The following is a 121,896-nucleotide window of genomic DNA, read 5'->3' as shown; positions in this document are numbered from 1 at the left end:
GCCTAGAATGAAAAGAGACAGCTTTTCCAAAGTGGGCCCAGCTGGACATTCAGGAGTTACTACCAAGCAAAATTCTGATGTTTAAATCCTACAAAAATGTCCTTTTTTTGGTAATGAAAATATTTTAATTTGTACAGAGAGAACTTTTCCTTCCAACGCTTCTTGTTACAAACAGTTTCATACAAGAAATAACATAAAATACTGCAGTGATGAACACAGCAAAGACATACTTGGATCTGTCCAAAAAGTGCTGGAGTCTACAGTGTGGGTAACAATCTTTGAGCTAAAACAAAAGAAAACATTGTATGCGTCTCATAGAAAAAAATAAGAAAACAAGAACTACATTTCTAATACTTATGTTTATTATGAAAGTGTCTCCAAATTAAAATAGCCAACAATACTGGTTGGTTCCAGAGATTTTAGGACGAATAATTATTCTTTGTATTAGAAAAAACCCCAAACCCAGTCAAATAAAAGACAAAATAACTCCCAAAGTTCCACACAATAGCTATACATGAAAGGACTTCTAGCTAGTGCATAACTGTATCTATCCAGAACAGTGGAGTTCCTACACATCACTCCTTTTCTGAAAGAGTTGCTCAAGCACAGGATTGTTGTGAAAACACAGGTGAAAATGTGTTATCTGCCTCACCCTGACTTGCAGCAGTCAACACGCACAGTATGGTATGAGAGCTTGTGTAAAGTTAAACCCCAGAACAGCAAAAAGCTGAAGCTCAGCAGAAGCCAGAAAATGTGTTTTGTTGCACCCATTTTAAGTCATGTAAGACAATATTTTTGCCTTTTGTCTGACATGTGTGATCATTGCCATGACTCCAAAGCATCTTTTCATGATATTTCCTCCAGTTTTTAAATTGAAAGCAATTTCAAAGATTGAGAATTCTGTAGAGACAGACACACTCAAACACTGTGTTTTCATTGCAACTACAATCAGAAATCTTTACAGTTTAAAGGCTATACCTGTACACCACCTTTCCAAACCTCCACTAGAGCTTTTAAAAGAAGGAGAAAAAAGATTAACATTGTCTTACTGAAGTTCCCATTAGGTCTCTGTTCCAGATCAAAACCAGTCAAAACAAGTAATACAAACTGGTTTTGCTTCATGGTTTAAAGGCAACTGTAGTTCGCAAAACATTGAAGTTAGGCCTAAGAGGGTCTACATTACAGGAAGGGTAAAAAGTTTTTAATACTCCTCTCCCACAAATGTCACAGGAAGTAGACAATAGGAGACATACAAAAATGAGTTGTAGCAAAGAGATTAAAAAAATACCAAAGCATCAGCTGTATAAAACCAATAGCAGCCCATATTTCTCTGAGATACAGAAGCTGTGGTAATGAGAAAATGAATGAAATGGGCATTAGGCTTCCCACTAGAGCGCTCTGTAAAACACTGAGTGTCTCAATCAACCAGCATCGATCACCAGTGACATGTGGGGTCACAGCTTTTGCCCTCATGTCCTGTTCAGAACCAGAAAGTGATTTTCACCTGAATCAGATACAGATTTAAGACAAGAATCACTTCACTGTAAGCAAAGCTTTAGTGCATGTACTTGGGTCTCAAAAAAAGCATTTGGCATTGGCAATCACATGGTCACAGAATGGTCACAGGCTGAGGCAGGAGATATGAAGCTGTGACACCTGTACCAATTCTGCTGGAATCCTTAAATAAATAACAGATAGAAAAAACTACAAAAGGGCAACAAGGAAACAGCATGGGGCACTTTGGTATTTTAAAACTAGCACTATTAAACATTGATCAAGACCCAAAAGACTCCAATGTCCACCCTTGTTGTTTGATCAGGTATTTTTACCATTTTCTGCAATGTTGTTCTTTATGAAAACAACCACCACCAATCCACCACGTATTTTTCTTTTGATACAAAATATGCCAATATGGGAAACAGTACACAAAGGGTAACCTGAATCTTATTTTACTATAATCTGGGCTGTCTAGGAGAGAAGACAAATTCTTACTATTTACTAATAAACTCTAATTTCCTCAATTTTCTACTTTGACATCTCAACCACTGTGTCATGTACTGTACTATAAACAAGGAGCATAGAATTCAAAGACAGAGAGGTTATAGAGTACCAACTCTCATTTATAGAATTACTAAATGACAATTCTACAAAAGGTGTGACTATACAGAACCTTTTAAGGTCTCACATTTACCATGAACCATGCGAATAATTTCAGTCAATCTTCTAAAATATGTGCACTTAATCTCTAAATACTTAATGGCCTCCAAATGCACCTTGCAAAGCTCTTCATCAGAAAAGCAAACAAGTTCAAATGAAAAAAGAAATAATTGTGTGGCATTTTCTCTGTAGAGTGGAAGATGAAGCCGGTTTTCACACCCATTAGTTAAAACAATGAATTAAAGCACACTGCCATGTCTGATCACTAAATCACTTGGTCCTTCCCGACAGAGACAGAAAAAGTGTGAATTCGTAATTTTTATGATAAACCTCTAGCCTGAAAGATCAGTCATTGTTTAGCAATGGCTGGTGAAGCTCTTAAGGCTTCCTTTTACCCTGTTTCCCCAAATGTGTCATTTGAATCTCTTACCTCACTTCCTTTCCAGACACATCTGTATCAAGTTTACCCTAGACTATCTAAGAACAGACTCCAAAAAGCCAGGATTATAGGGGATAAGTATGTCATTAGGTATCAGCTGAACCAAGGTAAGTGCACATGTGCTTTAACACATCACAGATGCAACTGAATTTAAACCTCAGAGGAAGAGTTTCAATCCCAAATGCACCATTCAGCAGTGGGGATTGAGAGACCTTGACAGGCTTGACAGGGGCGCTGGTGGAAATCTCATGAAGTTCAAGCAAGCCAAGTGCAAAGTCCTACTCCTAAACTGTGGCAATCCCAGGCACTCCTACAGGTTGGGTGGAGAAGTGACTGAGAGCAACGCTGTGGAGAGACCTGGGAGAGTGATGGTTGATGAAAAAGTCAGTGTGAGCCATCGGTGTGCACTCGCAGCCCAGAAAGCCAGACGTATCCTGGGCTGCATCCACAGGAGTGTGGGCAGCAGGGCAGGGGATTCTGTCCCTCTGCTCTCATGAGACTCCACCAGAGTACTGCAGCCAGGGCTGGTGTCCCCAGCATAAGGACATGGAACTGTTGGAGCACGTCCAGAGAAGGGCCATGAAGTTGGTAAGAGCAAAGAGGAGAAAAGTTCAGGTTAGCTATTAGAAAGAAATTCTTTACTTCAGGGGTGGTGAGACACTGAACAACTTGCCCAGGGAAGCTGTAGATGCCCCAACCCTGGCAGTGCTCAAGGCCAGGCTGGATAAGGTCTTGAGCAAACCGGTCTAGTGTAAAGTGTCCCAACCCTGGCAGGGGGGTTGGGACTAGATGATCTTCAAGGTCCCTTCCAATTCTATGATTTTATGATATCCTAACAGTGTATGTAGTGATGGTAGATCATCTCAAGGGTTGTACCTTGACCCTACATCTGAATGAACATTACAGGGCATTTCTGAAGAGGACCAACAGGGATTAAAGGCCTTCGGCACAGAGATTGTTGTTGGGGACTGCTCTATGCCCTGGTATCACCAACATTGCAGCATGTGGTCTATATTGTGCATGTTGACAGTTCAGAGAAAACATTCTGTTCTCATGTAAGACAAAATATTTTGCCAGAATGTCATTTTTGTAACCATCTTTGCAGAAGGGAAATGGTTCACTGGGGGTAGTAATCAACACCATGAAAGAGGTGTGTTTAAACTGATATTCTCCATTACTATTTCAGCAGGTCAAATTTAACAAATTATAATCTTATTTTAATAAAACCCAGGGTGGTTTTATTTTAAAATCTCAGCATCATCTTCACAGTAATTACTACACAGCTGCAAACACCAGGGATAGGATACTTTCTATTGCAATCAGTGTATTTTCACATGTATAACCTATCCTGCAGATAACTGTAGGAAATCAAATGTACAGGAGACATGAAAAAAATTAGAGGCAGGGAAACTTTCTGGGGAAAAGGAGGTTTAAGTAAGGCTCCCTTGTTCCCTCAGATATACTCATGGACATAGAAGCTATGCAGCTGCTAGATTACAAGGTTATCTGGCTTTTTCAAAAGATGCTCTGTGGGTAGTAAAACTGACAGATCTTTTGTGCTATACAATTTCTAAGTTTTCTTACCTTTATTCTTTACTAAGTTGAGGTACTATTTCCATTCATGCCATTCCAGCCTTGCTTTTAGCACACCTCCTTTTTCCTAACACACAGGAGTTTCTATGGATAATAAAAGTTTTAGAAGTTTTCAAGAGTGACCAGTACAATAGGACAAATCTCAGTTTTCAAAAGAAAGAAGTGACAACACATCTTTCTTCGATGAAGTCTGTATAAAACAGAGTCTTTAAACATGTTTTATGGCATCAGAAACCATCTATATTTTACTATTTGCATAGGTGGAAGGAATCAGAAATAACCTCATGGCTCAGGTTTCCAGCTGAACACCGCACTCCAATCTCTTTCTATATAGAAGACACATTTAAGATTTTTTCCCTGGTTTGTTCCTTCATTTTTAAACTATATATATATACATATATATGCATCTATATGAATATACATACATACATATATATATGTGTGTGTGTGTACGTCTTTGGTCTAGAAGCACATTGATTCTGTGTGCACACACACAATACTGTTGATCAGTAGGTTGCATAGAGTCTGTTACCCAAGAACCCTGCCTACTTTTGGCACTGCTGTCACAAATCCCAGAAGAGTGTCCTGCAAGAGCTGTATGATCCTTAGCATCCTACATCAGACTTTGATCTAGAGACTGGAAGAAGCATGTATTTTAAAAAGATGTTTACTTAGGGTGTTACTTTGTCTTCTTTGGGACACTATTTGTAAATCTTATATGAAAAAAGAATGCAAAATTGTTTTACAGATACTCCCTAATTTTATTTGTAGAGGTGATGAAATACTGCTGAGCATGCAAAAGTTGCTGTGAATTACACTAAGTGAATTTTGCTCAAGTTCTCACACATTTTATGTAAAATAAACTAATTCTAGTAATGAATGACATTCTGCCTTCTCCCTCTTCACCCTGCCAAGGAAGTGGCAATAATTTTGAGAACAATACCTAGACTGAGCTGTGTCCGAGGAAGCCATGAACTTTTCGTCTGCTGTTTTTTCCATTACGCCCTTGCTCTCAATCAGGTGAACGTGCAAGAACAATTTCAGGAGTTAGGTCTGGATTCAGAATGGTACATTTGAAGAAACACCTTTTTACATGGAATCTCTGCAAAAAGCTAAAATCTGTAGAGGTCAAGAACTGAAAGGCCAAAAAAAAAAAAAAAGATAAGAATGAATTTATCATAAGTGCTGACAACAATGCTTTTGGGTATTTGCACAACAAATCAAGTCTACTTCTAATGCAATTAACCACCAAATTGAATTTTAAATTACGTTAAAATAATATCCCACAATTACCACATTTTTTTTCCCAAATTACGTTGGAGGAACAGTAACTGTAATTTGATAGGCTATTTCAAAACCAGTACTTTAAAACACAAAGATAGCAAAAATATCTGAAGCAGATCTAAAATCTATAAAGCTATGCTCTATCTTACTGTAAGTAACAAATCAAGCAACTATTACTTATAGCAGATTCAGCAAAAGCAACAGGGATGGACAGAAGAGATCTGAGCATGATGCTCTCCATTACCAAGAATCCAAGACACGAGGTTTGAGAATGGATATTCCCTTTTGTCCAGAAGTTCCCAAAAGAATAAAAAATAAATAATATTTCAGACAGTACCAGTGAAAATACTGCTCCCATTGTGTCAGTTACATACACATACAGCATGCCTACGTACACAGAATGGTGTGCTGTCTTCATTCACAAACAGGAAATATGGCAGTGTGCTATCAGAATGCTTTGACACTCCTAATTTTTTCTGCTGCTGAAATACATGAATAAACCGCATTCACAACTTATAATTTACTTCCAGTAGCAAACAGTTCATTCTGTTCGTATCTCGTGGTTGAACTGAAGGATTAATGCTCCTCTGAGGAAGTGGCACCAGTGAGATACCCATTTGTCCCGTTGGCACCGCTCGTCCCATTCGTGGTGACAGTGCTGTGCGGGGCCTTTGAGCGAGGTACTGTTTCTTCCTCATCTGAGCTTGACTCAACATCACTTCGGGCATCCTTTGCTACCTGCAGGATGTAGAAAAGAAGGAGGAAGTAGGTGACTGTAAGGAAATAACTCAGCTTTTTGGTTCAAGAGAAACAGAGAATCCCCACATATTTCCAAAGTGAGCTTTGAAGGCAATCTCAGCTCTGGCACACTTCTCTGCCTTTGCCTGCCTGCACTCACTTCAAACAGGGATGTCTGGACATACGTATGCCCACGTGCAAAGGGAGGGTGAGAACTCAGCACTGGTGCACTGAAGCTATATCGGCCAAGTGCTCGAGGCAAAGGGTTTTGCACAGAGTGAAGTAAACAACAATCCAAGCTCCCAAATTCAACCTAGGCTCAGTCCCTCTGCCCTCCTACTAACGACAACTTTATTTCCTGTCCTTCATTTGGAGTGCTGCTCTTTGATCTGGTAATACCAAATGTTCAACCAAGCTTCCTGCCCCTTATCTCCCAACTCACTGGAGACCACGTGGCTCCAGGGAACAGTGCTGTGCGCTCACACGAGGAGACACAAGTACTGCTTGAAATAAAACTCGCCACACCAGCTAACTCCAGTCTCTGACTTCAGACAAGTGGTGAGAACAGCACTTGCAAAACGTGGACGTAGTCCAGTTCAGTCCCTAAGGACTCACAGTTCAACTGTGTGCCCCACTGTGTCACTGGAAAGGTGTTTCAGAGCCAGATGGACCTTCGTTGCTAGGGATTCCCTGCTAATTTTCAGCTGACTTCTTTGAAAAATCTTGAAAATCTCCAAAACTTGCAAAAACCCAGCATCAACAGAAAGAGGTCTGAAGTTTAACCTGCCTGCAGCTCTAAGGATGCCATTTTCATGCCTGCTTCTACTCCTGTTTGTGTAGCTGAGCATCCCAATTTCTTCACGATCGATCCATGCTGTGCTGGTTGCCACAATCAGGCAATTACAGCTGACTTTGCTACAGCAAATGGACATAAAAGGGGGCAAAGTGTATGGTGAGTCTTTTTCCTGAAGAACTAAAACCACTTAAAGAACAAGGCCAATGCGTGTAATTTTTTGCTTACAGTAATTCCCCTCTCCTGTGGAAAGTCTTCATGACAATGCCACTGTCATCTCAGAAGGAGCCATTTGCCTTTGGGGCTCCCAGTGTTGCCCTTGCAATATCACAGTATCAGAGTGACATTATTTTGCTTGGAACCAGAGACAAAAGAAAACAGTTCCCATATAATTCCCAAATCTTTACTCCCAATAAGTGAAGATTTTAATGTCAATGTCTAGCAAGCCCACAATTCTGACACCTGTGAAATTGGACTTCAGCTGAGGTCAGAAATTTGGTTCCATACTTTAGAGAGCTTCAATTAATAGGTTACTTCAGTGTCTTTCATACAAAGGGACTTTTATGATGCAGCTGGTGGGGGTACAGGAATACACTCAGAATTATACCTTTATCAGACAGAAGAGAATGGTCTCAGCACACAGTACTGAGCACCTGTGAACTGTGTGATGGCAGAGCAGATAACTGAAACAATCCTGCACCAACTCAAATTCTCTTAATAGATTCACTGCCAACTCTTCTGCTAAGGTCCTGCCCCAAATCCAAAAATCAAAATAAGATTCTATGCTGTAGCCAGTTCTGCTAAACATGGGACCTGGTCTCTTTATTTTTAAAATGCAGCAACAAAGCAGGGTCTTTGCACTTAAAACCTGATATGAATGCAACACATCTTGCAGTGCTTAGTACTTAGCTGTAAGGTATCTGTAATGTGTTGTGAAAATAGTTCTTATTCTTATTGCAGAAATAGAAAGAATAGTGTTGCAAGTGAGGAAGTAAATTAAGATCTAAAGGAAGATGCATATCATCTCTAACTTGGTCTCTGTGTTACTACAAGAGTCTAACTCTGTACAATCTCAATTTTCCCCTGTGCAATTGTTAGAACTACAAGGTAAAGGATTTACAGTCTCAAGTATGTGTCTTGAATGCTGACAGAGCAGATGCTTATCCTGCTGTTATATATATGTGTATATACATACGTATGTACGTATGTCTCTATATGTAAATATGGTGCAGCATAATAGTGCCCAGACACTACAGATAGAAGTGGGTTTGAATGGTTTTAGGTGATGTATAACCAAGAAGTAAAAGCAGCCTTTAAAGATATTCTTTACTTAAATATATAAATACAATGGATAAATACCAAGCAGAAACTACAAATGAAAAGAACCAAACCAACCTAAACCACAAACATCAGTGTTGTCAGAATAAATCTTTTGCATAGTAAATTTAAAGAAACTTACGTGCAAGGGGTTCCACTTCCCAGCCTTCCAGCACAGCACAAGGAAAAGCATAAACAAGCAGAGTAAGAGAGAGCAGGATGCAGTCTGAAGTCACTGGTATAATTCAGACACAACAGCTGAGGCTAATCATTGCTTAAAGCAGCGGGGACTAAAGCACGGCTTCCAGGCAGAATATAGCTTGGGAATGCACTGTCTTTCACAGACTGAGTGGCAGATTCTGGGCTCTGCCAGTGCATGGCTGAGCTCTCTGGTACATTCATCGAAAGCAGTTTTCTGGGGAACAATCGCCTTCACTTTGGGGTCAACCAATGCCCTCTGCTCTTTAAGGGTGAAGTGTCCTGACCTTACATGATCTGTTAGGGTTAGTTCTACCAGCTGCACATAAGCCCTGCGTCTGCACAGCAACTGTAATGGGGTTGGTATTTCTGGGAGTGACATCTTCCTGTCAAACGTACAGCTGGCAGCAAGACACTAAATTCTACCTCAAACAGTCTGGCTCTGGGAATATTAGAAAGAATATACATAGCTCTTTGCAATAGCTCATTAATACCAAAACCCAGAAGAGGCTGTGATCTGTAACCTTGCCACTAGCAAACACAGCAGAATTTAATTTTGTATTATTATTGCTATCACTTCCAGCTGTGAAATTAACATTTTGCTAACAACTACCATAAAGAAGAAAAACAGAACTGGCAGCCCCAAGAAGGCAGTTTACTTGTTGGGTTTCTATAATCTGATTTCCCTAATGTAATTTAGTTCAGGGTACCACGTTGTAAAAAAGAAGTGTGGAAGCACATATAAAGATAATCACAATACAGAGTATTATTAACTTATCTGACAATCATTAGGAGTGGGGAAAAGTTTCCAGGACAGGAAAGAAGAGTTTATCTAAAGCAAGAGGTGTCTTCAGTAGTACGTTATGAATTAGGAAAAAAAAACCAACCAAACCCAAACAAAAAATTACCTCTATTGATAATGAAAAACCGAAAATTGTGAAACAGAACAGTGTTGTCTTACCTTGCCCTTTGAAATAGCTTTGTAGGCTGCCTTTATGATTAGGTAAGACCAAAAACAGTGCAGAATTTGAAGAACCATAAGCAGCACATTGAAGACCCACAAGGCAGGAAAATTTCCCAGAGCTTCATACAGTTCAAACAATGTTGTATTTAATATCCTAGGGGGAAAAAAAAAAAGGACATAAAAATATTAACACTTCCCTTAAGCCAACAATCTCAAAGAAATTATTTTTAAATCAAAACAACAAGTACTTGATTAGATGGGATCCACATGGACAGCGGATCAAATGTTGCTTTCAATATTTAACTTGATTTGTAAACCTTGCATACAGAAAACAAAGATCCTCAGAGTGCATTTCTTCTCTTCATCTATACAGCTAGCAGGTGTTGTCTTAAATAACTCCTCCTAATTGGTAACAAAAATTACTGTATTCCATGGTTTTGAAATTCCATCTCAACCGCCCCCAGCAGGGGTTTGGTGCTCCCACATTAGCCACTTTTTGCACAAAATCTGATTTGCGCACCACTTACGTAAAACCAAGAGCGAGGCTTAGCAGTTATATATAGGACAGGTGGACAATGGGGCAGTGAGGGATGGGAGACCTTACTGCAGCCTTTTCATACTTGAAGGGGCCTTAAAAACACGAGGAAAAACTTTTTAGTAGGGCCTGCTGAGATAAAACATTGGCTAATGGTTTTAAGCTAAAAGAGGGTAGGTCCATATTAGATCTAAAGAAGAGGATTGTACCATGAGAGTGGTAAAACACGGGAACAGATTGCTCAGGGAGGTTGTAGACTCCCTATCCCCGCAGACGTTCAAGGTCAGGTTGGACACGGCTCTGAGCAATCTGATCTAGATGAAGATGTCCCTGCTCATTGCAGGGGACAACCCAATGATTTGCAACCCAAATCATTCTAGGATTCTAAGAAATTCAGGCAGTTCTAGACATTTGAACCAAATTTTTGAGAATCAGCATTTCAGATGCAGGCAGTAAACTGATGTTATAATGACTTCTGAAGATTTGTGAATACAGCACTAACTTTCTGCCCAAATCTCTGCCACAGCAGGTGATTTCAATCTTAGCAAACAGCCTGAGAGCAGAGCGGAGAACAGACAACAGAAACAATGGCATTTTTAAAAACAAGTAACGATCTAGGAACGGCTCTTAGTTAGGGGGAGAAAAATAAGGCAATACAGGGATTTGTGAACCTTCATCCCCTTCCCCCGCTGATGCAGAAGTTCATTAAGAGCTGCCCTGGCTTTCTGCTCCCTGCCGGTTCTAAATGGCCCATGCAGTCAGTAGATGGCGCGTTGGGCACGGCCAGCGCCGCGGACTCGGGCAGCGTCCCGGGAAGGGAGCGGCACCGGGACCCGCTCGGGCTCGGGCACCGTCCCGGGAAGGGAGCGGCACCGGGACCCGCTCGGGCTCGGGCACCGTCCCGGGAAGGGAGCGGCACCGGGACCCGCTCGGGCTCGGGCACCGTCCCGGGAAGGGAGCGGCACCGGGACACGCACGGGCTCCAGGGCACCGTCCCGGGAAGGGAGCGGCACCGGGACCCGCACGGGCTCGGGCACCGTCCCGGGAAGGGAGCGGCACCGGGACACGCTCGGGCTCGGGCACCGTCACGGGAAGGGAGCGGCACCGGGACCCCGCTCGGGCTCGGGCACCGTCCCGGGAAGGGAGCGGCACCGGGACCCGCACGGGCTCCAGGGCGGCACAGCTCCGTGGAGACATTATGGGTACTGGCCTCAGCTTTTTGATAAGCAAGCACATTTGCCACAATCCTTTCCAGCAACAAAAAACCAGTTCAAGTAGTACTACGCACTAGAAATATGTACAGACAACAAATCCAGACTATCCCGTTTAGTGGTAATGATTTATGGGTCAAAAATCAACCAGTGATTTCTATTACACTGGCCTTAATACTGTAGAGGTATTTCATAGTACTTCTACCTTTTTATTTTTGCCTTCTTACACTGCAGAAGTTGATGTTTTATAACCTTCCTATACAGCAGTGTTTTTGCGCTGTCTTCTGTTTATGGTGTGAACACCAGAAGAAAATGTTTTCCAGTTTGCAAAAACACCATCATATTATTGCTTCTGTCGGGTAGAACTCTTCAGCCTCAGCTCTGTGCAATTTGTTCTATTTGTCACGGCAACACCCCACTTTACATTTACAGTTCAAGGGGACACTCATCATATTAAAACAGAGGTGAAGTCAGAACTGTTCTACTTCGCCAGTGCTTACTGCAGTTCTAACCATTATATAAATTCAAACTGGAAATCAACAACTCCTGCAATATAAAGTTACCACTGTTTACGCTCAACTGTCTTTATGTCTACAATTTTAAGTGCTACAGAACTGTAAATGAAGCTTCTGCAGGTTTCTGTTCCTATTTTTATTAACTGGACCAAATTTTGTCTCTGGGGACTTCCACAGAAGTCAAGTAAAAAAAGCAGCATTAGAGATGAGCTAGTCCACTCTTGCAGAAGTCAGGAAGGAAGCAAGGCCAGAAAGAGTGCTTTAGGTACCAAAGACAGTTGCATGTGCAAATGACTCATATATTGTGTATTAAATACAGAAATGAGCCTCAATAAAAAAGCAGGCTTCTTTCTAATTGTTCATGTCTGGCAAACTAAGGACAGGACTGGAATTCTCCACTAAAGCTGCAAACAGGATCTTATTAATTGTTCAGCAATGCTAAGAGGGTTCAGTGGTCTGATGTGCAGACTAGGTGTTCCCATGGAGCTAAGGCTATGTCTAAGCACTGACAGAGCAGAAGCTGAGTGTAACACAGAAAACTACAGAAAAAATGAAGGCAAGTGAATAAACTCTCAAAATAAATGAATTATTTCATATTAAAAGTCTGAAATGGGGAGAAAATTCATAAGGTTATGAGTCAGAATACACAGAGAAATTCTACTTTAGAGACTGAAGAAGAGGGGGAGGGAAGACAGGTTAGATGTTCTTCTCATAATTTTCACTGCTACAAGTATTCAATGGAAGCATTTTAATCAACTACACAAATAATAGGGACTGGAAATAGCAGCATGAAAATGGATTACATGGAGGAGAAACTGCCTGTAAGATGTATATTCAAATAAATTTTAGATTCAAATACTCAGAAAGGCACTTAAATCTGTAAACACACTTGCTGGGACTTTTCAAAACTCTCCAGTGGTTAAACCCCAGCTTTTCATAATGAATGGTGGAAACACTGATTCTTGGGTATCTGACTTAAAGCAGGCTGGACTTGATGTCACAGGGGAAAATTACTTTAAGCTGCAAGTGCTCTACCTTTCTGAAAACTTTTGTCAGCATTTATCAGATCTTTGCAATTTGAAACATTTTAGCTTCTGCTTTTGAGAATCATTTCTGGACTGTTTTTCCTCTGAGCCCCTGGAAGATTTTGATAGCTGGAGAACACAACACAATTTCATGGAAAGTATTCTTCCCTCATTAAATGCATCCCAAGGAGGGTTGTGCACCTGGCTGTGTGAAGCACTCAGTTTAATATCTTGAATTAGGCAGTATGGCTGATGAAAGCAAATAAAAATGAATTCACCACTTAAGATCCAATCTACTCTTACAGAAATTTGTGGTATTTTTTCAGGAATGCTGCCACAATATCTGAGCCACTGGGAGAGATAACCCTGTACTTACTGTATTACCACTGTAATTAAATACTCAGAATAAAATGAATACATTTTCAACAACTACTAAAAAATCACCTGCAACACATCAACAGTAACACAGGTTTTTCCTCTAGTCTCTATCTCTTTATCTAGCCAGCAAAGCAGTACTTGGGACACTAGAGGTAACAGATCCACACTGACTCATTAATATTACACTCCCTTCCCACAGCTAAGTGGGCCCAAATCCAGGCTCTTGGGCATCAGCTACTAACTCTTGGCAAACTGATCCCTTGTCTTGCCCCAAGGATGAAAGGAAAACCTGGAGATGAGGAGAGATTAAGAAAGAGAGGAATGGGTGGAAGAGTAAAATCCTTATCTTTGTTGTCTGAGGACTGACAAAAATGTGCTGTGTTTGCTTCTGAAAGGATCCTGAGAGGAACAAAAAACACATGAAAAGGAGGATCATGTGGAAGGAGTAGGTGCATAGCAGGATGATGGGCACTATTATCACATCCAATGGGAGCAGAAACTGTACAGCTGAAATTAGTGCTACTGCAAATGACCTTCCCTTCTGCAGTACTGTCCAGTGACCAACATATTCTGCTGCAACATGCTGAATTAAAGGCACTTTGTTAACACAGCACAATAGACAGAAGTCTCAGATATGACCAAGGACAGCACAATATGATACCAGCTTGCCTAAATACTTCAGAATAAATGTCTCATATCCATTATGTGTACAGCAGACAACAGTATTCTAGATGGCACCGTAACACCTGCATTGAGACACCTTTCAATATGGCATACATTACCAAGAAAATAGGTAATTACATTTATGCAATTATGTAGTTACATTAATTATCCCATTTAGTGCAAGTAACTCAACAGTACTCCTACCAACAATGCTTCAAAGTTTCTGCCTTTCTTGTAATTTTTCCTTTAATAAACTGAACAATTGCACTTACTTCTGCCCCAAAACATAGTAATTTGTTCTTCATTATATGTTGTAAAAAGTGACTATGACCAGAGAACAGAGTCATTAGTTCTAAATTGTGGATTTAGCTGTTATATTAACTTATGTGATCTAAGAAATTTTCAAATTTCTTTACACAGTTCTCTTTTTTTTTTAAGATGGGCACAAAGCATTGGCGCATCTTGTTGGCCACATAAAGATGCTGTGAGAATTATTAGCTTGTTTATAAAACATTGTGGACTACTTCCTTAACAGATGCCATAAAACTGACAGGTAGAAAAAAAAATCACTGAGATCCACAGATAAATGAAGAGAAGCGGAGTGTGAGAGCATGTGTATGTGCACATATTGATCAGCCACAGGATGATAAATCAGATACATTTCATCTGAGGTCAAGATTCATCTCTGGGATTTAGACCTTTTTTGAAATCTAATAGAATTTCCTATCCCAGCCTGTCCCAGTTACTCTTAATGACAGTGCTACACAACAGAACTTATATACAGTCAACAAATTGAGGAAACTTTGGTTTATAGCACTCCATATACTGGAGTCCTCAAGCTGCAGTGCAGCTAAATATTTAATTATAGCAAATCCAGTACATAAGGGCTATACTGCCAAGTTTTTCATCTGAGTTTCAGCTTGGCCAGCTGCTGTGTCTATATCACTGTTCTGCTTCTTGGTTCTCGCTGAGTGGGAGAACAAGCTTGTTTCCCTTTTCAGATCCTGCCGTCTCTTACATTTTCAGCCCTCCAGAGTATCAGCGCATGGCAAATACGAGAGGAGTAGCAGAGACCCACTGTGAACAGAGAAGAGCCAGATGAACCAGTCACCCACACAGAAGCAATGAAGCAGGGATAGAAGGATTGGGAGAGAAAGAGAGGTGATCTTTCAACAGCGTCTCAGACTGATTCATTAGATTGTTTGGTTGGTGATGCTCATTACCCTACTTCTTTTAGAGAGCTGATGAAAGATCTCTGCAAAATGCAGGGACAGAAAGAATATAAACTATTGAGTCAGTATTTAGAGCAACATTAAATCCACACACTTCAATTTTATCAGTGAGGTCACCACCACGTGGCATTCTGCTCACCCACAGCAGCCTCGCATCAGAGGATTTCCTGACATGGGACTAATACATGCTCAGCTGCTGTGGGAATGGGTGGCTCCTGCCCTAACACTAATCAGGAACAATATATCTTTGCAGAAATTACAGCCCTGCCACTGAGACTGTGTTATTTTAAGCCCTGTGTGCAGATCAATAGGATTTCCAATTACTTAACTAAAATGATGGAGCAGGCAGGAAATTATTCATGTTAGATGCACTGTAGAAGAGATCTGATCAAGCTGTCACTGTCCTGGTTTCAGCTGTGCTTTTCACTCAATTCCTTCTCATCAGCAGTTACTGCCCATTAGCTGATTTTGCAGCCACTCGTATGAATAGTAGCATTTACACTCTTGTGGACAGAAAAAAACCAAAGATACAAGGTCATAGACACTTTCACAATCCAAACTCAAACCTCAGAAGAGTCCTTCAGTAGACATCAGGATATGGAGAGAATTCAAATTTCTTAGCAGAACGTGCTTATACTCCGAAATATGTTGTACCAGTAATGTGTTCTGGCAAAATGTAAAGGTCCATGATAACTCACAAGTACTGAGGAACTATGCTATGCTTTTACTCTTTGATGAATAACATGAAACTCGGGCAAATGGATCTTGATATGTGTTCTCTGTTGCTCATGTAAAAGTTCTATATGTGCCTGAAGATTTTCAGATTTTTTAAAGAGGAAAAGCTTTTCATGTAAACTATAGTTTCCAGTCTTTGCAAAACAGAGTATCTGAGTATAAAAAAGCCTTCCTCATGCCCCTTTCTGTTGACTAAAACTAAGTGCAGTTGTGTTTAACTACATGCCACATCAATGCCTGTTAAATCATCCCTAAACTGTTTTCAGTTCAATCCAATTTTCTTAATAATTATCTACAGTTTCAGAGATATTACAGGTCAGACCCTGCTATTGTGCAACAACAATGAAACCTACAGAATGTGCTCACTTACATGGGGGCTGGGCTTCTCCCAAGGTGTTCAGCCACAATGACCTCCTCCTAGCTAAACATGAACAAGATGCCAGCTCCATCGTGGCTGTTGATCATGCTATTCAAAAATCATTTACTATTTCAAGCTGGTAAATTAATTTATTCCCCTGCTTTTGCATAGCTATGGTCTTTACATCCCACATTTGTCAGAAGCTTGCAGTAGCATCATTTTGGTTTTGTATTGACGCTGTAGCATCACAAAATATGTGCCAGTAACAGCAAACTCTGGTGCTTAAGATATCTCTAATAGAGAAGGGGATGAGAAGAGGCAGAATGTTTGCACAAGTTCAAACTACCTACCTGAGCAGATTTTAAAGTGGCTAAGATGTCTGGCCACGAGAAAAACACCCATGCTGCTTCCCTTGCCCTGACACATTTATGCTTGGCAGAAAAATTCCAAGCAAGAGAAGTGCCACTGCACAGGTACCTGATCTGTTTCCAGTTGGAGCACAGGTTTTAGACAGGACAGTTTTCTTAATAAAAGGAGAAGTAAGAACACTGACTGGATAGGCTATCCTTGACAACAGAAAGCATTATTATAACCACAGAATACGATTTGTAGAAACTAAAAACAAGGATAAGAACAGTTTTGAAAGTCTGATGAAATATTTTTTCATATAATTTTTTCCTGCTGTCATCACATGAAAATTTTAAAAGCGGCAACACTGAGCAAATGCCACTTTTTGTTATTTACATTGCAAGCCCCTAATGGTGAATGACACTTCTAACCTTTCCATTTCTTATAGCTTCCCTGTAAATAGCTGGATCAGTATTAACCTGGTACTCCAAAGATTTCATCCTTGCTTCTTGTAAAACCCCAGAGGCCTGAGTTCATAAATGCTGCAAAAAATTTGAGGAAATAAAATAACTAGGCATTAGCAAGGATAACATCTGATAATGTTTTGTTAGAAGCAGATGGGACGACAACATTATATATGCTCAGCTAAAGAGTAAGACAAGAGTTGTGAGTAAATTTATAGAGACTTAGTTAATTAAACCTTCTTTTTAATCCATAAATTGAAGTCTATGAGTTCTTTGAATATACTATTGTTAGTTTGCCAAAACCTTGTTATTAAATGCTCTTGATAAACTGATTGATTATAATTTGCTTGCTGAAACTATAAACAGACTGAAATGTAAGCACATCAGATAATTTTTGTTAGTTCTACAGCATTCACTCAATGACAGTATGAATAGCATCAGGAATCAAGTATTAAAATCATAATTTATTCTTTCAGTATATGCTACCCACAAGCAGCTTATGATTGTGCTCTGGTTTAGACAATATTCTGAGCAAAATGAGCTTGAGACAGTGTCAGAAGAGATTATCTTAATAAAAAAGTTATTTTATTATACTAGCTAGGCTAGAAAGGTTTACAATCCAACAAGAATTAGAATAATTTATTAGAACAATAATTTAGAATAACTAAAACCGTTGCAAAACAACTGTGTTCATTCAGAGTGCAGACAAGGTCTGGGCAGCTGGGATTCAGCTGGCTACCTGATTTCTTACTATGTGATGTAACCGACCAGGACTCTTGCTTTAACTACTGCCCACGTATTGCTTTGGCACTGTAGGGTGCTTTTAAAGGTAGGTTGGAGCTCTCTGCTTCTCCAGTGTGTTCAGAGGAGTGAAGCAGGGTGACTCTGCTGGGGTCCACATGCTGTCTTCCCACACAACACACATACTCCAAGGGCCAATCAGGAGAAAACGTGCCAGGAAAGAAAATCAGCATGGAAGACAACAATTCAGCTTCACTGCTGGTTGGTTAAGAGCTGTAAAAACCCAGTCAATATCAGCTAAAGAACCAAACTAGGAAAAAGAGAGGATCAGCAAAGCTTTGTAGCAGCTGCTTCTTATGGGGTTCTGCACTGCCCCCTATTTGCTCAGAGGGAAGCTGATTTCAGGATAAAGGAAAGGAAGGAGAACAGTGCAAACTGTCAATACTGTATCATTATTTGGAAACACAGCATGTGCACCAAGGACAGGGCTATGCCCCACACCAGTGTTCAGCCAGTGGTGGAACTCAGGAGGAGCTATTCTGCCAGTCATGCAGAGATGACTGCAAGTCTGGCAATAAGGAACTACAGCTCGTTACAGCTCACCACGGTGAACAGAAGTTAATTGTAACTCATGAAGAATCACACCAGGCTTGTCTGGTTCATGCAGATACTCACTGCCACGTAAAGGCAATTAGATATCAGCCATGAGCCACACTGTGTGTACAGTCATTAACAAGCTTTAAAAATGAAAGAATAGCAAGGAGTAAAGTGGTTCTTCTGAGGATTGGCTGACCCATACTTATATAAGGTACATAGGCACCAAAAACTCATTTAGTAGCCATACACTGCAGTTGATGAGGAGACATACACCTGAAACAACTTTGAATTTTAACAGTGAGAACTATTTTTCCATTTTTTTTTTCTCCAGAACATTTCCAAACAGACTCACAAACAGAGGATCCAGCTAAGATGTACCGACTGACACCAAACAAGACTACACCAACTAATCAGAGTAGTTGACTGTCCATCTTCTCAGTTTTTAATGTGATACAATACTCTGGACACTGACATTGTACAAAGAGATCAAGCACAGAAGGGCATAATACAGACTACCTAGATTATACCAAATTTGCCTGGATGAGAACCTGGGGACAGCACATGCAGAACATGACCTCTTCTCCTTATAATCTGCTTCAATCAGGCTTTCATTTAAATCTGCACCGTTGAAGCACTATTTTACATTTCTCAGTGCATGTATGTAGTATGTGCATGCTGAAACCTCACCGGTCACATGAATGCCAAGGCTGTTTGCTTGTGTCCTCCCCTTTTGACAGCAGTACTTGTCAGCAACACTTCCCTAAAACACAGGTTTTTACCTCCCAGACAATACAACTCATTATACAAGTAAACAGAAGAAGTGAAAAACTCAGAAAAACGGCATGCTAGTAACGAGGCAGAGCAATCTGAAAGAGCCTGAATTTCACTGGCTTGGTGCCTTAACCTGGTAAATAAATATAAGCCCAGCTTCCCCACGGGCTTGAAGGAACTGCTTTAGCCAGCCTGATTAGACTAGCCAAGGGCTCACGTAATTTATACTAATTTTTTGGTTGAGATTGCATTCATTCTCCATACAATCCTGTAACACCTGAGAAGGCATCATGTTCCCCCTGACTCATGGAGAGTTGTGTTCTATGTTGTAATTTGCTAGAACAGTGATTATGTGCAAGTGGGAGAATTTCGCAAGCAGAATGTCTTGTCAGTGAAAATAGCAGCTTTACTCCTACATTCGCTTAGCAGCAGGAGGCAGAAAGTATCCTGGGGTTTTTGAATTATTGCTGAAATGAACTCCAGATGCCTGCAGAAAGACTGCTAAATATATACCTAATTGCCAGTTTCTTTTGTCTTAACCCCGCTGTTAAACACCCCGCAAACAACAGCATTTGATACACTCTGAATTCTTTATTAGCACCTTTATGCAAAATTAAATGTCACTTGTGCAAAGCAGCACACCAGCGCTTCGGAAGTGACGTCTCTGCAAGCCTGTCTCGGGTATTCACCTTCCTGTGTGGGGGACGTTTTCTTATAAATTACAGCCTTGCTTTTACATTACATGCACACTGGTTTTATACCACTCAGCTTTTATGCTAGAAAAATTTGCATATTTATGTAATATTAATCAGGCACCAAATTTTGCTATTTTGAATTTTCAGCAAAGGAGAGCAAAACTATACTTCCTGGCCTGCTGCCACTCCAGTGAGTCATCTTTGCTGACATGCAAACTAATAGGGCTGAAGATTCAGAATTGCTGCTTTATAGAGGAAAAGGATTTGGGAGACACAAGCTCATGTATCCCATGGTTCATCCCTGCTAACTTTGACTCCCACATGCATTGCCCACAGCACAGCTGAGAACAATGAAACTGCCTCTGGCTGTATTCTAAGGGTAGCCATAAGGAATACACACATCAAGGCTTTGGTCTGGAAATAAAACAGTCTTGAAAAATCAAAGATCATATATACCACACTGAAGTATTTGTATATTCAAATAAAGAAGTGTATTTTTCATTGATTAAGGGATATGCTGGTTTGGACTGGCATAGACTTAGTTTTCTTCATGGTTGGTAGTACAGGGCTATATTCTGGATTTGTGCTGGAAACAGTAATTTGTAATTGGTAATTCCAGGATGTTTCTGTTATTGTTGAGCAGTGCTCACAGAGAGCAAAAGCATTTTCTGCTCCTCACACAGCCCTCAGTGAGGAGAATAGAGGTGCACAAGGAGTTAGAAGGGGACACAGGTGGGACAGCTGTCCCCAGGGATACTCCACACCATATGGTGTCTTGCTCAGCTTTACAAACCTGGGAAGAAGGAGGAAGGGGATCCCATTTAGAGTGTTGGTGTTTGCATTTCCCGGGTCACCATTCCACATAGAGCCCTGCTGTCCTGGAGATGGCTGAACACCCACCAGCCCACAGGAAGGCGTGGATAAAAGCCTTGTTTGGCTTTGCTTGTGTGCACAGCTCTTGCCTTAACTTACTGAACTGTTTTTATCTCAGCTCACGAGTCCTCTCTCTTCTACCCTCCTGATTCTCTCCATTTCACTGGTGGGAAGTGAGTGAGCAGCTTCGTGGGGCTTTGTTGGTAGCTGGGGTTAAACCATGACAAGGCAGAGGGATCACCAGGGTAACCACTCTGGTTGTGGGGGATACACAACACACTGTCAGCTGCTGCATTCCTGTCAATGGACAATCCCTGGCTCCATTTTCTTTGCACTCTCCCTTCACGTATTTCTATATTGATAATATCTCTTTTGAGCTTTCTCTTTTCTGTGCTAAACCGTCCCGCCCGTCTCAGCCTTCCCGCACGTGAGAGGTGCTCCAGCCCCCTGATCAATCCTGGTGCCTTTGCTGGGCTGTTTGCAGTAGCTCTGTGCCTCTCTGGTGCTGGGGAGGCCAGAACCGGACCCAGTGCTCTCCGTGTGGCCTCACCAGGGCTGGTGGAAAGGAAAGGCCGCCTTTCTCAGCCTGCTGCCCACACCCCTCCTAATGCAGCCCAGCTCCCACCAGCCTTTGTTACCACAGGGGCACAGAGCTGGCTCATGTTCACCTTGGTGTCCACTGGAACCCCCGGTTCCTCTGGTGCAAAGCTGCTTTCCTGGTGGGCAGCCCCCAGAAAATACTGGTGCAGGGCCCTGCACTGCTTTTGCTGAACTTCTGAGGTTCCTGTTGGCTGTATCTCCAGCCTGTTGAGATTCCTTCCCTTTGGATGGCAGCACAGCCCTGTGGTGTATCAGCCATTCCTCACAGGTTGGAACATGAGCAAACTTCCTGAGGGTGCACTCTGCCCAATCATCCAGTAATTATGTAATTACAAGCCAGTAATTTCATCATAGAAGGTTATCAGGTTGGCCAAGTATGATTTCCCCTTTGCAAACCCATCCAGTCCTCATCTGACTGAGCCTTCCCTTAAGCACAGTCATGTACTGCAGTCTCCAGTGGCAGAGATGCATTGGTGAAATGGGGTCCTCCCTCCATTCCTCAACATAAAACAGAAAGCAAGGGACTGGTGATATACTGTGAGCAAGAATGCCACCATTTTTCTATCTTGAGATCACGTAAGTAGAAAAGCTAGCCTATTTCATTTACAGAAATTCAGTGAATAGCCCAGTTGCTTCAAGGAAGGACTGAGCAAGGGAACCAAAACCGTTTAAGAAAGAAAAAAAATGCTCCTTGAAGAAAATAATAAGTGTTTCTAAACATGCAGTTTGTGTGTCTATCCATTTTCATGTTTCGCCATGTTTGTTCACCAACTCACAGCACAGCAGGGAGGGACCAGGCATTATGATAATATCTTTGGAGTCATCAAATGCCAAACGAGACTTCTACATTGTAGGGTTAAATGGAGCTGGTGACAGAGCTGCCTAAGGGCTTCTTGGTCTTACCCTATTCATATTAACAAAACCTCAAAGAGGTATCATTAGAGAGGTTTGGAAAAGAAACTGTAGCAGGGAGGTTGACAATGGCATCTGTAAATCCTCTGCATATCTGAATAAGGAGCTCGGTAGTAATCTACCTCTGTTGAGAGTAATAAACTCTCTGAAGGATACCATTTCTAGCATTCTTGGTGCTTCCCAAGAACAAAACTGTCACTGTTATCTTCTTGCAATGAAACACCTCTCTTACTTTCCTACAAATCTGTGCTAGTTCTGTTTATAAGAAAGAAAGGATCCAGAATAGAAGCGAGCCAAGGCCAATACCTTCTCTCAGCCTTCCTCATATATAGTGCACGAGTTGCAGAAAAACTTTAATGCACTTTTACAATGAAGTACATCCATGTGTTTCCTAATTAGCCATCTGCCCCCTGGATGCAGAAGATCCTAGCCTGTGTTCAGTCCGTGTGCATTCATGTCAGCGTACCCACAAGAGTGTGTGCAGACACAAGCAGCTGACTGCCTGGGAAGATGTGAGATGTGACACAGTAAGAGCTGTGTCACTACCTTCTAGATATATGTGTTACCCAGCTGCCCCAGGAACCCCAATTCGAAGGAGAGCTGGAAAAGGAGTAGCCTGCAGTACTGCAATCTGCATGGCAATAACATCCTTATACCAATTTCAGCTGGTCAGACTTTACTTATTCCACTGTGTTTTTCTTCAAGCTGAAAGTGTTCATGAAGTGTGCACTGAAAGCTATTGAGAATATCTTAGCTTCAAGCTTAGCTGCTGATCAGTTTTTTTGGTGACTAATAATTTGATTTTCCTCTCATTTCTTGCCAACACAGTCAGCCACCTGCTAGTCTGAAGCTATGCTGTCTCCAACCCACTTCTACCTTAAAACCAGAAGCCCCAGATTGTTCTCATCTAGCACACAGTAAACAAAATGGCACTCCAGCAAATAGGCTATTTCAGCACCTGGTTATGTCTAAAACTCTCCCTGGTGCTTTGGGAAACAGAGTAATGGCAATGAATCATGTTCAATTATAACATAGTTATTTCCAAGCTTGTTTGGTGCCTAGCATTTCAGGAAAACAATGTCCTTACTCACCATAAGGGATATATGCCAAGCCTACTGACAATGAAGACAACAGCAAATGTAAGGAACAGAAGGTCACTCAGTTTTTGACACTTGCAATAGTTTGCCATTTTGGCAGCCTGCAAAAGAAAAAGATGTCTCTTTACTTCCATGAGGACAACTGAGCTCTTTTGTACTGTGTATAAGCTGTAAGAAAAAGAAGAAATCAAATTTTTATGAAATCACTAACATTTTTCACTGGGCCACCTCACAATAATCTTGGAACTCCTCAAAGCAGCTGGAAAATACCTTCTTTGGTTAAAACAAAACAAAACAAAACAAAAACAAAAAAAAACCCCAGACTGCATAAAACTAGAGTATGTATTTAATTTATTTTCCACTCAATTTCATTTTTTAGATTCTACCATTTCAGATTCGCAAAACTCTTCTAAACCTTTAACTGAACACCAGTGTGTTTATGGTGTCTTTGTCCCCAACCTTTTTACCTGGTTATCTCTCACTTTTCCTGTATGCTCCACTGGCATTTTCACCATCCATGTGCCCCATGCTCTCTGACCTTCTAGTAGCTGCTATACCTAAACTTTGTCTCAATTCCTCCAGTACACCCGATATACTACATTTTTCTAAAGCATCTCTTCTTCCTTTTCTGTCTATACAGAATAGTTTCCACTCCAAAGATTATACCCCTCCCCTTCAAATCTTTTTCCAAGGCTCTCTTTTCAGCTTCTGCCTTCTAACTTGTTGCCTTATGCTTATATTTACATGCTTTTCTCACTTGTCTTCATGCAGTCTTCTAACTCTTTCCCAGTGAAGGACTCACTAATTCATTACTCTTCTCTGAAAATGCTCATTAAAACACTAATCTTCCCAGAAGTTTCTTTACCCTTTTTCTCCTGAAGAAAATGATACCTAGGGAAGGAAGCTTGTTTTAAAATGTCTGTGCTGCTTCCACAGCGTTAACGTGTGCAAGCAGTTAATTATTTTAAAATGACATCTACTTTGACATAGGGACAGTCTTTCTTATGCTTTCTATCAAATGTATCCAGAGAGTCCACTTAAGGCACTGGGAACCTTTTGTGTCCATTAAAGGCACTGGGAACCCTTTCAAAGCTCCTTTCTGAGGGAACCTGCTCCCAGTATCCCAGAAGATACTTGTGCAAGATTTCCAGAGTGCTAAGAGGGAGCAAAATTATCAAAACTATGCATACAGAATATGATTCTGAATGCAGAATTCAAACCAGAGAAACAGATAATCTGGCTGCCAAAACCAAACCTGCACTTTTGGATGTCACCCAATTTCTACAATGTTCCCACTAAAAACCTGAAATGAAGAATATTTCTCATGAAAGAAACCAAGTTAAGAAGCTCCCAGAACACAAGGAAAGCCACCAGTGCTGTGAAGAAAACATAACCCTTCTGAATCAGCCCGATTTTCTAGAGGACACAAATGACTTTCCTAGCAGTTTGTACTCACAGCCTAGTTTGAAAGAAAAGAGAACACTTTGGTGCCAACATACAAAGCAGAAGCATTAGGAATGTCCTTGCTTTTCAGATGATGGAAAATTCAGTCCAGGAATTCTGGATGTATTTCCATGGTGGCAATCTAAAAAACTGATTTCATAGTCCATGAAGCTGATATTACTATAGCAACTTGTAATATCATGTCATTTCTCAAAACAGTACAGCTATTGGGACATCGGTTCTCAATATCAGTTCTCAAATAACAAACTGTAATAATTCTACAAATTATAAAGATAAAGGAAGACTACAAAAAAAAAAAAAAAGGAATATCTAGTTGTTGCATGAAATTTGGCCGCCTAAGACAATAGAACACTATCTTCTGAGTTGAAAAACCATGACTACAACTGAGTAACACAGCATTAAATTTTCTTAAAAATCCTACCATGGTTCTTCCATACTTCCAGACACCTTAAGACCTGTGGGAAAAATCTCACCTCCAGTATTCCCACCAATGCACACGACATTTTGCAATGAGAATAACAAAAAATGGTGCGTTCCTGCTTTCCAGTGGATGTGTTTCATTATGAAATGAAACATGGACGAAAGATGGACAGAAATAGCTTTTCATTTTTACAAATATGTAATAGGTAGCACAGGTCAGGTGCACAACTGACCCATCATGACAAGATATTTAACCAACTTCTTTTGCAGTTTGATAGTTTTTTCCTCTGCACTGACTTTCCCCTTAGTAATGTCAGCAGGGTGCAAGAGACCATCTCCTCTCATACGGTACCAGTGTTGTGACCCACAGCCCAGCAGAATTTCCAGACTGAAGGAATTAACTAGAAAGACCACTTAAGCATGTGGCTCAAGAGAAAGCCTATCTGGTCAATGTGTGCAACTCAGGTGAGAATACCAGCAATTCCTCTTTGTCTTGGTGAATGAACAGAGGGGAAAGTTTTAGCTGGCCTAGTACAGCTGCTTGCCAGTGTTTTTATAGTTTCACAGACACTGGTCTGATCTAGAATAAACATCTTTAAGTACTTCTTTCTGGTGGTGAGAAAAGAGGAATGAAGAAAATTTAGGTGAAGTCACAGCTAGCTATACATATTGCTAAAACAAAAAAATTAACTTGCAAAGATGTGATTATTTTTATCAAGAAAAATTCACATTCTCTTTTGCTTTCTATCTCAGGCAGCCATGTGCCTTCTAGATTAAAAAAGATTAAAAAATAAAACCATATTTACAGCACTACTGAATCAGAATGGCAGGATCTTGATTTTGCAATACATGACTCACGCAGTGAGTCTGTATTCTTGCATAACAGGTAACCTTGCAGGTACTTGAATAAAAAATAATTTCGGACAATATAGTTATTAACTTTGGAGGAGAGTTCAGAGACAGCCAAATTCCAGATGACCCAGAGCTGTCTAGTAACTGATCCAGATAAAGGATGACGACATCTCTAAGTTGTCACTACAGAAGTTACAGACCATCTTGACATTAAAGAATTTCAATCATCCCTTCTTCTCCAAATACAACTGCTTAGTGCTAGTACTGGGAACCAGAGGCATAGGAACCTGGAAAATCAGAGGTCAGCTCACTGGCCACAGCCAAATAAGGCACTAAATCATCAAAACACCCTCTGCCCAGCAAAGCAGAACAGAAACATCGTGACACCTTGATTCTTTTGGAGGTGGGGTTATTGCCCCACACACCATGTTACAGGGGTTAAGAACCAGGGGACCCACTTTCACCACTTTTCAGATTTTGCAACTTTAGCTTTTGATTTTGCCATGTTGTATTTAAAATCTGCAGGTAACTCTCCCCAGCATGCAATGCATTACCACTCTCTGCTCTGTACAAGCAACGTGTCGAGGGATAAACTAGTCTGAAATCAGAAACATGCGCTGCCACAAGCACAAGGTATTTAAGCAAGGAAATGCACTATATTAATCACCATTACCATCTTGAACTGGCTTAGGAAACACTTGTTCTGCACAGCAAAAAGATTCTCCCTACTGACAGGATGACATAAGAATTATCTCACCTCTAGGACAATATCAGCCGCATCATGGAGACACAAGATCAAGGTTCCCACTCGCGTCAAATTGGTTACATATGAGAAGGTAATCAGGGTGACTGTTACAATGTGATGTGTAAACATGATTCCAAAATCCTAGAGCAGCAGAAGCAAGGAAAAGACACAAAACCAAAAAAACCAGTGAAGCAAACACTGATATTCTGTATTTATATACAAAAATAGATGGGTGTTTCTTAAATCCAGCATTACATTTATGTTATAAAAAAATCTACTATATAAGTGCATTATACACCCTGGTCTATATTTCATTTAGACTGAATAAAATAATCATTGTATGTTACCCAAAAGCAAAAATGTTATTGAAAGCTAGGCAATGACCACACTTCTCAGTTCACAGCAATTTAACCTAGGTAAAAGTAAACATTTGCAGTTGAAGTTACTTTGAAAAGGCATTTGTACATGCAAATCAAATTCCACCGCACATTTTATGCACCAAGTAACTTATGATTGTAACAATATGCATAACCAAGGGCCAAATAATGCACCATTCAGAAGAGAGAAAATAGCTACAAAGGAAGGTTAAACACATTTCCAGTGCACCAGGACAACAGGCACCTGCCAAGGACAACTGAGAGAATCCCAGACCCAGGCTTTTATTTGTTTGTTTTTAATCAAGGTGCTTTTTCTTCACACTGTAACAGAGTCAGAAAAGTCTTCAAATGAGCTGGTGCATCTCCTCCTAACTGGTTCTAATCCACTGCCTCCCAAATTATGCAGGTCTCAGCTGGTCTCCAGCTGGTCTCCAGATCAGTAACTCTCAGTTTTTTGGACAGAATACTATTTTCTATTGAAAAAACTGAGAGCAGTGATACTCCCATAAGTAATATCGCATTCCCAAATACTTGCCATGGGGCAGATAAAGCAGAGGGAACAACCTGCCTGCCCAGACTATGCTCCCAGATGGATTAATAAGAGAACAGGACCTGCAGAGATGAGACTCTTCTCAGCAAGGCACCAAGTCAGAAAAAAAGAAGTTTTGTTGGCATTTGAAGTACCTGCACAGCTTTGAGAAAGTGATATAAAAACCCTTAAGACAATATCACAGGCAACATTTAACTGGGAAGTTTCTCTATGCACCAGATGCAAAGTTTGTACCACAGCTCCCAGCAGATCTAGTGGCTCTCATGCAGAGCTGTCAGAAAGGAGAGAGATCCAGGCAGTCAAAAGAAGCAGTTCCTTCAGGCAGCCTGCTCACTAAATGCATTGGGAGCTGGAATTTGGATAACAGCTTTTGTGGGCCAGTCTTGCTGAGCTGTGGTAGTCCTCAGCTAAGTGGCCCACAACAGAGAAACTAAAACTGTGCCTCTAGAGGGGCAGCACCTGGTTGGCAAAGGAACTGAAGGTACCTGTGTCGGGCAGGAGGTTCTCTATGGAAAGTTCCATGAGCTCCAACTAACACAGGGGCAGCCCTGGAAAAGCAGCAGCTCCAGCCCCTGACTGCACTGTCTCTTCAGTGCTGAGAAGTGTAACTGCACAGGGCTCCCACAGCTCTCTTTGGGAATGGAGCAGGCACCACTGTTCTTAAGGATGTGCAGTGCCACTGCCTCTCAGTACCAGCATGTGCCTTCCCTGCAATCTACACCTGGAGTCCATGGGAAAACCTGCAGCTCGAGCAGCCTCACTGACTGAAGAGGGACAGGACCTGCTCCCAGCCCATTACTTATGTTTAATGCTATCAGGTACTGCAAGATCCTATTCCCTACTCCTCAGTAGGCACTGCCAGTACCTTCAACACAAAACTGAGGAAGGGTAGGAGGGCAGGGGAGGGGAGAAAAGATAAAAAGACTAAAAGCAGACTCATATGCCCATTTAGTATATACCCAACATTTCTCAGCCAGGTTATCTGGCCCCTAGAAGCATGGAACACAATAAAATACATTCAGCAGTCATATCAAGCCATTGCTTTAAATCCATTTTCTTCAAAGAGACAGAAGAAAAAGACAATTAAAGGCTGTTCCTCTTTATGAGTGTCCTAAGGGAAAAGAAGGGGATGGCATCTCAGTTGTTTCAGTAACTACAAACCCACACATGGTGACCATTCACAATAATAAAACCAGGCAAGCACCTGCCTTATTCCATGGGCTTAGAAATAAGCTAATATGGCCATATGCCCTATGCCATACTGCAGCCTAGCTCTTTACCTCCTTCACCTGCACGGATTATGGCACTGTTCCCGATTTTCCTTCCAAATACAATGATGTTAGCACATAGGCACTCCTAAGGGGGCAAAGAGTCAAGTAGAAAATCTCCTCTGTTTTCACAGCTGACACATTCATGTTCTACACGTACTAGATTTCTAGTCCCTCTTGGATATTCTTCAGGGCATTCCCGACAATACGGATTACTCCTAAGCAATCCTAATGTTCTTGGGCAGCAGCCTTCTGCATCTTTGCATGAGTCTTCTTAAAGAAATGCTATCTGGGGAACTCCTCTAATAATATTTCTTAAAAGAAACAGTTACGTGACTCTGCCACCTCTGAAACAGAAGTGTTGGACTGACCTGTGGAAAACTGTTGGAAAAAAGTAGCAATGCTATAAATAAGACTGCTTTGTTATTGGGATTGTTTCTTTCCTGTTTGTGATATTTCTTGAAGTCATTAATTAATACGATGCTCTGAAGATGCTACGTGTTAGATTTTAGTTATACACGAGGGTAATGAAGATTTTAGTTATACACAAGGGTAATGAACACATAGATTACAAGTGATACCTGTGCTCCCAGCATACTCCAGCACTTTCACCCATATATAGTGGAAGAGTAGCTGTACAGGAATGGGCTTTTTAATTTTGGGGGGTTTATTAGTTAATGTATTTCAAATCCTATGCATGTTTCTGAAAGATGTATTTATTTACAGAAGATTCATAGCCTCTGGTTGTAACTGCTGGAAAATGTCATGTGCCTATGTTAAGAAAATCTGTGGCTAAGAATAGGAGAAAGAAGCTATTCTAGACACCATCAACGGGAAGAACACAGGGCAGACAGCAGAGAAACCCCACGGGTCTCAACTTGTAGACAAGCCCTTTGGAATGAAGGCCTCCGCCACCCACATTTGTTTAACGTGTCACACTCACTCATTGAACTGCCAAGAGGCCACAGAGCATTAGTGCCCCTGAAGGGCAAAATATCATCGTCATGGCTGATAGTACAGACCAACAAGGAAAGGGAAAGGTTTGCAAAACATATGCAGTCTAAACTGCTTCCACTGAAACAAAAGATATTAATTCTCTGTGTCTTTACCAAGAAAAGTATCTTTAAAGAAAGAAAACTAGTATCCTAATATAGAAAAATATAGCAAAATATAGTATAAATTTTCAAGAATCAAAATTCAGTATTCAAGAAAATTAACAGCTACAGATCATTTTATTCTTGGAATGAGTGAACTGTCATTTTTTTTAAAGTAAACCACAGAAGCTCTAGGAGTTGCCAAATGCTTGAAGTTAAAAGGTGTGAATACACAGAAAGGTTTTCTAGACCTTCTACAAACCTATTAAAACTGAGTAAAAATTTTACACATTCCTTTAAATGCACGTGTCAAATATTTTTCTATTAAACAATACATCAGGTATCCAGAAAGCATGTAAATAAGCCTCACTGTTTTTAAAGGTGCTTGTGAAACTAACAAACTTCCATAATTTTTTTTTTCCAGTGTTTTACAAAACAAGAGCATGGGAAGCTGGAAAAACACCAATTCATACTCAGCTTCAGTCTTTGAAAACGAACACCCTTAAGGGAGAATATCATTACAGCAACATAATAGATATTTATGAAGGTAAAAGCATGCCATTATAAAATTGTAAAAGTTGATACGCACAGTTCACTGACTTAATGCCGACAGAAGGTTTGTGCAATAGCCTAGTTTGCTCACACCTCCAGTCAGGCAAAGACAATCTGGTGGAATTTGTAACACTTAAATAAAGATACACAAGTATTTGAAAGTCAAAAAAAACTTGGAAGTAATTTTTGAAGTCATCAGTTTGCTATCAGAGGAGAATAAAATGGAGATAGAAAACAGCAAGTACACTTCTCTTGACCTACAGTAAGTAAAAGAGCAGTGCTGGAGTTAGGCCAGGGCTGAGGGCTGCTGCTTCCAGCAAGGACACACTGCACCTCTCCTTCAGACAAAGCTAATTGAAAAGGTTACATGAAAAAAAGCACTTGGCTGAACTGCAGTGCACAAGACTGCCTGGGCACGTCTGACCATCCCAGAATACAACACAGACACTGCTGCTGAATTTAAAATATTTAAACCAAGACTTAGATTAAAATATTCCTTTCACTGTAACATGAAAACATCAGCTCGCTCAGGCTGAGAACTGTTAATCTGCTCCATACAAGCCAGTTGTGAAATATTACAATAGCACCCAATATTAGCTGGCAAACTTCCTGCTTCCTGTTAAACAGATCTCTATTTCATACGTGCACCGTTCCACACATTGCATATTGGGTGCATTACAAGGTTTCAACATTTTTTTAAACAAAGCCTTCTTTTAAAAGAGAACTACTATGGTGCTGCAAGAATTGGTGTCTCTGTCAAGCTTGTACTCCTTTTTGTCAAGTATTCTAAGTCCTTAGTACTAACATTTTTCAGCTCAGTGGGTTTCCTTGGCAGCCTGCATTCCAACAGTTTTACTGTGTGACACCAGGGCACAGCTGCATTTCTCCAATCTGATCCTCCTCGTTATCAATTTTGCTTACACTACAAAAAGAGCTGTCTCCACAGTCCAGAACGGTGAGTGATCTAATAGGTCATTTCTAAATACTGTTCCCTGCTGGGTGCTGATAATGAAAGGCTTTTGGCTTGCAATCACTGCACTGCAGATGTTGTGCCCCTGCTCTCAGATGGTCACTGCACGTTCTCAGACACAGCAGGTGCTTGGGACGCTACTCAGATCTGGTGCTCTGGGTTCGAGCATCGCAAAGCTGTGGCTGAGGTGTTCTTTGGCTGTTAGTGATCCACTTCCCCACCTTCACCTCCCATCCTATTTCCACAGCAGGTTGCCATAAATTTTTCTGATAACAAGTACAAGTCATTTATATATAAATAAGAAACAGACTTGGCCCCTGCAGCTTCATATATTAGTCAATATAATTCTTGATTTAAACTCATCTCCACTATCATCCCAGTTTCTCAGTGATAAACATCTTAGTTGAATGAACAGTATTTCCAGTTCAGTGCATATGTAATACAGGTATTCCTCAAGTAAAGAATGATAGATGTTAAAGCTGTAGGTGTTTTTAGTCTCATTGTTCTTACCTTCCTTTTGACATCAATGAATTGAGAAAACATTAAGGACCAGTAGAATGACAATTCAACTATGTAGTAGTAATGAAGGTCAGGCATCAGTGGCTGAAAGATGGAGATGAGAAAAGGTTAATAGAGTCTAACTGACATTACAGGCAGCTGTGGTCTATACGCTTAATTGCAGGCGATTATTGAATTATACATAAGCATCCTATATGAAAAAAATTATGATGGCTGCCTCTTTCAAACTTTGATGGCTCTGGAAAAATAAAGTTTCCCAACATACTCTCTTCTAATGTTTTAGCCCTGACAATAGTGTAATACCAAGAATTATGATGTTGTCCTTTTGGAAGCCAGAGCAAACTAAATTCTGAGTATCCCTAAGTCTGTTTTGAAACTTTACTCGAAACATCTTGCTGTAATGTGGGTTTAAAGCATAGCAAAAAACCAATGCTAGACTAGGCTAGGAAAAAAGTAACACTAGTACATAATCTCATCTGCTCGTGACGAAAATGTGAGCTTTGAGCAGGGCTCTTTATAACAGAAATGCCTACTTTTGAAGAATTTAACAATTTTCTGGGCACATATTAACATTCGGAAAGAAGAAAATAAAATAAATTTATCCAAGCATCTTGTCTGATATACAACATGGTTACAGAGTTGTTTCAAAGTAAAAGAAATAAAAAAAATAATGCACAACCAAAACCACCCTGGGGTAACTTCAAAGAAGGTAACTGCTGGCACACAAACTCTTTGACCCTCAGCCCAAGAAAGCTAGTCCTAGGAGCTACTCCTAATTTCCATGCAAATGTGCCTCAACGATAGTCACCATAGTCACATCTTCCATGGCAGTGACAGACAGGGACACTGGATAAAGATGCAGCTCCTGAGGGCATCTACCAAGGGATTAGATAAATCATCCCTAGAGCAGCTTGCACTGGCACAACTATTCACCCAAGCAGGGAATGAGCTGTTTCCACTGGCAAGAGATGTCACCCTGGTTTTTCTGAGTTTTTTAAAGCTTTCTGATTGTTCGTAAGGTGGAGTCAGTCTCTTCAGCTTCTGTACAATATTAGGAGCAGTTTTTGCTTTTTCTCACACATGTAACATAAACAAATCTTTTGTTTTTCATTCCCCGTCCTTTGTTTGCATATTTCTAACCTGAAAACAATTGTAACTGACAGTTGGTCTGGCCATTCAGCTGGGAGGTGATAACTCCAGAAGCCAATCCACAGCCAGACCCACAAATGTATAAAAAGTAAGAAATAAACAGGCAGAGGGGCTCTTGGCCTTGGTTTGGCCTTGGGCTCTCGCTGAGGAACATCTCTGCCCTGCAAATCTCTTGTCTCCAAGCGGTTGCTTTGCATGCTGCGATCACAAAGAGGTATTTCAGTTGCATCTTTTATTCCCATTCCCTTTTGCAAACAAGTTCTTTGAAGCTGAAAGCCAGTCCTTGGATTCCCAGGAAATGCTCTGTGGGTGTTATTTTAATATAGACATATGCTTATGCTTTATGAAATATGTGTAACTCAAAATCCATCCTTTAAAGCCATCTCTTGGGCCAATAGAACCCTTTTCTGAGTTAGAGAGACTGCCGACAGACTTTTAATTACGTGTATTTAAAAAAGGGAAAGAAAGTAAGAGCTTGCAATGAACTGCAACTATTATACCCATTATTGCAAGGGAACTCACTGAGGAAAATTCCTAGTAAAAAATGAAGATTGTCAGCTGCTTTATTAACAATTGCATTAGTATTTCTAAAGCTATACATAGTGATAATGCAGGGCAATTCTAAAGATGTCACAGATTCTTTCTTGGATCAATAGTGTGTTTAAAGTAGTTCAAACGTTCGGTTCCAATTTGCTGTAGACTTAACCTCAATAGGTTAACCTGTGCTTACGGCTGTGTTGTCACCCAAATGATCCATTTGACTGTATCTACAGTAAAGTCCAGCTGGATTTCTGCAGTGCATTGTTGAGTAAATTACAAAGGAGTTGTAGCGAACAAAAAATTAGAAATTTTATATAGTTATGGAAAAAACCCACAGAACAAACTGAAAAACCAGTACTTAGCCCTGATTAGCACCCAGTAGACATTTTTATCTTCAAGACAGTGATTTTCATAATGATTTTGACAATTTGCTTTATGTTGGACCCTCACCACTACTAGAATGATGTTAGGTATAGTAATTTTAGCTCCCACACTCTAAAAGTTGTAACCGACTTTCAAAACGACCTTGTTCTTCCCTAAGTCTGGTAAACTTATGCTCTTCAATCATTAAGCTTCATGTCTTTTGTTTTCAGTCAACCTCTTATTGCATGTAATAACACAAAAAAAGTAGGAAACAGGGCTGAGAGGCACCAGTGACTGTAGCTATATCAATCTAAGAAGCAATTGTACCTAAAGTTTCTGAGGGATTACATTTCAGCACTTCCCCCATTCAATACTGCCGCTGCTTCCCTAATGTTGTTCAGTTCACCCTCCAGTCTCCGGGTGGAATTTAAGCCATTATTTCTTCTGAGGCTACATGACCAAATTCCTTCAACCTTTCTCGGGTCAAGATTTCTGCTGAACTGTCTCCACTGAGCTATTTCCAGCGGAGACACAACCTTCAAGAAGAGCAGCATTCAAACACAGTTCTGTTCAGTCTGTCAAGGGCTATTGACTCTCACAGGGATTCATGTGTTTTTCGGACAATACTCTTCTTCACACCTTCCAGTCAGGCAATTGGTTTTTCTTCCCCCTCTCCTGCTCTTTAGGGAAGCAGAAAAAAAAAAAAAAAAAGAAAATAGACCCTAGACATGTTAAATTCCTTAAACTGCAAACTCTTCTCTGGAGCTTTTGGAATTTAATGTGTGGAATTCAGGTGTCAAAGCTATGTTCATCTTTCCCATCTTGAACTTAAGCTAGATGGGTAGAATCTAGCAATGTTCTGAAACACAAACATACTGGCACAAAGCCCCACCATAATAAAACCAGAGCTCTGCAGAAGTGTCATACTTGCTTTAAGACAGCACTGTAAATTTTACCTGATATGGATACCCGCTCCAGCACTGCCTGGTATTCCAGAGCCAGGGTGTCTGTAAGAAAGAAAAAGCAAAACAAAGGTCTGTACACACCCCCTTGTGCTATGTTAAGTGTATATATTTAATACTAATGAAGGACAAAAATATAAGAACAGGTTAGAATTTGCATTTTTTGATAGAGGCTATGAAAACCAAATACAACAAGGAGACTGTTCTCAGAGTTTCACAGCATGAATTAGAGCAATTTGCCTGTTTTTGTTGTACCCCATGACCTCACTTTTGCAAGAGTGCAGATATTAAAATAACCATTTCACGCTTGGATGGTCAGACCTCACACTATATTCTCAATAGCACAGGAAATTTTGACCTCAGCCTGCTTAAATATTTTAAAGAAGATTCCTTTCACGTGCCTTTATACATAGGCATTCTTCCATATAGGATCCATCCTTCATCTTTACATAGCCTTATCTGCTCTGCATTCAAGTATAAAGGGGACAGAACACCATTAGTAAGTCTCCTGGATTAAGGCAGCACACAGCATACATTTAGATCATTAAATGCTTCCCCTAGATCACAGTTTTTCAAATAAATCCTCACTGCTGAGAGAAGGTGTTCATGTTTTCACCATCAGGTGGAGCAGCTCAGCTCGGGCAAACCACAACACCAGACTCATCCAAAATACAATGGGTGAGTGTAAAAGCAAGAAAACCAGACACTAAGCAGAATGTTAAAGCCCAAAGCTGAGTATCAGGCTAGGTAGGAAGGATTTTTGAATATGCCCTTTAATGAAAAAGAAGATAAAATAAAATTTTCACACCCGTGGCCCCAGTGCTCCTGAAATGGCAAAGAATAATTCCTATAGTAACCTGAAAGGTATACAAAACATTTGAAGTAACAGACCTCCTAGGGTTTCTGATATGCCTCTCTCAAGGATGCTGTAAGAATGATTAAAATCCATTCAAACTTATCCTTCACTCCATTATAATGAACTTCTTCATGGAACCAATTAATTGGTTCAAACATCTCCACAGTAGTTGGCTATACAAATTTCTCTCATTTCATGCAATAAAAAGAAGTCTTTGGAAAAGTCATAGCATCTCTGCAAGACAATATAAAGAATCTAAAATATTCCTGTTTGACAGCTGCCTAAATTAGATCTACACAAATATTCTAGGATAATTCATAGTTTTAGCCAGGTTTGAAAAGCTGTAACTGTCTTTCATATCATATTCAACAAAAGATAAGAGATGCTACCTCTCCAATTATTTTGCTGCCTAAATTACAGGCCCTAGTAAAAAAAATGCATATTTTTTCTTTCAAATATTATGACATCTTAAGGCTTCTTCATAGCAATGCTTGCTGCAGGAGCTACAGATACACAGGTTTATGTGCAATTAAAATGCTGTTTGCTAAATAAAATAGGCAACATTACTTGATGAACCTATAACCACAAAGCCCTAAAGGGTATCACAGCTGACGAATAATGTATGCATTAAGCCTCAAAGACCAATACAGCAGAAGATATTCCCCTTCTGAGCCACATAAGGCTCAGAAAGCCACGCTGCCATCTCGGACAAAATGCTTCTGAGTAGCTTTTTGGAAACCTAATGGATCCTCTGTGGGCAAGAGTGCCTAAAATAGCAGGGCTCCTACACCACCTGCTTACCCTTCCTTCCTCCCCTCCCCCTGACTTGCCTTGGCATCTCTAAGGTGCTCTTACCAGCTTTAGCAGAAGGGCACTTTGGTTATGCTTGTCCTGGAGGGTTTTAGGGAAAAGGTAGAGGAAGAGCTCCTGGAGGGTTTTAGGGAAGAGGTAGAGGAAGAGCTTGGTTTAAGCACAGCCTTCCTCTCTGACCTCCACAATAAGCACAACCCTAGACTGCACTCAACATCTATATGTAAACCACAGTTAAAGCTGGACCAAGAAGCATCTTATTTAGTCCTCTGTGAACCTCACAAATGTCAAATACTCTGAAGAGGCTTCAGTAGGAAGCAACAATCTCAAAAAAGCTCAGACAGGCTGCAGTGTGAGACCTAGACCCACTGGTGAAAGGTGGATTAATCATGAGGGATCTACAACCAGCATTCCAGGGCTCAAGTGATTTATTATCCAGGAACGGAAACTGATAGCCTTTTAGTCAACATCACCTTTCACAGCATTAGCAGAAGGACAATTATTCATAATTAACAGGGGGTTTGGGGTGATGGGTAGCAGTTTTTTTGGTTAGATTTTGTGTCATTGGGTGGGGGGGGGGGGGGGTTGTGCATTTCTACTTGCTTAAATTAAATAGCACCTCAATGCTCATTTTCCCCCAATTATGGCTAGGGATTATAGCAATTGTTTTCTATTTCAATGTATTAATAAACATTCCTCTTGCACATCACTTGGTTGAATAAGCACTTGCTTAGAGGTAATTTGAATTGCTCATTTTTTTTTTTCCCTGCAACACCTGCATCCTCTTGGCATGGTATGCTGGATGGCTGCTGACATTAGAAAGAAAGATTACCAACACAAAATGCATCCTTCCTTACTTTCCTCTGTTTCCTATGTTCTACTATTAAAATTACTCCATCCATGTATGGTAAACCCAAGAGCTTTTTCAATAAGTTAGTCTCTTAGATACAAACTCCACAATGATCCTGAGCTTCCTTCTCCATCTTATTTCAATGAAGATCTGCATAACTGTAACTACTGTAGCCTTTCACTCTTAAGGAGCATATATATCCATGAAAATATTTGCTTCTGCATATAATGTACAAAAAAATACATTCATTTTCCTCTTCACTACAGAAATACTCCTTGGTATTAATTGTTGTAAAACAAGCCACTGTTTTACAAGATACAGAAAGTGACCCTTTTTTTTCTCACAAGTATAAATATTTTGCAGCTACTTTCTCTCCCCAGGAGAAAGAAAGTAAAACTCTTCCTCATTATTCTTGTTTTTCAGAAAATTCATAAAACTACAACAATTAGAACTTTCTGAGTCAGCTTTTCAAAGTTTCTGCAATCTTCCACTAAGTCTGCCTGGCCCCCAAGGACTTCAGACTTATGATGTCTTGGAAACTCTGATTTCCTAAAAGAAGTGTGCCTTTGCCTACTATCCTCTGAAAAATTGCCCTGAATATAGCAACATCCCTTGTTACTGTTGTATTTGTTTTGCTACTACTTGAGAATTTCTCATACCAAAGTGTCACTGATTAAAAACCCACATCAGACAGTTTCCAGTCTCTTCTGGCCAGGCAAAGCAGGCTCTGAGGGCACAACCTTAGGAGCCAACGATGCCAAGAGGACACAGGCTGAACTGTGCAATGAACTGACACTCTGCAAGCACCACTGCAAGTCACCTACACATCAAAATCCTGTATGCTTCCCTCCATCCACAAAATCGCTGAGTTCTCCCAAAACACCACGCTGGGAACAAAGAGAACTCAGCAAATCCATGGCTACTATTTTGCATCAGTTTTTGCACGTTCTTCCTTCCAGTGACTGTTAATTTGGTTTAGGATGCAGTTGCTCCACACCAGGAATAGAATTTTCATAAATCCTTCACAGATCCAGCCAGTAATTGGTATTTCTTGGCATAGCTAGCTACAAAAGTGAAGACAATTTGACACATTGTCAATGAACCTCCTGAGGTTCTCTTTTCATATACTGTGACTAAGCAAGCTGTTTTGAGTTTCTGCAGAACTTTTGTTTTGGTTTGGTTTTTTTTTTTTTTCTCCAGAGTTTAATGCTTTGTGTCTGTAGAAAAAAGGTTTTAGGCGAAAAAATACTTCTGCATTGAAGAGTGCTCAGTCTTTCCTCTCAGCAATTTGCACTGTTGACTTTCAAACATAATTAAAAATTATACTTCTACTAATGGGAAACCGTAAAATATGGAAGAACTTATAAAGGCCAAGATTAATAACAATCACTGGAAGGTGCACTTGACATTCAAATGCAAATATATGTGTGCCCAAAAAAAAGGATTTATAAAAAGAATGAATTCAAGTTTTGATGTATTTACATAAAATGATATTTGGAAAGGCAGAGTAAGCTCCACACACACATCCATTTTTCTTTTTCAAAATATTATGTACAGAGATCTGGAGCTTATGTCTTGTGTTGATAAAAGTTTACCTTCAACTTACAGCTTATGTGGAAAATGAGGCTGGCAAAAGGAATTGATAATTGGAATCTGGAAGGGTCCTAATATTGATTAAGGCAATGTGCTGAACAGAACTGAAAACACTCCAGACAGAGAAATTGGTGACCGTAGCATCTCCTCCCCCTCCTCTCCCAGACTTCCAACAGTCCCCATACCAAGCCCAGCAATCAAAATATTTGCTGTCTTTTGTGTACCTTCTTCCCCTGACACCTGCCCTGCTACTTGCTTTGTAATAAACAAACCTTCTATAAACTTTTGCCTTCACGTGTAATGGCAACATTTTCAAGGACTGTTTGGTTATAAACAAGCTGAGTGGCCAGTGGTGCTAGGACATTTTAGAGCAGCTGGTGGTCTACATAAATATTACAGGAGCTAGGCAAAAGTTCCCAGAAACACTAGTCAGTGTATTTTGTAGTTCCTCAATCTACACAGTAAGAATGGTGCATAAAACGTACTGGACACATTCACCGGAGCACTCCAGATACCCGATAACCCTTTGATGAAGCAAAGCACCCATTAGCTTTACAGCTGCCTTCTATTTTTGATCACAATGCCAGACCACATCAATTAGCCTAGCATTTGCATCTAAGAGGATATTATGGATTTACTTTATTTAAAAAGACAACATATAACTGCACGCCTGGAATTAGTTTGTTAAGAAAGAGTATTGAAGTTTACACTTGGAAAACCTTACCTTGGTAGGAGGGAGACCTGCATAAAATTAAACCTTTAAGAGACCATAAAATCCCAAGAGCAAATAATTAAAAAAATAAAATAGGGCACTTCAACTCTTCTTGATCATTGCAAAGTAGCGTGATTTCAGACTGCTCTTAATTTTCCTACAGGATGCAGCTTCAACAAAGCTCCAGGGTTTCCAGAGCTCTGATAACTATGGTTACTCAAAGGCATACAGGAAAGTGGTTGATAATTAAACTCATCATTACATATCTACTTTCTGTAATTACATTCCTATCTGTGGCTGCTCTGCCAAAAGAGTGCATGTGTCTGATTCTGCCAGCCACTGCCTTCCAATACCATGTGCTGATGGAAGGTGTTTACCAGGTTCATTGTACTCCTGATGCTGGTTTGGAAATCCTTAGGCAGCTGTTTTCCTTTGCAGGATTCACCGTAGCTTGCTTCACTGATATATGACATGTTCCACCACTGCATGCAGTCCACAGAGGGAGACAATTTTTAATAATAACAGCAACTCCATACTGAGGTAAGTACCAAGATAAAATTTTGTACCTAAACCCAAACATTAAGAGTGTGGTATTTACGAACCCTACACTGCCTACTGGAAAAACACCGTATAGAGAAAAGCTGAACAAAAGCCCCAGCTGATGTGTTTTGCTGTACTGCATACAGGCACATTGTAGCAAGGTCTCAAAATCATCCCTGACAGTCTGAAAATTAGAAGGTTACTGCAACTGCAGAATTTCTAACAGAAAATCCAGGTTTTCTCTAGTTTCACTGGGCCAGTATTTACCCCTAGAGAGGCAAGAATGTGTTTGAATCACACGGTGCCATTATGGGCAGCTGGTGAAGGCGACATTTCGTTAGCAAACTCCCCACTCTCAAGTACTGCCCCTAAAACCCTGGCAGAAGGAGCTGACTGCTGCTCCACAGAGACACAACCAAGCCCAACCCAAGGACTGAGAGAGCAGAACCCCTTCACACAGGTGGCTGGAACGGGCAGGCCAAAAGCCACACCAGTGTGTGGTCACTGGACAGGAACCCATTTCTAAGCACTTTGGTCACTGAGCACAGCTGAAACGAGGCATAACCCAAAGCAATAATGAGCAAGGACAGACTGAAGTAGCTTCTTCCCCTTCCACTCCCACAACCACTGCATTTTTTTGAGGTGCATGCATACTGTATCAGGGCAAGTCAACCCTGGGGCTGCAGGTGTCATTACAACTGAAATACTTAGAACCACAAAATATGCTGAGTTGGAAGGAACCCATCAGGATCAAGTCCGACTCCTGGCCCTGCAGAGAACACCCCAAGAATCACATTTCATGGTGTATATAATAACGCCATAAGTACTAAGTACGGAATGAAAAAGTCCCAGTGAGAGAATCTCTCTCATATTGTATTTTCCTCTAAGAGAAAGACAGAAGGGGGAAATGTTAATTAATTTAAATATAAAAACACAGTTTGCAAGGAATTTTTTTTCCCGCTCACTTCTGAGTCAGTGACCATAACAACATTTCCCTCTCTAAAGCAAATGAAGACAGCCAAAATAATTTCCCAAAATGTCTAAACCCACGTAAAATGTTACATTCATGTTCCCTCTGTTTTCCACCTTTCCCTCCTGTTAAGGAAGTGTAAAGACACAAGTCTTTTGTTGTTTCCATTTGTCATCTGCTGGTGGATCTATTTTGACATAACTTGCAGTTTTCTGCAATTGATCTATTAAAACAACTAGCAATACGACTGGCTGGTAGGGATGATAACAGAGGAACTATCATAAATTGCATATGATTTTGTTTCATAAATTGCAACTTTGTATTAAGTTTTAGTATAAAACCATAAACAGTAAATTTGTGCCACAGCAAAAAACCTAAAGTAACTGGACAAGAGGAAAAAACTTCATCTTCTTGAGCCTACAATTCCTGGGGACAGGACAAAAATCCCTGTTGAAACTCCTTAAGTTACCTGTGAGATAAGAGCAATTAAAAAACAGAAGCAAAACTCTGAATTACATTCAAATTTACAACAGTACTTCCCCATGCTAATCTGGCATTGTTCAATAGCCAGGAGCCGAGAGAATCAGTCTGCAGAGGAAATGAGAAAGCTTTGAGAGGTGTGACAGGGTAACATTGGAAGGGAATTTAATAGAAAAAAATCCCAAAAGATCATTGATAATGTATTCGTTTACTGCCAAGATTTTCCCCTCTACTACTTAAAGATAAAATGAAGCAGCTTAATGACTCGAAGCACTTATGGTATAAAAATACATACTGTTCTACAGGCTTCACTAATTTATTTGAGAATACAGCTATCCTCCTCCAAGTCATTCCCTCAGTAGTGAATTCAACTGAACAAGGACAACGCAAAGCACCAGTTACATTAGTAATAACCTGTTCCAATATCCAAACATTTACTCTGCTCAGGTTTAATTAGCTGTGAAAAACAGGACTGCTTTATTAATTTGAATAGAAAAACATGAAAAGCTCATGGCAGTAGAGTGCTGAGCTAACACTTTACTACAGGTATGAACGAGCTGCCTTAGTTTAGAGATGAATTAAAAATATTTTTATGGTAAAATTTCCCAAATATAACACTTTCTCAAGTATTTCTTCTAGATCTGCCATTTATATGACATGACCCTGAAAAAAATTCAGTCTTTCAGAAAGCTGGGCTACCAAGAAAATGAGAACTGTGCTGAAGGGAAAATTAGCAACCAATCTACAAGAGGTGTGGGAGCTGCTCTTTCACTGCCCAGAACAGTAGAGATGCTGTACATGGCTCAGTACCAGCTTAACTCACCAAATTGGTGATTACATGGCATTTACTTACTACTCTGATATTATTAAATACCCTCAGCTGGATTCAAAACAGATAAAGTGAAATTCAATTCTAGATGTATTTTTTAAATTACTGTGTTGCTTTTCCTTCTCATGATTATATAAAATTTGTCCTTGTCTACATTTGAAAGCCCCGTTGCCATCAGTGTCCTATTACTGAATAAGGATCCCATAGATATTCTCCTTTTGCTTTTTCTTTCAAAAACCTTCAGTTTCCTTTCAGCCACAAATAAATTCTGCCAGCTTGCTTAGCTTTGTCCTCTTTTGCCTGATACAGTTATTATCTTAACTTCCATCAGCTTACACAGTGAATTACTTCCTATGCTGACTTGCCTTCTCTTACAAAGCCTCATTGTCCAAAATGCATTTTCCTTGCTGATGTACACAGAGGTGCTGCATTCATTTTAAACTAAGTTTCTCCAGTAGCTTTGATCTTTCTCACAGCATGACTCATGATTTATATCTCAAGCATCCAAAACATTCTATTAATCTCTCCAAAATGCCCTCAACAATTTTTATGCCCTTTTGAAGATATATCTGAATGTGCTGGAAATTCCTTTTCCATGAGATGGCATCTAACTATGGTGTTCCTGGAAACCTTTTCTACACATGATGCTTATTTAAATATGTAATATGGCATTTCCCCTTTCTCACAATACCATTCTTCAAAAGACTCCAGAGCACAGGTATTCTTTTTTGCTCACTCAGTGAATTAGGAATTGTTTTATTTATCATCTAATGTTCAGCCCTGCTTTCATGGAAAGGAAAAAGATTACAATTTTATTTTAACATCCAAAATTATTTTAGCTCAAAGATTTTCATCACTTACAGAAACTCAGCAATTGATTTTACAAGTAAAAAATTAAAAAAAGGCAATAAAACCCTCCAGAGAATCCAAATCAATTTTAAAGAAGCACAATCTGCCGAAGGCGGGCTTCATTTCCTCCCTTAGTGGTCTACGTATCACATTATCCCTCTGTTAATAGCACAGTAAAATATCAAATACCAGCACTGTGTTAAAAGGGCTCCAGCGTGGCCTCTGGCATTCTTCATTTAAATGAGAATATTTATCCAGCATTTGCCAAATAAGCTGACTGAAGAAAGGAATTACAAGGCTTCAGTAACACATAATATAACAACCTTTCGGGAAGAACATGGGAAGGAAACATCACAACAGATGCAGACTAGAGCAGAAAAAGTGCCCAATAAAGTGCCTACTTCAATTGATTCAAGAACGAAGGAGACACCAAGGGCTCTGGAGGTAAATCCCCTGCTTCCCAGCTTTTGCAATGGTGTTGTTTTAAGTTCTCATTGAAACCAAGGTGGTATTTTCCAAGATATTTTCCAAATTCATGCTTTGGTATTTCAGCATTGAAACCAGAAAAAAATTAGCCTGCGTTAAGGAGTCTTATTCTATGAATTGGATGATCAGACATAATCCAAACAGTGGTATGAATTTTTCCCAAGACGCTGCATTTCTTGTATTCTGTTCTGCAAAATATCCAGCAGCATTAGTTTAATGAAAAAGTAGATGCAGCAGGTATGGCAAGAGAAGACGGAAACAATAACTGAAATACTGACTATTCTGATGCAGGTCATTTTTTTCTGCTCCAAACAATGTAACATGCAATGTGTTCTACAAATAGCTTTCCAACACCTGAGGAACTTTTATGACAAAATCAAGTCTGTCCTACTGCTTCAAAACCTGGGCATTTTGAACACAGCAATTTAATTTTATGAAGTGGCTGTGCATAACAATCATTATTTTCTTTGTCTAAGAGTAATAATCTCAATAACAGGTGAACTGTAATACAGAAACAATGTCAATAACCAGCCAGTACTTCATTGACAAGTTATTTTTTATGTATTTCAAATGAAGATGGTCTGACTTTAGGCTCTAAAATTATAGAGTACAAGCAATCTGAAATGGCATTTACAAATTCTACACTACTCTCTCTGAGCTGCAACATGTGCATGTTATCGCTGCTGCTATTTGATAGCAAAAAGATGCAAAGAATAAACCAACTCAGCCAAGAAGCAGAATGCAACATTCTCTCTCACAAAAAAGCATGAAGCCAGTTTCTCTCTACACGCACACAGAAACTGCAGGCCACTAACAGAACATCTGCTGTCACACAGAAACTCGCTGGCTCAGTGGTTAATGCACCCATGAGGATAAGCACTTCATTTTCTTCATTTGAAACATCCTATACGTTCAAGGGAGAGGAACTTTCGTAACAGAAGAAGTGGAGCTCTGCCTGTTGGGGTTTTTTCCTTCATACTGCCATGCTATTTTCTATTTGTCTTCCATACATTTGTGTCCCTTGAGTAGGCTTTTGGAGTCAAATTTACACTTCAACATGGCTTTCCCTGTTCTTTTGCAAGCTATATGTACCACTAGAAATTGTAACTACCCACCAGACAGATCTCAGCTCTTCAGTAGGGGATGACTCATTAGGAAGGACACTCGATCAGCTGCATACATACAGAAGCTTGTTGCACCCAGCATTTTTTAAATATAGCCACAGCATACTCATATCATCTGCCTTACTTCAACACCAAATTTGAAAAATGGCAAGATTTGTTTATCCAGGCAGACAATTCTTTTCCCAGTGGAATACCTACATGCAACTTCAGGTTTCCAAGTCTCGGTATAGACTTTAGGAGACACACAGAAAATTCATCCTCTTCTATGAGTTTGTAATTCTAATGGGCAATTAAAGGAAGGAAATTAAATGTGAAAAGTCTATATATGTCACCTGGAAGCTTTGCTTCCATATGCTTGTAAAGATTTTTCATTTTACAGCATTACACAGGCACTGCTTAGCACCAAGGATGAGCAAGCAAGAAACAAGCCAGCCCTGAACTCTTTGCTCTGTTTCTTTATCACCAAAGATAATGACATTTTTTCCATTTAATTGGAGCACAGTCAGACCATTAACTCTTAATGAGCAAAGCCACTATTTATTTAACTACAAATACTACTGAGGAAAACAGAAACATCTCATTCCTCTGTTAATGACAAGCAAAGCAGTCGGTTTAATGCCACTGGAACTTAATGGCTTGTCGATGTCACTACCGGTGTGGTGCTCTGCAAAAAATTGTTTTGTAGACATGCAAATGAAACAAATGGTAGAGCTGAAAAATATCAGTTTCATTCAGAAAGGGAAGAATTTGTATATACATGATCAAAGTGGAAATATAGTTGGTTACTTATCTTTTATGTTTCAAATATTAGTCATTTATAGAGACACAAAGAATGCTGTAGTGAATGCTGGCTTCAGTCCTTCAGTGCCAAACCATTGCATTCAGAAGTCTGAAAACTAAGATGGGATGGTCACATCTAGCATTTGCTATTTTACCAAGAATGGGGGCAATGAGGATGAGATGGAAAGGTGAATGCTTCACATTAAATGATTTTGTGAGCCACCCACCCACTCTGCAGTCACAAATAATTTAAACCTGCTCTAGAAAACAGTGAAGACCGGAGCTGGCAGCTAGTAACAAAGCAAGCTTCATCTTCTCTTTCAAAGTTGGTACCTTGATCCATTTCCACACACAGAATACACATTACCAAATCTGCTTTGAAAATAACATTTGAGGTAGGAAGTGGACAACTTGAACTCTAACTACGATTACACTGATTCTCTCTTCTCATAAAGAATCAGAAATGTCACAGGTGCCTTTGAATCCTGATTATGATGACCTATTTCATCCCCTCAGTGCATTAGCCATCACACTGCAGGGCATGCTCTGAAACACCGTGTTATGGCATCAAGCAACCATACAGCATGTTATGGATGAAGTACACATAAAATGTAAGTGTTCAAGGAGGCAGAGGGAGAATGCAATGGCATGCTGCTCTGGCCCACACTCCCCCTGGGGCTGACTAGTGCCAAAGAGCTGAGAACAGCTCTGATGTGCCCTCCCTACACAGGCACATCATTCATCCTGCTCACCCCAAGCTGCATTGCACCTGGGACAGCCTCAAGAACGACATACATAAAAAAGATTAGTACAACATCTTTTACTTACCAACCACCAAAGACAGACTGGATACATTTTCTTGTGCCAAGTTTTTGACCAAAACAAAGATTACGTGAACACACTGAGTGCCCACATTCCCCTAATTTCACCTCCCAGAATTACAGAAATATGGCCTGACTTGCACAGAAGCTCTGAGAACTAGTCACACTGTAAAAACAGTTTGCATCACAAATCCATGTTGCTCTCTATTGCAGGGTTAACAGACCTACGTCAGAGTGCTCAGAAGCTTTTAATATCCTTCTCTTTTTAAATCACCTGAAACACAGCATTGATGTGAAACTCCACAGAAACTTTCTTCCACAATAGACAAAGAATAAGCAAAAAAACCGTATTTTTCTTTCTAAAACACTAATGCATTTTTTTTTCTTAGTAAAAAGTAACCTCTGTCAGAGACATTTAAGCAAGGATGATGGTGAAATTGAGATTAATACTTTGGTAAGTCTTACTACCAGCTTAATGCCTATAATGAAAAGTAATCAAGTGAACAAGGCATGTTGCTATGCTGTTCTTTCATTTAAAAACCCATTAAATATTGATAAGAACTTATATTCCTTACCGATGCTAGTAGCAAAGCATTTTATGAATGCGAATTAAATTTTAATTTTCACTCCTCATGAACATAGACTTTATGCCTGTGCTTTATATTATACCTACACAGGACTTCAAGTCTGTGATATGTTATGAAAGCATAATAATATAAGTGCCTACCTTTTTCAGGAACCGTACTCCATAGGTAAATATATAAAGGTAAAATGTAAATCTCCACCTGCAAAAGGTACAAGAGATTAACTCCAGGATACCAGGTTTACATATTTTACAGTTCAACACACGATTTCTTATTTCACCACAAAACCACCACACCCTGGTTATATTAACAGAAGTTGAAGCAAAATTTTTGTCTTGTTTTCAACAACTTTTGTTATCAAGCATTGTACTCATTTGCCTGCTTTTCCTGGCATCTCATTAGCTCTCTGAAAATACTTGCTAATTGTATCTACAGAGGCGAAAAAAATCCTCACACATTTTCAAGGATAATTAAGTTTTTAAAAGTTTAATGAAAACTAGCAGGACAGTGGAGGAGAGAGGACAATTTACCCATCTGTTGCAGGGAAAGTTCATCTCTTATTAGGCACCAGGAAAAAGATAGTAAGAAATTTCATTAAGACTTCAACGGGTGACTTGGGAGTACTGCACGTCAAATAGACTTTAGTAACAAAAAGTGCCATTCACAATGAGCTGGAAATGCACTCGGCAGATTGCAGCACTTGGTTTTAGGGAGTGCATTTGCGCTCAGATAGATATGCTGGATACAGATATCTATCCATAATTTACATCCACTTCCCATGCATCCCTTGATAAAAATGATCTACATTTTCCCAGATGCACTCAAAATAATTGCTGAGCTTCTGGTTTTTCTTTTCAGATAGAGGCAAACTAGAAGCTCAGAACAGGATGCCATGGAAAACAAGAGAAACCACCAGGAGATTTAATACAAAATCATGCTCTGTCTTTCTTCAAGAAAAGAAGACAGACACAGTAACTTCCTATCTTTTGGACCCGTTATTCACTTATGAAAGAGCTACTGGGAGTCTAGGGAAATAAAATCATAACCTTCTGCAGTATAAATTCTTAGAGGAATTCCTGGTTTGTTTTGTTTTTGTTTTTTTTTTTTCCCCCAAGGGTTGGACTGACTACACACACATGCTTAATATAAACACCAGAGAAGTAATATTCATAGTCCAGATTTAGCTACTTTAGTGTGAAGCAACGCTGCAACGTGAATCATCTTCAATGACATATTTTACAGCACTTACAACTTCCGCTCCCCTGGCAAAACTATTAGCTTCCAGTTAGTTGGCTCTGGAATGCTTTCAAACATTACTGGAATGGTTACAAAACTGAAAATGCTCCTATGTAAAACAAGCTTAATCCACACCTTTCTCTTCAAAACTACTTTTACAACTATTTAGAAAGACAGTTGAGTCATACATAAATAACCCTCTGACATTTTGAGTCTAAGAACATCACTGAGATTTAAATTGTGATAACTTCAGTTGAACAGAAACTCTATTTATACTGTAGTCTCCATAGCATGGCAGAAAGTAATTTATGAAACTGATATGATAGAAATAGCAAACCCTTCAAGGGTTTGGTCACTCTAGTAACATGGCACACCATTTTCATGCTGGCACTTTCAAGATACTGTGAAAATAGAGTACTTGGAGGCAAAATGTTATTTGTGCTGGCAGAAACCTTCAGATCATGCACATGAAAGAAACAACAAGGATAGTATTAGGAAGGAAGGATTTATTTGGCTGGAAAGTTTCTCATTAGGCCAGTCCTACAGCCAGTAAACCTGCCACTTCATTTCAAGGTTACATATATCATCTAGTGAAAGTTTGAAGGCTGTCACTGAAAATATAAATATTAGGAGGAAAACCCTGTCTAACCTATTCACTGATGAGCACTTTCAGTGCCCTTCCTTCACTCCTAAGTGTGAGCAGCTATGATGAATTCCTTGCAAAGAGTTTTCTAACCTTTCACATTTCTCCAAGCAAAATTCATAACATGCTTAAGGGCTTTTCTAGCTTGCTGTTGGGAGATGCGATATTCCACAGAGTTCAAAGGCGGTCTGATGTAGATGAAATATGTTAATAGCTGGGTTTTAGCTGGGGGGTATCAGGGATTTTCCAGTCTGTGTGGACATTGGGAAAACTCTGTTTGCAGAATTTCCTACAGGTACCACCCCTCAAAAAAGAAAAAGACCCTTTCCCAAAACAGGGAAATTAAGAAACAGCGATATCCCCATCTAACTCTCCACCCACCTCCCAAGGCACTGACATCGCTATAGATTTGCACTAAAGCCATGGATTTCCCTGGAGGAGAGTTTCTGGAGCCTCAGAAAACCCTCAGAGCCAAGATCCACTGGGTATTATTCTGTCTGGCTGAAAACAGTCAACTGGCTTCAACCATGTCCAACTGCTACAAAGGTGAGAGATGCACACAAGGATATGATGTGTTCTTCCCTAATTTGCCAAACAAGTGGACTTGGATTTAGCACCAGAAGATGAAGTAAGGCTAAGAATTGAGTGATAGACCAAGCTGGTCAAAGTGCTAACTTCTTAATGAAAAAACCCCGCAAAAAACGTAGGAAAAAAGCTCATTCCTGCTGAACAACAAGCACAAGAGCTATTCTACAAACTTCTGGCTTGGTCAAACTCCAATAAGCAAAAATTCCGAACAAAGCAAAGCTGGAATTGGCCGCCAACATGTTTATTATCATTAGCCAGCTAACTCTGGTGGCAGCAGATCAACAAAGGACTTTCATTGCTCTGTAGCTGGCAGCTAGCTGCTTTTTCTGCAGACTTTAAAGGGCAGTTTTCCCAGTTAAATATCCCAAATGGAATCTCAATCCCATACAAGAAAATTCAAGGAGTTTCCCACATTGTTTTACCACTACTTACAGATGGTTTATTGCCGCACTTAACAGTAAAACATCCATAGGCCAAGGTAAATAGATTAATGTATACTCAATAATTTGGGATTAAAGACAGGGAGAAAAGGTACAGGAACTAGGTTATGAAGCTGCATTATTCACTCAAAATCATACAGACAAGGACAGAATGTATATGAGAAATACCTTTCATACAGTGCAGATATGTGTCCAAGCAAGATTCCTCCAAAGGTGAACTCTCAAATCAATTCTCTTGCAACAAGTACTCTAATATGAATGATGGATTTCAATCTACAGTACATACTTCTTTATGCCTCTATTTGGGTCTCACCTAAGCCCACTGATAAGGAAATGCAAATAAAGGGAAAAAGTTATGAGCGGTAATCACACCTATTCCCAGTATAACCCGGTGTCCAAAACACCTCTGCATTTTGGGAACTTGGGCAAAATTTTCTTCTTGTCTGCACAGGACATCATAAAAAAGAAGAACATCTTTCTTAAGTGTGAGGTTATTGAGTCTTATTCCAACTGAATTCACAAAGTGGTAGTTAATGAAGTCTTGAATTTGTCCTAGGTAATAGTCACAAATCTACTGTTGGAAAGTGCCCTTAGCCTAAGCACAATCTGAGTAGTTACAGACCCCAGGAAAGGGAAGATGCCTAGCCAGTGCTATAAAACCTCCTAGTACCCTTTCTAATATCCTGTTTAAGGTCCTTCTTAAGCATCAGCAGCTCATGCTGAGTGTCCACATGTCACTGGGTACTGTTGTTTGGTCACAGCTGGTAGTCTTCAACAGGGAAATCAGCTTCTAAAGCAGCAGCAGCAGAGCCCAGGAGACTAGGAAAAGAAAGGCAAGATGTATACTAAAATATCTCTTGTTCCCCTTTCCCCTCAGCAATATTCTCTGCCCTATTAAAGACATACAAAGGAGGCCACAAGGTGAAGCACTCCATCGTGGGCAACCGCCACAACAGCTCTCACTTAACTGAAAGATGAGAACAACTGAAGCGTCTCTGCTTTGCAAGAATTTACTCTGTCCCTCAGATTTTAAACATTCCCTTGGTTGGTTGTATAGAGACAAAATTTGAATTACCCATCTCCACACACTGTGTGCTGCTTGAAAGACTCAAGCTAGTTTAAATCCAGCAAACCTGGATTAAAGCACTCAAGGCACAAGTGCTCTGAAAGACCTGACTTGTCTGCTCGCAATAAGGTTTATGAGGTTCACTTTAGTCCTCCACTAAAAGACTTCCAAACGGAAGCAGGCTTGCATCTGGTCTGCTCAAAACCAGAATTAGGGAGATCAAATGGCTTACTTATGGACCTTCTGGCAAATTCTTCAGGTTGTGTTGTTGCTTACCATGCCAGTGCTTCGAACACGAATGTGACACACTGCAGCAAAAAACTCAAGCTAAAAAGTGACTCTCTTATAACAGAAAAATAAATTCTTTTCTAAAGTACTCTTAAAAAGAATGCTGTATAGTCCCTCAAAGGTGCAGCAGCAGATCTGACTGCTATTCTTCTACATTTGAATGCATTCCCAAACCAGAGCACAGCCAGTTTCTTAACCTCTCAACCCTTTTAACCTTGAGCTGCTAATGAAATTTTAAAGATGCTTCAGCATGACACAGAACATCATCTAAAAAGATGGAAAAGTTGGAAAGCCTCCACCAGCTAACCTGATATACCCCACGGTATGCTCAATTCAGCAAAAACTATTTAAGTGCCCACTTCAGCAAGCACTTCACTGATTTCATACATACATCTACATAAGTCTTGTCAGGTTCCCTTCATCACACCGATGAAATTTTGTCCCTCAAATTTTCCTCTGAATTTTTGCTCTGAAATGTGAAATTAAACTACAGCTTAAAAAAAAAAAAAAAAAAAAAAAATTAAAAAAAAAAAAATTGATCAAGCAGTGCTCAAGCAAAGCAGCCCTCTACTCCATACTTTTTGCAGAGCTCACCACATGGGGTTCATGCTCTGTCAGGAAGATGCCATCCTCCACAAGACCTGCTGTCCAGCTGAGGGAGCTCAGCATGGGTGCTCTCCTAGGAAAAATGGACACTCCTCCCTAGGGCAAGGGTGAAGAGGCACAAGGCCTCTCTGCTCCTGCAGTTTTCCCTTTTTCCCACTTCTTTTGCAGGAAGACTGAATGGCTAGGCTGTTAACACTGGAACTCCTGCAGAACATTACAGCACCCACCTTACAGTGCACAGTGCTTATGGCTCTGATGCCAAACCAGTGTCTGCTGCTCAGCAATGGTGTGCAAGGATCCAAAACTATCCAGCTGCTGACAACAAAACATCAAATATAATAAATGCAGAATGTTAAAAATATAAAAGCCATTATGCTTCCATAACTGTAGCTGTTATTTACAGAGATGCCTTTGCCATTGGTTTGCTACAGTCAGGGCCACAAACAGCAGCGTAAGAATGCCACACTTCAAAACAGTTAACATCAGAAAAACCTCATCATATTTAGCAACTAGTCATAGGCTCAGCACATTGCCTGCAGTTGAAGAAACTGGCTTTCTGGCTCTGAAAACTGTTTTCAGAGAAACTGCAGATGCCTGAAGTTCTTCCATGGAAATACACTTCAGTAAAATGTCAGATTTGCTGCCCTCCATCATCCACTGCTCAACTTCTGGCAGTGGCTGACAGATCATTGGGCTGACAGACTTTGGGCTGAAAGTCAAACCGAGCCTCCTGTAAACTCCACAGTTGCAGGTCTTGGTTCTGGGGCTGAGAAGGCTTGAACTGCCATTACATAGCTTGTTCCATTTTCAACCCCACAATCTGAATGGACTGCACAAACACGTAGCTGGGTTACAGAATCATTAGCTGGGACTGAAAACTGCTTTTTGCTGCAATGGCTTCCTTTGGCTGTGAAAAGTATATTCACTGTGAGAGTGCTCAAAGTAGCATTTCTGAGGCTGAGTTTAAACAGTATTCAATGTTTATGTCTTTTAAATGGGAAGCATTGCTAAGTTCCACACATGCCCACTGTGACTTAAAGCAGTCTATGTTTTATCCTCCAATTGCATTTCTGTGCTCCCCCAAATACAGTAGGAAAACTTTCTAATTCACTCAGGAGGACTTAATCCAATTATTGTTGTTTCTGACATAGCCAGCGGTATACACATTCCTTCTAGATGACTATCTCTAAAGACAAATTATTTAGAGGATGACCCTAAAAAAACAGTGGACTCTAAACTTATGGATCAACTTCTTAATATCTGTGACATTATCTACTTATCCTTTATACTCCAACTTTAAGTTAAAACCAAAACTAAACACAACAAATAGCAACCCTTCTTCCCTAAACCATCAAAAAATTCCCCAAAAGATACTAATTTTTAGGCAATAAAACATGTAATAATACAAGACAGAGCACTGAAAAATAATGCTTAATCCATCCAATAAATAGCAGCTTAAGCAGTACTGCTCCACTAAATCTTTACTCATCTTCAATCCTGGTACCTAGTTTCATACAAAGCTGCCAGTATGACTGTATGGTTGATGGAAGCAGCCCCACTGTTCCAATTTCCTGCCTCCTCAGATTTCTGTAATGATAATTTGCTACATTTCCACAAAGCCTGACAGCTGCAAGCAGATATAAAACATGTTAATTAAAAATAATACATAGGTAAATAAATGAATTAATAAAATTTTCTTGCCTCTTTTGGCATGGTATTGCTGTTGAGTCAATCTGGACAGTGCAAATGGTAAATAGTTCCTGCACTGTGGTTAAGCAGATGCCATATGAGGAAGAAGGCAATTATGCACAACTCACTAAAATGTGCAAAATAGCAGGTATGACAAATTGAGAACACTGTATTGCTTTCCTCTTCAATCTTCTGGATTAAGACTTGACTGTCATCTGATTTTCCTCTTGGTTGCAGTTTGAATTTAATATTTAGTATTCCAGTGCCACTTGAGACCGGTCCTGTCCTAAATCTGTACTCTCAAAATGCAGCTCTGAAAGTCTTAAGAGCAATATTTAGTAGTGCAGAAAAGAGGAAAGGAAATACAGTACTAAATTTTGAAGTGATGCAGTTTTATAAATAATAAAGTGTGTTTATATAATTAGGCCAGAAAATATGCATAATACAAAAAGTGTTTTGGTAACTCATTCTAGGTTATACAGTTTCTATTTAATGGTTATGCAACTGTTCTTTTCTGAGTACTTTCAGGGCTACATAAAATAAAGGACTGATAAAACCTTAGAGATCTATGATCACTGTCAAATCCTGCCCTACAAAGAGGTACTATCTGGAAAGCTCATGGGAAGCTCACACAGGAAAACCAGATGTCGCTGCCATGCACTGTCCCTTGTGGTCAGATCAGCAGACCTGTTTTCCCATCAGAGATCTTCAATGCAAACAGCTGGTGAGTCTTGGAGAGAGAAACAAATCAAAAGCCTTTCTAACAGGAACCTCTACTCTCCATTCTCACTAATGATCTCAAGTCATCATCACCTTTTTTCAGACACAACAGCCCCTCACTGTCCCACTCTTTTACAGTTCTAGAGGAATGAAAACTTGAATCTTCCAGACTGCATTTGAATTTCAACTAGCATTGTTGTCCTAGCCATGATGGCCAACACGTTTGTATGCATAAGGCACCTTTGTCACAGGTAACCGCCTTCTTAGACTGACTTGCGTTACCTGTTTTCTTTTGTTCCCATGATGAATGTTACTTTCCTGTAGCATTATGTGTGCCCCAGAGTGGTTTTTAGCTTGCTAAAGCAGGCTAAACCCTTAGGAGTACTATCTTTGTGGAGGCAGGCTAGGTGTCAGTGCGCTTCAATCCACGCAGCACATACCAAGTTTGTGCACAGAGCCACACCCCCTCTTATTACATGGGTACAGATCAGTCTGCTGGGGAGGGTCAGCTGGGTCTTCACATTCTGTACTTTCATTTCTGAAGATAAACCCCCCCAGCATCTAAGTGGGAGTTGCAGGGCTATCATAACTAAGATTGGAGGATAAGCAGTGTTTTTTAGCAGCATATTCGAACCCCATCTTGTCAATTTTGTTCTCCCCTTTACATGCCAAAGAAGTATATTTACTTTGTAATTTATGTTCCTTCCCGTTCCGTGTCTCCCATTCATTGTTTGTCGAATCACTGAAAACTTCAGAAAAACCTCTACAAGTTGCTCATTACAGTGAAGGCTTTTTAGGTCCATTTTTCATTTGTAAAGATTCATTTTCCCTCAGTATTCCAAGCATTGTACAAAGTAATAGGGACAGGAATTTTTTCTACTGTTTTTCTTGCAAAAATGCTTTTATCAGAGCAGCAGCAATGAAACTAAAGAAGACAGAACCCCAAATTTACCAAGAAGCACCATCTAACCAAACTATATTCATTAAAGTATTTAAATAACTAACCACACGGGATAGCATTAAGAATTTCAAAGTGCACTTTCTGCAGCACCTTATATGAATGTTGCCTGTCTGAACTAGACAATTTAAGGTGCATAGAACCTAAGAAAGCCATAGCTACTGCAGTCTTTTCAGCTTTCCTTTTGTTGTCTTATTTTTTTTATATTGTGGCTGTAATTTTGGGTTTTCACATTAACTAGAACTTCGGGAGGAATTATTTAATTTCCATCCTATAAGATAATGGTGAGCACATACAACCCACAAGAGAATGGAAACACAGTTAATTATGACCTCGCTTAATGTACAATGATAGTGTTAAGTGATGGCGTCTTTGCAGGATGAGCACATGAGTTAATTTAAATTGATTAATTGCGCAAAAAACTGTGTCACAGAAGGAGCAAGGGAAGGGAATTCAGAGTTTTAAGTAATTCAATTTGAGGGAAGAGGGAATTTAATAAGATGCAAAATAGTAAGTGCTTATAGTAAGTGCTTAAAGCACTAAAGTCTAAAAATACAGTTGAGCATATTAGGAGGATGTAGCATGGACATCTTTGCCTGTCTGCTCCAGCAGAATAGCAGAGAAAGAGGGCTGGGAACTCCTAGCACTTAACCAATGCTCGAATTTCCCCCAAATACCATGTATGGGCAGTGGGAAGTCCTGAGGCCCAGCTTAAAAAGAGAGAAGGGTGATCACAGACCAAATTCATACGTGGGTAGGGCAGACAGAGTAGCAGAGGAATCATGAGGGAAACTGCCAACCTTTGCCCAGCGCTGGGGTCTGTTTCGTATGAGCCCTGAGCTAACTGGAGCCTTTTGAGCAGCATACTGTGGAGTTACAGAAATCAACTTCCATCTTTCCCTTCTCCAGATGATTCAGCTTTTTAACGCAGCAGGATAGGAGGGAAGCAAGAGCAGACCTAGACCCAGTATTTTACTATTCCAAATTTAAAAAGGACAGGAAGAATGAGATAAAGGCTATAAACAGAGCCACAGGTGCAGCTGTTCGGTAGAAAAGCATTCATTGACTCAGCCTGTGTTAATCTAAGCCCTTGCATTAGAGCTGGCAGAAGGAAGAGATCTACTCAGAGGACCACATGGCACAACATGCCCTGCTCCATCACACCGTGTACTCCCACCCTCTCACATCAGGAGGGGCCAGGGGGCTGAAGCTGCTTCCCCTGCTTCTCTCCTCCATCACATCAAAACCTGAGCTTTCACCATGGATACAAGTACTGCCCATGCTTCCCTGGTTTCCCTTCTGTTACTTGACTGCATACACACTTTCCACAACCACAAGAAACAGAAATCCAGCAAGCTTATGACCCACAACAGGAAAATCTGAGTGATGGGCATGCATGCATGGTAACCTTTAACCCCAGAGAGTATGGTGGGTCACCCTACAAAGTGGCTGTACAGCCAGGTGTCTGGCAGGGCAAATCGGAGGACAAGGAGGCAGAGCTCAGGGAGGTTACATTTACTGCTTATTGAATCTACAACAGCAGCCTGTGCTGCTGAACTACGGCTTGAGCCAGCCTGTGCAAGTATGTCTAATGCAGATGTTCCAAGAGACAAAGAGACAAAGCTGAAGGCATAAACCCACAGCAAACCACGCTGTAGGAGCTGGGCTGGATTGTCCACAGTCTGCCTTTAGAAGTGTGAGTGCTAGGAAAGCTGTGTGTTGGTGAGGAGGTACATGGAAGAAGTTTACTATTGATTTATCAGAGAAAAAATGTTACAGAAGAATGCAGTGCCTGCACTCTTCAGATCAGAAGTGTGTTAGAAGCTGGATTAGGTGAGCCTGATGCTATTAAAAATTCAGAGCTAAAAGCCTATTTATTTTCTAGTGCTTTACTGCTCAACACAAAGCACAGACTGATGAATTTTTTCACGCCGTTTGTTAAGATTTGTATCAGCACAGTTCAGAATTTCAACAACCAAACAGCTGTCTTCATTTCCTTCCCTTGCACAGTTATTTTTCCAGTACAACTCTGTAGAAGAAATTTACTCTGCTAGTTGAAAAAAGCAGTATTCCCAAGAAGTTTCAAATAGCCCATAAAATTATCATGCAAGTGTGCATAACAAGCAGAAAAATACCCCCCAATCTGTATTTCTCTTCATCTATACACATACATGTACACACACACATCTATTCAGTCATAGATAGATAAAATCTTCCTCCAAAGCAACATGCATAAACAAAATTTCAGTTCCTTAGGAAAAACAATACCTAGCTAGGATACGAGACAGAGGCTCTTCTCTGCCCTACATCAAAACTAAAAGACACCCTACCTAGACACTCTAGTATCCAAGCTTCTTTAGAGAATAAAGAGAGGGAAAAATAGATCTTCGGCTCTTCAGTCTGCACATTTCCATGTTTTCACACACAGAAGGTTGCATAAACTAAAAACACCTCTCTTGGCCATATGTTTCTTCCAGCCACTCCTTAGAAACCATATAAATGCCTCTAATAAACAGCTTGCTTAAACGTACATAGCTGTAGGACAGACAAGTCATTGGCCTGATGACAATCCAAAATCCTAGGCTAGTAACTTATGGCATCACAGGTTCCCTCCCTCTGCTCCAGACAACAAGGGGGGAGGACAGAATGCTGTCTCTTTCTGTTCTACTAAATCTTTGGGAAAACCAGACATGCCTACATGCTGGTAGTATGAGCAGAAACAACACACTGAAACTGGGAAGACACTGGAAGTGGTTTGGGAATTGCTACTGCATTGGCTTTCTGACACATCAAACATTAACAAAAACATTCTTGCATCCTGTATTCTGTCTGGCAAAAAGCAGAGGAATATTCTTCATGTTAGGTTGTGCCATAGGGACAGAGAGAACGGAATAATAAAAACCCAACAGAAATACATGGAAGTAAAAAAGTCCATTTTGCACACTCAGTTGACCACTTTGTTTGCTTCTTTATGCATCTTGGATCTTTCAAGTTGAAGAAAGGAGTACAAATGGTCTAAATTCACAAAATAGAAAGAAAAGCTATGGACAGACTATCCCCTGCAGCTAAAACAGTAGGCTAAGTGCCTGAGCTTTGCAATTTGAGGTTATACTAGGTGGATACCTTTCCTAGTGACTACAAACTTCAACTCCAGGTTTCATGCCAGAATCACAAATTCCTTGAGATACAAGGACTGACTTGCTAGTAAAATAATACTCAGTGCTGCATTTATTATTTTCTGACTGGATCATTAATCACCACCTGGTGATTATATATACTAATCACCACCTGGTGAAATTATCTATTTCATATTAATACTTATCACCATAACATCTGAAGCCTTAAGCAGGTATGTAATACCACGGAAGTCTCACCACTAGGGTCTCTATGGCTCCAATAATCAAATTACACCTCTTTCAGACTGACAGACAAAACTCTATGGTATGAATACTGGTTAAGGCTCCTGAAAAAGTAATTTATTTTCACTACAATGCTGTGACACAAGCAGTATCTATAAACAGGAGATTTTATTGCTGCCTTTTTCTTTATATAACCTTCATCTGCCCATGGTTTGAATATCTGATGAAGACTGGCAGCAAAGGAATTATTCTATTTGGAAAACAAAGAAACAATACCAACAACACAAACAACCCTCCCCCCAAAACAAGCAAACAAACCCAAACAAAACCAACAACTGCAAACGAAAGCCAAACCAAACAAACAAACCCACAGAAAACCCCCCCAATAAATAAACCCCACAAAACCAAAGAGAACCAAACACCCCTTTCCCCCATCTTTCCTCAAGAAACAGTCCAGGTAATGGAGTTTCTCTGCACTCTGTTTATGACCAGAATTATAACTGCTTGAAAAGAAGGGAAGGTTTAGAGAAAGGGAGAAATCTGTAACAATAACAATCAAGTAATGAAGTTACTAGCATAGTGTGTTTGGGACTGGGTCTTTGGCATTATTCATCTCGGGCAAATGCATTTATTGTTCAATTTCTCTCTTAGCTTTTGTCACATTTAAGCTTCTCTACCTTAGAAGGTGCTCATGCAATTCACTTGCAAGAAAGATAAGGCAGTCAAAAATGGCCTACAGCCCTTCTGGCACAGCTCCTCTTCCCTTTCATCAAAGGGAAAAGCCACTTTAGGCCTAAGGAATGCTTTGTCTAGCAGTAAATTGAACCGTCTCCCTGCAAAAAGCGTTGGAGCTCTTTTTAAGCAGATCCACATTTGCTGTGTGTTTTTTCACTTTTCTTCCCAAGCCACAGCCAATCAGTGCTGTTGCCAGCAAAACCGAAGCCTTCTCTGGAGGGACAAGAGCAGCTCAGCTGTTGAAGGTGTAGGCAGAGATCACTGTCATTTTGCTTGCTCTGTTCTTGCTTATTACATAATGGCGTATTTTGTTCTGTCAAAACTCCCCAGTGGCACCTGAATTACTGAAAACTTGAGAGCTCCCCTTCCCAGGACTGTTGTGGGAACATGTACTTTAGGTAGCTCAGAGCATCAAGGCACCACCTGCCACACACAGTCACTGTATCTGAAAAGCCATCCCATTAACTCAATAGCTACAAAAAAGCTACAGACCTCTACCAAAGGATTTCTTTGGTTGAAACTTTCTGAAGTACCTCGCTTAGTGCTCTGAAGGACAGATTTAACTAAACAACACTTTAAGACCCATACTGAAGAGATAAAAGGGTAACCCTGCGTTTCCAGTGGTAGTCTGACTACACTCCAACACCTCTGTCCAAGGTGTGTCAGGTCAGCTGGTGGCACACAGTCCATCACTGGAAATGCTCCCAGGGCAAGGCACACACAATTGGTTGGGTAATACCACATTCCCACAGCACCACAAACATGTAGAAATGGAGAGGCAGCTCCCACTGCACCTCTTGTAAACCATGAACAGACAGAACCTGAAGTATCCACCTATTATTTATGCCATCTTGCTTCTTTTTGGACAAGTGTTATCATTACTATTAAGTACACATATTGCAGAAATGCCAATGGCACCCTCTAAACAAAGCTGGCACTCTATTCTGTCAGCACTTCACTACAGCTTGACCCTGCCTTCCAGTCTGCATTCATAGCTGTCATTTGCATCCTATTTTGATAATGTATGCCACAAAGGAGCAAATTCAGCACCCATTACTATCCTATCCATGACAGTATTTCATGGTATGCTTAAATTTTTCTGCCTGCAGGTTCACCCAACTGTGCTGGCACCAGTGCAAGAGAGTGACGCCTTTCAGCTGAGTTACAGAGGAAGCAACATATACAACTCAAATGTGCTAGCTCTAGCTAATACAGCAGCAACTTTTCCCAAGACTCCACAGCCAACAAGTTAACAACTACAACCTTGCAGAAAAAAAGGTTGTTCTTTACTGATCTCAAAAATTAGTAATTCTAAGGCCAGCAGCTGCTGGCAACAAAATGACTAGGTCTACCCATAATTTCATCATGCCTTGATTTATTAAATATTTAGGAAGGAGGATCTTAGCTGTAAATACCAAAGAAAGGACTCAAGCATTCTGACACTGAAGTTATTCCGTTTAATAAAGAGCAAACATCTTTAGACAATTTATCTTTTGTCTTCTTTATATGTAACAACTCAATTGCCTTTCATCTTTACTCCTCCATCACAGATCTCCATCAGATTGTACAGCTAAAGGTAGTGCTGTAAGGAAGCACACTAACACCAGGTGACTTGTCTTAAAGGATCACAATGACGTGATTTCTGAAAGCTTTTGACCACTGAAAATACCCAAAAAGGACAATCTGACTCCTCCAGGATAGTGAAGATTACTTTTCTCATTAGTTATATTCTACCAATTTGTATACTTTTCTAATTGTCTACAAAAGTACCTGTGAAAAACAAAGGGGAAAACTGATAAGAACACAGGCTCAACAAGACTCAAGAAGAGAACGTGCATCCTTACATGCTCTCACAGAACTTCCTAAGGGTGCTGGGTTTTTCCTGGTTGCGTCTCTGTCGAAACCAACGTTGAATGCTGCGTACATCCCAGTCCAGCTGCTTGGAGAGGCCTTCCAGCCTCTTCTCATCTGGATGCTACAAAACAGAGAAGCACAAAAGTTATTTTCTTGCTCAACTGCATTAACACTTTAAATTTAGGACCACTGTAATTGACTCTTGCCTTCTTACCAAGGCTGTCAGACACATGGATACAGAGAAATATGTTCACAGAAATCTCTGCTGGCAGATTCCCATCAGAACACATTTACAATGACAATTATTATTTACAATGACAATTACTAATCTAGAAGGACAGATGCTATAATATGACACGCAGGTCCATTACTAATAAAAAATCTTTAAAGGGACTTTTCAATAGGATTGAAACTTACTTGAAATTTGCAAGTGAAGTTTAGCAGCCATAAAATGCCTTGCATTTATGGAGCAGTGGCTCTTAGAAACACCACACTGCCAGCCACATACTAATACCTGTTCCACTCGCCTACATCAGGATTTTTTCCTATCAACTGTTGCACTAGGGAAGATGGTTTGACTGACACAGAAAGAAGATAATTCCCATGTTTGTGCATGATAATGTTAAAAAAATGAGGTCGTTAAACAAAGGGACAACTTCAAAAGGAAAATCACCTTGACAACAGGGAGAGAGAATTGTTTTCTGTGGAACGAAATACACACAAATATTCTCCAAAGCAGAAAATGAAGAAGTCTCATACTATTAGTGTGGCTGCAAACCAGTGCAGAGGCAAGGCAAAAGAAAATGAGTCCGTCCTTAATTTAAAGAGCAGTAAAGGATGGATCTCCAATCATACAGCAATTCTACATGTACAGTAAAGCATATGTGCTACTCCCATATTTCTCCTGATCATGTTTTTTTTTAAATAAACAGAAAAATGGACAATCTGTTTCCTGGAACTTTATTTCTGCAAGCCAATTACACATACTGAATGAAGTACAAGAGCTCTTACACTAAAGAGCTTTAAATTTTTAATTGTTGCAAGATATAAACCAGCAAAATTTCTGCTAGGCTGAAATTCTATCAGCCTCTCTTTCCTCCAACAGGAAAGAGAGGGAAAGGAAAGGATGAGACAAGAGAAGGCTGAAGCATTTGCCAGCCACCCAAATAAAGTTTTTTAGTCAACCAAAGTATCTACTAGTATTTCAATGGAAGTTTAAGAAAAGCAATTTCTGCAACCTTAGAAAAATGAAATGTTTGATGCAGCTCTTGGGAGCTTGACTAGAGAGAACTGCTGTATAGGATTCAAAAAAGGCAGGAAGCTAAATTGAACAGTTTCTCTGAGATCAGCTACCAGATTCTTGCAGGAAAGCAGATGCTTTCGTTTGGAGCTCTTCACACTCACAGGTATTTCAAGCCCTGTGTCGAACTACCAGATTCTATTAGGAAATATTAAAACCAAACAAACAACCCCACAACAAACAAAACCTAATCATTCTTCCTTCAGCTGAGTCTGTGTGAGAGTATATCCCGCAGCTTTCAGAAAAAAGGCACGTGCAATTCCCTCTCTGAAAACAGGAAAAAAAGTCACAACAAGTGCCATGACTTGTCACAAGAAAAGACAGATCCACACCGTGTTTCACTGTCTGTGACACCGAACCCAATTTTGCCCTTTATGACCTTGACACTCTCTAAAATTTACACTGGTGCCCACCTGCAGCCTGAAGCCAAGGTGGGATTAGAAAGCTCCTGCAGAAAAAATTCGGAGGCTTGAAAAGCATGTACAGAACAACATACAGGTTGAGATGTCATGTGGTGAGAGATGCAGAGACAGATATGTAATTTGTAGGGGAAAATCTTGTACGAAAAAGATATGCAAGCTTTAAACAAAACATTATTCAGTCAGTTTCTCCCCCTTTTCCATGTTGTTCTCCTGTAGCTGGGACACCAACAAGACAGGCCTTCTCCTAGAAGGAGTAGCTTTGAAGTTTCATGGAAAACTCAGTCTCTATATTACTGGCTTACAATGAGCCCTTTATTTTTCTAAAACCCCAAAAATTTTGCAAAAATTGATACAAAATAGATCACAAGCAAAAACAGATAAGAAGCAAAAAAAAAAAGCAGGTGGCCATATGGCATTTACTAAGTGTTTCTGTGGCAATTTTTTTTTTTTTTTTTTTGATTGAAAGCTTAAAGAAGACATCACAAAGGGATACACAACCACTCAAGCTGGCATATTAATGACATCCCCACTATTTGAATTTCTGATTTGAGGTGTAACACTGCAGCACAGTATTTATCTGTTAGCTTTGCTTTGTTCAAACTTAGTTTACAGTCCACTTCATAAGGCAAATAGTTTAGTTAGACACACTACCTTTGTAATAGCTGTGAAAACCTTTTCCAGGATAGCATTAGGTTGAGCTTTCTGTGGTCCATTGGCTTGGACTTTAAGGCCTAAGGCACATGGTTTAGCAATGAACCTGTGAGAAACAGAAAAATGAGAGAAGAAACAGGTGAAATCCTTCGGTTATTTACTTCATTGCTGTTATCAATCAGTGGCATGTGGTAAATGGGCAAACATTATAACCCTGCCAACTAAAACAAGAGTGAGTTTTACAGCTCAAAAGCAAGCTCATATAGGCAATTACACCGCAAAGTAAGGAACATCACTTTGAAGGATGAAAGGAACACCGTGGAGCACATGAAACAGAGGATTTTCTTTCATGTTGTGAAGAAAGAGATTAGAACAAAAGCATGAGAGGAATGCCTCCTGGAGAAACACCAACTAAAGAAAAAGAGCAGGGCAGCTTGTAGAGATGAGGAGCATATATTATCCTCCAAACACAGCCTTTTTAAAAATCAGTTTCCAAAGTAGTTACTGCCTCAGGACTCCTTTGGCACAATGGAATTTCAGAATGCTGAAAGGTAGCAAGCACTTAAGCTGCCCAGTTAATACAGTTTTCTAAAAATAACATTTACATGGTACAGAGACAGAAGCAATATTCTTCTCCTAAAGTATGAGGCTGTCCAAAATCCTAACACCAACCCCTAAGTTCTCTCAGACATTTTAGAGATTAATTCCATAGTTTGTATGACATATAGTCAAAGATCACCACTCTATTCACAAAAAATTTAGATTATTGGTAACTACGAGTCTAAATCTGGAATTCCCATCAAAGCTAAAAACTCTATATAGGAATCACATTCACACCTGAACACTATGAACTTTTGCCATCTTTGAATATTAAACTCATTATTTCACTTAAAAGGCTTCTGTTTCCCAAAACTTCATTTGCCAACAAGGACCAAAACACTTGGTACTTAAGTAGTTCCAAAATTTTCCAGCTGAATGACCATAAACTATAAAAAATCCCAGAATTCTTACCCACACACAAGCTCCATTTTAAGCACTGTTATGAGCTACAACTGCTGTTTCTGCCATGTTTAAGACAGCACAGCTGATTAAAGGGAATTAAGTCCTAGGCAACGTTATAGTGGTTACAGCAGTAATATTTGGTAAAGAAAGATGGGTGATGCCAGACCTCCCTGTTTTACTGGAGAAAAATTCTTGATACATTAACACTATTTCCATATGAAAGGCAGTTCTGCAGCCTGAAATAATGTCAGTGACTGACTGAGAGTGGGAAGACAAATATTCAAAAACACATGCAACGTAGCAGTGATCTTACTCTTTGTTCCTAGCATGTTACAGAAGGAAAAAAACCCTTATACCCTGTAAAACTTTGGTGGCAATCTAAAGTGACTGCAGATTGCATCCTAGCAATCTCTAGCTCTGTAGCATCAACCAAATTAAAGGCATTGTATCAGGTGTAAATTCCCTGCTTTAGAGTTAAGAGCTTTGATAAATCCAGTTTCACTACTCAGCTCAAGAAGGCAATCCAGGCTTCTACTCGTGAAAAGAGAAACATGTAAGCTCTGCACATGCTAGATGTAAATAGTTTAATCAAGCCACACTGGAAACATGTATGTTAGTTAAAGTATAAGCTGACAAAAGTGAGAACTGTATTCTTAAGTTCAATACAGACACAACCAAACGAGTGCTGGTCATTGCTGCTAGCTGATAACCAGAAAGATAGCTGAAGAAGCCAATGGAATTTGATTTCAGAAGTTTACTTTACTACAGAATTCTAAAACACTTCATCATGTAACAACAGGGCTCAGAAGCATCTATGTCCTTGTTTTGGATCAGAAAGATGAAAAACACTCAGAAATTCAAGTCTTCATTATTAAAGACAAAATAATTTCCTGAAGAGTAATCCATAGAGACAGACAAGAGTCAATTCTTAAAGAGACAATAAAGGCAATGTCAATCAGTGTTCAAGCTAATTTTACAAAGCCATAAAAGGAAACAGTTAAAAGTAGAGGGGCAGGGGAATGCTGTAGGCAGAGTAAAAACAAATAAAAGAAATAGAAGACAACTGCAGCAGCTTTATGCATTCACAGAGGAATCCAAACTCATCCTCCACCTTCAACAGCAAGATCAAGAAATAGTCGTTAAATAAACACAAAAATCAAAATTAAAATAGTTTCAGATGGATTTTCTGTGCACTTTTTAAGTCAGTCTCCTCTGAAATGAGACATTATTTGGGAGGACAATAAAAACATTAATTTTTTTTATTTGGAGAGTATGGGGGGGCTTTTTTTTCTTTGGGTAGGGGGTTTTGTTTGTTTGCTTGGGGTTTTTGCTGTTTTGTTGATCTCCCAATAAAATACATCTTTCAACTTCTGTTTTACTTTTCTCCTTCTCCTGAGTGAGGGAATGTGATAGCCATGATATAACTCCAATAGAAAGGCGGTTCCCTGAACATGTTCCTTTAAAAGAAAAAAGAAAAAAAAAAAAAACAACTGATAAAAAGTCCCGGTTAGAAAAAAATTCAACAAGAAGTAATTCCAACAAGTTTCATGCTGAGCTGATTTTCATTTAAATCCAAACAAACCAGATGGGTTCGCTTAAACAACATTCTTAAAATTACATGTCATGTTAATGAATAGCCTAGGTAAACCTAGGACAAAGCACAGATTCAGTGGGTTGGGGTTTTTTTACCTTAAAATTGTAATATAGATGTTATATCCATTACCTAAAACAAAACCTCTTTTCTAAACACAAAAATGAGCTTTTCTGCCTTTTTCACATGAATGGGAGGAATTCAGGAAGTGCATGTGACTTAAAGCAGAGCTTGTCCACAGCACACAGCTGCAAGACACAGGATTATCTTGGCTTGACATGCCAGCAATGAAGAGACAGGGAAAGCCACAAAAACCCCACAAAGGTCCTACTAGGACACGTGATTACTCTTGGTGGAACTTGTAAAATGTGAGACTTAATACAAAACTTAAACAAAACAAGCTATTAGAGTATAAAAATTGTATTTTATACTCAAGCATTAAAGTACCAAAATTGTTTTTCAAGGCTAAAATAGTAGAGTTCAAAGTACTTTAAAGCAGATGTCATTTAATAGGGTCCCAAATTTCACAGGTGTCATAAAAAGCATCATCAACCTGATACTCCTCTGTAAAAATTTAAATTGATTCACAAGTAAAAAACCAGAATTAATGTTTGACACATGTACAAACTGCGAGTGTTTTGACAGATGCTGCACTTCTTAAGAGCATTGTTCATTTTTTCCATTTCTGCTAACACTGTGGTATTCAATTCCCTAAACAGTCTTAGTAAAACATGTGGGGCTATTTCTTGCATAAGGTACTACAATTAAGAGGGAGTAATTATTGTGTAAGAGTAGAGGAGAGTAGAATTGAGTATATTGCCAGCTTTTCTCTTTAAAGCATGGAAATCTGAACACCACACTAATATCTCCTTTTCAATGGATTTCAGTACAGCTGAATTGAAAGCTGGTATTGAATTACACAGAAATTAAAGGACAAACACATTTTGCGGAATATAGCCCCGTCCATTCTGGATCTAGAAAGGAAAGACTAACATAAACAAGGGAATCAAAATCAGAATTCAAGAACCTTTTCCAAAGCACGTTCCTCATTCAGTCGGAGGTGACATTTAAAAACCAAGCCAAGCCAAGGTGCCGCAGCCAGGCGGTGCAGAGGAGGTGGGTGACTGGAGCCATGGAAAGCACGGAGCCTCTGCGGGCACACCCAGCCCGGGTGCAGAGAGGTGGGTGACTGCAGGGCCATGGAAAGCATGGAGCCTCTGTGGGCACACCCAGCCCGGCCTGAGCCCTTTGAGTGCAGAGAGGTGGGTGACTGCAGGGCCATGGAAAGCACGGAGCCTCTGCGGGCACACCCAGCCCGGCCTGAGCCCTTTGAGTGCAGAGAGGTGGGCGACTGCAGGGCCATGGAAAGCACGGAGCCTCTGCAGGCACACCCAGCCCGGGTGCAGAGAGGTGGGTGACTGCAGGGCCATGGAAAGCACAGAGCCTCTGTGGGCACACCCAGCCCGGGTGCAGAGAGGTGGGTGACTGCAGGGCCATGGAAAGCACGGAGCCTCTGTGGGCACACCCAGCCCGGGTGCAGAGAGGTGGGTGACTGCAGGGCCATGGAAAGCACGGAGCCTCTGTGGGCACACCCAGCCCGGCCTGAGCCCTTTGAGTGCAGAGAGGTGGGTGACTGCAGGGCCATGGAAAGCACGGAGCCTCTGCGGGCACACCCAGCCCGGGTGCAGAGAGGTGGGTGACTGCAGGGCCATGGAAAGCATGGAGCCTCTGTGGGCACACCCAGCCCGGCCTGAGCCCTTTGAGTGCAGAGAGGTGGGTGACTGCAGGGCCATGGAAAGCACGGAGCCTCTGCGGGCACACCCAGCCCGGGTGCAGAGAGGTGGGTGACTGCAGGGCTATGGAAAGCACGGAGCCTCTGTGGGCACACCCAGCCCGGCCTGAGCCCTTTGAGTGCAGAGAGGTGGGTGACTGCAGAGCCATGGAAAGCACGGAGCCTCTGTGGGCACACCCAGCCCGGCCTGAGCCCTTTGAGTGCAGAGAAGTGGGTGACTGCAGGGCCATGGAAAGCATGGAGCCTCTGTGGGCACACCCAGCCCGGCCTGAGCCCTTTGAGTGCAGAGAGGTGGGTGACTGCAGAGCCATGGAAAGCACGGAGCCTCTGTGGGCACACCCAGCCCGGCCTGAGCCCTTTGAGTACAGAGAGGTGGGTGACTGCAGAGCCATGGAAAGCACGGAGCCTCTGTGGGCACACCCAGCCCGGCCTGAGCCCTTCCCTGAGCGCCCCGAGGCCCCTCAAGGCGGCTGCTGCTCGCGTGTCCTCCCTGTCCTCAACTCACTTATTTACAATAGCAGGGCCTCCTACACCACCCCAAACTTAAGAGATCGGGGTTTTTTTCCCTAGAAACAGGTCAAAAACCCTTTGCAAAATGATCCCTCATCTTCTCCAGGGCATAAAAAGAAACACCATTTTCACCACAAGCACGTCAATTTAATCAAGCATTTGGGTTTCCCCAAGCAGGTGCAATTACTTCATGAGGGAGAAAACGATCCCACCTGAGCACCAATGCTGGGGAAAACAAAACCCCAAACCTGCCAGAATTAATTCGAAATGTTACCCCTCACAATCCTTGGAGGATGATGTGCATTTGCAACTGCAAAGTCTGTGTTAAATGAATGATATTTTTTAAGTATCACAAGAAGGATGAGAAGAAAAGTAAAATTATTTTTATTTTTCTTATTATAAATCAAACTTGCAACACGTCGTCTTTGTCCTGAATCTGGCCAGACAGAGATATGTAACTCCTTAGCCATCTGTGGCACTGGGAATCTGCCTGCAGGGCCCTCTGACAGGATGTGAATGCAGTGTTTTCACACCAGCAGGTCATCTGCCATTTCCGAGCTGACCAGAGCAGCTGCCCTTTAGCAAATTCATGTCTGACAGCTTCTCAGCAGCTCTGAAGATATTTAAACCAACAGAGCCCACAGCAGGTAAACAGGGATTACTGGTTTGGGACTTTTTAAAACAGCATTAAAGGTCTGCAAGAATTAACAAGGCTTTCCAAAGAGGGCCAAAAAACCCAGAAAACCAGCCAACCAAATAAAAAATTAAGCTAACAGGGCTAATGAATATTAGATGCATGTAACTCCCACCTCTTTTAATGTATGGAAAGAAAATAATGGCTTCTTCTAAACCATCAATTTAAGACACACTAATCTTAAAATAATTGACGGTGTTAGGTAAGTGATACACGTTAGCCGATTATTCTTGCAAAAGGCTAAGATTTCCCGTTCAACAGAACCAAAATCAAAACAAGAGTGGTTGGTACAGAGGGAAAAGGATGTTTTATACTTCTGCACTTAAAACTGGCATATCTAAAAGAAGTCACTGTCAGAGGGAAGGACCTGCAAGAGTCTTACCAGGTCTCAAGCCCAGCAATAATTGGCAAACTAAGTATAGATATTATTATTATTATTATTAGGTTTTATTATTTCATTTAGGTTCATTCCGTCCCACAAATTAGTAATTTTTTTTTTCTTGCAGTATTTTAAGCACACTAAGTTTCTTCTCTCACTTAAGCAACTTCATTTTCTGGCCAACTTCAATACAGAAGCCCACTCAGAAATTTTCATTAGTGCAAGTGATAAAAGCCAAGCCAGTGCGTATTTCACACTTTCCTAAAAAAATCTTGATTAATCATATCTTAAATCAGTCCATTTTGTCATTCATTTTTATCAAAAGTAGGTCACATTTTGGAACAACAGACATGACCAATGCCTGTTATTACATACCATCCATCCCCTAACCATCTATTTTCTGAGAAGATACCTCAGCATGGTGCAAAGGATCTGCACAAAATCACCCTGGAGACTGCTCCTACACGACCTCTGCTAACAGATAAAAAAATATAATGAAGCAAATAGGCAGAACCTTGGCTATGAAGTCCCCATGCACCCTAAGAATATGCAGGGTTTTTTTAGCCTTTCATGTCCACAAAAACATTTGAGTTAATTACTTGTCAAAGCACAATGAGAGTTGCGTTTCTTCCTGTGCTGAGGATGCATTTCTGTGGGTAATTAGAAAAAACTGCAGTCAATGTGAAGGTGTGCAGCATGACTGAGACATCCCAAGTATAACTGCAGGATCTCCAAAGGTCCCTTCCCATCCCAACCATTCTGTGATAACAAACTCTAGTTAAATGGTAGGCTCTGATTACATACATACAGTATCTCTGTGAAACAGGTAAAAACTCTCAGACACTGGCAGTTTGCTTGCACAAAAGGCTGTTCATGTTGCTAACACCAGCCAGCTGTGAGCTCCAAAACAGCCCAAAAAACAAACAAACAAGCTATTCCTTGCCAATCTAATATGCCCATAAAACCTCATTGATTCCTATCAGTATATTTACAAATATCAGGGAAGGCAGCTAAACCAGCAAAAATTCCTCTCTGTGCTAAAAATGCACACAAATCTGTTTCGAGGAGCCTGGCTGCTTTTTTGAAAGACTGATGCAGAGAAAACTTTCCCAGCTCATCTACTTTATGCTCACTAAACACAGAATATTCCAGGGATTTATGATTACAATTGTCAAACGTGTTGGACATTGCTTGCTGGTTTTAAACAGAAACAATCTAAACTTGCTCTAAGGATGGATAAAAGCAGAAGTGGCTTGTTTCTGAGCAGATGCTCAACCAATTTACTGGTACAACGCTCAAAAACAATTACTAAATTTGTTTTGTTATTTTGGTATAGCTGACCTACATAACTCAGAAGTAACTTGTATTACCAATAATAAAAATAAAACAAAATTTAAAACCAAACAAAAACAAAAACCCCAGAAAAATCTTAATAGTCCTAGAACAAAATCAGTAGATAAACAGGGTTGTCACTTCAGTATACCTATCCCAGCAGCAGTTTTGGCTTTGTTTCACAACAATTCACATTACAGAAGATCCAATAGGATACAATGTCTGAAGCACAGGCAGGGGTCTTAATGGAGGAAATCTCATCCAAAATGTATGTACACAGGGAAGTTAACTTCACTGAAATTTTTGGATGTGCTGAGAAATGGGTCAGAACTCCCACAATGAAACCTTCTCAAAGGAAAGAACCAGTCTGGCCAAGCAAAAAGCCAAGCACAAAACTCTGTATGTCAGCAAGAGCCTTCTCCTGCAGAGCATCCCAAGCAGCGTCTCAGAGGGCAGGGAAAAGGACAGCACAGAGCACACCCTCCCAGGGGGACCTATTCCAAACCCTGCTGAAATGACTTCAGAAAAGCACACATATGCACCTGCCTTTCATCTGAGATGTTCAGTACTTTTCCTCCTCTCCTCTCCCCACAGAGATGCATTAGCTGTTACTCCCACACCAGCATCATCATCCCATACCTCACATTAAATGATACAAGCTAAACACTATATGGTGCAATCCACATGTGTTTCCAAAAAAACCCAAAGCTAAGGTAAAAGGTAGCTATGTAAAAAAACAGACTTGGTATCTGTATTTCAACTTTCAGACTTACTTGTTAGTACAGAGTTAAGTCACATAATTTTGAGTAAATAAAACAAATTATCCTTATCACTCAACAGCAGTATTAGGAAATGCTTTGTCCTTTAAGAGTTATTCTTAAGAGAGACAACTGATACGACTGACCCATACCTTTCTTTCAATCACTATAAAACTGTTCCACCTTTGCAGTGGATTTCTCGTATTTATATTGTCCAGACTTTTTGAGTAAACATACACATCTAAAACACACATGTCCTCATGGTGCAAAGTTAAAAATACTCCCATTTTCTGGAGATTTTGATCCAATAACAAAAGCCATGACCAGTAACACCTGGCTTGAGCTACCTTTGCATACCTGCTAGCTTCCATCACAAGCTGTAGTCCAGACCCCACTGATCACTGACCCAATTCCAGATCCTGTTCACACACCCACTAAACCTTTGTGCCCCACAGAGTTGGGGAATCTATTTAATCCTTTCTCCAGGTTAGTTCATAATGGGAACTCACTCATGCAGGGGTGTTTGGCCACCAATATGGGACCACCCCAGCCCAGCCCCTACCAGCAGTGCTCCAGTTGCTTTTCCAGTCAATATATTACTACAAAAATGGGAAAAAAATAAGGCCAGCACTTTACAAACAGAAGTAGTCCTGTTTTCCAAATATGGAAGCAATTTTTTAAAAATATACGTTTGCATAAAGTTATAGGCATTTCAGTTTCTCCTTAAAGTCTAAGACTGAAGTCAGGGGGAACTACATGCTCCAGAATAGCAACAAGCACTGCACAAATGCAGACAAAGGTCACAAATAAATATTTTTGCAGCCAGCTGTCTAATGCTTTCTTTCTTTGTAATCTCTAAAAATAAAGTTTAGTCACTCCGTAACTTTCCAAGTACAGATCAGGGAGAGGGAGAAGGAACGGAAGGGGAGGTAGACCCCAGTCCCCTCACCTCTCACACATTGTGCTTTCTCTCAGCTGCCCTCCACCAGCATCACCAAGGCTGTAGAAGGTATGGACAATACAGTTCTGAAAGTATAATTCTCACCCTTTTTGCACTAAAATCAGGACACACGAGTCAGGGTAAATGGTAAAATTCAGTCTCCAAAACTGTAGCCCACTGCTAAAGGTCAGTGAAGACAAAAATATTCTCCCAACTTCTAGAAAGTTGTGGCTGAGGGACTTCTTAGACCAAAAAAGGCATCTTTGCACACAGCAGTCCCCAAAGAGCTGACCCTTCCTCCCCAAGCTGCGCTAGTAGCTCATTGAGCCTGTAAAAACTTTCCAGAGTCTATGGCAGAGCTCCCCAGTGAAAATTCAAACTCTGTGAAGATAACCATCCCACTTAATTTTGAACTCATTGCTGTCTAGTTTTGTTTTTGCTTTTTCATTTCTTACATCAGGTAAAAATGAACAGTCAATCCCAAAGCATCCTTTGTCACTACTGACACTATAGATTTCATACTCCCCTCTGCCACATTCTAAAATACAGAGCTGATATGTCACTTCATTTAGGCAAGTGTGGGACAACCAAAGCAAAGAACCAACCATAGAACATCTACATATGAAAAGACACATGCTCCAATTGGGATTTGATGCTGGACAGGGAAAAGGGCAGGAAGACAGCACAGAAAAAAATGACTGACGAATTAATTATTAAATTGCAGTAGGTTGCCCTAATACAATGTGACTGTTCTAATCCTCTAGGCCCTGCAGCATTACTTTATCTTTTACTTTGGTCATATCTTTAACATGTGAGCAAAAAAAAAAAAAAATTAAAAACTGTGACCAATCCTCATGTCTACACTAAAGGAATAGCCAAAGCATGCCATCCGCTGGCCTCTAGTAGTGCAATTCTCCCTCATCTACCAAGGCAGATTCCAAGGTGTAAAAGAAACTGCAGTTACCTGCCACTTGGGCAAGACCTGAAAGGGGCAAGACCTGAAAGCTGCTAAGTGGCTTATGGCACCTGTTTAAAGCAAAAGTCTCAGCAATCATTTCGATAAATAACACAGCTCTGCCCACTAGAAAGTCAATGCTACTCCTCCAGGTTCTCCCATGGTAGTTCTCAGCCTGATCAGCATATGGTAACTTGTCTCATCACTATCCTCTTAAATTCTACTGTATTTGCCTTACTCTGATCTACTGACTACCAGAAGGCCAAATAATGAAGGATGTTTTTAAAAATCCCTAGAAATCTCTGTCTGATATTATTACTAAAGACCTTACCAAGCCACAGAACAGAACCTGAAGAGCTCAGCAACCCCCTCCTGGAAAGTATTAACAGATATCTGAAATGTTGGGGAATTATACTGTTCATCAAAAACAGAAACTTATTAAGTTATTTCAGGTTAGAAAACGGTTTTTTTTTGAAAACAGAGAAGATAAATAATGCTTTGTATTCCGTAGAACATTAAAAAAATAATTTAAGTTCCTAAAATATTTCAGTGCTTGAGGGGCACAAGGATCTTGCCTCCTGCCCTGCTTCATGGGTTGTACAACTAGGCCCTCCCTGAGCAAGAGCAGGTGATGCAAGAAAAGTAAAGCCCAAACCTCTGTCTGTCTGCTCCAAGTGTGCATTTGTGTTTGAGCAAGTGTCCGAGCCTGCCCGCATGACTTGGAGTCATGCTCTGCTCCTGAACATTGTCCTCACAATACCTGGGAGTGGCACAAACGTAAGGTCTTGAAAGAAAAGCACACACAACAAAGGATTTAAATATTTGTAAGTTTTCTCTTTGTCCTTTTGTGAGTTCAGCTTCTGTACTGCTGGTGGGCTGTCATGGCATATGACAGAGAGAATTTCAGTATATGCCTCAATCTTAAGAGCAAACCACTACGTCTGCTGCAAATCCTGTTCCTTTCCACCTCAGGAGGTAGGACATGTTTCAGGAACTTTCCTGCTCTGAGTAGAGTGCACACTAAATCTTTATTTGGTTCCCTTTGAAGAGGGAATAGGTCATGGATACCTCCCTGCGGGATGGTTGTACTTCTCTAAGTATTTGAAATAGGGATGGTTGACTTGGAGGTTAAGCTTTGATTCCAAGAGCAAGGTCACAAAATCATTAAATCTTTTGCAGGAGCTTCAAGAAGAATCACTTTTCATTCTGGCTGGCAGGCATTAATCATAAAAACTAATCACAATAGTATTCATTCACTGTATTTTTTGTATGTATATGACCACAAATACGTATGTACACTGGAACTAGCATGCATATATAAAACATATGTAATGGCATATATTTTTTTATATATTTGTGTATGCATACATTTAATATATGTGTGTATATAGAATCAAAATTCAGCATCGTGTCTGACCACTAAAATACAAGAATTAGAACCTTATTTCTTTCCAGACACTTTACACAAACTCAGAACAAAACCCAGTTCCTATCTGGTACAAAAATCTAGTTCCTCAATTTGTTTCTAATTAGCTACCTGTACAAAAAGATAAGAGATACACATAGATACACATTCTATTCCTATAGAAGCATATAGCCAAACAACACAATAAATTATTTCCCTTGTTATATTCTTAAATTGGAATTACTTAAGAAAATAGGGACTGTTCAAAATTCACAGAGAGAATGGGGCAGGCTGGTCTGACCCATTCCTACCTAACACAGCCTAGGCGAGGGCAGCCACCTGAAATACTTGGGCTTCCTCTCCCTCACGTGGCCCTTTCTGCCACTTTTACTGCAGCCACGGAAGCAGATTTGGGCTTCAAGAAACTGAAGACTATCACTGCACACTTTCCCAGAAAAGCATGGAGTTTTCAGCTGGATCAGTGATCTGATCCACTCTATCAACACAACATCACTAAACTGAGATACTGGCAAACTTGAAGGTGAACTCTCTAGGTGTTCAAGCCAAGCCATCACAGGACCACATTCGGATTCTGCTTTGGAAATCTGATTTTGTATTTCTTACAGAGTATTCTCTTCTGAGAAAAAGGATTAAAAAAACATATTGGGATACCAATAATTCAAGAGATTTATTATAATTTTTTTTCCCAAAATAAGTGCTTCAGAAAAAATATTTATTAAAATCTTTATACAGGTGCTCACACCTGAAATCTCCAAAACCAGCTCAGATGGACTCCTTTTGAGAAGTAGTTTCCGCCTGCATTGTATGATCATTAAATACACCTGGACTGATCAAAACATTCAACAAAGACAAAAAGCAATTTTACGTCACTAGCTTCTGTGCGTCACTGTCTTTCTGTACATTTTCACCTTTCTATTCTATTGCTGAGTATTCTTTAAGTTTTCTTGTTTGATTGCCAGCTCAGCAGGACACTCTTTCAGAAAGCCAGGGAAACAATGTGGAAGGCAGTTCTGTATGCAGAAGTGCAGAACACCCAGCCCTCCAAGTGAATTTACTGACCCTCTGACCCTGTCTTGGGGAGTTGGGAAAACTAATGCCCACCATAGTGCAGAAAATACTACACTGCAGTGTTTGAAATGCAGAGCCTCATGTTTTCTGCCTTCCGCACGAAGGCTGGCCCAAAGCAAAACCTATCATCGCAGGCAAACAATGAGTCTTGCACAAAAGGAGCCCAAAACACAGCTGACTGGCGTCTCATTGTACTCCTAAAGCGTGATAAACAATTAGCGATCGGACAAAACAGTGCAAGAACAAATCCTATTAACAACTAATAGGATTTGTTAGCGGATCACCCAAACGACACTTTGGAAACAACTCCCTGGGCCGCTGCAGCCAGAAACCTCAGCCAGGGAAGGGAGCCATGCCACAGGATGCACTGCTGAGCTGCATGCACAGCCACCAGTCATCTGGAGGAGCTCACCATGTAACAACAATGCTGACCACCAGTTTTGACAGCATTTGAACATGCTACAGCATGTGTCAAATGAAAGAAAAGAAGTAATCTCATATCTTGGGTATTTCTGAATGATTTACACTTTTGATCCATAAGCAAGTGTATTTTCTACATAAAAACACACAAGAAACTATTGCAATCATATTTTCTTTTAGCTCATTACAAGATTTTTGTCAGCAACTTTTCACATTACAATTTCAAATGACACCTGACTACAGGACCCCTAACTAAAACATGGTTCTCTAATAGCATTGCAATATAAATACCCACCTCTACCAACAGAAGTTGAAGGAAAAAAAAATAAAAATAAAAAATTGGGCAGGTGGGTACTTGAAGAAGCCTGACCTGACACTGTAACGTCCCCCAGTGGCTGCTATTAGATGCCACAAATAAGTGATGCGAAGATGGTAACAAAAAAGGGGCTTTTTACTATTAAGAGTTTGAATAAAAGGAGAACGGTGCCAGACAGAGCACCTATCTGCCCTGGCTGGTCACAAACTACGTGTAAGATAATAGTTGCTCAAAATCTTCAAGTAGCAAGTATTTATTACTCTTTGTATTCCTGTTTAGGGTGCCATAAGCCTTTTCATGTCCTTTGGAACATTAGAACTGCCCTGCTCATTTATTTGTTTTTAAACACACCACAGTGCATGCTACTTAGGATGAAAACCAAAACTGGGAACCCATATGAGTTATATCATTATAGAAGATTTTTACACAATCGTAGATTGTCAGTTAAATTTTTTTAATGGCTAGAAACATCATTTCTAAGGTTTGTCATTGAATAATTCTGGTTTAAGAGTATAACTAAAAAGGGAAAAAAAATTGCCCTTACAACAAAGTCTGATGGCAATGTCTGGGTGCAGTAGTGTACACGCTTCTGCAGGCACAGATGAAGCTTACCCAAACACCAAAAACCTCTCAGCAGAACAGACAGAAACACACTGCCTTGTTGGGGATCAGCTCTCCCAGAGATCTTCAGAACTCTTCCCACTGCTCTGGGTACTGCAGTAAACTGAGCGTTCTGGTGCTGTGGACAATCATGAGGCAGCTCGGCCAAAAAGGCATAAAGTCTATCCAGAATGTTATTGAGTTTGTTCATCTGACAACTGAAATGGAAGCAACAGCCAGCATCTCACCCAGCTAGGTTAGGGATTAGCCATGTGTAATATTGCTGCACTTGAACTGTGGAGTGCTGTACACTTGGCAAGAGGACAAAGAAAGGAGGAGATGGAATAGGGAGGAAAAATACCCAAGCAGGAGTTACTGCAAGATTAATTTTGAAGCCTTGCCCATAAAAGTCTATTTGCCCAGGCAAATGCAGATGTTAAAAACTCATAGCCCACCATACGCACTTGGCCAGTGTGCTGCCAAGACCCTCACACTTCCCTGTTGTATACACTCCAAAACACTCAGCATGCTGCACAGTGCCGGAACTGCAGTCAGGCTTTGCAAGAACTGAGTACATGGCAATTACCAACCTTACAGAGAGTCACAGATCAAACTCTGTCTTCCCTTGAGAACAAACTAGACATGATGGCTACATCCAAGATACAGGACCAAGTATCTCAGCCCAAGATCACAGCTCAGAGGGGGACTGCGAGTGTCAGACCAGCAGATGTGATGCCAAAGAAGGATACTCAGAGCAGCTCCTGTGAGCAGGCACCTCTTTTTAGCTCCTGGAGCTGACAGTCACTTTCTTGACATGCATGTCAGCCATCATCCCCTAGAGATATGTTACTGTCACAGCCTGGCTCCCAAAAAGCATGACTGCTGACTCCACCAGCTGCAGCCAGGCACACAAAGGAAAACAAAAGTCTTCAGAATACCCTGGACTGTGGCATAATGCCAAACTTTCCTTTAGAATAGGAAATAGTGATGAAACTATTCTATTGCAAGATCAGCTTTTACCTACAAGGATATCCTCCCAGCTTCAGAGAGATGCACTTGCTAACCAAAGGGGGGAGGAAGAAGGAGGGCTGATGAATGGTGTTACACCAAACTCACAGCAGCATGTCTCCATTTCCAAGCCTAATGCAGGGCAATACTGTTGACTGATGCATACAACCTGTCTAAGGGAGGAGTTGCCATGAAGCCTAAAGAACCTCCCCTGGTTCAAGCACCATCTTTGCTTTGCTCTTTCCCCATCACTGCAGTGCCCTTCTTGCCAGCTGAGAGCTACAAACTCTTGCCCTTTGCAAGAGCCTCTCCAGCTGACACAAACCAACACTGGAGCCACAGCCAGTGCAATAAGGGAGCAGAGATCACAAGCAAACAGTGAGAAACTGCAAAGCAGCATAAAGCCATATTCCAGGGCCACTGCCTACAGCACAATAAAAGAGAGCCTCCGGGCAGAGAGATAAGGAAACCAGGCTGTAACCAGCAAGGATGGGTTTATGCAATCTCCTGACACAGTTTCGGCTGTATCTCACAGCAGCTTAAGGGACAGAAGTCAGTTTCCTGGTTTTCAATTGGTTGTGGTTTTCCTGTAGCAGATGCAAGCGGCTCAAGAACCAAACCAGTTATTAAGAAATGCAAACAGGTGAAAAATCCCTTGTTGGCCAGCACCAGAGCCACAGGTTCAGTTAACCAAGTACTCTAGAAGGAATCTGTGATCAAAAGGAAGAAAAACATTATATATAAACCTATTCAGCAACTGAATATCCCCCTTCAGATGTCTATTGTAATGTTTATTCAGAGCATCTGGAGGATCAAAGCTCTGGTCAAAGCCTGTCATGAATCCCCATGCTGATGCTGAATTTAGTACTAATCCCTGGTGCTTCACTGCTAAATAAGGAAAGAAAAAATAAACAAACAAGCAAACCAAGCAAAGGTCAGGGCAAGTGGTATAAATAGATATAAGAAGGCCAAATTATTAGTTTAGAGATGCTATGAAAAACTTTAAAACAAAGTCTTTCAGCCTCCTTTAGCTTTGTGTACAAAGCAGTACCACATAACTCCTATGCAGCAAAGAGTGAGCATATTTCACATACGTAGTAATACTGCATGCAGGACAAAAAACCCAAGCATGTAATGTCACACAGGAGATCAAGCAGCAGGGCAGAAAGCGGCAAACCCCACAGCAATCCACCAGAAGTAGGTGTCCTCCCTTACTTCCTCACCACACATGCATATTTCATGACACTATACAATGAGGACAAATCTGTACATTTTAACACACCAAATTTGAACAGTCAAAATCAATGCAGCTGTTCACACACGGAAAAAAAAAAAAAAGCCCTTCTAAAGCAGCAGATTTATAATTGAGTCTGTCTGCACAGCAGCCATGCAGATTGAAAAAACTAGGTCAAATCTTTTGCTAGTCAACCTCGCTGCCATTCCTCCAAAGCCCTCCTCCCCTTTAAATTTCAGCAGTTATGGAAGGAATCAATTAACAGACCTGTCACGCAGGTCTCAAATTGCTTCTGCCTGGTACATATCAGGGGTCATCTGTGCAACTGCAGATGGGAGGTGGAAAAATTAAATCATTATAGTCTTTCCTATTTACAAATCCTAATCCTAGAGCACATGTACTCGATGCTACTAGGATCCATTAGCAATCAAATAAATGATGCATGTCAGAAAATAGATGTAGAAGGAAAGGGGCAAGAAACAAATATAGGCTAGAAAGAGGCAAAAAAAGAGGAATTGCTGTGCTTTCAGTTTTGCTGTGCTTGCAGCAAAACCATAATAGCATCTGCTGCTTTTAATGACATCTTGCTAGTGTATTTTGTATAGCTTCATGGGGAACAATTTTAGAAATCTCATAAATATCTCCATTTTGACACTAGATTTCAAAGAGAAACTATAATACTAGGTTTAGATCTACTCATCACCCTCTATATGTTTAAACAATTCTTGTCTGGAAAAAAGGACTCACACACTGAAATTCATGTATTCACTGTCACAAAGGCATTAAGGGGGTTTTTAAAGCTTCGCAAAATGTAGGGACCAAATGAGTCCAATTGCAGCTTACTCATTTTTATTAATTTCTCACCTTCTGTTGCAGAGACAGAAGGGAATCTATTTCATTATCATTAAAAAAAAAAAAAAAAAAAGCCATTTTGTATTGGGCAAATACTAAAACAAATCACTCTCAAACCCTATTTCCACCATATGCAATATGCTACCCGACAAGTTCTTGCAAGAAGGCAAAGAAATCAACTTCCTGACTTACTGCAGTGATGGCCAACCTAACTGGTTTGGCAAGCCACATACCACAGCCTTCATACAGTTGAGTGCCACAGGGCCACAGGAGTTGAGTGACAGCTGAAGGCTGGGGTGGACCAGTCCCAGCTCTTACTGGCAAGCACCTCCTCTAACCGTGCGGGGACAGCAACCTTGTGTGCTGCTGCTCTTGCTGCCTTCCATGTGAGCAGGACTGGGACAGAGCCAAGGGACTCCAGTGGTGGGAAAGCAAGTGCCAGGGCCAGAGGGGAGGGTGCAGCTGTTAAGCAGGAGTGCCTCATTCATTTGCTTCGATGGAAAAGAATGACCGTTGTGGAATGTGATGTGTGCAGATCTGGCTGGCAAAATTCACAGTCCAGACAATTCAAGTCTTGAGCCATTTTAGCTCAAATCAATGGAAACCATCATCATTTCATTTTCCACACAGGTGCTATGCAGAGTTTCTATTGTGCTGCTAAAGTCTTTTTCTCTCACCAGCAAACCCAGGACTATCACAGACCACCCAGAAAAGCCATTTGGAGCACAGTATATAGCTGAGTAGCAGACTATACAGATTGCATCCTAAATCCTAGAATGTGCACAGGGAGCCTTTGTTGGTTTTTTTTTATTATTTTTTTTATTTTACTTTTACCATTCCTGCCTTTGGCTAAACTACTTTGTAGCTGAGACTATGCTACACATAACTCATCTAAACAAGCCCCATTTAGCCTTTGTTCCTGAGTAGTTAGTATCTTATCTACAGCAGTTACAGCTGAACTTTCTTTGTCTTGAATAATTTTTCACCCTTAACTTAGCAAGCCATAAACAATTGCTGCCCCAGTACCTTAGATAAACAAGTATAAAAATACTGAAGAAAACGTTTGGGCTCTCTTTTGGGCTGCTTGATTCATGTTTGTTTCATTAGGTTTTTTGACAGTGACACATTTAGAGAGGGGAAGCATCTTGGATCTGAACCCAGAAAGACATTAGGAATTTGAACCCTCTTTGAATGTACACTGGATCAGAAGGGAAGCAAAGAAACTGCAGTGACGGAATTCTTGAGGTAGATACGAGAAGCTGACAAAGTAGGGTAGGAAAAACAAGCATTTGTAAGAGAATTATCAAACTAAAAACATTCTGGAACCACTACATTGTTAGGTAGCAACATTTGGCATACTTACTCAGTTTTGAAGCCTGTACTTTAATGCTCAGTATTTCTCCTTGAGCTGTGCTCATGCATGATGGTTGAAAACAGATATTTTGCTTCTAGAAAAATGCAAAGCTCATTTTGTGTTAATCTTTTGAACAGTGGTGAGACAGTATGTCCATATTTACATAAAGGATACTTTCTTCATTTATCTTTCATTTTAAATACTGCCCCAGAATGAGAAACACTGTCTGAGATTCAAAAAGGTGTTTTCTCACTATCCTATTCAATAGAAAAATTGTACAGTAAGTTGAGAAACATCATGTGCATTAGTATAGTTTCTTGTTCCACAAATCAATCAGAAACTGATGCTGTGCTTTAACAATGTCTAGCAGATCAACACTGTCAGCTAGGTTTGCTTCCTATATGATGTCAAGTTTATTTTTACTTCTAAAATACTGGCTGAAATTACAAAAAATTAAGCTGGAAACTACTTTTTCTTCATTTATTAAAAACAGCTACTCAAACTAATGTTTTATACAGTTTAACAATAGCTCTCAAGAACGTTTAAACTGTTTTAAGTAAAGAAAGTGAATTTTTTCAATTGTTTAAATGCTTTCTGTTAGACCATTAATGTATCCTGTGACTGACAGTCTAATGACAAACTTCATAGAAGATCTCCTTTATGAAATCAATGTTTCTCAATAAAGAACTAAAATTTGCAGATTTTTTTTTTCCTAAGCCTCAGTTATTAGGAAAATATCTACGAGTCTTTCAGAGAACAGCTCTTGTCCTTTATTGGGTTCTTGCCATTATGAACATCTGCTCAGTCTATAAATTAATTGGTGAAAACATCTTGTGCTTCTAGATGATCCAGGCAATCATAACTGTTCTGGGTTACTAGAGAACATTACCATTTTTCTCACACACACAGGCACACATTCCACCTTACAGCACACTATTAAACAAGAAAAATTATTTGGCATTATTATAATGTCATAAAGGAAACTTTTAGTGCTAATCATAAGAGTAGCACACTATTAGGTTCCCCAGATGATTTAAGCAGTACTTTTGTACTGTGATAGCTTAAGAACACGAAAGATGCCTTGCCTAGCTGGTTGGAAATGTTCTTTATCTGAAAATCAAGAACCCTTTTATCAGTCCTGGTTTGCCACAGCAGAGTTTGTCAGGCAGTTGCAAAGGACAAAGAAAAGTCCACTTTAGACAACTCATTACAAATAACAGTATTCCTTTCACACAAAAGGTCTGGCAGGCTCAAATTTCACCTACTTGCTCCATGCTCAAGGTCTCCCATTGTTCTTGGCTATATTGAGGTTTGTCACCTCAGCTGTAAATCCTCTGTTCTTGGAACTCTCAGCTCACCAATCAGAAATTGGCTCATTTTAACACTATTTTTAACCTCTACGGATGCAAATCACTTTCCCCGACACTAAACATAAATCTCCTTTATTTCCTTTCAGACCTGTTCCCGGACCATCCAGGGTTCTGGGGAATGACAAGGATACAATCTATCATTAAGATCTTCCAGAAATAACAGTACCTACCAAACCTGGAAGGTTATTTTTGGCTTAATTTAGAAAGAGAAGAAAGGGCACTGTCCCTCCCAAATATCAGATTTTTAGTTGTCATAGAAGAGATAAATAGATACCAGTCCATAATCATTTTGGGTCACATTACCCGCTGGCATCTCTTAGTTAGTTGTCATCTGTCTTCATTAAAGATTCTGCAAGAAGGTAGGGGTAGTGCCTGGGCATGCTACACATTTCCACGTGGGAGAGGGCTGCAATGATACAAACACTACAGCTTTCTTACTGCCAAAAAAAAAAAAAAAAAAAAAAAAAAAGTAGTAACATTTGAATTCTTCTGAAGAATTTTCAGGTCTGTTTCATGAATAACTTGAGGAAGACAAGACATACATACATCAAGCCTCTTCCTTGCCTAGGATATAAGTGCATTCTCATATACCTTTGAATTTAGAAGAATATGTGAAGGGAGTAGTTGCAAACACATTGTTTCTGGTGACACAAACAGGTGTGCCTGGTTACACCACATTCCACCCCAGTGCACAGACTTACATCACAATCATGTTTTCCCCACAACATATCTTCAGTCCCACTCCCCTCTCCCACACTCCAGAAGACACCTGTGAGCTCCTTCCAATTCTGCTTCTCTGCCCCATTCCCACCTCTGGTCCTCAACCTCTCCATTAGTGGTTTTTACCTAGCAAGTACAGGAAGAGTTTGGTGAGTAATTAGTTCTCTAAACTTTAAATTCCAAGCAACAGAAGTGTCAAGATATTGAAGAGCAGCAGATTGTCACACCACAAGTCATGTGGTTGCTGCACTGCATCTCCACAAAAATTATCTACATTACTCACACTCATGAGGGGGTTGACTTGTCATGATCTGTCATCCAAGATGCAAATATTTATTGATGGCACAGAAGTATTCCAACTTCTGCTTTTATTACTCATTCTTTTAACATTGTTAAGAGGCTTTGGAATGCCAAATTCACTCAGCTTGTTCTGCAGTAGGACCGAAAGAACTTACAATTTCTGATTATTTTGTTTATACCGTAAATAATCCAGCTGCAGAACAAAGATTTAAACCTAGAACTACAAACTGAGAACTGAAGCACACTCCACTAGTGCACTATTGTCATGACATAAAGCCTAAGAGCAAAAAGTCCTTCATTAAAATTACAACAATTACAAGAGAATAACTTTGTAAGTACTTTTTATTTTGTGTCCTAGATACCATTCAGGTGTCCAAATGCATTATTAAAATTCATATTTTTAATAAGCTGCAAAATTTATTTCTTTTTAGCCAATTAAAGATGACACATCTCTTTGGTATAGAGCACCGCCACACACAGCAGCCCTTTTCCACTCACAGGCCTTCAAGCCAAGCATTATCCCATCTTAAAGTAGAACAGCATCAGTATTCCCTTCTGCTGGTTTTTCACTTTTACACAGCCTTATTAGACACAGGCAGGGATGTAGCCATCTGATTACTGTTCAGACCTTTCAACTGTTCATATGCATTAAGTTCACTTTATAGATCTGCATTGGAAAACACCCTTTTGAAACAGGCAAATAATCAACTCTGCATTACTATTGTTGTAATTACTATGCTTTCAATACAATCTGAGGTAAGAGATGAGAAAGGAAAATGTGTATGACTCTTCTGGGCACACTGTAAATGGATGGTAAAGCAATGTGGTACCATTAAAATTAAGATGCTCTGACAGCTTGCATTTTGCTACCATGAAGGGTTTCTTTTCTGTCTTCTAAGTAATAAGCTAGAAAATTTCCAGGCAAAACGTTATTCGAGAAGGTGTTAAGAAGTAAAAAAAGTTAACTTTTCAGTGGCTGTTAGAGCTTAGAGCTGCAAGTGCCTTTTTTTAAGATTTGAGTTCTCCAAAACAGATTTCTGGTAAGGATTCCCACAAGCCCTGCATGTTTTTCGTACAGATCTGCCCTTGTCAAGCCAGGAATGTGACTGATTAATGGTGCTCCTTTAGAAGTGGAGGCTTCATACAGTTGAGGGCCACTGCCAATCACTGAGACCTTATACGTTTAAGTTTTATTTAAGCGAGGGGGAGAAAAGTATCCCATAAAACTGCAACGTGAAAGTGAAATTTTCCATCTTCCTGCTTCTGCTCTATCCTCACATACTCCAGACACATTCTGAAATTATTCTAGGACAGAAGCAACTGCACCTGTAAGACTAGTGCAAACTGTCCAAGGGGAAAGGAGCTTAGGAGTTGAGCAGGATGGCTCACTCTGCATTAAGTTCTAAAAACTTCTTGCTATCTGTGATAGTTCTCACTAAAAGATATGAAAGCTTTTTAGAAGCTATAAGTAATTACTGTAGTTATGCTCATACCCTAAAAAGGGGATCTCAGACCCCATAATAGATTAGTCAAAATCATCAGAAAACACAAGCACACTAAGTTTTAGTTTTCTACTTAACTATAATATTCAAATTTAGACCTCCTGAGATCAGGAGCCTCACTCTTTCAACATCAACAGCAAAGCCAGACCAAAATACTTCTCATTACTCTCCCACAGGCCATAGGTGAGGAGGATCAAGGTCCACTCCTGTAATTAAGTTTTCTGTTGGTAACTGTTCTTCTGTAGGCAAAGCTGAGAGGGAACATTTGCCAAGCCTTCAATTGAAGAAAGCTCGGTGAATGGAAGCTGGAAGAAAACACAGGGTCATCCAATGAAAGCACTGCTCATTATGCAAGTGGACTCATTCAGAGGCCTCTTTATGTCATTCAGTGTAAACAAATACCTGCAGCACTACCAGGCAAGGCAAAAAAAAGCCTTGTTGTGAAGCAGAGTTGCAGACTTGTTGCAACAGTCATGGAGGTCATTATTACAACCTATTTTAATATCAACATGTACACATGCCCCACCGTACTTTCTAAATCACAAAATCATCACATGTGGAACAAACATCATCACCATAAGGATGACACTTCTTCCTGATTGTTTGTGCTCAATGTTCTTAATTGCTGCTTTTATTGTTACTCTGGCAGTGACTACAGTTTACATAGAATGCCTGGGTTCACATTAAACTACTGTCACATGGACTGAGAGCAATGCACTTGCAGCACACTCCCTGCTAGGGCAACACCTGAATACTGCTTCCAGGCTACCCTACAGCTCCTGAGATGGGAGCTACAACCACTGCACTGATGTATCAGACCTTCTTCTGCACCATAAAGCAGCCTTGTGCAAGAGCAGAACTGAGACAAGACAGGAAAGCTGTCCACAAGGTGTGCACCAGCAGCCTGTCACTGAGCAGCAGGCTCAGTCTTCAGTCACTATTAGAGACATTCTTCTTGAAGCGACTGAGGGAAGGAGTAGCAAGGCTAGCACATGGTCCCTCTCACTGCTTCATCACCCTACAGCATGCAGGAGCACTTCTTACTCTGTGAGAAAAGAGCAAGTCATTCTAGTTGACATCAAATGTTAATTAACCTTCTACGTGTCAGGATTTTCAGACAAGATTAATACTTTTTGGCTGCACACAGCCTGAAAAAAATGGAAGAGAGGGAAAGATGTGGCATTTAGCCAAGGAAAGAAAAATGAAATGCAAAAAATATTTTTAAATATATTTATATATACATATATATAGGTATAGAGATAGAATTGTTTCTGCTTCCTAATTACTAAAATAGCAACCTAATTACGAGATAGGTTACTATATTACTAAAACTCCCTGGCTACACATGACCATGCATAATGTCATAAAATTTCTGGTCTTTCACAGAAATTATATGCTGATAAAACACCAGAACTCAGCAAAAATTGATTTCTAACTTATATTGGCAGAAAATCAGACTCAGGACATTTGAGTAAATAAATTATCTTTCAGTGTAATACAGATCCTCAAATCAGTTCAACCGCCCTCAAAGAAACTGTAAATTACACTTACAGACCTTGCTGTATTCAAATAATCCAGTAAGACTGAGTGACAAAACTATCTTTATGTATGCAATACAGACTCACAAAATTAATGCTCTTTTTACATTAAAATTCATCTAGGAAAACATAATCTAATGTTGGAAGCCCAACAACTAGCCTGATGTATGGACTCCAGGGTGTTTCACAGGAAACTCTATGAAATCACTGGGATGGGATAATGAAAACCTCTGACCCTTATTTTTTCATGTATGACTTATGATTTACTAGTCCATGTGCACCAGGCAGGCCTAAAGCTTTTTAAGAGATTTGCAGGAGCCCCAAGCAAAGTTAATACAAGCCTGAAAACGAAGTCAAGATGCAAGTGGTAATATCTGGATTCCAAAGACCGTTTTTTATACATTAACATGAACTAATCTCACTTTTTATTTGAAATTTCTACATGTGAACAAGAAGAAAAGGTCAGTGTTGGTCACTACTGCCTTGGCTCCTCATTCCAACAAGCTTTCCCAAAGAGAGAAACCCACCACCATAAATAAACGAAAAAGTCAAACAAAATCCAGACTAACACCTTCCTATTGTGGTCAAGTCAGCCACGGGTATTCAAGGGAAGCAGAGGTCCTTTGCACATTGAACACAAAACATTGGATATGGAGGACTGAAATCAAAGAATCTCTTTATTGACCACAACGTCCTTGCTTTGACAGATATCTCCTCTCTGTATATAATTTCTCAATGTGCTGTGCTCTAGTCTGAGAGCTGGAAGAGGATGGCAGATTATTTAGCAGATGTCATTTTCTTAGTCAGTGCACTTGGGTTATTTTCAAACCACTTAAAAAAATATATTTCCTTGTATAGATACAGGACTTTACAGAAAGAAAATGTCAAAGAAGCTATGGTTTGTTCCTCATAAACACATGAAGTGTTTTGAGATGAGGATGACCAACACATTGTTTTTCCAACAAACTGAGAAATACTCTTGATAAAATTAGGATCAGCTTGAAACTCTTGAGAACCCTTAAAAATAACTGTAAAAGCAGGTGCTTCAAGGTAAATTTAAAGTTTTCTTTCCTTTGAGGCAACACACTTAAGAGATTTGTTATTAGTATTTAAAGCTTTAAGCCACTCTGGTGTTACACCTGAATTATTCCCATCGGGAAACAAGGCAAAACACAAGGAATACTTCTGTGATGGATTCAAGCAGCTGGGTTCTCTTCAAACCTTGAAGTCAGCTCTCGATGGAAGAGTAAGCCAGGTGAAGCGTGGTTCTATTCTGCTAGCAGATTTTTTGTCTTGACAGCTGAAGGTAAATATCAGGCTAGAGATTCAAACTCTTGCCATGACTCTAACAAACCATCAGCCTATTTTCAAGAAAACCAATCTGTTAGGAGGCAATTTTTTCCTCGAATAAAACACAAAACAAACAAACAGAAAAACACAATGAAACTTTCTGTATATCATGCACGATACAAACTGGTTAACTCTGGTGAAGAATATGTGATTCTGGAGGCTGGCAATGTTATAGAGATCTCATTTTTATCTCTTCATCCTTGTCTTGAAACCAAACCGATTTATCAGTGTTGGCTGGAAGTCAGGACATCTGTTCCTGATGAAATTTTGACATTTCTAACTTTCCATTTCATTCCGAACTGGAAGAAAACCAAGTATTTTTCATATTTCCTATAAATGCTCTAGAAAATAACAATTCCGGATTAGCACACATGACAGTACCTCTAATTAGGAGAAAATATATGTTTCTTGTGTCAAGTATCAAACTGTTTCATTACCAACTACCTTTTGATGTAATGACATTAAAAAAAATAAATAAATAGAAAAAAACCCACATTGCATCAAGAGTGATATGATGCCACTGTGGTATATAAATTACTCTCTGTCACACAGATATATAAATATATTTTCAACTATGCATTTTATTACCAATATAAAGAATTAACGAATGTGAAACTAAAGACTGGCTTCTCCCTTTTTTCTCCCTAAGTCTGATTTACTCTTATTATCCTGAACACAAAGGGAATAAAAGCTTTTCCAGTAAGGCATGTGATTTCTGCTTTCTGTCATCTAAGCACCACTTTCCGTGATTTTTTTCAAACCCAAAATTATCTTAAAGATATTGCAGTGTTGAGAAGAAACAACTTAAGTGGAACAAAAGTAAAATTATTCTCAAAATGGCCTGTTATAATCAAATTTCATGCTGCAGGAGACTCAAAGCATTGATCCTAGAAAGGAATAGAATGTGTTTATTTCAAAGCAACTCAGACTTCACTTTGGGTACCCATAAGGTAATTCCTGTCCTAGGTAGAGGAGGTCCACATCTGTTTCTCAATTTACAACCTACACACCAGGCTACAATAAAATCAAAAGATCCATCCTACAGAAAATGGAAAATCTAGATGTCCATTCAATCAAATGTTACATGCTCTGCCCTTATTTTCTTCTATAGGCTTCCAGTGATCTTCATCCTAATCCTCTCCTATTCAGTTTTCCAACACAGTTTACAAGCTTCATCCAGACATCGATCTCAGGAGCGCCCTGGAGCCCTGCACTGATGCCATTCAGTGAGGTCTATGATTTCAGTCGCCAGGGTTGGAAGAGACCTCTGGAGATCACCATGTCCACCAGATGGCCAATCAGTTCAAGACTATGCCCATGTTTTTCGAGTACATCCACAACTGGAGACTCCACAGCCTCTCTGGGTAACCTATCACTGTGTTTCACCACCATCCCAAGAAAAAGTTTGTTTAAACAGAATTTCCTGCATATCAATTGCTTGTTGTCTCTTGTCCTTTCACTGTAAACCACTAAGACGAATCTTTGTCCACCAGCACCCCCAGGACTCCATCTACAGTTCAATTTATCATTATAACAGTGCAATCACTGTTTATTTAGTACAAGTGTTGTAATACTGGGAAATGTTTGGAGCTGGAACTGTTCATATTTTCAGGCTACTCTCTTATCATATCAGTTCTCACCCTTCTCTCATACTACTGTGTGGGAAAACTTGACAGATAAGAATCAACCACTCAATTATTGCTTCAACATACACACAACACGTTCCTGCTTGTGGTCTAACCACCTGCTTTTCTTTTTCTCAGCACTTTCCAACATGATGCCCATAACAGGAATTAATTACACTCAATTGGACCTGATCATCTTATCCAGCAGCATGCTTTGGACAACCACAAGTGTTGAAGCAAGAAGTTTAAGAAAAGCTAATGGACAAATGCAGAAAAGCTTGTCAACAAGCACATATTCATGACCCTCTCATTTCCTGTAGTTTTATTTTCAACAGAAACAACAGGTCTTACCAGTTACAAGGGGGATTCTGGTATTGACAAACACTGGTCTCATCTGCTATAGCAGAGTTCAGGAGAGCCGCAGCCTTGATAGTCAACTGATGAGAGGCTGGAGCCCTCCAGCTCCCCAGATGCACAGGTCTCCTCCTGGTTGAGAAGTGCTACCTGAGTTCACCCACCACCCCAAAAATTTTTGAGCTCACTTTCATTTCATGTAGATTTAATTTTGTCTGCTTTGTCACACTGTAATGCCCACTGGTTTAGACTAGCATTCCACATTTACACTGCCCACTTACAATGTTTCAGCAGTTGCTATATCAAGGCTAATTTCTGTGCATCTTAAGGAACATACCTTGTTCAGACGGTCCCCTTAATGAAAGAACACCAAGCAGTCTATCTCCAACTATGGAGGCAACTCCATCTCAGCAACACATACATCATAAAACCACAGCAGACATGAGGAAAAGCAAGCACAAGGGATATTACAATGCACCACTCTGATCTTCCTTTCGCGTTACTTCTGTGATCAGGAACTGCTTTTGAGTAAGCTCTTTACTTTGAGCTGTAGAGCACAGTCTTACTTCCAAATAAGCAATTCCCTGCCACTGCAGGAAAGCATCTCTCATTAGCCTGGACAGTTTAGGTCGTTTGTACCATTTCAAGGTAGACAGCATTGGTACAAAAGCAGTTTTCATCGTTTAAAATTCTGTCAAACGCCATAGGAAAGTATAAACTGAGAGCAGTCTTTGCTTCCACTCTATTCTCAGTGAAAACATACGAGTCCCAAGGACATGGTAAACAGCAGTCCCAGTGACAGTTTAGGTATCTGAACTTTCTCAATATCATATAGAACTGAATTCAGCCAGGAACAGAGGTGAAAAAGAGTGAAGAGATCCAATTGCTGAAGTGAGGATTTCGGCCTAATTTCTATTAAGCCTTTCTCCCTTTCTGCTAGTGGAACTGAAAAATACTAAGTTTATCTCAGGAGGATGGCAAATGGGCAGTGAGTAGATTTGATGACACCACATGTTACGTTATTTCACTACTGATAAAAATAGAGCTACTAGCTCTTAAAAATGATAGATAAACTACTGCTGCAAGCACGAATACTCAAATAGCCTCAAGAATGTAAGATGTTATGCCAATGAACACATTCCAAGCTCTAACTTATGTTTGTGCACCAGTGTTCGCTATGTCAGCTAGATTTATTCCTTTTAATATAGTACTATAGGTTATTGCCCTTATCCATACAGGAGAAAACAACACAGCGAAGATATTATTAAAAGGAAGTATCTACTGCACTTGCACTGAGAAAAATGCAAATGATTTAGGTATTTTGCTTTAATTATCCTAGTGTGACCTGTGAGTGCAAAGAAGGTTTTTTGTCCCTTCAGACCAAACTTTAATGCGCATCACTTATAATATTAAATGAATTTTACATTAGTGAACCTGAAAGATACTTAATTAATACAAGGTAGTTTGGAGACCCTTAGCATTTCATTCCTCCCAGTGCAAAACATAACTTGGATTAATAGCCAATATACGTAACATTGTTAACTGGATGTTACACTCCTTCACAATTCTTAAATTTTCTTAGTAATTGTACAAGTACCTTGAGAGTTAAAATTTGACTGTGCTACATCAGTAATAGTTACATAAGGCCTTACAATTGCTCAGAAATATTAACGCTTAACAACAGCAGAATTTGCCATTAAGAGAGGTATTAACTACATAGGAAAAAAAATACAGTTTACTCTCTGCTTTTTGCGCAGAAGTCACAACTTTGTGTTACAGGTCCACCTAAAAACCATCTCTAAAATTACAACTGACTGTGCTAAATACTCCAGTTCTCTCACCCTAGCTGCAGTTTAAGTACTTCAGGATAACCAAAGGCATCACCAGAAACTGATGGACACCATATGGTGTAGGGTTAGTCTTCTGTAAGGACTATGTGCTAAAAACACTACCAGAGGAGAGAAGTTCTCAACCCATCTGATTATCAGAAACTTTGCTCACCTTAAATCAAGACATTAGTGATTCCTCCTGTTTCAAATGATCAGAGACCCACATGTTTCATGATCAGAGACTATTCCATCCCTGACCTGGATGTCCCCCACAATCTCTAAGTGCCCAGTGAGTGAAGAAAGTCACTTTGGTGGGAGACACAAAGCGATCCAGGTGTAAGATCAACAACTCCAAGGAATTGTTGATACATATCATATGCATCTGATTGTCCATAAGGTGCGAACTACAGTCTTAAGCATACGACTGGATATTATATAAGGTTACATCACTTACAAAAGTGATATAATTTTATGCTGTAATTTTAACTTTCTGCTCAAAGCTCTATTTTATACATATAATATATATTATATATATATATACACAAAGACTATTTCAACTCAGGCACAGAAACACCAAATGCTAATAAACTCACAACCTACTGCAGTCATGGGATACTTAACAACTTGAGAAAAAAGAACAAACCTTTCCCCCCAAAATATGGTCAGATAAACACTTCAGCTCAGGCATCAAGCCTGTTGACAAGAACAGAGATAGATTTAAGGGAAAAGAGTATCCTAAATGTTAACTTACTAAATACTTTGTATGGACTAATAAGACACTGGTCTGCAGATGTGTAGAAAGGGGCAGCATACCAGAAGCTCTTCTTTTTCCAAGAACAAATCCTTGGCAAATGCCTGTTAATCAGTGACAGAGGCAGAAGCAGGAGCAGCAGAAAGAGACACGGGTCGTTTGGATCCAATGGCGTGGTCACCGGAATCCAGGCAGGAAGCAAATTGGAGTTGCTACCAGTAACTGGAACCTGCACTCAGACAAAACCCCACTAACAGTGGCTCTGCCTCAGTAATAGGCTCCCAGCACCCACTAGTGACCTGTTACTGAAACCTTTCCACTGGCAGAGCTGTGGTTTAGCTGTCATACTTCTTTCACATGGATATTTTAGGAATCACTTTTAATGGCATTCTCTTCTGGAGCTCAGCATGCATTTCCCATTTAAATCCTAATTTTAAGATCCACACTAATGCACACCCGTAAACGGCCCTATATGAAGAACTTTCAAATAGTGTGCATTTTATCCACTCCACTTTCTTTTAAAGGAGCACTCTAAGCCCATGTGTGAACACACAACTACATTACACAACAGAGCTGTACACCAGCCAGCGCTGGCAGGACCAGTGTGCGTGAGAGCACACTGCACTGGTCTAAGCTGGTAAGACACACAGGCCAAGATAGACAACAGTTCTCCAGGTAAAACAATCATTTGTTGGCAAGTGTTAGTCTGCAGGTGTTAGTGGCTGAGGCTCAACCCTGGGAAACTAAAACTGGTTATATAAAGAAAAAGATAAATGACAGAAAATTAGTAACTTAAAGAAACACAGAGAAAGGGATAGTACAATCAGCAAGATATACATGCATTTTAAAGCTATTTACTGCTAAGGCTGTATTGTTGCTTTTTTAAATTAAATTGGTTTAAAGTTGAAAAGAAATATATATTTTTAGTTATTTTCTTTCCAGTGTCTGTCTTTTCATACAAGTTAGCAATTTCAATATTCTATTCAATTTTGATAGAATTAGCATTCAGTAAATAGCAATCAAGCAAAAAGAAAAAGCCCTACATATCATCTTATGAAAAAAAAAAAAAAAAAAAAAAAAAAAAAAAGTAAAGAAGGAACCAAGAAAGTAATTGTCAGAACATATTCACCACTTACATACAGATAAATTACACCTGAATGATCAGATTTTACCTAACACACAGGGAAATAAGCCAAAAAATCTATAAATATTACAGCCTAGAAAAAGGTTTTAACAGAAATAACCATTAGTGCCCCATCCAGCCTCTCCAGATGAGGTTTTGGGCTGCTGGAAGTACAGTGAGTTTGTACACTCTCTTCCAAAATTTGCATCCTGTCTAGCCTCTTTTTTGTTGTAAAAACCACCGATACTAGATGTCCTAGGGAGTACAAAAATCAAATTTATATGTATACACTACACACCAGAGACACTTACAAGACTTTATGTATTGTCATCTCAATGAATTTTTATAGTTAGCAAGAAATATGTATACATGCCCATACAGTCATTGTGTCACATCACCCAGATGCACTAGGAATTCTACTGTCATCCTACATGAAAATCAGCTGAGGTAACCTTTGAAACTGAATTATCATTACAAAAGCAAAGTTTCATATAAAAGCCATGAATTTCCATATGCTCAATGTCTACAGTATCTTGATCAGAGTAATAGTAAATGATGTGGCTGGTTCAGTTCAAGTCAGTGCAGATGAAGGGCTGTTGCTATATATAATCAATCTATCTCTGACCTTATGAGCCATTCCATCAACTGCAGAATATCAGCATCACCTTTGAGAACTGCTCTCCCAGATTACAATAAAAGTAGTATAGGCCTAGTTTGCTGATTCATGGAGTGATTTCATTAGATCTGAGCCCAAACTGATGCTTACAAGATGAGGAAAATAAAATACAGTGCAACTACAGTGCAAAGATGAAATATGAGTAACTTCAATAGATGAACTAAGTGTAAAAAAATGGTAATATCAGACGACTTGACTCAGAAGATTGCTGGACCCCATCAGAAATCTGTTTAGTCAGGAATCCTTTTGGAGGATTCAGTTAATATCTTCCTTGAGAGCAGTCTCTAAAACAGAAGTGTTACCCTCTTGCTTTGTGTAAAACAAGCACACTGATTGCTGAGTGAATACTGGTTTTGTGTAAGCACACACTCTTCACGGAGGACACGCTTAGGAGTTTAGGAAAGGATGCTGCTTCTGAGCAGAGAGGTCTAGCACAGAGGGAGAAGAGCTATGTTATCCCATAAACAAAAGAAGAAAAATTGTATTTGTCCAGAATACCAGGTGTTTCTTTATCTTTTTTAGGCCAATCAAAACTATAACACCTTGCTATTAGTAAGACCAGTTTCAATTCAGCTTTAACCTGTCTTTCCCACACTAGAACTGGAAAGGATCCAGGGAGACAGAGACTTATTACTGAGCACTTGCGTTACCTGAAGGCATTGTATAGTACAGGGGGTATCCGTAATTGCTTTTAAGAAAGTAGTAAGGCACACAAAATGGATACATACTATGGAGAAATATGTTCCTGCATTACTAAACTTCTGTCATCTTCCAAATTACCAGGTAACACCATCTTTGTGCTTATTATTATAATTTTCTAAAATTTACTTTGTGTTTAAAGAAAGAGATGAATGAGAAGGAATGGATAAGAGAAAAGGCTGTTAAATTATTATAACACCTCATCTGTAACTATGATAACCTCAGCAGACACATCCACTAAATCTCATGGCTATGAGATTATACCTCAGACCAAAACCTATTTCAGGAGCACTCATCATCATCAGATCCACTTGCTGAAGTGACTGAACATACAATTAATATTCTAATCTACCTTTTCCTTTCATTCAAGAGGACAAGTCAGGGATAGAGGACAAGGAAATCAACAAAAAGTAACTCATTTGAAAGGAGAAAAAAAAATTAAGAAGCATCTAGATTATTCTCTTGGGTTAGTTATCTGATTCACCAAACCAGTAAAAAACAACAACAACACTTCCTGTAGGATTATTTTTGTAAATATGTGTATATGTAAAAAACAAAATTTCCAAGTTGTATAATTTCAATCCCCCCTGCAAATATGTGCACTCAAATACACATGTATATAGAAAAAACCATATACATCAACTTCCAGCCTTGCAAGTTGTATCCCCCCAAACATATCAAGAACTTTGTAAGCAAAGGCATGTAAGTCCAACTACTCCCAACTGCATTTCATACTATTGTGAGGATTGATGAAGTTAGTACCCCTTCCTACGAAGCAGAGGAATAAGCCACACTACTCCAGCAGCCTAGCAGTCAGCTGCTATGGAGCAGTCTGAAAATAATGGATATAAAACACATAATCAGATTCTTAACACCTTGTGTCTGCTTACCTACCAGTGAACAAAATTATAAGAGTACCTGTATTAGACTTAGGATATCTTACAAAACAAAATAGAGACTATTCTGATGTTACAAATACTACACTACAGTCACAGATCTAAAAATAAACCTGCAAGTTTTTAAAATGTGTTACAGAATCTATTTTTATTTTTCCTTTAGCTGCTACCATTGCAACTGTTAAACATCTGCAAGGACATGTTGCAGGATGCAGCACATATATCAGTCATCCACAACCTGAGTTTAAAAAAAAAAGTTTTAATACAGAGAAGAAAGAAAAAAAGTTAATTTTAAAGACATTCCTCTCTTCCCCTTCTAAATTTTGTATAGTTGCAGACCTTTAATTTATGATGTGCAGGAAGGATTTCTGTAGCTCCCAACAACCAAAGCACAGAAATCTGAAAAAACCAATTAACAATAAGCAATATTAAAGCTTGATTGTTCCCCCACTCAAAGTCATACACAACCCCCCTGCTTTCATCAGTGGAAACAGGTCCAGTTGCTTTTGCTCGGCCTGCATTAATAAAATACTCTGCGTGAAAAATCACGTTGTACCATGCATGCTGTGTGGATTAATGTCACACAAACCAGCCTGATCCTACTCTCACAGAGGGGTTTTGAAATTGATTTTAATTCTAAAAGGAAAAAAAGATATGTCTAAGTAATTGTTAATAAAACACCTTTGGAGAGCTCTGACCTACAATCAAGTTACCAGAGTAAGTGGATAGAAACTACTACATAATCAGAGTAACTTCAACAATGCTAACAACAGCCACATCAGGATTAGCAGAAATGTGAGTTAAACTTGAGGCTGAAACTACCTCTCTAACTGTTCCTCCATTAAAACACACTCCTGTTGTGATGCATATTGCAGTTCAGATGACATGAGGTGCAATATCATGCACCCACTTTCAACACTCAAGATTGAAAAAAAAAATAAATTATTTGACATCATCTCTTATTACTCCAGTTGTAACTATATTGCAGTATTTAACTCAATTGTTTCAATTAACTTTTCACAACCTCTGATTTTCAGGCAGATGACAACTTTTACTGTCTTGCTCAGTAAATCTGTAAAGCAACACAGAAGATAACAACAGCCCGTGACAGCTTATTTTTCAAAACAAATATGGTCCTCTCAGCCAAGCTAGGAATACAGGCAAATTCTAACCAGGGAGAGGGAAAGCTTAAGAAATTTGAAGCAGTACCTGGCAGATCAGCTGTTTTATCATTTTTAAAGTATCTTTACAGTCCTTCTCTGGCATGTAGTAACTACCGGTCTTCCTTTATCTTACTTGACTACCCTAATAGCATGCCTAAGAAGACAACACTGAAAACACGTAGGTGTTGGCATAAGGAATCTTTCTTTTGTTCTGTGCTGTTGAGGGAACACCACCTTTGTCAGGCGGCGCAGCAGCGTGCCCAAGAGAGCACCCACTTGGCTCCAGCTGTCTCCCCGTGACAGGCGGCCCCTGCTCAGCGCCTGCACGGAAACCTCACAGAAAATACGGTCAGTGCCGGCCGGTCGCTAGTCTGACGCCTTGTGGTTAAGTATACAGATGTACGGATTTACGTATTTGTGAAACGTGGTTTATGAGTTCAGCAGCCTCGAAGAACGGTGACTTTGGTTCAGAGACGAACAGCGTCTGGCGCGTTTCATCACTGAGCTTCAACATCCCGACAGCCCCAGAGTGCTCCGATACTCGGCGAGGACCGCTCACTGATACCATTTGCTCTGGCCGCGCACAGCTCTGCTCAGCCCCGCTGCCCTCACCAAGAACTGCCCCTTCCCACCTGAGGCCCCAGGCTGAACAGCCACCGCCGGCCCTCAGCTCCGCGCCGCCGCTCCCGGCCGCGCAGGGGACCCAGCGCGGGCTTCGCTGCGGAGAGCGGCCCTGCGGCGGCGGCACGGGCAAACTCTCCTGCCGGGACCACTTCCCGCCGCGGCCCGTCGCCGCTGCTCTTCTCGCGGAGCTCCCGTGAGGGGGTCGGACGGGACCCCGCCTCAGCCCCGTGGGTGGCGGGCGGGCGCCCCAGTCCGCACAGGTGCCGGAGGGCCCTTCTCCCCCGCCCGCCGCGGCCGGCGCAGGTGGCGGGAGGGCTGCGTCCATTCCCGGGCAGACCTCGCCTCCTAGCGCCCGCGCCGGGCCTCGCTGCAGGCGGCGGGAACGGCGCGCCGGCTGCCTCCCGAACTCCTCCACCTTCCTGCATCGGGCCCGCTACGTGACCGACCGAGGGGGCAGGGATAACGCGAGGGCCCGGTCAGGCGGGCTGAGAAGCAGCGGCGGGGGAAGACGCTAGGCTGACGAGGCTCCTCGACCGCCCTTGGGCCCTCCCAGCCAAACCGAGCCCGGGGCGGCGCAAGGGGCTCGGCGTTACCTTTCGAAGAGCAGCCGGATCATGAAGATGCAGAAGGCCAGGGGGAAGGCGAGGTAGAGGTCCTCCGCCTGCGGGAAGGCGGCTTCCTCCGTGCTCTGCAGGTCCGCCCAGGTGACGTTGTGCGGCAGCCAAAACCGCTCGTTCCAGAACCAGGCGAGGATCCCTGCCATCTTTGCTTTGTCTGCCGCGGCGCCCCTCGCTCCGCTCCGCCCGCGGCGAGGCGCGTGTGAGCGGCTGCCGGGAGAGGAGGATGGAGGCGTGTGTCAGCCCCGCAGCCGCGGATGATGCTGCCAAGCGCCGCCGTGCAGGTTCCCCGCCCGGCGGGGGCAGCGGCCGCCCCGCCTGTCGCACGGCCGCGCCGGCACCCATTGGCTCCCGCCGCTGCTCGGGGCCCCGCCGGGCGGTCCGGAGCCGCCTTCCCCCGCCCCTTTCCCCTGCCGAAAGACGGCACCGAAGCCCGAAGCCGAAGTGACGCGACCCGAGTAAGAGGGACCCCGTCCCAGGGGCGCTGGCGGCGGCCGAGGCAGCCGGCAGCAGCGCTGTACCCACCGGGCGCAGCCTCCGCCTCAGCGCCGGCCCGGGCGGCTCCGCGCCGTGTCACCCACCCGCCCTTTCGCCGCCAGCCGGGGTCCCGGCGAGCCTGGAAAGGCTGTCGTCCGACCGGAGTGCGCAGGTGGCAGCAGTGAAAAGCCCTCTATGAAGTCTGCACAGCCGCGCGGGCCGGGCAGTAGGGTCCCCGAGAGTGACCCCTGTCCGGACCGCTGCTCCCGGCCCTCTCGGCTTGAGGTGTTTAACCGGGAGCGGGGCTGTCCCGGGTGGAAGGACTCTCAAACATTCAATGACTTTACTCTGAACGCGAGTACAGCAAACCGGTGTAAATGTGTCATGGAAAAGCGTCAGAAAGCACACGACTCATTACCAAATTTGAGGTTAGGACTGTGGCTTTGCAGTCCCGACTAAAGAAAACCTTTTTTGTTTTACGGAGATTTTTACCTCTGATTCCTTATCTCATTGCCATGTCTTGCTAGAGATACTCTGTGAGAGGAAAACTACATTTGATTCCACTAAACTTTACCGCAGGCTTTAGTATAGCTGTAGCCACGGGACTGTACACGTGGTGGTCCCGGCACACACAAAATTACTTGAAATAGTAGCTCCTGTACCCTCACTGTTCTTCTGCCCTGACTCAGTTTGTTTTCTGTTTTCTTCATCGTATCATCATACTTACCATCAGGCTATTGAATGCTGAGACACAGACCTTTGCACATGCCATACTTCAGGGTTTTATCATCCTGCTTTTATGTTTTATGCTGACTTCCTCTTTTCACCCCACTGGCTCTATTTGCCCTTCCTGAAAAATTAATTGCACAGCTCCTCGTGTCTGTGCTGACATTTCTGTGCTGAATAAAATCATAAGTCAAATATAATGCTATGGAAAATGCCACATCAATTTAAAAGAAGGAAAAAAACCTTCTCTATAAGGAGATCATTTCCATCTAGGACTTTTCAGGGAAGCTTCAGGAAATTCTTTGGCAGGATGGCTGACGAGCCATGCAGGTAAACCTGCCAGTGAATGTTTCTGTTTTATTGATGAGACAATTTCATAAGTGTCTGAATTATTATTCCAATTCAGTTCTTGTGTTTGTTTCTTGGGGAGAGAGTACAGAGAGTCCTTCTAATTGTCTGGAAAAAAAGTGTGAGTTGTAGCACCACTGCCAGATCTGCCTGGCCCCATCTCTTCCTCCACTTTGTCTCAGGATTATTCTCTGACATAAGCTGTCAAAACCCAGGGCTTTGCTGTAATTTCAGTTCAGACAGAAAGCAGACCATGAGTTCCACACCCCTTATGAAGCTTTCCTCACAAAAAAAATATAAGATTTTCTGAGTATAAGAAAATATTTTTTCACTCAAATCATCAAGACTCCAAAAAAAAAAAAAAAAAAAAAAAAAAAAGTCCTTCTTCCTTCCAACTTCTCTGCCTTGTTCTCACAGCCAGATTTCTCCCCTTAGTCAGCTGACCTAAAACTCCCCTAGAATTTCCCCTGGGAAATATCATCCAGCACATTCTCACAAACACCTGAGCTGGCTCCTGCACATACACATATGCCTCTAAAATCATCCAGATCACTGATTTTTTCTGAATGGATGTGCATAAGTGAGTTTTAAATTGAGGTATTGAGGGCACATCCTCAGAATGGCCTCAGAAGTATCCACTTTGAAATCTGATTAAAAGTTCTTTAGATATTGTTTTGATATCTGTCAATACACTGATAACCATTTACTTCATTAATAATTGTGTTCAAGGCAAAGGTATTTTTAATCAGAAAATCAGTGTCATTATCCCACAGCTGAAGGTGACCTGTCTTTTAGCAGCCTATTTCAATATTCCAATCAGTTTAGAAGTACATTCAATATTTATGTCTGTTCTCATTCCAATCAAGTAGTTATTTCCCAGTCAGTACTGAGACTCACAAGAGCTGGTGCTTTGCTTTATGTACAGATAAAGGAAAGATCTTTGCAAAATGAACCTAGCAACAGTAATAATCTGATGATGCATAAGAGGTTAATTCCTGCTGAACAATTAGTGTAATTGACTTTTGTGTCAGACTAAAATTATGTTAGGACAATAGATCTCTAGGTGTATCTGAAAATGAATGACAGTTTAGAAATGTTTGGAAGGATGACCAATTAAAAGCTTTTAATTGAATTCAAACTGTAGCTGGAGCCAAGATATGACTATGGAATAAGAATGCCTGAATATGGTGTTTTGTACCACGGTGTTTTTCTTTCCTGCCCCTTAAAGTTGTAATATCACAAAATGGAGCCCAGTAAAACTTTTAAAACTGTGTTTTCATATGTGGTCTCATATCTTGAAGGAACTTACTCCAAGATAGTGCTAAAAAAATTATCTGTCTTAAAACAAAGTAAAGGGCTGAAACTACGACTACTTCCTCAAAACCCCAGCCTGGGCACTTTGTAGTTACTAACAAGAGTTAGTAACAACTAAACGAAAACAGATACAAAGATTCAGCAAAAGTAACTGAACGTATGTTACCATGCCAAATAGGAAAAGAGAAAACTGACAGCGTACACAGTTCCGGACCTTGAGCCGTATTGCTGGCCACCTGGAGAAGTCAGTCCACCAAAACAGGAAAAGCTTCAGAAAAACCTCTTGATTTTAAAGGACTGCCGAAGATTTGAATGCAATCAGCCCTTCGGTTTTTTGTTTTGTTTTGGTTGGGTGGTTGGTTTTTTTTGTGGGGTTTTTTGTTGTTGTTGTTTTTGTTTGTTTGTTTGTTTGTTTGTTTGTTTGTTTTGTTTTTAACTCTCATTTAGTCTACTGTATTTCTGGGGTAGCATCAGGCTTGCGCATAGGCAACTGTGATAAGACTCTGGACCAGTCCCTTTAATGAACTGGGTAGTACAGGTGGCAATGAAACAATCTACTGAGACTTCTTTTTATCCAAATCTGAACTGCATTGTTCTAAGCTGAAGAGCTGGCTGTGGCCGGTACTTGAAAAAAGCATTGGTGCCAGTCCCATTTCTATAGGTCATATCATTAGTCCGCTAATGATGTGCCAAGCAGAAGGCCGAGAGCTGCCTGGGTGTTGCGTGACTCCTCTGTGCCCTCCTGGGGGAGATGAAGGACCATGGGCACAGGGGAAGTGGCGGTGCAAGTCATGGCAATGAGCTGCCATTCTTCTAACATGTCTTCTACCTGCTGGTCACAACAGTTTTGTGCTCCCTTCTAGCTTCTTGTGATACTAGTTTTGCCAGCTTTTCTAATAATTTCACCTAAGAATCCCACAAGCAGAGCAGCAATCTTCATTAGAAAAACTATTCCGGGCTAGTCACATCAGTCTTGGCTCCTATGTGGGATTGTATTTGTCTGAAGAGACTAGTCTGGCTTCACCCAATTACCAAACAATGCCCTGAATTCAAATCACTAGCAGAGCTATGTGTAATAGCACTTAAAATATAGCAATACAGAGGTGTCCCCAGGTTACATCACTTCATGGCCTTCCAAATGTTTTATCTTGGCAGACAAGCAAGTTTGTCACTTGGAAAGACATGCCACGGTAATTAGCTTGGCCGAATGGAAAGATATGTGGACAAATAGTCCCAGCTGAAAGAAAGGTTTACAAACCTTGGGATGGTTTTTGCCTTGTGATGGGCTCCAATTAAAGTCAAGAGCTGAAGGAGAACTGGCCTGTGAGGATGGTTCAGAGGGAGAGGAGGAAGCAGGGACTGCCTGAGTCAGTATGTCTCTGTGTTTCATTTATCTTCATTGTTCACTTTGATTTGGCTTCCTGCTCTAGATTTCTAAAGAAAGTGTGCCAAAATGTATGTCCTAATTATGATACCATCATCATTCATTTGATTGCAATGTTGCTTAACAACCCAAATGTATTGTACACTGAACCAGGCCCACTCAAACTACAGTAATAGTAGTCAGGACCTTCCATACCAATTTTAAATAAATTATCCTGAAAAAAACCCTTGTAATGAGATTTGCACAACTCTGAGCAAAGACAGGCAGCTGGAAAAAGTGCTTGTTTTGTCTTAAACTACATACACTGTGTCACACTTCAACTGGCCCTTCAGAAACATCCGCTTAGTGCCTATTCATGCGGCCAGGTTTGGGCTATAGAGTCACATTAGAATTGACCTAGTAAAGGGACTTTTCAAACCTGCATGACGTGAAAATTTACCGTATACTGTATGCATCTTGTTTCCCCAGCATCCAGACACGCTCTGCGGGACTGCAGACTTTCAGTAGCCAGGCCTTGTCTTCAACGCTCGGTGAAATCTGGGCTCTGACCAGCCACACTGGTGTGCCTGACTTGCCAATGAACATGCAGTCTGGAGTCTCTGCCAGCATGGTGTCAGCTGTGAGGGGACAGACAATACCTGACTCTCCATGCAATGAGAGCTCTAATCTAGCATAAAAAGTCAGCCACTGCAATGCTGACCTGTCATATCATTTACAGGGAATTCACATGGTCAGTGTGAACTTGTGCGAGATCAGTACCTCCCATCTCGTGGCTGCAAGCTGTGTTCCACTCCTGGCAACCCGGGAGTCATTTGCTGTCTTATTAAACCACAGTCTCCAAAACTCCAGAAATTACTGCCAGAACTAAATTTTGGTATTTTCTAGTCATTTTCAGACAGCTTCCAAGGTAATTACATTCTGCCCAGAAGAACGTTCACCGGGTCATCTCAGATTCTACTTCAAAGCTCATTTAACATCACTGTCACAATGTCGTCTGGTAGTTTCTTGGTAATATTTTGTGTTCATATCTGAATGAAACCAATGGCATTTAGTATTTGGTTTTAAGACCCCATCTACATGTAAATTACTATTTGCCTGGAAGCTAGGGGACAGTTAACAGGCTGGCAATAAAATTTTATTTTCTTACCACAGATTTAAATATCTTCCTTATGAATTTCACCATACCTATGTCACAGCTGTAAAGAATTTTATTTTTATCCAAAATATACATCTGGGTTGACTGAAAATATTGCTAAATTAATGCTGAATTTATTAAATTAGCATTTTCATTTCCACAAATTATCACATATATATTCTGACATTTTAAAACAAAAGTGACTATTTTTAATTTTATAATTACCTCACAAGAATAAGGTTATTTCATTTTTTATGTGACTTGGAAGTAAAATATAAGGACTGGGTAAAATCAGACACACAATAATTGTTTGATACAAATTTGTCTTTAAAGCTCTAGATAGTAATTAAAGATTTCCTTAGCTATACTGAGTGTGTCAAAATTCTCAAGATTATAGGTCACATATTATTGCACTTAATCAGTTAACTGGAAGAGATACAAGAAAGCTGAAGTGATAACTCAGTGGGCCACACTCCCTGCTGGGGTAACTACCCCTGTTTATGCTTTGTAGTGAACGTGACAACTTGCTGTGTCCTGTAAATACAGTCTTGACTCCACAAATGGAAGCTGACCATCTTATCTCCTCCCTCTGATACAAGCCACAGCTATTATGGGCACTGACACAGTACATTAGTTAGGCATGGCTTTAAGCATTTTCTGAGTTGGAAATATAATACTCTATTTCTGTTTTCTCTGGACTTGTGGAGAGGTGAAACCGGAGAACAATGCTTTAAGTTTTCCCAGCTTTATTTCAACCCCACCATGTGTTCTCTCTTTTGCAAGTTCATGTAGGATAACTAATCAACAGAAAAATGAGAGTACCTTCATCCCAGCTATGAAAAAGGGGTTGTTTCATTCCTCCCATAAAAACAAAAAGCACCAACAAACTTTCTTCCACATCATGTATATAGGTATTTATATTATTGCACAAAACATTATATATACGCCTTGATTTAAATGTTTTATTTAGTCTTTGACCAGTGTGATCATTTTACCTCTTCCTGTGGGTAACACTCCTCCAATGAGTGGCTGCAGCCCATTTGTATTCTTCAGAGCCTTTGTCTCTCTCTTGATACCCAAAGCTGCCATCCACCCTCCAAATCAGCTGGTCAAGCAGTCCAATAGCTGCTTTGTATCCAGGCACAGCAACATGGACACAGAAGCAAAATCTGTTGAGGGATTTATCTCTCCTTAAATTTATTCTCATCCACAGGATGAAAAAAAAGTGCCTTTTTTTGGGATAAATAGTGGCTTAGCTGTTTAGCAACTGTGTTTTTGGATAAAAAGTGTAAAGATTTACAAATATCAGTTCCAGCATCCAGGAGACAAGATGAGGGGGTTGTTCACCCTCACATGGTCTTGCTGTGTACAGAAATAGGAAGCCTGAACGGAGAATGTAATATAAATATGAGTAAAAATGAATATGATGCTTTGTGCAATAATCCAGTAGACCTTCTCATCTGCATATAACTATATCAACATTTTATTAAACAGGACTAAAAGTGGTTATTAGAAACATATTTTTCAGCACAATATATGTATATAGAGTTGAGGGGATTTTTTCAGAAAAGATTCCAAAGCTCTAATGTCTTTGTCTCTTTTGACCTAGAAGCCAGAGTTCTTAAAAGCATGCAGTGTTAAGAAAAAAAACCCACTAGGTATTAGTGGTTTTGTGGTTTTATATAATTTGTGTACAGAGGATGGGTCAAGTTGGAATGGACCACAGCAGGTCATGTGGCTCAACCTCGCTGCTCAAGAAGGTTCATCCTAGTGCACAAGATTGTATCCAGAGGGATCTTGAATATCTCCAGTGGAGAAGACTCCACAACCTTTCTTGGTAATTCTTTCTTGGTAAACAATCTTGCTCCAGTGTGTGGTTACCCACACAGTAAAAAAGTTCTTCCTCATACTCAGGTGGAACTTCCTATGCATTCATTTCTGCACATTTCCCAATGTAGTCCAGGACACCATTTGCTTTCTTGGCCACAAGTACACTCTGCTGACTTATGGTCCACCAGAACCCCAGGTCCCCAGTCTGTACTGGTGTATGGGGTTACTCTCTCACAGACGCAGGATTAAGAGATCCTGCATTTGCCTTTTTTTCATTTCATTTCTTGTCTGCCCATCTCTCTAACCAATCAAGGTCCTGAAGGGCTGTGCAGCCCTCTGGGGTGTCAGCTGCTCCTCCCAGCTTTGTGTCATCAGTGAACTTGCTGAGTAGGCATCTGCCCCTTCATGCAAATCACTGACAAATAAGTTAAACATTACTCCACTATTGAGCCTTTGAGGACCACCACTAGTGACAAGCCTCCAGCGAGACCCCATGCCACTGATGATGACCCTTTGGGACGTGCCATTCAGTCAGTTTTCAATCCACCTCACTGTCCACTCATCCAGCCCACTTCCTGAGTTTGCCTATGAGGATATTGTGAGACACTGTGTTGAAAGCCTTGCTGACGGCTTTTGACACTGTTGCCAAGGCCTTGCAATCAATTTCTGAAGTCAGTGGCAGTTTTGTCTCAGACTTCTAAGGAATATTACCAGACTCATAGAAAAGGCAGGGGCTGAGCTTATTATTTTCTCTCTGTCATCAGGTTGTTGCTATTTTGCTGTAACTAGTGTACATTTAAACTTCATATAAATTGGAAACAGAAAAATAGAAGGCTATTTTAACTGATTAGAAGCATCATCTAATGAATTTCTATAAAACTGACCTGAACAAATCAGGTACACCAACAAATAACTTTCTAGAGGTAGAATTTTGGTGGAGGGCACCCTTTTGCCACATGCAGCATAGTTGTACTATTTCACTCATTTTCCAGTTAAAGGTGCATTATTGTTGGGTCAAGTGGTCTTCATTCCAAAATAACCAAATTCAGGTATCACGCTACATGCTGATCACACTGCTGCAAAACACTGCTCGTGTTAATGCCACCTCCCTACACTCTGGCTTTTGTGGCAGTGCTTAGGGAGACTTTCCTTCTGCACAACAAAGGGGGGCAGGCTGGAATTTGGGTGCTTTGCAAACATAAATTGTACACTGGAAACTACTTTTTGTTTGCTAACCCACTTCATAAAAGATCAGAATAAATACAGCTGCAAAAGCTCGGGAGTTTCCCTGATGGATGAGGCCCATATCGAGACAGTTAAATTGAATAGGAGTACTCTGAAGCAAGCAAATGAAGATGGCTGAATAATACAAATTAAAGTCATCAGACTTTCCTTAAAAGTAAAGCAACAACTCCCCAAAGTTTCTGTCAATACAATGATGGAAATATTGGAAAGGATATTCTATAGGGAAAAAATAGTATAACTCAATTTTAATCATAATCTTTTAACTAGCATTCTCATCACTGTCATTATTTGCTATTGTTTATCAATTAAAGAGGCTTTCATTTACTAAAACCCTAAGTAATTAAACCTCAGGAAGAAAATGCTGCTTCTAGAAATAAGAACTTGTCACAGAAACAAATGAAATAATGCAAACCACAATGCACACATTTCTAACTGTGCACTTAGGATATCAGCAGAGGATGAAGATGCAGCTGACTTGGTGCCATAGTGTTGGCAGGGGGAGTAGGAAAGGGAGTTACAGGGACATAGTTCAAGTAAGGTAAATACTGTCTTTCTTTATCCTGTTGCACCTTCCAGTGGATTTGATCACCAAGTACAACTTACTTTTGTTCTGCCCTCAGGAAGAGAAACACTGACATTACAGCTGAGCCCACATCTCTTCAATGAGGTCAGTACTCTCCAGTCTCACCTCAACCAGTTCAGGTTCTTCAGTCTTCTTTTTTGGAGCTCAGTTTGTGCTGCTCGTCATATGCTGTGGCCTTTGCAAATGGGAAACAGAGCTGCTGCCTCACTTAGGGAAGAAGATGTGCCTGCACCATAGCAAACTTTTTCAGGAAACAATAGAGCAAGGCAGGCAGTGTCATGTAGCTATATAATTTCAAACACAAAAACTCTTCACATGAGCTGTGGTTAAGCAGAGTCAGACACACAGAGCTGCATTGAATTCCAAAATATACCATCCCCCCCCTCCCTTCCCCAGTTTGCCTGTCTTGAAATTAATGCCACTTACTTAAAACACACTAATGTTGTGTTATATTTTTCAAGTCCTCTAGAGGACAGCTTGGAGGGCAGGCAATTTCATGATGGGGAGAGGATGGGCACAGTTTTACCATTTTAATGAAAATAATGTGTAGTTTCTACCTTGAGTTGTCACTGAAAAGCAAAATTAAAACTCTTTGGCATGTTATTTTGGGTCATATGTTGTGCCTTCCTGCTACATGAGTGTTTACATCCTGTTTGAAGTCAGTCAGCAGGTAGAGTCACAACTGCTATAATCCTCTGCTTGTTCCAGTACATATACATGGTTTTCCATGTGCCATAACAGCATGCTTGATATATTTATTTCACTAAAATAATATTCCATAAGTCAGTCTGAAAGTAGAGGGTCCAAAGTCTTGGGATTTAACCCTCAACACACATTTTCTAAGATTTATACACAATAACGTATTGACTCAGGCTCTGTAGTATTATAAAATGTTGAAAAATCCCACTTCATAAATACAAGTATTTTGTCAGTATCTATATACTTAAGTTTTAATGACTTTTAAAATGAAAGGAAATGTAGTAAAATAGGAAAATCTTTCCTGCTTTTCCTTTGGTAAATTTAGTGTATTGCATTGAATTCACCAAGCCTATGACATGATATAAAAAAAACTGAGGAGGAATTAAAGGATCATAACATTGAGCACTAAACTAAGCACAAGCATCTGCAAGGATGGGCTGAGCTAATAACAGTGTGGATAGTCACCATGTGAGGGAGCACTAAATGTCAATTTGTCAACTCCTTTTAACCACACTTGGCAGTGATAATTTTCTCCTTTTATTTTTTACACCACCAATCAGTAACTGTAAAAAGACCAGCCGCCAGTGCTTTGCAGGTGTTCTTTTCTAACAAGATAACATTAATTAGGTATTTAAATCTGTATTTGCTGTTTATTTCCTTTACTTTCTGCATCAACAATTTCTTAATGCATTCTTTCTGCAGACTTTTTGTTAGCTTCTAAGCCATTTGTTCCTTTTCACTTATCTGATTGTCTTCTCTTCTTTCCTGTGTATGTGGTCATTTTCCCACTCGCTTATTATTCAAACTCACTGTTCAGTAAATTTAAGCCATGAAAATATATATCTTTTTACTGCAGTGTTATTTGAGACAGTTACTGTGTTTATTAGTGCACTCACAGAATTATGAGGTTCTGTTTGACTTCATGTTGATTTGGTTACCAGATTATCCTAGGAACCAAAAGAAACCGGCGAAGAGTATAGAAGTAGAGGCTGTTTTAAATAGGAATTAAGAGAGTTCTAAAATATGCTTTTAAAATCACTCACCCAGAAATATTGAAGATAGCTGTCACGTTTACCAAAACATTCTTAGCATGTTTAGTCATCCCATAAACCAGCAAGGCAAATACGAGCAAGGTTACATCTAATACCTATTGGATGTGAAACAATATTACCAGATTTTCAATTTCAGGATAGAAAAAGGTACCAGCAATAAGGAATGCTTATTGCCAAGGAGACAAATGGATTTGTGTTTTTTAAAACCTCATCTTTCATTCTTTGTCTACCTAGCATTTGCTGTTAATTCTGCAAAAAGCTGAGGTAACAGAGAAAAGGACTGACTGAAAGGCGCATGAGAAACACTCCTGGCAGCAGAATTTTGTTGCTGCTGACTGGAGAGGAGCAGGAAGCAGCAGTAGCAGAAGCCTGAGCTCTGATGGTAACTGATTGACTCAAGGATCAGGCGAAGCAGATATGAAGGGAACTGCACCCGACAGTAAATTATTTAAGGGTGATAAGGCTCTTGTCTGCCTGGAAGTAGTAGAGATCAGTGGCTTGTCCACAGCACAGCACTTAGCTTAAGGGACACTTCATATGCTCTTTTCCAATCTAGTAGCTAAAAGCACTACAAAAATACCTTTTGGAGCCATGACCCATGAATGAGATCTGCTAGTAGAACAACCACCAACTGCCCTTCTTTGGGCTGGCCATGTCATAATATTGGGTGACAGCTGACAGTATGTCTGTGTTACCTGTTTAGAAGTACTGTAAATGGAAAGTGGATCCACCTTTTGTTAACAGTTAATTGTTCCACTGTCATTACAGAAATGACCATGAGTACCATGGTATTTTCCAGTAATCTGTTAATAGCAAGTTTCTTCTCATCTTGTCTGCTGCTGTTGACACATATCAGGATGGATATTGAAGAAAAGATTCTTAACAATCTTTGCCTTCCCAGGCTAGCCATTAAAGGCTTAAAAAAAAGAAGAAGAAGAAAAAAAAAGATAAAAAAAAGCATATCTTGAAGATACTTTGGTGGTCTTACAAGCAGGACAAATGCATCTCTGTATATGGCTCAAACTACATAGCTATGCCAATTAAATGTCATGATTTTTTCCCCTGGTGCAGTAACTGATACTGCGTCAAAGACCAGCTGTCTAGCAGCTTTGACTTCTGAGTTTACTATTTTTCTAAGCTTAATATTCCAAACCCTTAAGTCCCGCACCCTCCTACTTTTAATGCAATTCCATCTTATACCTATGACTCTACAGCTGCTTCTCAGCACTGATCTATTCCTATCAATTTGGCCTGTTAAGTCACTAGATGTATTTCCTTCCATAGGACTGTGAGATGGTGGCTGAGAGATCCTTTTGTCACCATGGCTCTTGGCTTATTATCCCAACACATTGACTTGTGCCTTCTCCATCATTTCATTTAGATGTAGGTTTCTAGTTCTCCTTGGTTTCAGAGTTTCTTAAAAGGGCATTTTCTCAATTTTAAGACCCCTCCTTCTTAAAGAATGAGCTGTATGGAAGGAGGTGCACAAAGGAGTATAATGTTATAAATAACTCAGCTGGCAGACAAGATTTCTAAACCAAAACACAGTTTACTTAGTCTTTCTGCAACTCTAAGCAGCATAAGCATCCTATTACTTCTGAAATTCTATTGTCTCAGTGAAAACCTTCCTTAACCTTAATTTTTACATTTGTAAAATAGCAGAAGCAGTATACAGCACTTTTTGTTTTCAAGTACAAACAAGGAAGTGCATTCCTCTTTTTTTTTTTTTTTTTTTGAGACTAAATCTTAACTAATTTCACAGGGGGAAAAGGAATACTGTAATGAACTTCTTTTCAAATCTGAAATGTGAATTACTTCACAACATTAACCACAGCTGGTCTCTCAGAGCCTCTGTTAGTTATTCCTGTTTTTTTGATATCCTTGGGTTGTGTGGCTGATAGCCACATCAGGATTTGAGCAGTTTCAAATATTCTCCTTGTCAGCTAACCAATGAACCTACAGCTCTGCTCATTTTCCTGGTTCTAGAGACAGCTGTGTAGCTCTGAAATTCAAATCAGAAGCAAGATATGTGTGAAAACATGTGCAATCCGCACCACTGGAGTCAGAACAGTAGGATTTTACCTTCACCATGTGCCTCTGGAAACAAGGAGGACAGCATGGAAGCAGTAACTTCTTCTCCCTCAAAATATTTTGATCATCCTCTCCTGATCCATGCCTCTGTGACTGCAGACAAGGTCACAAGTCCTTCATTCTCAGCTTCTGCTCCAGGCCCAAAGGAATATCTTCCATAGTCCTGCACGGATTCCTGTACCTGTGGGCTAGCAGACAACAACAAACAAAATTTAATGTGGAAGGGCAGACACTGAGTAAAGAAGAGGAGACATAATGTGTTTCCAGAAATGTGCAAGGAATAAAAAGATGCAAGAAATAGGAGCTGGAGAGCTGATTGATTACATGCCTTGGCATTTTCTGCATAACTGGAAATTTATTGCACATATCCAGGATGATTGTATCCTGTATCAAGCCTGGCTGGGCAGCCCTTGCAAGTCTGAAGTCAGATCTGAAGAATCAAGAAAACATATGCTGTCTGTCCTAATTGCTTGAACAATAGAGATCCAGGACCGAGAGAAGGAATTAATAAACTGAGGAAAGGCACTTTACTGGTGAATTTATATTAATTACAGGCAAAGGAGCTAAGGACACAATATTCAGGTCATTGCATCTCTGCTATTCCACTGGCTGTAGACCTTAATCCTCATATATCTTGACTGCACAATTGTGTGGGATAATTGGCATTTCTGCATAAAATATAATATATGAAGTGTGCTAGTGAATTTTAAGGATTCCTTAAAAAGTATTAACTACTGAGAAAATTAGTAATTTATTAATAACTTAGTACTGAATATCATGCTACATTTAAACATTCATCTTACTTCAAATTTCAGCAATAAACACCTACAAATCACCCTTTCTGAGAATCAGCAAAACGACAGCCAAAAGCTAAGGAAGATTAGCAGTTGGAGGAAAAAATAATTGACTTGCCACTCCATTATGCTTCAGGCTTCTAGACTGGGATTTACTCAGAGAAAAATCTGTTTAATGCACCTTCTTAAGCCATAACGTGGGGGAGAACAGGCTGTGGCTTATCAGGCAACTGGGAGGGACAGAAATGATCGACTTCTTGATTGACTTCTACCTGTCAGTGCAACAAGGGTGCCTGGTGCCCCACCACAGGGGTGGCCCTGGTGGAGCACCTGGCTTTGGTGCAGCATAGCCCATGCTGCCCTGTCCTCCCACCTAACCCTGGGCTCCCCCAGGTGCTGCTTTCCTGCCTCCGGTGCTGATGGGCCAGCAGGGCAAGGTGCAGGGGGTCCACTCCCTTTTGCAGCTGATGATGAATGAGGAATACACTAATTAAACGTAAACAAGTAGAGACACACTTCCAAAGAAAACTGCACGCTGCAATGCCACCTGTGTGAACATGCCGGGAGGGAAACATGCCACAGGCATGAGCAACAGCTGCAGCCCACATGCTGCCTACATGACCTGGGTTCTGGAAGGCGTACTGGGACTGTCCCACAGTCATTCACTTTGGTGGACCTTTGTAGGTGTCATTACATGTCAAAGTTCTTTTCTGTGACCGATTTTCCCAGGCGAGAAGTCTTTTTGCTCCAATTGCTTTGCATACATTCACATAGCAAAGACACAGTCTTCTCCTGGGGCATTTCTCCTGACTTCATGACAGCAATTTACTGAAGAATGTGCAACATCTACCATATGTTAAAGTTAACCCGAGGCCTAGATGTCCAGGAGAGCATTATGAGAAATTGACACCACAATTAAATAAAAGCCAAACCATCAACCCTGGGGAGTCTGGTGACCATGTTCTGGCAGGAAAGTGGGAGGCTGGTAACAATGTTGTGTAACTCCCGGGATGTCTGAGCCATGCGGCCCCACCTGTAGGGCAAACTCTGCAGTTTGGAAATCTGGCCTCCTTGTGCACATGCCGTGTGGAAAACAAGTGTTGCAAATAGCCAGCTTTCTGGCATGCAAGAGTTTCAGGCAGTGGCATTTGCTGGCAGCAAGATCATATCCATCTTGCCAGGCTGGGAATGAGGAGAAAGGGATACCCCATCGTGAAAAATCTTTCAGTTCACTTGGCAGCTGTAATCCTTATGTGCCCTGCGGCTATGCGTACCCTACTGACACTCTGCTAGAGAAAGCTTTAGTTTAGCGTGCACTGTTTATTAACACCTTTTCAAATCCTAGTGTAAACCAAGCTGTGAAAAGTTCGCAGTCATGAGCTGGTTAAAATTAACCCTAGCATAAGGTCCAGAATTTTGCTTGGAAAGCTAACAGCATATAAACTGCAGACTGTCATTGTACAAGAATAAAAACAGTTACTGGGTGATTGATCACCGTTTAAATTCTGTTAGGAATAGTAATAGCTGGATGTAGTGTATTCATTCTTCTATAACTGCTTTGTTTTAAAATGTTAATATAAGCTTAGCAATTTATATTATGTAGTGTTTTAATTGGAGACCTCTGAAACACAAATAGTTTCCAACTACTTCCTTCTACCCACCCCTCACCAAAGGGGCTCCTCACTTAAAGGAAGACCGTCCCAGCACCCTTCCCTTGTCCTAAATACAAAGGGAAGAATTTCCCTATGGAAGAAGAGCAAAGATACCTCAAAAATTCAAGCAGCTACAGCCAGAGCACACTTCCCTTTGACAGTTTTACAGAGGCCTCTCCTGTTTGAGGCTTCAGGATACCTACTGCACAAGAAATCCTGCTTTGCTGGGAGAACCTCTCATAATCCTTTGGCCTGCTCTACTATGAGGCCTGCAGGAAGACAGAGCAGAGGCTCTGGAGCAGGGCCAAGCTGATGACTACAGGAGGCTGAAGAAAAACACATGGTGTCAGGGAGAGCCACGTGGTGAGAATCCAGCCCAGAGGGCTCAGGGCAGATACAGCCTTTGCAGGTGGCCTGGAAGGAGGCTCTGCAGCTCTTCTGACACATAGTGAAAGCCATTGCAAACAGACTTAAAGCTCCATTCCAGCCTTCTAAATTAGTGTCTGAAATTCATCATCAGGCACAAGCTAGTATTTTGTATCATGATGATTGATTGTCAGTGCAGTTAAAGTAATTAATACATTTCTGGAAGGTAAGGTCAAAAACTTAATATTTTGATGTGTCCCAGAACAAATCAAGAACTTGGCAGCTCAATCAGACCAAGGATTCCTTTTATCTGCCAGCAGTAAGTACAGGGTGTTTCAGAAGAATATATAAGACCTCTGCAGCCAGCGTATGAGGGAAATGCTGCGTCTTCTATTCTCACCCTACAAGCGCTTTAGATTTCTTCCTGATCTAATGGAGATTTTCTAAATACATAAAAATCTCTTTCAGAGAGTTTTAACCACTGTTAAAACTCTGGCTATTTGTTATTTAGAGAAACTCTGATTAGCACTTGTCAGCCTTCATGGTTTTCCCCATGCAGGAGGAATACAAAGATTATTTTAGCTGTCTGGTGTAGAGCCTCATTACTTTTGTATGCTCATTCTTTAATGCAATTGAATGTTGCCTTGTTCTTTCCTGTAAAAGTACTGCAGACGGAGTTTCAAGTAAGTTCATAACATTATTTTTATCTACCATGTTCTTATTTATCTCCATATTAAAGCAAACATATCTTGTATTTTTAACATGTCTCCACGTGAGAGTTTTTTTCATTCCCTCAATTTCATTCCCATCTTTTTTTTTGATTTATCTTTTTCTCTGAAACCACTCTAACTACCTCTGTGATATCCTTTTTGAAATGTAGTTATGAAGACTATGCAGCCAATGCTACGGTGTCAATACAAACGATGACAGATTTATTTTCCATCACAGTGTATTCACTATTCTTTTCTTCCCCTTTAGTGAGTTGTTTGCTCTTTTGGCCACCAATGCCCATTGAGAAACGTGCAGTGATGCTTCATTTTAAATTGTAAATTACTTTGGACTGCTATGAGACATATGATTAGTTTAATTTTTCACTTTCAATCTACAGTAGATTGCATATCTCAGCACTGAAAAATCTATTCTGTCTCATCTGACAAACTTCAAAGGGACCATTTAAAAATACTCCACTCTCTTTTCGTAAGCTATGCTTTCTCCTAGATAATTTCCTAGATGATGGCCTCCTAGATAATTTGAGCTTCTTTTCTTTTGTGGGATTAGACTGGGGTGATAAAAAGAAAACACATTTTTTGTAAGATACCTCTTTATTTACCTTTATCATATAATTTCACAATATAAAAAGTGCAAGAAAATTATGAATTTTGGGGGATTATAGGGTAAGTTTTTAAACTGTTTTAATACTGTCTTTTTTTGGCAATTATGGAACAAGCCTATTTGCTCTAAGATTTTTAAAACCTTATTTACAAATTTATTTAGGAACCCCAGTAAATCAAGGGTATTCTATAATTAAATGTACTTTTCCCCCCAAATTAAAAAAAAAAAAATAGTGCAAATAACTTCTAATTAATTACCTTAATTAAACATAATTATGCTGTGTTATTAATATATTCATGGGAAAATTCTGATATCTTCAGTGATACCAGAGCATATGTGCTTACCCTCCTTGTTTGGTACTTTCTGGCCATATCAGCCATGACAAGCGTTCAATAACACTTGCGTGAAAAATTTGATCAAAGATTTCTTTGAAGCTGAGAATTAAGTGCTTTGCTCTACGCAAAATGAACCATTCAGTAGCACTTCTCATCATGAGACTATGAAATACTTTTTTGAAATCAGTTTAGCAGAGCTGCCTAACAACTGGCCACATAAGTACTGTTATCAGAAGAGTGAGCTCCTTCTATATCTTCATTTCCGCTTTCAAAAATTGATTTTGGCCTTTATTTCAAGTAAATTCCACTGATGTCTCAAAACAGAAAGCTACAAGCTACTTAAATGCTTGCAACTATTTATCATTGTGTGTCAGGAGGAGAAATCTGTAAAAACATAGAAAAATGATCACTTGATTAAGATGTAAGAATAAGAATGGGAACCAGAACTAGCTTGACAGCCAAGGAATATGAATTCATGTTTTTATGTCCGTGAAAAGAACACAACATGGCCTTATACAAATCGCTTCATGTCACTGAAGCTCTGCTTCCCCTCCAGCTGTCAAACAGGGATAATTTTAGTCTGCAGAACAGGAAAAAAAAGTCATTTCCACAGTAAATAGGTAGTGTGGTAGTGTATGATATTACTGGCAGAGTCCTATGGTCCACTAGGACTCTTGGTAATTAGTCCTGAAATTTGGATCCAACGTGCATCCAAATCTTCTTGGTCTGTGCAGAATTCAGGCACCATTTCTTGCTTGGTCTCTTGCATTTTCAATGGAAATGGGATCTGCCAGCTCAGCTCTTCAGTGCTCTTAAACTCTCCCTGGGCCCTGCCTGTATGGCCCTCAGAAGTGTTTTGCTGACTGGCAAGCTGCTTGATAAGCTCTACCTCCTGTAACACTTAACTGCACATCGTCACTCGCTCCTCAGTGACAGCCCTCGGTCATACCTGATTCCTTGATCGTGGAGAGCCGAGGCCCCCTGGGATATTTGTTAGAAGCATCCTGACACCAAGTGAAATCTATTCAAACAAAGTCCTCGTGAGCCTCCAGAAGCACTTACTCTGGTCAGTCTGCACCACCCCAGAAGATTGTATTCCAAAACCAAAATGCAGACAAATGGCAAAGAGACGGGTTTTAAGTAACCTTGGTTCAAATTACAGTAATTCTGATTAAAATCAGCTTCTCCTCAGCATTACCACACTTGTGAGGTCCTAACCTTTAGAGCTCTGTTAGACATGATGGACCTAAGTCGAGGAGCACAGCTTTTTGTTTGACTATTGGTCCCACCAGCAATCCTTTACAAACCTGAGCTCCCAGTGGACAGAACTAAGTTAAAACAGAGCCATGACTGTTAAGGCCTTGAGTCCACCACCAGGCAACGTTGCCTTTCAGGGACTGCACTGCCTGTGCTCGAGGCCCGCTCTGACACAGCATGGCTTGGTGACCTGAAGCAGCCTGTTGGGAAAGCTGAAAGACCTGCCCTCCTTCCCTGGCTGGGGTCATGCCAGACTGCCCCCTGCCACTGGCCCTGCTGGCACCCAGAGCTCCCAGATCACCCTGTCCTCGCTGCTCCCTGATTGATGCAGATGTACACAGTCACCTTCCAGAAAGCTTCAAGTCTGGGAATACAGCCAATGCTAAACAAAACCAGAAAACAGATTCTCCCTTGCATGCACCTAAATGTGCTCGCCCCGTGGTCTGTGATATGTTCCAGGAATAACCCCATGGGTAAAAGTAATCAAAGTTTATGGAGGAGTAAGGAAGGGTACTGTGAAGCTATGGTGGTGCAAATATGAGAGATTACATCTTTTATAGAGCACTGATCAACCTTCACACCTAGAAACTGACAGTCTGCAAGTGAGGGAGGTCTATTTGCCTCTGATTACAGAGTGTCCCTGGCCCTGTCACCTGGCTGAGAGAAATCGGTTCATTCTCTCCTTGAAGTTTGGAGGCACTGCTAAATGATGCTGCGTGGCAGTCTCTGCAGAGACCTTGAAGATTGATGGGGTGGTGGAGCCTGGGACTGTGTTGACTCTGCAACAGTGGGAAGCCTGCCTGCCTGCCTTGCAGAATTACTCTGCCTCCATTAAGTAAGTGGTTCTAGCATCCAGGCTAGCCAGCTTGGCAACTTTTGGGGCACAAGGTTAAAATGCTTCAAAACCTGAGAAAGCATTAGCTCTTTCTGTTTTGAAACCTCTCATTTGAAAGTGATAATTCTTTGTGTTTTTCTGACTTATCTCTACAAGCAATATGAACTTATAATTCGTCAAGAAAGAAGAAATGTCACCTGAAACTGGCTGAGGGATATAAGATCAGCACTAATACAAATCAATACAGGTTACTTTCCTGATTCATAATGTGTGTCAGGTTGCAATTCCCATGGCTGAAGGCAGCCTGCCTAATATATTTGTCTAGTACTTGAATCAGTGCCCAGCTCTGCAGGATTTAAGATTTTCATTTAAAAGTAATAGCGAGTTTTGAGGCCTATTGAGAGATCTCATGTTGTCGTTGGAGTACACAGGTTTTTAAATGTGTTTGGATGTGTGCCCTAAGAAAAGTCCTACTGGTGATGGTGAATGAGCAGCAATATTTCCAGCTTGGGGTCATCGCAGTCAGCAGGGAGAGTTTCCTGAAGGGTGTCATCATTCATATGCTGGTGCATCACTTGTACTGTATCCAGGGTGCCTTAGACAGTAGGACTGAGTCCTGCATCTTTCATGAGTCACATTTACATTCCCTGCAAATATAGCTGGCAATTTTTTTTTTCCTTTTTTTTTTTTTTTTTTTTTTTTTTTCCCCCCCGATCTGAAATATTGGTAGGTTTATGGTAAAAAATACTTAAACTGATTTAAGACCTTCCTCCTGATTTTTGACTATTCCATACATCAATGATTCACAGAAGTTACATATTTGGATAAAGATTTTACAAGAATCTCTAGGCAGCTTTGAAGAGGACTAGTACTATGTGCAGTTCAAATGTTAGTTCAAGTAAACAACCAAAACTGTTTTGTTTGTATTGCAGGAAAATCTTGTGTAAGCCTAGAGCAGTTAATTTTTTGTTATTATTTCTACTTTACAGCCCAGAATCGAAGGCAATAATTAAAAGTATAAGTCTTAATTATTTGATTTAAGACATTTGGAGGACAAGAGCTGTATCTAAAAAGTAGACATATTTTCTTAGTATGTTCTTCTTCTAATTGCTCAATATAGCATCGGTATTGCATAATCTGTCAGGGAATATCAATAAATATGCACACAATTTATGTGAAAGGAAAGCTTTTCTGTTCTTTATTTTATTAAAAATAGTAGCATTTTACTGCAGCAGAATAGACAATTCTTGAAAATGTTATATAACTCCTGCATATTTTGAGTTTACATATTGTACTGTTTCAAGCAGAAAAATGTATTAATATAATACTTCAGAAGTACATCAAAGAGGCAACATAAACTTGTCCCCTTAAGTGGGAGACAACAAAAAGCCCTTTATGTATTGTCACTTGCTGGGAGACTTGGAAGCATTAACAAAACCAAACTAATTTTATTCTTTGTTTGACAAGGTAGCAAAGGGAATATTAATTTCTTTTGCTATTATTAAAAGCTACCATGTTTCTGCTGATTAGAGAAAAAAATATCTGATTTAAAAGCAAATGCAAAACCACTGAGACTTCCTTAACCATGGCATTAATGCATTCTTGGAATACATTTAAACATCTGCTTGCTAAAAAGCTTGTGGGAGAGAAAGGAGTTTCTAGCCTCAGTTGGGGTGGTATAAATGACCATAGGAAAGTCATTAGCTGTTTATAATGCTTCAAATTTCTTCTTGGGCAGATTTTAAAATATATGAATATTTAAAAAATTTCATGTGATAAATGGAGTCTATTTAGATGGCTAACAACTTTAAAATGACAGTAATTCTCAGCTGAAATACCACTGCCACTACTGATACAGAAAATTAATTTGTTCTGCTTGTTTTATATCAGGAGATTTGGTGGTCTTGCCTCAGTTCTACAGCAAGCCATTATTTTTACCTCTCATTTTGTATGTGTTTGGTCTCACAGCTTTCCGGGAGCTGAGCAAGGTGCCATGTGTTCCTTTTTCCTTTGACTGTCTCTGGTTGGAGATGACCTTCTCTGGCATCCCTGACACCTGTTCCCATCTCTTCTTGTGCCTCCAGCTTCCTCCATTATAAGTATTCTAGTTGGGAGTTTTCTATCAAAAATGTCCACAGGTTACCACCAATGAGTCGTTGTTAGAACTGTCAAATCACGCTTTGCACTATTAAATGATGGGATGTGGCATCAATGAAACTGAAGCTGACACTGTTTCCCTACAATCCTTTTCAATAGGGGTGGTGTTACTTTCAAGGGACTTTCAGCAACCTACTAAATTAAAGGATAAAGACAATCAACTTGACTGTGATCTGCCCAAACTTGTGCCGCACAAACTGCAGCTTAGAGTATTTATGTAGCTAAAAAAGGCTGACTCAGTCAATCAGCTGCTTAGCTGAGATAATCCTTTAGCATATCTGTGCCAGAAAATTGTCAATATTAAATTCTATATTTTTGCCATCAACATAGACAGATTTATGAAATCTATTTTACCCATGCCTTTTTTTTTTTTAATACATTTTTATCTTAAAGATCAGCCCTCTGCTGTCCTAAAAAAAAAAAAATAAAAAAAAATTTAACATATGAGTAAGATCTTGCTCCAGAATTAAGTGGAGCTGGGCACCTCCTGTCCCAATTTGTGTTAATGGCTTTAGCTTTGTAAGGTGTGCCCTTAAGAATCTTATTTTTGACAATCACAGCCCACATTTTTGTTCAAGTCAGTTTTCTGTTTGTGGGCTTTGTTGTTGTTGTTGTTGTTGTTTTAATTTGGTTTTGTTATTGCTATTGTTATTGTTTTTATTTTCATTTTTATTTTTTTTTAAATCTAATATTTATTTATCTGCCTGTCTTTTACTTTTTTTCACTCGTGGAAGCAAAGGCTTTCAGGGCTTTTGTGACATTTGGTGCTACTGTTAAAAATACCTACCAGTCTTCATGGATTTAGAGTTCTGCTCCCTGGATTTAGAGCTCTGCCACCTTTCTTCCCTCAAGACTGTGCTGGTTCTCAGTGCCATGTTTTCCACCCTCTGCAGATTTCTTTCTAGAGCAGATAACTTCAGCTGTCTCAGCTTATCAGCAGGCTAACCAAGATTCTGGACTATTGAAAGACTGGGAATGATGTTTCTCTTCACGCTTTCAGCCACAACCCAGTCAACTGT

General features: G+C 40.4%; 1 protein-coding gene across 4 annotated transcripts; it reads right to left on the bottom strand.

The window, feature by feature from the left end:
* Positions 1 to 340: 340 nt before the first annotated feature.
* On the bottom strand, positions 341 to 99,513 carry CERS6 (ceramide synthase 6). Of its 4 annotated transcripts, XR_005701745.2 has the most exons (12): positions 99,242 to 99,496; positions 63,898 to 64,003; positions 61,515 to 61,645; positions 47,486 to 47,543; positions 35,053 to 35,103; positions 32,036 to 32,128; positions 26,727 to 26,855; positions 23,228 to 23,334; positions 9,481 to 9,637; positions 8,464 to 8,487; positions 5,869 to 6,211; positions 341 to 5,324 (listed from the first exon to the last, which is right to left on the bottom strand). XR_005701745.2 is itself a non-coding variant. In XM_040070206.2 (11 exons), the coding sequence occupies exons 1-11, from the start codon at positions 99,409 to 99,411 to the stop codon at positions 6,050 to 6,052; spliced, it is 1,188 nt and encodes a 395-aa protein (XP_039926140.1). In that variant the 5' UTR covers positions 99,412 to 99,496; the 3' UTR covers positions 341 to 6,049. The 4 variants fall into 4 exon arrangements, 3 of the variants coding, with proteins under 3 accessions (XP_039926140.1, XP_039926141.1, XP_039926142.1); XM_040070206.2 differs by having other exon boundaries at positions 341 to 6,211; XM_040070207.2 differs by lacking the exon at positions 8,464 to 8,487 and having other exon boundaries at positions 341 to 6,211; positions 99,242 to 99,513.
* Between the last annotated feature and the right edge of the window lie 22,383 nt (positions 99,514 to 121,896).

This window comes from Hirundo rustica, chromosome 7, assembly GCF_015227805.2.
Source record: "Hirundo rustica isolate bHirRus1 chromosome 7, bHirRus1.pri.v3, whole genome shotgun sequence".
Classification (NCBI taxonomy): Eukaryota; Metazoa; Chordata; class Aves; order Passeriformes; family Hirundinidae; genus Hirundo; species Hirundo rustica.
This window is presented reverse-complemented; position numbering and strand designations above follow the sequence as displayed.

Bases quoted from the DNA above. Each gene is read 5' to 3' on its own strand.
- CERS6 (XM_040070206.2), bottom strand. From the start codon at position 99,411: ATGGCAGGGATCCTCGCCTGGTTCTGGAACGAGCGGTTTTGGCTGCCG. The intron at 35,104-47,485 runs GTAGGCACTTAT...TCTTTCTTACAG, and splicing joins GAGTACGGTTCCTGAAAAAG to ACACCCTGGCTCTGGAATAC. The intron at 6,212-8,463 runs GTAAGTTTCTTT...TACATCCTGCAG, and splicing joins GGAAGTGGAACCCCTTGCAC to GTAGCAAAGGATGCCCGAAG.